Here is a 137729-nt window from a genome sequence, read left to right as displayed (position 1 = left end):
CAGAGTGTCTGAATATAACCTCCTAATGCTTCTAAGCATTCAGTTTGTTTTCCACAAGAGTTTATCTTTTCTTTTTAGCTTTATTGAGGTATAAGATTTATAAAAATTTGTACCTATTGAATGTATGCCATATATCTTGATAAGTTTAAACATATGCATACAACCATGATACCAACACCACAATCAAGGTAATAAACATAACCATCACCTTAAGAAAAGTTCAAGTATTCTCTCTCTGTGTGTGTGTGTGTGTGTGTGTGTGTGTGTGTTAAGAACACTTATGATCTAACCTCTTGACACTTTAAGTGCACAATACCACACTACAGCAGATTTCTAGAACTTATTCATCTTGCATAACAGAAGTTTTATATCCAGTGAGCAACCATTTCCTATTTCCCCTCCCCCTGACCCCTGTGTCTATGTGTTTGTGACTATTTTAGAGTCCTCATATCAGTGAAATAATGCAGTATTTATCCTTTGATGTCTGGCTTATTTCACTTAGCATAGTGTCCTCCAGGTTCATACATGGTGTTGCAAATGGCAGAAAAATACTATGAAAATACATAGTATTCTCATGCATGTTAGGCATAATTCCATTAAGAATAATGCTCCTTTACATTTTATCTCTGGTATTATTAATATGTTAGGAAAATTTCTGATTTTTTTTTTGCATTTATAAGGTGTCCTACTCATTGTCTGATTAATTTTAAGATTTAAGAAAATAAAAGATTTCAAATACAGTTTACATTCAATATTATTTTGTATTAGTTTCAGGTTTACAGCATAGTGGTTAGACAATCCCATACTTTACAAAGCGTTCTCCCTATTTTCATTACACACCTGGCACCATACAAGATACAATATTATTAACTATATTTCTCATGCTATATTTTAAAGATTTTCTTTAATATTTACCTACTTTCTCCAAATAATATTAATTTACAACACCTATTTATCTTTAGGTCTTATTGTATTGGTATGAAATTTGAGAACACTTCTAATTTATGGTAATAGTTGGAATTCTTATTCTTTCTTTCATGGGAATAATCCTAGCATTTTGTGATTTAATTTTACATTCACCATAATTTAGGATATATAATTTAAAAAACAAACTATTTTTGGTTTTATGAATTGGTAATTTTATTTCTGTGATGTAAATTCCCAAAGGTGAATTAGATCAGTCTAAGGGTTTATATATCCTTTATTTTAGTAGGTGCTGTAGATATACCTTCCAAAGAAGCTTAGCACTTCACATTTCTTTCATTAATGTAGGAAAACACCTGTATGAGTCTGAATAGACTCAGTTATGCTGCAGCGACTAGCAGTCCGAAATTTCAGAGGCTAACACAATAAACATTTATTTTTCACTCATGCAAAATCTGATGTAAACACAATTTCCCAAGCCAATTGTTCTTTATGAAGTAACCGAGGCTTCTTTGAATTTGGGCTGTCATATCATCGATCATCTGGAAGCTTCAGTCATGTGAAGTCTCATCCATAAGCATGACAGCAGGTGAAAAGGGGAGCTAGACTAACTGCAATGACAATTAAGCACTTTGACACAGAATTCCCACATATCCATATTGCCCATTGATTAGCCAGAACTTGTGACATTGCCACGCCTAACTGCAAAGGGTCAAGGGAAAGCAATCTGGTTTGTACAGCACCAACTTGCAATTTTTATCCCTGGATATCTTAAAGGAACTTTTAAAGGTACAAATAATTGTTTAGAGAGTAACTACTTAGAAAAAACCCACACAATTTTAAATCCTATCTTAATGTTCCCAAAAAAATTTCAAATATTAAGTGTGGAGCAAGAGACTATTAGAGGAAAATAGATAAATATATAGGTAATATAAATTTATACACGAATATATGTACTCTTTGAAAGTAGAAGTTCTCTCTGAGTATAAAGACTTTGGTACAAATAAAAGGAAAAAAAAATCAATAATTGGGTCATAAATTGAAAAATTCTGAATGAGAAAATGTGCCTTCCAGAAAATTAGAATGCAAAAATACCCTATTTGGTTGATAAATTTTAATATCTTTAAAAAGCCTTTATCATAAAATATAAAAGGTTAATGTGTTAACTAGGAAAAAGGCATGCATTGTTAATGATTCATAAAATGAAACATAAGGGTGACTTAGCTGGTTTGTTCAGTGGTTAGAGCGTTGGCTTGCAGACTGAAGGGTCTCAGGTCAAGGGCATGTGCCTCCTTTACAGGTTCAGTGCCGAGCCCTGGGAGACAACCAATCGATGTGTCTCTCTCGCAGTGATGTTTCTCTCTCTCTGTCTCTCCCCCTCCCTTCCATTCTCTAAAAAAAATCAATGGGAAAAAAATATCCCCGGGCGAGGATTAACAACCACAAAAAAAGAGTAATTAAATATTTGAAAAAATTTTTATTCTACTCTAAATTTACAAGTGTGAAATTAAAGTAGACACCTTTTTCACTGAGGGAATTAAGAAGCCTTTTTAAAAAAGAAAGAAAAATGCAAAATTCATCATGTGGCAAGAGAAATAACACTAAAAGGATACTTTGTCTACGTTCCTAGATTGGAGAAATCAAAACAGTATACATATCTTTCATGTTTAAACACATATTTGCACAACATCAAGAAAAACTGATCTAAACCAAGATACACCAAAATAGGACAAGAATAATCTTTGAGTGGTAACATGAATCTTGATTTTTAGACCTACTTTCTTCTACTACTTCATTCAAAAGTACAAATGAACACACATGCAGTCTATCTTCAAGAAAGAAACACTTAATAAAATGTGAAGATGTTAAGAAAACAAACCTAGGTATAGCAGAAAGTTAAGGTAAAAGCAGAGTTCATGCATTAAAAAGACGAAAAATTTTAAAACTGAAAAATAAAATGTATAGCTAATTCTTGGCAGAAGCAAACACACAGACAAAATTAGACAGAAGTCGAATAAAAAAAAAGACAAAAAGAGAGAAAGAGCAGAAATGCCTAAAATTAGGAATGAGAAAAATGAATACAAAGGTAAGGAAATGCTTAAATTCACTCAGTAAGTAATATTATGAATTTGTTTTCTAAGAAAATATGAGTGTCCAAAGTTGATTCAGGATGTAGGATAACAATGCAGGAAGGAATTAAATACACATTAAAACTCACCACCTTACCACCAAAAATGGGATCTTCTGGCAGGAACAATAGAAGAATTCTCCTTCAAGTATTAAAGAAGAAAAGAAAGCCTGCCATCATTAATGTTATTTATTAACTCTTGGGAAGTTTCAACCAATGCTATGCAAGGAGAAACAGATATAAGAGACCTAGTAATGAAAAGGCAACTCTCCATTGTTTGAAGATGTTGCATGAGCTGGAGATAATGAATTGGCAGCTGAAAACCTCTTTTAGCTGTGCATAGTCTTAGCAAGGCTGTTACACAAAACAGGGGATCAAACTGCAACCTAAGTATGTGGCTTGATGGAGAATTGAACTGACAACCTTTTGCTTTATGGGTCAAAGATCCAGCCAACTGAGCCATGTGGCCAGGGCACCAGTAGCCATTTTAAAGTGGCATTCAGTGACATAAAGTATTTTCAGAATGTTTTGCAACCATTGTTTCCATCTTGTTCCAAAACATTTCATAATTATGGGAACTCACTGTACTGTATTTGTAAATTTTTTATAAATTTAAAATTATTCAAAAATAAAAATTCACAAAAAGTGGGTGCAAGGGAAAAAAAACACACAAAACTCCAGCAGTGCTTACATGTTTAGGAAAATCTCTTAGAAAATAGATTATAATTATTTCACATATTAACAAAAATTTAAATGTCTTGAAACAGGGACTGGAAACTTGCAAATACACAAAAATGAGAGTGATAAATTTACTAAATTAGCTAAAGTTTCTTGAGGCTCTCCATCTGTTGAGTACTTGTGCTATATTTTATATGCCTTGGCTTATTTTTATTATCATCACTATTTTTTTTTAATTTTAACAATGAATATTTGCTTACAATAATACAATGGTGACAATTGAAATGTATAGATCAGAGATTCCCAAACTTGTTTGTGCCGTAGACCCCTTGCCATGTTTTTCGGTTTTGGGTAGACCCCCTACTTACCTGATATTGGTTTTTTTGTAAATTTCTAACTGTAGTGAAGTTTAGTGTTAAAATTTAATAAAAAATAATGTATCTACTTTTCTCCGGCATTCTCAAACAAAATAACACTGATTCACTATAATTTGTACGATAAACTACCAGTTTATATTTTTTTAAAATATTTTCTCAGCACTTTCCTATTCAAGATTCAGGAAACGAATGAACGTATTTTTCTCACATTCATATTTATAGAGTGACGAATTGAACAAGTCGGTGCAAGTTTGCGAAGCTTTGAGACAAAAATTGGCAAGAATGTTTACTGTGCGTATGCTTGTAACAAGATGATACTGGTATATCATTATGTGCAGGTTTTTATCCTACAACTTACACAATTTTATAAACATATATAATAAATTTTTTACTTCATAGGTACTTTTATAAATAATTTATATGTTTTTATATTATAAGATAATATGATGTAAGTAAATAGGTACTATCAGTGTATGTTGAGATCCACTATCGTGGACCCCCATTTTCATTTAATGGACCCCCAATTTTTTTTTTCGCTGACGTAGACCCCTTGCAGGTTGTCATAGACCCCTGGGGGTCGATATAGACCACTTTGGGAATCACTGGTATAGATGTTCACTAGGTGATAGACACAAAAATCTTCCCATAGTTTATCTTTTTTAGTTTTCATATTATCCTTATGAAGAGGATACTCTCAGTATTCTTATTTTACAAACGTGGAAACTAAGACACAGAAAGATTAGTTAACTTGAGATCATAAGAGGCATGAATAAACTTATAAATCCTCACTAGGCAGAATTCCAGAGAATGTTTCTTGTTTGAATGAATGAGTGAGTAAATGACTGAATACAATTTTATAGATAGAAAAATATTATGGGTAAATCTCTGATAGAGGAATTTGTAGTGGCTCCTGAATAAATGGCCAAGATGGCTGGGTATGAAACTCTTGACAGATGTTGGGGGCAGAGAGAAAGTCTATTTCCTTTAGGAAGGTCAGAGATCCTTAGAATTGAGTCCCAGAAGAGGGAGAAATGGAAGCTGAGAGAAAGAGAAATGGAGAGATAAAGGAATTGTATTGCATAAGTAAATGGATTCCCACTATTGTGCTATCCCCATTGGTACCATCAAAGTTCATCCTTTAGAGCTCTGCCTGCCTCCATACCTGTTTGCCACAGCAGATATCTGATGGTATTGCCGAACCACTAGTTTCCTTGGTCCTTCCTTCCCTAGGTCACGGGAATTTAACCCAGCTCCAAGGAAGGGCAGGGAGGAGGCATCAGGCATCTGTGCTCGGAAAAGCACAGACTCCCTCCTTCCTGGAGTAGTTGATCTGCAGGTGAGAGAAGTAAGGGAGATAGACACTGTTTCTGGGGCTTTAGGGATTGGATTCTCACAAATCTTCATTAAAATAATTGTTCCATGGTTATCCTATTCTCTGAGCAATTTCGTTCCCATGAGTGAAGGAACAAAAACAAAACAGAACTTTTTTTCTTCCAGTTTTGTTCCCTTGGGGTCATTTTAGAGGCCAGCTACATTTATCCCATCCCTTTCTTACTGGAATGGGTTTGCCTCAGGCTGGCCTGTAGTGTGCGGGCCCCTGATTTCCTGTAGGAAAGATTTCACAACATGAGTCCAGGCGGACTTGAGAGTATGTTTATTAACGCTGGGGACAGTGAAACAAAGGAAGAAACACGGGTAGAAGAAACAACAGGGGAGAGTCTAGGTGGTACAGGATTTTTTTTTTTTTTTTTGAGATCATCTTAGGATGTTTTATTTTTTTAATTAAATTTTATTGGGGTGACATTAGTCAGCATAAACATATAGATTTCATGTGTGGATTACTAAATTACAAAATCTGTATATAGGACCATGTGTCCACCACCCAAAGTCAAATCTCCTCCTGTCACCTCATATTAGGACCCCACTCTTCCCCCACCCCCTCCCTCTGGCAACCGCCACACTACTGTTTGTGTTCATAAGTTTCAGTTTTATATTCAACATATGAGCGAAATCATATAGTTCTTAGCTTTTTCTGTCTGATTTATTCACCTAGCATCGTGGTCGGCAAACTGTGTCTCTCGAGCCACATGAGGTTCTTTGGCCCCTTGAATGTGGCTCTTCCACAAAATACCACGGCCTGGGCGAGTCTATTTTGAAGAAGTGGCATTAGAAGAAGTTTGAGTTTGAAAAATGTGGCTCTCAAAAGAAATTTTAATCACTGTACAATTGATATTTGGCTCTGTTGACTAATGAATTTGCCGACCACTGACCTAGCATAATGTTTTCAAGGCCCATCCATGTTGTTGTAAAATGATGCTATTTCATCCTTTCTTATGGCCACGTAGTACTCCATTGTGTATACACCACATCATTATCCAGTCCTCCATCGCAGGGTGCTTTGGCTGTTTCCAAGTCGTAGCCACCATGAATAATGCTGCAATGAACTTAGGGGTGCATATATCTTTGCATATAAATGATTGTGAGTTTTTCGGGTGCATGCCCAGGAGTGGGGTTGTTGGGTAGCTCTATTTTTAATTTTTAAGGAATTGCCAGACTGCTTTCTATAGTGGTTGTACCAGTCTACATTCCCACTAGTAGTGAATGACGATTCCCTTTTTCCCACAACCTCTCCAAAACTTGTTGTTGCTTGTCTCGTTGATAATGGCCACTCTAACTGGTGTAAGGTGACGTCTCATTGTAGCTTTAATTTGCATTTCCCTAATTGCCAGTGAGGTTGAACATCTTTTCATATACTAGTATCTATTGGCTATTTGTATGTCTTCTTGGGAGAGGTGTATTTTCAGGTCCTCTGACCACTTTTTTTTTTTTTTTTTAATTTAAAGAAAGGTTTTATTTATTTATTTATTTATTTATTTATTTTTATTGATTTTTTACAGAGAGGAAGAGAGAGGGATAGAGAGTTAGAAATATCGATGAGAGAGAATCATGGATCAGCTTCCTCTTGCACACCCCCTACTGGGGATGTGCCCGCAACCAAGGTACATGCCCTTGACCGGAATCGAACCCGGGACCTTTCAGTCCGCAGGCCAATGCTCTATCCACTGAGCCAAACCGGTTCCGGCCCTCTGACCACTTTTTGATCGGATTGCTTATTTGTTTGGTGTTGAGTTTTATGAGTTCTTTATATATTTTGGAAATTAAACCTTTGTCAGAGCTACTGTTTGCAAATATTATCTCCCATCTGTTTGGCTGCCTGTTTGTTTTGTTGTCCATTTCTTTTGCTGTGAAGAAGCTCTTCAGTTTGATATAATCCCATTCATTTATTTTTGCCTTTACTTCCCTAGCCTTTAGGGCCAAATCCATAAAATGTTCTCTACCACCCAGGTCCATAAATTTGGTACTATATTTTTCTCTATGTGACTCATAGTTTTGGGTCTTAGTCTTTGATCCATTTTGAGTTAATTTTTGTACATGGGACAGACTGCAACCCAGTTTCACCCCTTTGCATGTGGCTTTCCAATTTCATTCCTTTGCATGTGGCTTTCCAGCACCATTTATTGAAGAGACTATCTTTACTCCAATATGCATTTCTGGATCCTTTGTGAAAAATTATCTGTCCATATATGTGTGGTTTTATAGCTGGGCTCTCTATTCTGTTCCATTGATCTGTGTAACTGTTTCTCTTCCAATACCATGTTGTTTGGAGTATTGTAGCTCTGCAGTATGTTTTGAAATCAGGTAGCATGACACCTCCAGCCTTGTTATTTTTCCCCCCTCAGGATTGTTTTGGCTTTTCTGGGTCTTTTGTGCTTCCCTACATATCTAATGATTTCTCATTCTATTTCTCTAAAAAATGACATTGGGGTTTTGATGCGGATTGCATTAAATCTGTATATTGCTTTGGATAAAATGGCCATTTTAACTATGTTGATTCTTCCAATCCATGAACACAGGATATTTTTCCATTTCTTTTTGACTTTTTCAATCTCTTTTAATAATGTTTTGTAATTTTAATTATGTAGGTCTCTCACATTCTTTTGTTGAGTTTATTCCTAGGTATTTTATTCTTTTGGTTGCTATTGCAAAAGAAATAATATTGGCTGAGGGTTTATCATATATGGCCTTTATTATGTTGAGGTGCTTTCCTTCTATTCCTATTTTATTGAGCATTTAAATAATAAATTTATTTTGTATCCTATCAAATGCCTTTTTCTGCATCTATTGACAAGATCATATGATTTTTATCCTTTCTTTTGTTAATGTGGTGTACTATGTTGATTGATTTGTGGATGTTGAACCATCCTTGTACCCCTGAAATGAATCCCACTTGATCATGATGTATTATTTTTTGGATGTACTATTATATTCGATTAGTTAGTATTTTGTTTAGGATTTTTGTGTCAGGGGTATTGGTTTGTAGTTTTCTTTTTTGTGTGTTATCTTTGCCAGGTTTTGGTATCAGGGTTATATTGGCTTTATAGAATGTGTTAGGAAGTATTGCCTCTTATTCAATTTTTTGAAAGAGTTTGAAAAGAATAGGTTTTAATTCTTCGTTGTACGTTTGGTAGAATTCACTGGTGAAACCATCTGGTCCTGGACTTTTGTTTTTTGGGATGTTTTTTATGGTTGTTTCAATTTCCTCACTGCTGATGGGCCTATTTAGATTTTCCAGTTCTTCATGATTTAGTCTAGGAAGGTTATATATTTCTAGGAATTTATCAGTTTCTTCTAGGTTATTGAATTTGGTGGTATAAAGGCTTTCATAATATTCTAGTATTATCCTTTGTATATTGTGACATCTGTGGTGATTTCTCCTTTCTCATTTCTGATTTTGTTTATGAGTCTTCCCCCTTTTTTCCTTAGTGAGTCTAATCAACCTTAGGGGTTGATTCCTATCTTCAATATCACAAATTCTTCCCTCTAACTGGTTGGTTCTATTTTCTATGCTCATCAGCTCACTCTTAATTTCTTTAACTGCCTGCTTCATTTCCAGGGTTTCTGCTTGATTCTTTTTTTAAAATTCAATTTCTTTGGAGAAATACTCATTTTGTCCATTGATTTGTTTTCTGAGTGCCCTGAATTGCCTTTCAGCATTTTCTCGCATCTCATTGAGTATTTTCAGAACTGCACCCATGAAATCCCTGTCATTCAACTTGCATCATTCCATTGTTCCAGTCTGTTTTCTGGGGATTTTTTCTTTATCTTTCTGGTCATCCTTGTTGTTGTGATTGCTCACGCATTCACTGTTCTTTGCTTTCCATTTAACTCTGAGGAGGTCTTTCTACTCTGTTCCAGTAGATGGCACTGAATTGCAAGATTTTTAATCCTCTGTGGTCTCACAGTTTTGAGCCTCCTGGGGCGTCCGTAGCACTTACCATCTTTGTTGCTTGAGGGTAGGGTTTGTTTTCCCCTGACGGCTACTCCTGACCTCTGCAGGTCCAGCCCAAGCACCCCTCCTGGGGTTCAGTCACAGAGGGAAATTGTGTTTATCCTGCAACAGCTCTTGGCCTACAGACAATCCATTCCTGGAGCCAACACCAAAGGCGATGGGAAGCGAGATTTGGGAGTCTAATCAGTGGCAGGGCGATTTCCTTCCTTTGCCTGAAAGCCCGCAGCCAGGCCCAGCCGTGCAGAGCAGCTCTGCAGGGCGGGTGTCTGCTGGCTCTCAACTCACTGAGACCCCATTCCCAACATGCCCTCACGTTTCAGACACACACTGCTTGCGTGCACGACCACATAGTGCCGCCACGCCAGTGGCAACTCCATCAGCTAGCCGCTTGCCGGGTTAGCTCTCTGTTCCTCCCAGCCAGCTGAGGGAAGTGCCCATAACTGCCAGTTTCCTGCCGCGCAGGCAGCAGACACGCTGCCCTGTTTGGCACGCCTCCCGTCTCGTCTCTCTGCTTAGGCCAGGGAGCCCGCCTTAGTTGTTCCAGGGCGCAGGTCTCTCAGGCGTGCATTGGTGTTGAGCAGGGACGTCTTTATTGAATTGCAGGGGGCTATTTGGTTGAGATAGTACGGGGAGAGGAGAGATGCGCCCTCGGAGGTCCATTCCTCTCACTAGGCTGTTTTCTTGGCTCTCTAAGAAATGTTACAGGAAAGAAGGGAGCCTAGCGGGGCTGCTTTAGCTCACTGAGAGGTCAGAGGTAGAGGGGGCCTGGGAGACAGGATCAGGGATGGAGCTACCACTGCCCGTGTTCTCCTGGTTGCAAGTCGTGGGGGGACCCTTAGAAATGAAAAGTTCATGCCTGGGAAGGGGCATGGGTGTGCTCTAGGGCAAGTTCACTTGGAGTCTTTGCCCTGAGGGCTTTTTATCCTTCCCCCCAACCCCCCTCCCCCCCCCCCCCCTGCAGGCAAGAATCTAGGGGAGAATTTAGTAGAATATTCATCAGCTTTCCAGGTGAGTTTGCAATATGCTGATGCATCAAAATGAGTGCATAGGGGAGTTTTGTGTTATTCTTTGGTCTGATTTACTCCTTTACTTTTATCTTAGGTCTGTCTGGCTTTAATGGGGTTTTGTTATTTGTTTGACTTCATTTGTCCTTGGGTTTAGCTGGCACAAATGGCTTTAATTGGGTCTTTGTTCTCTATTTTCATAGCCCACCTAAGCTATGTTATTTACAATCGCTAAGATTTGGAAACAGCCTAAGTGCCCATCGGTAGATGAATGGATGAAAAAGCTGTGGGACATTTACACAACGGAATACTATGCAGCTGTGAAAAAGAGGGATCCCTTATTCTTTGGGACCTGGAGACTAATATGCTAAGTGAAATAAGCCAATCTGAGAAAGACAAATATCACATGATCTTACTTATTTGTGGAATCTAATGAACAAAATGAATTGACCAACAAAATAAGGCCTGAAGCATGAAGTCATGGAACAAACTGACATACCTTAATGTGGGGATGGGAGGATGAGAAGAGACAAACCAAAGGGCTTATATACTTACATGCATAGCCCATGGACACAGGCAGTAGAGTGATGAAGACCTGGGGGGAGGAGGGGAGGTAGAGGCTGGGAGGAAGGGGATAAAAAGGGTGGGGAAATGGGAGACATCTGTAATCTATTAACAATAAAAATATATATTAAAAATTAAAAAATTAGAAAAAAATAATTTAAAAAAATAAATAAAAGGTTTATTTATTTATTTATTTATTTATTTAAAGTCTCTTCTTCAGCTAGTCTTCAGTTTCTAATTCAGAGTGAATGTTCCCCAATATAGTTTCACTTGTATTGCCAGTTTGGATCTGAGAGAAGGGGCAATAAAGATCCACCTACCCCACTGGTGCCACCTTCGAGGCAGGGGTCAGGATCTGAAGGCAGGGCAGATTCACAAATGAAAGTACTAGACAAGAAATATGAATTTAGAAGGCCTTGGGGGCCAGGTGGAGACCTCTGTCTTGAAGGGACACACTGACCTCTGGCCTGATCTGTTTTTTATTTACTTGAACACACATTTTCCCTTTAGCAATGCATACAGGCAGATCAAAGATAAAGTTTGGTAAACAGTATAAAGATGAACAGGTTAGGAAATTGCCTGGAGCCATTGAGCCTATAGCTGGGTAATATTATGCTGATTTTTAGTCCTGCTAAATATCAAAGTCCATTGGCATTCCAATGTTTCTTTTTGCGTTAAAATGCTAACTGCTGTTTGCTTTAGCCTCTGGCACCCCACTACTATTCTGTGCACCCTTGGACTTGGAGATTATTATGCTAAGTGAAATCAGCCAATCAGAGAAAGTTAAATACCATGTGATCTCACTTATATGTGGAATCTATAGGACAAAATCAACTTAAGAACAAAATAGAAATATTGACTTGGATACTTGGAACAGACTGATGGCTGTCAGAGGAGAGGGGAAAGTGGGACTGGAAGAAAGAAGGTGAAGGGATTAGCCAAAAACATATATGCATAGCACACAGACACAGATAATAGTGTGATGATAGCCAGAAAGAAGAGGGGTGGAGGCTAGGGGGAGATGGGCAAAGAGGGGAGAAATGGAATGGAAGAGACTTTGTTTGGGATGATGGCCTCACAATGCAGTGTGCAGATGATGTTTCCTTGAGTTGTATACTTGAAGCCTGCATGGTTTTGCAAACCAACATCACCCTAATAAATTCAATTAAAAAATATAATGGGGGTTCCATTTTTTATTTTTTTGAGGAAATTCCATATTGTTCTCCACAGTGATTGCAAATTTCTAATTACTGACCATCTTTTTTTCTTATTGTCCTACAATGTCCTTCCTCCCTTCTGTAGCTCCAGGTGCTTTACCTCATCTTTAGCTCAGAGTGTCATATAAATGGTACCTCACTGTCTCTTTCTGTTTGTGAACCTCTCATGTATGCTTCCAAGTGGATTCCACTGGGAGACAGATATTTGGTAATCAAGTTTTGCGAGTAACTTTGATCCTTCATGATTGTTCCCTATAAATCTCAGTCTATTGATAATGATGCAGTAGGTAGGAATGCCTGGCCACTGTCCTGGTCCTACTAGTTTTTCTGAGACCAGAGTCAATATTGTGACTAGATGGACCCTTGTGGTCCTTATTATGATTGCCACAATTGGACCCTCATCTAAATAAGAAAATAAAACCTGGAAATTATAAATGAAATACAGGAGCATGTTTGTGGAGCACAAGTACCTGACGAAGCTTTTTTTCAGAGACATCCATCTCAGATAATCATATTCCCAGTTGTGTGACACTGCTATTATATAAGCACTCATGTTGCCACCACCCAGAAAGTTCTCTTTTTATTTTTTATTTGATTTGGAACTTGAAATATATGCAATTTTATTTTTAATGAGCATCAATTTCAATACAAGCAAAGGAAGGAGATTCATATTAAACAATGAATATATATTTAGGAAGCAAAGTTTATTTGGAATTAAACACAGAATTTTTGTGATGTTTCACACAAGATTAACATATTATAAAATTCCACTTGTTGAAAATCCTGAGTAACCTAGATGACTGACCACTGGGGTGAGCCTGTTTTTTTTTCTCCTGCCCTAATTCCAACTCTTCTGTTTTAAAGAAAAAGTGAACCCACAAAAGCCTAGCCATCCTGTCTTGGACGTCAATACAGGGAGAGCCCTTCAGTCAAAGTCCATTTTTTTTCTTTCTTTCTTTTTTAAAAAAAATATATTTTTAATTGACTTTTAACAGAGAGAAAGGGAGAGAGATAGAGAGCTAGAAACGTCGTTGAGAGAGAAACATTGACCAGCTGCCTCTTGCACACTCCCTACCAGGGATGTGCCTGCAACCCAAGTACATGCCCTTGACCGGAATCGAACCTGGGACCTTTCAGTCTGCAGACCGATGCTCTACCACTGAGCCAAACCGATTTCAGCCAAAGTCCATTTTCTATCTCTCTGTTTGTATGCCTCTCTTTCACACACACACACACACACACACACACACACACACACACACTTTCCTGTGTGGCATGTGAGCATGCTACACCTGTGAGTAATAAAACTTACATTTTCATAGCTCCATGATGGTTGTTGCTATCATAGTAAGAATCATAAGAATCCATCTAGTCATAACAATGGCTCTGGTTGAGGAATAAGTAGTAGGACCCAGGCCGGTGCACAGGCATTCCTATCTTATTGAGTCACTATCAAAAGAATGAGACTTATGAGACTTATAGAGAACAATCATAAAGTGGACAGTATGAGGAAGATCAGTTAAGGTACTGATGTACAAAGAATGAGGGACAGATGGTGAACATAAGAACAAATAGCTTACAATGATATATGTCATTTGAGAAGAAATTATTGTTAAGACATCAATGTTGCCAGTGAATTAAATGAAAAATTCCAAATATTTCTGATCAAGATTGGGAAAAACTTTGTGAAGGTAAAAAAACAAAACAAAACAAACAAACAAAAAACACAGAGGGAAGAACTGTCCATATAACAGACAAAGCAGAAAGCTTACTAAAATGGTTACTTAAATTGTATAGAAGAGTTGAAACAAACAAAGGAAATTCAAGGACAGAATACAAGTACCAAGTCTGAAAACTACAATCTGATGAGAGAATCTCAATTTCTGGTTCTGGGTCTTGGAGCACTTTTTCTACCTCGGGATGATTGCCCCTTTTGTACCTGCCATCCCATAGAATCTTTTCAGGGCCCTCTTTATGTCCTTGTTCCTGAGACTGTAGATGAAGGGGTTCAGCATGGGTGTGACCACGGCATACATCACTGAGGCTGCTGCACTTGAGTGTGAGCTTTGGGAAGCAGCAGAGCTGAGATACACTCCTAGGCTCGAACCATAAAATAAGGAGACTACTGAGAGGTGAGATGCACACGTAGAAAATGCCTTATACTTCCCCTGAGCTGATGGGATTGCATGTATGGAGGTCACTATCTTAGAGTAAGAGTAAATGATACCAGCCAGGGGACCACCAGCCAATAGTGCAATTACAAAATATATCACCATGTTATTAAGAAAGGTGTCAGAACAGGCAAGTTGCATGACCTGTTTCATTTCACAATAAAAGTGTGTGATTTCAATATCTGTACAGAAGGACAGCTGCAATACCATTGCACTTTGTAACAAGGAATTCAGGCCACCTGTGATCCAGGATACCAGAACCAGCAGTCCACAGAGCCGGGGGTTCATGATGACCATGTAGTGCAGGGGGTGGCAGATGGCCACAAAGCGGTCATAAGCCATCACGGTCAAGAGGATGTCATCCAACACTGCAAAGAGTATGTAAAAATAAATCTGGGTGATGCAGCATTCATAGGTGATGACTTTGCTCTGTGTCTGGATGTTCACCAGCATCTTTGGGACGGTGGTGGAGGTAAAACAGATGTCCACCAAGGACAGGTTGGAGAGGAAGAAGTACATGGGCGTGTGGAGGTGGGAATCTGAGCTGACAGCCAGGATGATGAGCAGGTTTCCTAACACAGTGGTCAGGTACATGGAGAGGAAAAGCCCAAATATGAGGGGCTGCAGTTCTGGTTCCTCTGAAAATCCCAGAAGAAGAAATTCTGAAATTGGGGTACCATTGCCTTGTCTCATGTGGTGTAGGTGACTAGCAGTAAAAAAGAAAATAAAAATAAAAATAATATGATTATTTTTTAAATAAATGGTTACTACTAACATAGTTGATATGCTACAATTACATTTTGCAGTAAAGTAATAGATATCTATTTTTTTGAACATATCATTTGGTTTAAGATTCATACCTCAACCTATGATATCTCTGAATAGTGATTTCTTTCCTCCTCAAACCTTTTCCCTAAGGTGGGCATAGATCACACACGTTTTTCTGTTTGTTTGTTTGTTTGCTTGTTTTCAAATCATTATAATTGAAAGTATTACAGATGTCCCTCTTTTGCACCCCATCACCCACTTTACACAGTTCCCACTCCACCTCAGGCATTCACCATCCTATGTCTGTGTCCATAGGCAATGCATATATGCATATAAGTGTTTTTTGGCTAATCTCTTTCCTACTCTCCCCCTTCCCTCTGAGATTCATCAGTGTGTTTCATGTTTCCACACTTCTGGTTCTATTTGGTTCATCAGTTTATTTTGTTCATTAGATTCTTTGTTCATTTATTTTGGTTTTTAGTTTCAATTATTGATAGATGTATTTTTATTGCCTTTTTATTGTTCATGTTTTTGATCTTTTTCTTTACCTCTTTTTTTCCTTCTTCCCCAACTTCCTTTTCCTCCTTTCCCTCTTGTACCTCCTTTTTCTCCTTCCTTTTTCCTCCTCTTCTTTTTCTTTTTCTCATCATTTCATGTAACACTGGTTTGATAGTGATGAACTCCTTCAGCTTTTTCTTGTATGTGAAGTTCTTAATCTTATCTTTAATTCTAAATGGTAACATGGGTGAGTAGTGTAGTCTCAGTTGTAGGACCTTGATATTCATCACTGATTATTTCTTACCATTCCCTTCTGGCCTGCAATGTTTTTGTTGAGAAATTTGCTGAGAGTCATATGGGTGCTCCCTTGTAGGTAACTAACTGCTTTTCTCTTGCTGCTTTTAAGAAAAAAGCTTTACTCTCTTTGTATTTTTCTAATAAATATATTTTTATTGATTTTAGAGAGGAAAGGAGAAGGAAAGAGAGAGAAAGAGAGAGAGAAACATCAGTGATGAAAGAGGATCATTGATCGGCTGGCTTATGCACACTCCTTACTAAGTATGGAGCCAGCAACCCAGGAATGTGTCCTTGACCAGAATTGAACCCGGGACCCTTCAGTCTCAGGTTGATGCTCTATCCACTGAGCCAAACTAGTTAGGGCTACAGCTAATAATTGTTAATATCTTCACCTGATGGTGAAGATTGCAGTATCCACCGATTGATGATGGTGGACAGATAATCAATATGCTGTAGGTAGAGAGTTTGGTGTACTTCCTTCTTGTTGGTAAATGAATGGTAACCACTGTGATGGGATGAGGCTGATTACTCTACCTGCCAAATGTCTTTATTGCTTCCCCAAACCTCGGTCTCCAATTCCACAGACATATTTCAGTTCCCTGTCATCTCTCCCATCTAACAGGTGGGCACCCCTCTAGCCAAATGCACACATTGACTCTGAGAGAACTTTAATGCTGATCATTGCACTCTCTGATTAAAATTCCCCCCCTAGTCATACCTCACCGGGGATAGAAGCCAAAACTCCATAGCTTCAAACACAAGGCTCACGTGTCTGTGAACTTTCACCCAGCTCCACCCTCACAGAGCCCTGGCCTCCCTCACACTGGTCTCCTAAACATTGAGCTTGACTCCAGCTTCACATGACACCACAGCTTTCTATGCCAAAGAGCAATGTTTTCAGGAGAGAACTAATTTAGCATACTAAATGTATTAACTATGTATTCGCCTGTCTAGCAAACAGATATGGCAGTCTCTCAGCTCTGAGCTGGCCTGGTTAGGCTCTCAGGTTACCTCAGGGAGAAATTCTGGGATGCCTTCCTTGAATCTTCCCTCAGCATCCGCTGCACTCTCAGACTCACCTGGATGGGGCTCTGGAAGGAAGGGCCCCTTGTAGAAGTTTGAACTGCTCCCTGGATGGTTAATGTGGGAGACTGAAGCTCTGTTCTCAGACAAAAGTGCAGGAAAGAATCAAGCCTTAGTCTCAGAGCCAGACCTGAGACGCCGAAAGAAACGAATACGTTCTTTTTCAGCCTAAGGTTGCACATGTTGTGAGTCTGCCTCATAGGAGAGATTACTCCTCCTTTATGTGCTCAGTAGACAGAGATACCGGTTGGTATTGTTGCTCCCACCTCTGAGCCCCTGGTTTCCCTGTGGTATACCCTGGTCTGAACAGAATGGAAATATTTCCTGCCAATTATCTGTTCCCAAGGGACCTGGTTAGATGTTAAGTGAATCATGTTTTTGTTACTTCTTCTTTATGACCCTCTTGAGGTCTCATCTCCAAGCACCTTATCCAACTTTGAGTTACATTTTCTCATAGGTCCATGACTGAGGAAACTGGCTTGGCTAGGAACCTTGGATTTTGAAAGCACTGAATTGTGGTGAGGCACAAGTCATGATACCTCCAGAGAACTGCTATTTCTCTCTTCAACAAGGGAGAGGACTGTGTGACTTCGATGTAAAGTCAGAGTCCTTGGCTTCATGACACATTTGCCAAATCAGTGAGAAATTTCATACTTAAAAAAATATATATTTTATTGATTTTCTACAGAGAGGAAGGGAGAGAGATATAGAGCTAGAAAGGTCGATGAGAGAGAAACATCGACTAGCTGCCTCTTGCACACCGCCTACTGGGGATGTGCCCGCAACCAATGTACATGCCCTTGACTGGAATCGAACCCGGGCCCTTTCAGTCCGCAGGCTGACATTCTACCACTGAGCCAAACCGGTTTCGGCGAGAAATTTCATACTTATATCAGAAGATAAGAGCTGCTATTTAGTCCCATATTCTAAAACCTTTGTTAATTTGGAGCCATAGTTATATAACTTACTCCATATCATCTGTTTTTAGTATCTTACAGGCTTTGTTTGATTTAAATTTTAGAAAAGTCTATTCTATGAACTTCATTTTCTATTGCAGGAATGGGGCTGGAAGGAGTTTAGTGATCTACCCAAAGTTATAATTGGAATAAGGAATAGATGTTGATTGGAATTTTGTCTGCACACTCCAACTTTTCCTTTCCTTAAAAAGAATATGTTTTTACTAGAGGCCTTGGGCATGAAAATTCATGCACATGAGAGGGTCAGTCCCTCTCACAGTCTGGGACCCTTTAGTCATGTGCACCTGCTGGCTTAGGCCTGATCCCTGGGAACAGATGATCTAAAAGAAATAATCATAATCTTAGGTAAGGATTATTTAAGAAGGTAATGGTCACATGAAAATTCACTGTCAGCAGGGCTGAGAAGACTGGCTGTTGCCATCTTGTGGCTGTGGGAGCCACCACCTTGTGAGGGCATGATGGTGAATTAGCATATTGCGTCTTTATTATATAGGATTGATTTGGGAGAGAGAGGAAAGGAGAGAGAGAGAGAAGCACTGATATGAGAGAGAAACTGGCTAATAATATTATGCACATTTCTGTCAGAACCAGTTTTGTTCAGTGGATAGAGCGTCAGCCTGTGGAATGAAAGGTCCCAGGTTCAATTCCAGTCAAGGGCATGTACCTTGGTTGTGGGCACATCCCCAGTGGGGTTTGTGTAGGAGGCAGCTAACCAATATTTCTCTCTCATTGATGTTTCTAACTACCTCTCTTCCTTCCTCTCTGTAAAAAAATCAATAGAGTATATTAAAAAAATTATGCACCTTTCAAGTATACAAGTCTATAATACATCCTCTGTATTTTGTATTGTGTGCTCACCACAGAAAATAAGTCTCCTCTTGTCACCATATAGCTGACCTTCTTTCTCTCTTCTACTGCCCGAATGTCCTTTCCCTCTAGTAATCACTGTACTGTTGTCTTTGCCTATAAGTTTTTGTTTGTTTTCTTTTGTCATTTTTATTGCTTTAAGTTTTATATCTCACATATAAGTGAAATCCTATAGTTGTTGACTTTTTCCATCTTGCTTAGTATTTTGCTTAGCATTATACTCTCAAGATCTATGCATGTTGTCACAAATGTCAGTATTTCAACTTTCTTGTGGCTGAGTAGTATCTCATTGTATATATGTAGCACATGTTTATTCAATCACCTATTAAAAGTTTAATAGCAGGTATACCCTCTATATACCTGGGACAGACTTAGGAAATGCCTGAGCTACCACTCCTTAAGAAGCTGTTGGAACGGGAGATAGTCAGTTATTGGAGGTTGCCTGGAAAAAGCCCAATAAATGTGGTCAAATTGTTATGCATATTTAAGCCATTGTGTTTTGCATTAATCAGGTCCCCTTTCCCATTCCTGTCATGTCAAGGAGACATCCTTACAAATGGAGTTTTTTCTTTAAAAAAAATATTTTTTCATAAAGGAAGAGAGAGGGATAGAGAATTAGAAACATCAATGAGAGAGAGACATTGATCAGCTGCCTGATCACAATCTCTACTGGGGATCTGTCCACAACCAAGGTACATGCCCTTGACCAGAATCAAACCTGGGATCCTTCAGTCCACAGGCCAATGCTCTATCCACTGAGCCAATGTCTCTTAGAGAAGGCAACTTGTATTTCTACCTTGTCTGCTGTTTTTAAAATTTAATCAGTTAAAAAAATAGTTATGCCAAAAAGACATATTTTGGGGTGACAAACTCTGTTCCCCTACATCGCCTAGGCTATTAACCTGTTTAGCATGTTATTGCACTAAATATTATAGGCAACTGTAACATAATCATAAGTATTTGTTTCTTTTGTACCCCACTGCTGTAATTTGTTATAGCAGAAGCAGGAATATAATTCATTTATTAAAATAACAATTTTTTTTTGAGAAAAGGCAATTTTAGCTCTTAATTCATTCTATTAACTTTCTTTGGTAAGGGCATTTGTGTTGAAATTTCACATTAAGTAGAAGAAAAAATTGTAAAATCAATTTGGTGATTCTGTTCCATTAACAGATCCAGTGAATTCCAAATTTCATAAAATTGAAAGCAAAACAAAATCCTTTCTCAACAAAACTCCTACCCCCAAAGGCAATAGACCTGAGGACCTTTTCCTTATAGTCACCAAAGTAACTTTTTCAGACATAAATCAGGGTCCTGTGGTACTAGTCCCTCTCTGGAATCTGTGATACCATAGTGACATATACCTTCAGTTGGTGTAATAAGAACTAAAATGTCCTACCAGGTAAAAACCACTAATTATCATGGACCATAGTGACATAAACCCCGGACTATCTACCATTGGATGACTGATGATCAAAACTCCTAAAATATCTCATTGTAATACCAGCTCCAACCAATCAGATTATACCCATGAACTGATCACCAATTGATGACTCCTATCCCAATTTTACCCATTAAAATCAGCTGCTAATAAAGGAACTAGGAGTTGGGGTTTTGAGCACTAGCTTTTCCAATTTCCTTGCACAATGCTTCCAATAAATTGAATCTAATCTCTCCACTACAAATCTTATGTTCAGTGTGTGTGACTCACCCTGTGCCTGGTAGACAAACACTTCAGTTACAGATAAATGGAAAGATATTCTGTGTTAATGGCTATTCTGTGTTTAATATTATTAGTGTGCATATTATTGTTAAAGAGAAAACCACAGGCCCAAAATGGGATCACTCCAGTTAAAAACCCATGATGCTAAATTTAGATTTCATACTGGATTTAATGGAAGTTTAAACCTCTCCCTGAAGCTTAATTTTAATCAACCAGCCTTGAATTTTCTGGTCAAGAAACAGTAAGATAAATTGTCACTGGGTCCTTCCTATCCCTCACTGAAAGAAGAGGGAATCTGTCTGATAGAAATCCTTCCTCTCCTCTTCCCCAAAATAAAAGATTTCATGGCCCCCAAATAATCCTTCCCCCAACTCTGTTTTTAATAGCTCCTTTGTCCCTCCTGCTTTCATATAAAAATCTTCTATTTTGTACATCCCCTAAGTGTCCCCTTTTAGTTGCCAGATAGGAACTTTTACCACTCCCTGAAATAATTTAAATTTGAGTCTTGCCAATAATAAGAGTTATCATCAGAGATAACATTTATTGATCTATATCTATGGCAGGGCAAATTTCTAATTACTGAGCATCTTTTCTTCTTATTGCCCTACAATGTCCTTCCTCCCTTCTGTAGCTCCAGGTGCTTTACCTCATCTTTAGCTCAGAATGTCATATGAATGGTATCTCACTGTTGCTTTCTCTTTGTGAACCTCTCATGTATGCTTTCAAGTGGATTCCATTGGGAGATAGAAATTTGGTAATCAAGTTTTGCCAGTAACTATGGTACTTCAGGATTATTCCCTATAAAACTTAGTCTATTGATAATGATGCAGTAGGTAGGAATGCCGAGGCACTGTCCTGGTCCTACTACTTTTTCTGAAACCAGAGTCAATATTGTGACTAGATGGACCCTTATGGTCCTTATTTTAATTGCCACATTGGACCCTCATTTAAATAAGACAATAAAACCTGGAAATTAAGTATGAAATACAGGAGCATGTTTGTAACTCAAGTACCTGACTAAACTTTTTTTCAGAGACATCCATCTGAGATAATCATATTGCCAGTTGTGTGACACTGCTGCTACATAAGCACTCATGTTGCTGCCACCCATGAAGTTTTCCTTTTAGTTTTAATTTATTTTGGAACTTGAAATATATGCAATTTTATTTTTAATTAGAAACAATTTCAACACAAGCAAAGGAAGAAATTCACATAAAGAATAGATAAATCTAGGAAGCAAAGTTTATTTGGAATTAAAGACAGAATTTTTGTGATTTTCAAACAAGATTAACATATTATAAAATTCCATTTGTAGGAAACCCTGAGTAAACTAGAAGACTGACCACAGGGGTGAGCCTGCTTTTCCTTCCCCTGCCCAAATTCCAACGCTTATGTTTTAAAGAAAAAGTGAACCCACAAAAGCCTAGCCATCCTGCCTTGGATGTCAATACAGGGAGAGCCCTTCAGTCAAAGTCCATTTCCTATCCCTCTGTCTGTCTGTCTGTCTCTCTCTTTCACACACACACACACACACACACACACACACACACTCACTCACTTTCCTGTGTGGCATGTGGGCATGCTACACCTGTGAGTAATAAAGCTTACATTTTCATAGCTCCATGATGCTTGTTGCAATCATAGTAAGAATCATAAGGATCCATCTAGTCATAATAATGGCTCTGGTTGAGGAACAAGTAGTAGGACCCAGGCCAGTGCACAGGCATTCATATCCTATTGCATCACTATCAAAAGAATGAGACTTATAGGGAACAATCTTAAAGTGTACACTGTGAGGAAGATCAGTTAAGATACTGATGTCCAAAGAATGAGGGAAACATGATGAACACAAGAACAAATTACTTACAGTGATACATGTCATTTGAGAAGAGATTATTGTTAAGACATCAATGTTGCCAGTGAATTAAATGAAAACTTCCAAATATTAATGCCGGGACTGGTTTGCTCAGTGGATAGAGCGTAGGCCTGCGGACTGAAAGGATATATTCAATTGCATATATTTCGATTCCGGGCAAGGGCATGTACCTTGGTTGCGGGCACATCCCCGGTAGGGGATGTGCAAGAGGCAGCTAATCGATGATTCTCTCTCGTCGATGTTTCTAACTCTCTATCCCTCTCTCTTCCTCTCTGTGAAAAATCAATAAAATATATTTAATAAATAAATAAATAAATAAATAAATAAATAAAAGCAGGAGTCTTATATTCATGTACATAGACCCTTAAAAAAAAAAAAAAAAGAAAACTTCCAAGTATTTCTGATCAAGGTTGGAAAAAACTTTCTGAAGGTACAAAAACAAAACAAACAAACAAACAAACAAAAAAACACAAAGGGAAGAACTGTCCATATAACAGACAAAGCAGAAAGCTTACTAAAATGGTTAATTAAATTGTATAGAAGAGTTGAAACAAACAAAGGAAATTCAAGGACAGAATACAAGTACCAAGTCTGAAAACTACAATCTGATGAGAGAATCTCAATTTCTGGTTCTGGGTCTTGCAGCACTTTTTCTACCTCAGGATGATTGACTTTTTGTCCCTGCAATCCCATAGAATCTTTTCAGGGCCCTCTTTATGTCCTTGTTCCTTAGACTGTAGATGAAGGGGTTCAGCATGGGTGTGATCACGGCATACATCACTGAGGCTGCTGCACTTGAGTGTGAGCTTTGGGAAGCAGCAGAGCTGAGATACACTCCTAGGCTCGAACCATAAAATAAGGAGACTACTGAGAGGTGAGAGGCACACGTAGAAAATGCTTTATACTTCCCCTGAGCTGATGGGATCGCACGTATGGAGGACACTATCTTAGAGTAAGAGTAAATGATACCAATGAGGGGACCACCACCCAGTAGTGCAGTTACAAAATACATCACCATGTTATTAAGAAAGGTGTCAGAACAGGCAAGTTGGACAACCTGTTTCATTTCACAATAAAAGTGTGTGATTTCAATATCTGTACAGAAGGACAGCTTCAACACCATTACATTTTGTAACAGGGAATTCAGGGCACTCATGATCCAGGACACCAGAACCAGCAGTCCACAGAGCCGGGGGTTCATGATGACCATGTAGTGCAAAGGGCGGCAGATGGCCACAAAGCGGTCATAGGCCATCACAGTCAAGAGGATGTCATCCAACACTGCAAAGAGTAAGAAAAAATAAATCTGGGTGATGCAGCCTTCATAGGTGATGACTTTGCTCCGTGTCTGGATGTTCACCAGCATCTTTGGGACGGTGGTGGAGGTGAAACAGATGTCCACCAAGGACAAGTTGGAGAGGAAGAAGTACATGGGCGTGTGGAGGTGGGAGTCTGAGCTGACGGCCAGGATGATGAGCAGGTTTCCTAACACAGTGATCAGGTACATGGAGAGGAAAAGCCCAAATATGAGGGGCTGCAGTTCTGGTTCCTCTGAAAATCCCAGAAGAAGAAATTCTGAAATTGGGGTACCATTGCCTTGTCTCATGTGGTGTAGGTGACTAGCAGTAAAGAAAAAATAGCATGATTAATTTTTAAACAAATGGCTATTACTAACATAGTTGATATGCTACAATTGTATTTTGCAGTAAAATAATTAGTATCTATTTTTTCAACATATCATCAGCTTTAAGACACACACCCCAATCTTTGACATCTCTGATTAGAAATTTCTGTCCTCACATCTGTTCCCCAAGGTGGTCATGGATTACCAAGGTTTTTTGTTTGTTTGTTTCAAAGTCATTATAATTGAGAGTATTACAATGTACCCCCTTTTCACCCCATCACCCTCTTTACCCAGTTCCCACTCCACTGCAGGCCTTCACCATGCTATGTCTGTGTCCATAGGTAATGCATATATGCATATAAGTTCTTTGGTTAATCTCTTTCCTACTCTCCTCCTTCCCTTGAGATTCATCAGTGTGTTTCATGTTTCCATGCCTCTGGTTCTATTTTGTTCATTAGATTCTTTGTTCATTTATTTTGATTTTTAGTTTCAATTATTGATAGATATATTTTTATTGCCTTTCTATTGTTCATGTTTTGATTTTTTTCTTTACGTTTTTCCCTCCTTCCCCACCTCCTTTTCCTCTTTTCCCTCCTCCTCTTTCTTTTCTTTCCTCCCTTCTTCCTCCTCTTCTTTTTATTCTTTTTGTTAAAGAATATCCTTCATCATTTCATGTAATACTGGTTTGATATGATGAACTCTTAGCTTTTTTTTGTATGTGAAGCTCTTTATCTGAACTTTAATTTAAATGGTAACTTGGGTGAGTAGTGTAGTCTCAGTTGTAGGACCTTGATATTCATCACTGATTAGTTCTTACCACTCCCTTCTGGCCTGCAATGTTTTTGTTGAGAAATATGCTGACAGTCATTGGGTGCTTCCTTGTAGGAACTATCTGTTTTTCTCTTGCTGCTTTTAAGATTCTCTCTTTGAATTTTTCTAATAAATATATTTTTATTGATTTCAGAGAGAGAGAGAGAGAGAGAGAGAGAGAAACATTAATGATGAAAGAAGATCACTGATCGGCTGTCTTCTGCACACTCCTTACTAAGTATGGAGCCCGCAATCCAGGAGTGTCCTTGACCAGAATTGAACCTGGGACCCTTCAGTCTCAGGTTGATGCTCTATCCACTGAGCCAAACTAGTTAGGGCTATAGCCTAATAATTGTTAATATCTTCACCTGATGGTGAAGATTGCAATATCCATCGGTTGATGATGGTGAACAGATAATCAATATGCTGTAGGTAGAGAGTTTGGTGTACTTCCTTCTTGTTGGTAAATGAATGGTAACCACTGTGATAGGATGAGGCTGATTATTCTACCTCTCAAATGTATTTATTGCTTCCCAACACCTTGGTCTCCAATTCCACAGACATATTTCAGTTCCCTGTCATCTCTCCCATCTAATTGGTGGGCACCCCTCTAGCTAAATGCACACATTAACTCTGAGAGAACTTTAATGCTGATCATTGAACTCTCTGATTTAAATTCCTCTCCTAGTCATACCTCACTGGAGATTGAAGCCAAAATTCCGTAGCTTCAAACATGAGGCTCAAGTGTCTGTGAACTTTCAGCCAGATCCACCCTCACAGAGCCCTGGCGTCCCTCACACAGGTATCCTACACATTGAGCTTGACTCCAGCTTCACCTGACACCACAGCTTCAGGGCTCAGAGCCTTAATGGGGTGCTTTCCTCTACTTGGGGTCTACCCACTGGTCTTTTTGGAATTTTCACCCCCTCTCCATCCTCCAAACTCCAGCTCCTCTTTCAGAGAGACTGGATCCTCTCCTTCATGAATCTTTTCTTTTTCTAACATTAGCACAGGAAAAGGTCACTTTCTCCTACTCTTAATCTAAGTGATAGGGCATCCATGGTGGGACTTTTATTTAACTCCATGTGTTTGTGCCTTGCTAGTCTGTGAGTACCTGAGACATACAGCATGTTATACAAACTCATTCTCCCCCTTCAGATTTGGTTTAGTGTGGCTGAGTAAACATGTATTCTATGACAGGATTCTATGAAGTTAGGTGTGGAGGACAGGCTTGAGGAGTGCTCTACATATTCTGAGATCAGGAGACATTAGGATGTCAGATTACAGTTGTAATAATGAAATAGAATGGAACCAAGGAGGTACAAAAAGTGTTTGAGTGTGTCATACATAGTGAGGGTACATACATAATCATTTCATGACTCCCTTTGATCATTCACGTGTGTGTGCGTGTGTGAGTGTGTGTGTGTGTGTGTGTGTGTGTGTGTGTGTGTGTGTGTATGCAAAAATGCTGGGTCATAATGTGAAAGGCATGTCTTATTTGGGAAAAAGTGAAACAAACCTGGAATTTAACACAATAAATGCTAGGACAGCTTAAAAGACCATTTCCTGATAACGAGGGGAAAATAACAGTGAAAAGTCCAGCAGAGAGCCAGGTGCAGAGAGAAGAGGAAGCTGTGGGTGCTGAAGTTACCTCTAACTCAAGAGACCACACACTGACTGGACCTTCACTGCTCCACTGGCCTCATCACAGTGTCCTCCCCACCCTCTGATCTAATTGTGGTTCCTGCATGATTTCCATGATTATTAGATCTCTCTGGTGGTTTATTGGCTCAATAGCATTTTTCCTATTTTTGGCTTTGAGTTTTGATCTCTTTTGTGACACAGCTGATGGGTGGGCACTAGTCCTGGTTCTGTTCCTTGTCAACATACAAATCACTTTTGAACATTTTTAATAAAATCCTGCTTATGCCACAACCATTGATCTCCTTTCTTTAGATATCTACCCCTAAGAATTTGATATTATAGCACACTTATTTCATTATGCTGGGCCTTCTTTGTATAATGTGAGGTGAAATGTGCAGGGGGCTCACTGACTTTGTTCATTTATGTAGTTTTATAAATGTGTGCTTTTATGTGGAAAAACCTTAAGGTATGGGATATTCATAATATACTAAATGGCAGGGAACATAAACATGGTTAAATATTGTGTATTCAAATAATGGCATTAATAAAATTGAATAAAATTGTAAAACAAAGAAGTGCCAACCCCCCCCGCCCCCCTCCACCCCCCCCCCCCCGGCCCAGAAAACGTTAATCACATCAATATAAGCCTCCAATTTCAGATATATGGATGAGGGTGTGCAAATAAAAATACAAAAATAATACACTTTTAAATTGCAGTGGAGTAAGCAGTATCCACAGTTATAATTTGTACTTATGTAAGCATCAATAGATTATACTTAGAAAATGGATGGAAGAGATCATTAATTAAATGCAGAAGAATGTTTTTGCCAAGGTGAAAGATGTAGAACTGTTTACATTAAAAGTAATGCGAGAAGACACAATATGACAGGCTGATGGAATTGATCACACAAAATTAATACATTTTCATCCTTTCCCCTAAATCCCATCTATACACATATAAAGGAATTCTATGCCAAACATCAATGTTTTCAGGAGAGAACTAATTTAGCATGCTAAGTGTATTAACTATGTATTCGCCTGCCCAGCAAACAGATATGGCAGTCTCTCAGCTCTGAGCTGGCCTGGTTAGGCTCTCAGGTTACCTCAGGGGGAAATTCTGGGATGCATTCCTTGAATCTTCCCTCAGCATCTGCTGCACTCTCAGACTCACCTGATGGGGCTCTGAAAGGAAGGGCTTCTTGTAGAAGACTGAGTTGCTCCCTAGATGACTAATGTTGGAGACTGAAGCTCTATTCTCAGACAAAAGAGCAGGAAGGAGTCAGGCACTAGTCTCAGAGTCAGACTAAAGACTCCTAAGAAACGAATACGTTCTTTTTCAGCCTAAGGTCGCACATGTTGCGAGTCTGCCTCATAGGAGAGATTACTCCTCCTTTATGTGCTCATTAGACAGAGATACCGGTTGGTATTGTTGCTCCCACCTCTGAGCCCCCGGTTTCCCTGTGGTATACCCTGGTCTGAACAGAATGGAAATATTTCCTGCCAATTATCTGTTCCCAAGGGACCTGGTTAGACGTTAAGTGAATCCTGTTTTTGTTACTTCTTCTTTATGACCCTCTTGAGGTCTCATCTCCAAGCACCTTACCCAACTTTGAGTTACATTTTCTCAAAGGACCATGACTGAGGAAAATGGTTTGGCTAGGAACCTTGGATTTTGAAAGCACTGAATTGTGGTGAGGCACAAGTCATGATACCTCCAGAGAACTGCTATTTCTCTCTTCAACAAGGGAGAGGACTGTGTGACTTCGATGTAAAGTCAGAGTCCTTGGCTTCATGACACATTTGCCAAATCAATGAGAAATTTCATACTTAGATTAGAAGCTAAGAGCTGCTATTTAGTCCTTCATTGTCAGACCTTTGTTAATTATGGGACATAATTATATAATTTAATGCTATACAATCTGTGTTTAGTACCGTATATGCATTATTTGATTTAAATTTTTAAAAGTCCTTCCTCTGAAATGATATAGTTATCAACTTCATTCTCCATTGCAGAAGTCAGCTTGAAGAAGGTTAGTGACCAATGTAACATTATCATCAGAGTAAAGTGTTGATTAGAATGTGTCATGATGCTTTCATTTTTTAATTTAATTATTATTATTTTTTTAATATATTTCATTGATTTTTTTTTTACAGAGAGGAAGGGAGATGGACAGAGAGTTATAAAAATCAATGAGTGAGAAACATCGATCAGCTGCCTCCTGCACACCTCTTACTGGGGATGTGCCTGCAACCAAGGTACATGCCCTTGACCGGAATCAAACCTGGGACCTTTCAATTAACAGACCAGCACTCTATTCAAATCCGTCAGGGCTGTCATAACACTTTCATTTCTCAAACTGTGCAGTGGTTCCCAATGAGGGAAAATCTGAAGGTAGGCTGCTAAATACTTGCAATACCCAACACAAATAATTATGTCATATTTGGAAGGTTAAAATTCCTAGTCTAGATGAGCCCTTCTCCAACTTCACAGTGCTTATTATTGACTGAACAATATTATTGACTGGGTGTTTCATCACCAAAAGGATTTATTCAGGAAAAAAAAAGTATTGTAACTCATGACAACTCAGACATGACAAGCTACATGCACACTTTAGCCTCTGTGCCAAGATGGAGGAGTCCTTATAAAGGGAAAAGGAAGAGCGAAAGGGAATCTAGAACCAGAAGGTTTTATAAACATAGAGTTCTTCCTGTGGGGCTTTCAAGATTACATACAGTGTGAGAAATTCCATTGGCGCTCGCTTCTCCCATTGACCCTTTTGACTGGTTATGCTTGATTAAATTCCTATTAGTCTTTATCAATGTGAATCATCCACGATTATAGTGCCAATTCAGATACTGATTCAGTAGGTGCTGGTGGGCCTGGGGCATCTGCATTTCTCAAAAGTTCCAGGAAAAGCTGGTGTGAGGTCCTGGTCTGAGGATCACTCTTTGAGTAGCAAGGTTTGGTCCTGTTGTAGAAAAAGGGCAAGTAGTTGTAGGCCATCTTCACCAAAAATTGTGTTTGCCTAAGATTTTGAAAGAAAGATGATCAGCCATGCACTGCTTAACAAACAGGGATATGTTCTGAGAAATGCATCCATAGGCGATTTTGTCATTGAGTGCACATCAGAAAACCTAGATGGAAACCTGGAAAAATTAAGTAATCCTGAAAATACCACATTAACCACCATCGTTAGCTGAAGACAGAAAACGGTGTTGAGGGAAGGGAGTCAGATAAGGGATATTACTAGGCAAAGCACAGTAAATGGGTAATATTGTTATGCAGGTTAAAGTAATTGTCTTTTGCATTGATCTGAGTTTCTAGAAATAAGGTCACCACCTCCCCATTCCTAGTACAGGCTCAGATAGTACACTCCTTTGTGGGCTGTGAGCTCAGACAAGGGTGGCAAGGGGGGCCGGGTGCATGGAGCTTGTGCAGACCCCTAGGCTGATGCAGATTGGAGGGGAGTGTTTGCCCCAGAAAAGATGGCACTGGTCTCAATGTGGCTTCTTCTACAAATATTTGGTTGCAAGATTTATGTTCAGCTGTTTTCAGTTGGATCTCCAGGTTGATTATTGTATAATTTGAACTGTGATTCCAGTTCAGGGCTGGGAGGAGGAGAGAGCAACTTCCACCAGCTCTGCCGACATCTTCATCAACAGTTCTACATTAAATCTTTGTGTTCACATTTCTACTTTTTTTAAAAAAAATTTCACTTTAATTTAACCATTTGTTCTTTTAGCTCCTATTCCCTCCAATTTTTCAAGTTCTCTTTCAACATGGAAGATGAAAATTTTAACGAGTTTGTGTTGGACATATATGTGTGTGCATTTATTAGAAAGAAATTCAGATTAAATGTACACACATGTATGCAACATATACATCTTACCTGTGAAGGAGATCTTAGACTCACCAAATACTTCTAAATATTTTATTTATTAATGAAATTGACTGAATTAGGTTTATCACTCACATCATCACCAGAAATAAGGAAGCAGAGGATCAGGGTAGTTATTTGTACTCTTAATTTCTGTATGGAGTCTTTAATTCAGAAAAGTTCCCATTTTAAATACATTCAGTTTGAGAGCCAGGAGGGACAAGATGGCGGCCGAACAGATGGACTTGTTCTGAGCCTGGTCCCAGAACAGATAGAAGAAATGTCTGAGAGTCGCTCAGGGAGTATTGATTGGCAAGCTAAGGGGTAGCAGAACTCTAAAGGAAGGTAAGGGTCCGCTGGACAGGATTTTCTAACCAAGCAACCAGCACTGTGGTGGCAGAGATCTCTCCTGGAGCTACGGGCTCAGAGGGAAGGCTGCACCATCTTACCAAGAAAGGAGGATCTTCTCTGAGGCTTGAAAAACCCACAGCAGAGGAGACTATCGAACAGCTGTGACGCCCCAATCGGCACAAACACATGGATTCAAGGGAGTTCTTCAATCACCCACGGAAAGGTCAGAGTTTGCGGGGATAACATGAAGGTTCTGGGTCACTGCTGAGCAGGCAGTGACTGTAGCCGCTGTGCGCCCTAGCGGCCCCACGCTGAGCTGTGCCGAAAGAGGCAGCGGCTGCAGAGAGAATCCTGTGCTGCAAGACCTAGTGCTGGGTTTGGCATGATCTTCCCCAAAATAGGGACTTTTTTAAAACGCCAAGGGACACGAGACAAATTGTTAAGAATTGGGTCTGTCCTGCCAAAAGCGGAACATCTGGACACCTTGGCGCAGACCCATCCTGCGCCTGATCCCCTTCACCCCCTTGCTTCTGAGTACTAGGGAAGGACTGCCCAGTTTGGCATATCCTGGGAGACTGCAGGGGGAAATTGCCTTCCTGGAAACGGAATCAGAGTGGGAAGAGACAGTCTGGGAGCTGGCACCCATGCAGCCTACTGGGACAAAACATAGAGCCATAGAGAAAGAATGTTAGAGCAGCCAAAAAGACTGGGAAGTCAAACCAAAAAGACTGGGAAGTCAAACCTAGGGGCTGAATTATAAACTGACTTTTTTTTTGTCCCCCCCCCTCCCTTTTTTAAAAAAATTACTTTTAATTAATCAAAAATAAATGGACACAAATAACTAAGAAATAGCCTACTGAAAATTGAGGACTAGCTTACAAAACTGAGGTGCAGTGGAATGCTGGGAACTGCAATACTGTCTGGACTGAGAATCAGGCATGCCAAATAGAATAACAGAGGAAGTGAATGACCACTACTGCACATTTTATGCTAATTTTTCTATTCTTTTTTTTTCTTCAATTTTTACATATTTTATTTTATTTTCATTTTTTACATCTTTTACTTAAGAAACAATTTTTTTTCTTTTTTCCTTACTTGATTTTACCTTTTCAATTATTACATTTTTCAATTTCAATCATCATTATTACTATTGCTATTTTGCATTATTTGTTTCCTTTTTCTTTTTTTTTTCAGTACCATTTTATTTTCTCTTTATTTTACATTGGGATTAGTCTTCATTCTATTTTAACCTCTACTATAGCATCATTCAACCCTATCTCAACTTGACCTTTACGCCATCACTCTCTTACTAACCTTTACCCTTTTCGTCTCCTGTTTATCTTATCCCTTTCCGGCTTTAGTTTTTCCCTATTCTTTATGTATACCCCTTGCTAAAACTATCACCATACTTATAGACTTAATTTTCAACCCCCTGCTTCAAGTGCATAAATACCACTCTCTTCACTATATTAACTAGTTAAAAAACAAAACAAAAAACTGTTCTGCTCTCTATCCTTTTGTTGTTGTTTGCATGAATGTTGATTATAGTGAATTTTTATGCTTTTTAGTGAAATTGATATGCTTATTCTTTTGTTGTTATTGTTGCTTAGTATTTTTTAAATTCCTTTGTTTTTGTTTGTTTTTTACTGCTGTTTATCATAGCCTTGCTTAATAATAGTGGCTATTGTAGTTTGTATTAATCTCCAAGTATTGTTGCTGGCATTTGCTGGGATTAGTGGTTGTTCTATGGGAATTTTCTCCATATATATATATATATATATATATAGTTTGTTTCCCCTTTCTCTCTTAGTCTGCTTCCTCTCTCTCACTCTCTCTCTCTCTCTCTCTCTCTCTCTCTCTCTCTCTCTCTCTCCTGTTTCCCAACTTCATTTCGACATTACTTTTTTCCCCCTATCTTTTATTTATTCCTCTTTTTTGTTTTCCTTTCTTCTTTCTCTCCTATCCCCTAATTTGCCTTTCTCTAGTGGTCACCTTTATTATTAATATCGGAAATATATTCCTGTTCAGTGCCTTTTGTGTTGTACTGGGTAGTGTTGTATTTTGTGCCTTTAAATCAACGCAGGAGAAGGAATACCACATAACCAGACATCCTGAAAAGAGAGACCATGGGGAGACAAAGAAATAGCTCATACATGAAAGAAAAGGAGGCATCACCAGAAAAGGAAGTAAACGATTAAGAGGCAAGCAACCTACCAGAGCAAGAATTCAGAGTAATAATCCTAGGATGGCTAAAAAGAATGGAAGAGAAATTTGACGATATGAATAAGAACCAAGAGGAAATGAAGAAGAACCAAGAGGAATTGAAGAAGAACCAAGAGAAAATGAAGATGAACCAAGAAGAAATGAAAAATGACATCGATATTATGAAGAACTCAATAGAAAGCATTAAGAGTAGACTAGAAGAAGCAGAGGACTGCATCAGTGAGGTAGAAGACAAGATGGAAAAAAATATCCAATTAGAGCAGCTTTTGGAAAAAAAAATTTAAAAGCAGGGGAGCCTAAGGGAACTTTGGGACAATACAAAACAAAACAATATTAGAATAATAGGGCTTCCAGAAGGAAAGGAAACTGAGGAAGACATAGAAAATGTATTTTAAGAAATAATAAATACATTCAGTTTATTTCATTCATTAATTCAATAAGTTATTTGAAATAAAAACAATTTGTTAGAACCAAAAAATGAATTTAAGCAACATTGTGGGATATAAAATGAATTTACAGAAATCTATGGTGTCTAATAACAAACTGTCTTAGAGAGAAATTAAGAAAATAATCCACTTACAACTGCAACAAAAAGAATAAAATACTAGGAGTAACCATAACATAGGAAGTGAAAGACCTGTACACTGAAAACTATAACATATTGATGAATGTTATTGAAGAAAATGCAAAAATGGAAAGGTATACTCTGGCCACTGATTGGAAGAATTAATATTGGCATTATTCATGCTAAAAGTCCAGAATGCCAAACCCAGATTTAATACTGGATCTAATGGAAGTTTTTACATCTCCTAGAAATACAATTTTAATCAGCCAGGTTGGAATCTTTTGGTCAAGCACCAGTAAGATAGTCTGTCACATGGGCCCTTTTCATCCCTGTCGAAAGAAGAAATCTGCATGATAAAACCTTCTTGTTCTCCTCTCCCCCCAAAAAAGATGTCAACCCGCCCCCCCCAATCCTTTCTTTTCTGTTACTAAGAGCTTTCTTATGCTACCCATTTTTTCCCCTTCTACTCTTATACAAACCTTCAGAAATTTGTCTTACTTGTTAGGTGGGATGCTGTCTGATTCATGAATCACTCAATAAAGTGAATTAGTTCTTCAAATTCATTAGATTGAATTAGAAAAAACACCAAAGCAATCTATAGATTAAATGCAATCTTATCAAAATTCTAATTTCATTTTTTCACAGAAATAAAGCAAACAGTTCTTAAACTTGTAGGGCACTACAAATAAAGCATTATTGAGAAAGTAAAAATAAGCTAGAACCATCATGCTCACAGAATTCAAACTACATATAAAATATAGTAATTAAAGCAGTACAGTACTGGCATAAAAACAGACTCACAGATCAAAGCAACAGAACAGAGAGCCAAGAAATAAACCCATGTGTGCCACACCAGCACAGCCAAGGTTTGGCGAGCCTGAGAGAGGTCTGGCTAAGGATAAAGAAAAGACAGACAAAGAGAATGAACTGGGTCTAGGTGGATCTTCTGTGCCTGACTGAGGCCACAGAACAGATTCAGGCTGCAAGCTAAGCCTTTATTTTGTAGTCAGAGGTAAACAAGGTAGTGGTCACCATAGTTACAATGTTCTTGTGAGTTTCACTTGTTTTGGCAGCACTTGCTGCACTTTCCACAGTCCATTACCTACCCAGGAAAGATCTAAGGAGGGTCATAAGGTCAAGCTTAATTATGCTAAGAAGGCTATGGCCTCTAAGTTGAGACTTGTTTGAAGCTTTGCTAGCAGGTCAATCTGAGGCTTACCCCTATAACCACTCCCTACACCCATGCACATAAGGTCATTAATTTAGGGAGAAGGAGCCAGTGTACCCAATGGGGAATGGGTAGTATCTTCAATACCTCTCTTTAGCTCAGAATGTCACATATGCCTCATTTCCCCTTTGTCTCTGTACCTCTCATGTATGCATGTGTTACTGGACTGCTTGTGTGCTGGGGACTGGCCCTGCCGCAGCACAATCCAGAACTTCCGAGTATCAGGTGAACTTCAGATCCTTGACTCATCCAGAAAAGATTTCAAGGATGAATCAAAACAAGTTTTATTCAGGTAGAGACAAAGAAAGAGGCCTGGGCGTGGGTGCCATTGTAGAAGAAAAGTACCCACATGAGTGGACCAACTCTAGAGTGAGTTGCACCAGTGGTCAGTTGGTTACTGGGATTTTATGTGAGTTCAAGGTGGAAGGGGGGAGGGGGTGTCTACAAGCGCTATGGCACCAAATTCTGACTCTGCCTTTTGGGTGGCAGGGGACTTCGTTCCTAAAAGGGTTTTTCTGAAAGTGTCATAGAGTTTGTCCCCCTTGGCCACGTTTCTATTTGTGGTGTGAGTTTTCATTGTAATGATGGTATAATGAGCTTTGGTTTAGTCTTTTGTCAATTTTCTTCCATCTTGGAATGATCTGGTTCTAGCCAGTCCTTGTTGTGACCTTTAACCACTGCAGGGGGTTTCCTGCCATAAACTGTTTTCTCTTTGATCATGCCCAGATGTCGGGGTTTTGATTTCTTTCTCTCCTGCCTCATATCCGTATAGAAACCACTTTGACATATATACTTGATAATCAATCTTCCCAGGTAGCATTCTAGGTATTCTGGACACTGAGTTGAATAAGATAATAAAACTAAGAGATTAGTTATAAGTCCTAATAGCATGATACCAGTGTAAATACCTGACATTAAACTTTTGATGTATGAGGCATTAGTTTCAAAGACATCTATCCTATATAATAAAAGCCTAATATGTCATGTGTCTGGTCATCCATTCACCAATCATAGCAAAATATGCTAATGATATGCTAAGGCCACTTAACTGCTCACTATGATGTGCATTGACCACAATGGGCAGACGCTCCGACTAGTAGGTTGTCTTGCTGCTGGGGTCTGGCCAATTGGGACTGAGCAAGATGGACTAAAAAAGCAGTTAAAGGACTGATGCCCTGGAGCCCTCCCACCATCCCTCTTCAGCTGACCAACCTCCCTCATCCCTCCCTGACCCTAATCGTGCTTTGGTGGGGTCCCTTGGCCTGACCTGCACCCTCTCACACTCTAAGACCCTTTGGGGGATGTCGGAGAGCTGGTTTTGGTCTGATCCCACAGACTTGGCTGAGGGACCCGACTGGTACACGAATTCTGCACCTGGCCTCTAGTCTCAAATAACCCTATAGCCAGCTTTATGACAAAGCTACTAGAGAAGCACTCAGGTCTCTCCTCACAACTCAACCTATTCTCTCTCTCTCTTTCCCTTCTCCATCCCTTCCCCCATTCTGAGACCTTATGATGGGACCCTTAGGATGTTGTGTATCCTCCAGGACCTGTAAGTAATAAACCTTGTGATTGAATAGATCCCTCATGATTGTTGCAATTTTAATAAGGACCACAAGAGCCCGTCTGCCAGGAACCGGGAACAGGGAACCAAAACCTAACATTGTCACTGGAGATAAATGTAAAAAGAGCTATCTGACCTTGATGGCTCTGAAGGGTCAGAGCCATTAACTCATTGTCTAGTTGAGATAGTGGTGCCTGAGGCAACTTTAATTTGTTAATCATATGTAAATGTAAGTTGATTTTCTGCTGTTGGAACTTCCTCCTTAAGAGATATCTTTGTTTCAGAATCTCAATGAAAGGAATGGTAAAAGGCCAGAGAGTGGTTAGTCTTCCCTCTAGAGGTGGACTTCCCGTCTGGCCCCCATTTTCCCAAATTAACTCTTTTCCAGTCTCTCTCTTCATTTTAGTGTGCGGCCTTCTCCAGAAACCGGACCCTGAGTGGGCCCTGAACCACGCGGGTCGTGTTAAGGGATCCCATACCCGTCCAGCCACAATATTGACTGTGGTCTAAGAACAAGTAACAGGGCTCACGGCTAGTGCCCAGGCATTTTCAGCCTATAACATTACCTTCAATAGGCTGAGACTTATAAGGAACAATAATAAAGTCAACAGTATCAGGAAGAGCAGTTAGAGTACTGATGTATAAAGAATGAGACACATAAAAGTTAAAATTAAGGAGTCAGATTTTTCTGTAATTAAATTATACAAGTAGTGTGAGTAACCAAGCAAAGTTTTTCCCAGTGAATAATACAATTTATGACTATTCTATCTATAGAATAAGAACAACTTTCTTACAATGATATATGCTATTTGAGAATAAATTAATCTTATGAAATCCATGTTGTTCATGAATACACTGGAATTAACATTCTAATCAAGGTTGGGAAAAAAAATGATGTGAGTTTAGGACCTGGGAAAAACTGTCTGTATAATAGACATAGCAGAAAGTGTAATAAAATGGTTACTTAAATTGTATCAAGAAGTTGAACTCAAACAAAAGAAATTCTGGGAAATAAATAAAAGAAGCAAGTTGTACAAACACAATCTGATTAAAGAATCTTAATTTCTGGTTTCCAGTCTTGATGCGATAAAATCAAGTGCACTTTCTTCAGACTCAGCAGAGCTCTTTTTTTATAGCTGCCTTCTCAAAGAATCGTTTCAGGGCTCCTTTTATGTCCTTGTTCCTGAGACTGTAGATGAAGGGGTTCAGCATGGGTGTGACCACAGTGTACAATGCTGAGGCTGCTGCACTTGAGTGTGAGCTTTGAGAAGCAGCAGAGCCTAGGTACACTCCTATGCTTGAACAATAAAATAAGGACACAACTGAGAGGTGAGACGCACAGGTAGAAAAAGCCTTATACTTCCCCTGAGCTGATGGGATTGCATGGATGGAGGACACTATCTTAGAGTAAGAGTAAATGATACCAATGAGGGGACCACCACCCAGTAGCACAGTTACAAAATACATCACCATGTTATTAAGAAAGTTGTCAGAACAGGCAAGTTGTGCCATCTGACTGAGTTCACAGAAAAAGTGGGGGATTTCCAAGTCTGTACAGAAAGTTAGTAGCAATAACAGTAAACTTTCTAACAAGGAATGTAGAATACTTGTGATCCACGACAGCAGAACCAGCAGTCCACAGAGCCGGGGTTTCATGACTACCATGTAGTGCAGGGGATGGCAGATGGCCACAAAGCGGTCATAGGCCATCATGGCCAAGAGGAAGTCATCCAACACTGCAAAGAGTGAGAAAAAATAAATCTGGGTGATGCAGCCTGCATAGGTGATGACTTTGCTCTGTGTCAGGATGTTTACCAACATCTTTGGGATGGTGGTGGAGATGACACAGATGTCTACCAAGGACAGGTTGCAGAGGAAGAAGTACATGGGCGTGTGGAGGTGGGAATCTGAGCTGACAGCCAGGATGATGAGCAGGTTTCCCAACACAGTGGTCAGGTACATGGAGAAGAAAAGCCCAAATATGAGGGGCTGCAGTTCTGGTTCTTCTGAAAATCCCAGGAGAAGAAATTCTGACCCTCCTGTAAGATTCCCTGCTTCCATGAGGTGGGAGTGACTTCCAAGAAAGAAGAAAAGGATATGAGGACTTTTTATACAATCCTGGAGTTACTCAGGTGGCTCCAATGCTACATGTGTCTCCTGCAGTCATTGTAGCTTCAGTATTTTGGACTGGAATTGGTTGCATCTAGGACTATAGTTTTAATGGGAAATTTTTCATGCATTCCAGGAATATGAACTGAGTGCTGACCATGTTTTCAGCACTGTCTGGGCTATGAACAGAGGACGCTGAAGAACAAAAGTCCCTACACCTCAATTTGAGGAAAGAATATAGAAGCAAATAAGAGAAAATATGAAACTAACATTACAAATGGTGAGAGATCTGTTCAAAGTTAATATCAGAGTATGTGATGGGCCTTGAGTATAATTTAGTCAATCTGTCTCAATCAGAAATGATTTTACCCTGAAGTGTCTGGCAATGTATGAAGGGATGCCACTAAATACCTACAATTCACGGAAAAGCAGCCCCCTCAATTATTATTCTCCAAATGTCAATGGTAAAAGGTGAAAACACCTAGTTTAGGTCAGCACTTCTCCAATTTCATTGTTCCTATGCATTTGAGGATTCTGGCTCAAATGCGGAATTTGATGCAGCAGGCCTGGAGGGCTCAGAGACTCTGCATTTCCAACAAGTTCTCTGGTGGTGTGATGCTGCATGTCCTTGCCTGAGGACCACTCTCTGAGTGGAAAGGCTGGTTCTGTGTCAGCTGCAGGAAGTTTTAGGTCTTATGATCCAATTATTGACTTTACATGGAGTTTTAAAGGAATAGTTATTCACTCATTCTAGAGGTTATGATTGTTTACTTTTTTCTTTATAAGGGCCCTTCAGTGACACAAAATAATACTGAAAATTATTTGTAGCAGGTAAAATAAGAATCTCTCAAAGGTGTCCACATTCTAATTCCCAGTACTTTAAATATATTATTTTTTTTATAGCAAGGGAAACTCAAGGTAGCAGATGGAACAGTGTTGTTAATTGGCTGACTTTATTTTATTTTTAAAATATATATTTTCATTGGTTTCAGAGAGGAAGGAAGAGGGAGGAGAGAGAGCTAGAAACATCAATGATGAGAGATAGTCACTGATCAGCTGTCTCCTGTTACGCCCCCAATTGGGATCAAACTCAGAACTAGGACATGTGGTCTTTTTTTGTTTTCTTTAAATCTTTATTGTTTAAAGTATTACTTATGTCTCATTTCCCCCACATTGACCTCTCTGTGACACTACAACTCCCCAGCATATGCAGGGTATGTGCTCTTGACTGAAACCCAACTGGGACCCTTCAATCCACTGCCCAAGGGTCTATCCTCCGAGCCAAACCAGCCAGGACACTAATTGATTGACTTTAAAATAGAAGATGAGCTTAGACCATGCAGGTGGAACTAAGGCAAACACAATTGTCCCCTAGATGCAAAAGGATAGACAAGATGAAAATGTACACTATTGGTTTTCTTTTGTTTTAAATATATTTTTATTGATTTCAGAGAGAAAGGGATACTGAGAAAAAGAATCAATAATGAGAGTGAATCAATGATTGGCTGCCTCCAGCAAGCAACCTACTAGGAATCAAGCCCCAAACCCCAGCATGTGCCTTTGACTGGAATCGAACTCGGGACCCTTCAATCCACAGGTTGACATTCTATCCACTGAGCCAAACCAGCTAGGGCTACACTATTGGTTTTGATGAAGGAGGAATGGACCTGAGTCAGTCAAAGAATTCAGGTGCTTAACAATGCAAACTGGAATTGGGAAGAAGACAGATTCTCCCATGAGCCTGATCCCAGTCCAGCACAATCTTGATAAGAGAGTAATTTCAGGCTCCTGGCACCTAGGCCTGTATATATATATATATATATATATATATATATATATATATATATATTCACTTTCAGCAAAGACTGCAGCAATGTTGTTTTATAGCAGCAATGGAAATCTCATGAAGCAATTTATTCAGTAAAATACATTTGATGGAACTGAGTTTAAGTCTCTCTATTCTTTAGGTTCCTTGAGTAAGGGGATTTTACAATGAAATCCCGCTTGAAGTAAAGAAGAAAATTTTAAACTTTTGGAGATATTCCATCCCATTAGTTGGAACAGTGAAGTCCTCATTACATAGATGTAAACTGTTGTGAACTATGTGCCTTTGTATCATTAAGACTTAAGGTACAATTGTGGCCTTAATTTTTCTATCACTGAACTATAAGAAGTATTGTGTTTCAGCACACTATACTCTTGGGCTAGAAGATGGTCAGTCCTCAATTTATATTCCCCAAGTGCATAGCAGAATTTCTCATTCAAAGTATGGAAGAATGACCACTGCAGGAAAAGGCTGAGTGTGGGACCAGAATTTCCACTAACTGTACAAGCGGGATTTCATTGTAAAATCCCCTTACTCAAGGAACCTAAAGAATAGAGAGACTTAAACTCAGTTCCATAGAAAGTAAAAGAGTACAAAACCCCAACATATATGCAGCCTCACGAGTGATGAAGGAGAACTATTTAGTATTCCTCTTTAGATGTATTAAATATTTTTCATGTGAATGCCAGCGTGAGAGAAGAGACTGCAATGTATGCCTCACTAATTGCTGTTTTAAGCCACTCATATCTACATTTATTAGTTGGAATATTTTCAAAGAACACAAAGCAATTTCAAATACACCTCATCTTAGAAATTTAATACAAACACTCTCACTTCACTGCATTGTTCTCCACACCTAACACTCTGTCTCCTTCTCCCTGAATTGCAAAGCTCCTCAATATGTTTTCATTTCCCTACAGCCATTATGCATCTCACTCATACTACAATGTCATCCAACTGGACTCCCATTCCTACCACCCAATTGTCCACTATGGGCCATATATTGCAGATTCAAAGAGATACATACATATTAACATATTAAGTAAATTGAGTATAGGTGAGTTACTGTACTTACCCAAGAATACAAACAAAGACATAAGGTCTCTGGGCTGGGCTGATTAGGGTCACAGTGACTCAGGTAAAAGCTTACAGGTTCCATCCTCTTGACCCTTTTGTGATGTACCTGCTGCGTTACCAGACTCACCTGGATGGGTCTCTGAGAGGAAGTCTGAATTGGTCCCTGGATGTTTGATGATGAGACTGAAGCTTTACCCCTCATGAGACAGCAGGAAGGAATAAAGAAGCATCAGTTCCTGAGCCAGCTTAGGAATCAAAAGCAGCAACCATGTCCTGTCCCCCAGCGTTGTACAAGCTGAGGACTGCACGGGTAGATATTTACAGCTCTCTCTATATCTGCTCATCTGGCACCTTTTCCTTGTGTCTTTTAAACATCTAAGCAATGATTTCCCTCTGGGCCTCTGGAATAAACAGAAAGGAATTTTCCTAATGATTCTCTGATCCCAAGAGTCCAGTTAAAAATCAAGTGAGTTCAGTTTTTATGATGCCTTGTCTTGATCTTATATGCTTTCCAGACATCTAACCTTTTACTACCTTATTCCAACACTGATTGACCATTTTCTTCCATGTCTGAGATTATGGAGCCCATCAGGACTAGGGCCCTGTGATGCTCAAGGAGTGATCTGTGGTGGGGACACAGCCCTGATTTCTCTAGAGAATTGCTCTTCTCCTCTCCAACAAAAGGACTGAGTTCCTTTTTTATGGAATCCTGGGCTTCACACTCTTTGGCTTCCTGAAACACTTGTCAAAATAATAAGGAATTTTGTACTAATTTCACAAGTGAATAGCTGTCATTTAGTACCTCATTATGAAATATTTGTTAAGTATGAGATACATTTTGAAAGTTTTATGCCATATAATCTGAGCTTAGTACCTTATAGAGTTCGCCTGGTTTAATTTTTCAAATGCCCATTCTGTTATGAATTCCATCCCCATTACAAAAATTGAGTTTGAAGGACTTTATTGACTTGCTCAAAGTTATGAGCTAAACAAGGGATGGGCCTTGATTGGAATCTGTCAGGTTGCTTCCAATTTTCCAACTCTGGGCCAGTGGTTCTCTACCCGAGATGATTTTGCTCCTAGAAATATTTGGCAATGCCTGGAGGAAGGTTGCTCAACACCTATAACACCCTCCAGCAATAATTATCCTGCCCTAAAGAATGCCAGCATGAGAAGGTGAGAAAATCTAGTCTAGACCAGCACTTCTCCAACTTCAATGTGCATGCAAGTTACCAGGATTATAGTTCAAATGCAGGTCTTGGTGGGCCCAGAGATTCTTTGAATCAAACCAGTTTCCAAAGTGGTATTGATGCTGTAGGTGCTGGTCTGTGGACCACACTTTGAGTAGAAGGGAGTGGCTGTGTTAGAGTCAGGTATAGGTTGTTCTAGGTTTTTAGAATTAAAAATCATTTTGCATGTAATTTTGAATGCATAGTGTATTCACTCACTCTAGAAGCTGTTATACATTCATTGTTCAGTTATTTTTATAAGGATTTATAAATGACATCATATGATAGTCTTCTGAAAAAGTACCTTTTTTGATATTTTTTATACAAGGGCTCTTGTGTGACACCAGGGAATACATTATTGAAAAGATTTTCATAGTAGGCAGAGCTTCTAAATATATCCTACCTAATAATAGAGTAATATGTAAATTAACCATCACTCCATACACCCACCAACCATGCCCAACCAGCCAATCAGAGCCAGTATGCAAAATAACCCAACAAAGATGGCGGTTAATTTGCATATGTGGAGGGAGGGAGGAGTGAAGACTCAAGACAGCATAGAAAGAAGAGGGAGGGAAAGTGGAAAGCAAGGTGGCTGCGGCTGCTGGAGGGAAAACACTGGCAGCGTGTGCGGGGTGGGACGGGGCATGATGTGTGTGGCCACGGAGGTGGCGACTGCGTGTGCAGCAGGTTGGGCATGTGGAGTGAGGCACATAGCGGTGGTGGCAGCACACAGCCATGTAGATGGTGGCAGTGGTGGCTGAAGGTGCCCCGTCCGTCCCACGTTGCCCACTGTAGCAATAGAGGTGTGTGTGTGTGTGTGTGTGTGTGTGGGAAGGGCGGGAGAGGTGGCAGTGGCAGGAGGGAAGCCCACTGGAAGTATTGCAGGAATATTCCTGCAACAGGTCCCTACTCCACATCATAATCCCCAGAAACTTGTAATATGTTACTTTTCACTGTAAGATAGGATTAGAGTAGCAGATTGGATAGTTGGGCTAATCAGACTTTCAGATAAGATTGGCCATAATAATGTAGGTGGGACTAATGAAAGCCTGTGGTTCTAACACTTGGAAGAGGAAGAAAGAATTGTTGGAATCAGAGGGAGACTAAAAGATGCTATACCACTGGCTTTAAAGATGGCGAAAGTGCTATGTGGCATGAGTAACTAGAGTAGGAGAGCAAATGGATTGTCCCCTTAAGTCTGCAGAAGTAACACACTCCTACAGATATCTTTTTAAAAATTACTATTTTATTCTATTTTTTATTTTTTAACTTTATTATTGAAAGTATTACAGATTTCTGGATAAACAAGTTGATGAATTTCTAGCCAGGCTCACCAAGAAGCAAAGAGAGAGGACCCAAATAAACAAAATCAGAAATGAAAGAGGTGAAATAACAACAGACTCCACCAAAATGCAAAGGATTGTTAAAAAATACTACAAACAACTACATTCAAACAAACTGGACAACCTGAAGGAAAAGGACATATTCCTAGAAAAATATAGCATTCCAAAACTCACTCAGGAAGATTCTAAACAGCTCAATAGGCCAGTAACTATGGAGGAAATTGAAGCAGTCATCAAAAAGCTTCTAGCAAACAAAAGCTCAGGACCAGCCAGCTTCACAGTAGAGTTTTACCAAACATTCAAGGAAGAACTAAAACCTATCCTCCTCAGACTATTCAAAAAAACTCAAGAGGAAAGAACACTTCCAAGATCCTTTTATGAAGCCAGCATCACCCTAATACCAAAAACCAGATAAAGACAACACAGTGAAAGAGAATTACAGGCCAATATCCCTTATGAACATAGATGCCAAAATCCTCAACAAAATTCTAGCAAATTGGCTCCATCAGAAAGATCATACACCATGATCAAGTAGGATTTATTCCAGGAATGCAAGGATGGTAAAATATCCAAAAATCAATAAATGTGATACATGACATAAACAAATTGAGAGATAAAAATCACATAGTCATATCAATTGATGCAGAAAAAACATTTGACAAAATCCAACACCCTTTCTTGATAAAAACTCTCAACAAGGTGGGAATAGAAGGATTATACCTCAATATATAGAAGCTATATATGATAAACCCCAGCAAACATCATACTCAATAGGCAAAAACTAAAACCATTTCCCCTAAGAACATGCCCACTCTCACTACTACTGTTTGACATGGTACTGGAAGTATTAAACATTGAAATTAGACAAGAAGAAGAAATAAAAGGCATCCGAATTGGAAAAGAGGAAGTAAAGTTGTCTTTATTTGCAGATGACATGATATTGTATATAAAAAACCTGGAAGACTCCATAAAAAAACTAATAGACTTAATAAATGAATTTGGCAATGTAGTAGGATACAAAATTAATGCCAAGAAATCTATGGCTTTTCTATACACCAATAGTGAATTTACAGGCGGAGAGATTAAAAAAGCAATCCCATTTACCATTGCACCAAAAAAATTAAGATATCTAGGAATAAACTTAATTAAGGAGGTAAAAGACCTATATGCAGAAAACTACAGGGCACTGAAAAAAAGAGATAGAGGAAGATGTAAACAAATGGAAGAACATACCATATTCATGGATTGGTAGAATCAACATCATTAAAATGTCCATACTACCCAAAGCAATCTATAGATTTAATGCACTTCCCATTAAAATACCAATGGCCTATTTTATAGACGTAGAAAAAACTCTCCAAAAATTCATCTGGAATTAAAAAAGACCCCAAATAGCCAGAGCAATTCTGAGAAAGAAGAATAAAGTAGGAGGGAGCTCAATACCAGATTTCAAGTTGTATTACAAAGTCCCTGTTCTCAAGAAAGCCTGGTACTAGCAGAAAAACAGACATATAGATCAATGGAATAGAATAGAGAATCCAGATATAGACCCAAACCACTATGCTCAATTAATATTTGACAAAGGAGACATGAACATACAATGGAGTCAAGACAATCTCTTCAATAAATGATGTTTGGAAAATTGGACAGATATATGAAAAAAAAAAAAAAAAAAAAAGAAAGAAAGAAAAGAAAGAAAAGAAACTAGATCATCAACTTATACCATACACAAAAATAAACTCAAAATGGATACAGGACTTAAACATAAGATGGGAAACCATAAAAATAATAGAGGAATCCACAGGCAACAAAATCTCAGACATATGCCAAAAGAACTTCACTGATACTACCCCTAGGGCAATGGAAGCTAAAGAGAAAATAAACAAATGGGACTACATCAAAATAAAAAGCTTTTTCACAGCAATAGAAACCTTCAACAAAACAATAAGAAAACCCACAGTATGGGAGAACATATTTGCAAATGTTATCACTGATAAAGGTTTAATCTCCGACATCTACAGGCAGCTTATACAACATAATAAAAGGAAAATAAATGATCCAATAAAAAAATGGGCAATGGGCCTAAATAGAATTTTTTAGAAAGAAGACAGAAGGAAGGCCAAGAGACATAGGAAAACATGCTCAAAGTTACTAATTATTTGAGAGATGCAAATCAAAACAACAATGTGGTACCATCTCACATCTGTCAGAATGGCTATCATCAAAAAATCACCAAAGACAAGTGTTGGCGAGGATACGGAGAAAAAAGAACACTTGTGCACTGCTGACGGGAATGCAGACTTGTGCAGCCATTGTGGAGAACAAAAAACTGAAAATGGAACTCCCATTTGACCCAGTAATCCCACCCCTAAGAATATATCCTAAGAAACTAAAAACACCAATCAGAAAGGATATATGCACCCTTATGTTTACAATAGCTGAGATTTGGAAACAGCCTAGGTACCTGTCAGCAGATGACTGGATCAGAAAAGCATGGTACATCTACACAATGGAATACTATGCTGCCATAAAAAGAAGGAATTCTTACCATTTTCAGCAACCTGGATGGAACTGGAGAACATTATGCTAAGTGAAATAAGCCAGTCAATGAAAGAAAAATTCCACATGACCTCACTCATTTGTGGATAATAAAGAAGATAAAGAATTTAAGGAAACATAACCAGACAGGAGGGGCTATCGGAAGAGATAGCACTAATGGAATTTCTCACACTATGTAATCGGGAGAGCCCTACAGGAAGAACTCTATGTTAATAAAATTTCATTTTTGTAACTTCCCCTTCCCTTTTCGTTTCCCCTCCATAAGGACACTGCATCTTGGCCCAAAGGCTAGAGTGTGCATTTGGCTTGGCATGTCTGCATGCATGAATTGCAATACTTTCTTTTTCCCGAATAAAGCCTTTGGGTGATGAAACACCTAGTCAATGTTATTTTTTTTAAGTCAATAATAAGCACTGTGAACTTGAAGGGCTCATCTAGACTAGGAATTTTTACCTTCTAAATGTGACATAATTATTTGTGTTGGGTATTGCAAGTATTTAGCAGCCTACCTTCAGATTTTCCCTTGTTGGGAACCACTGCACAGTTTGAGAATGGAAAGCATCATGACAGATTCTAAACATCTTACTCTGACTATAATGTTGGGTTGGTCACTAGACTTACTCAAGCCTACTACTGCAATGGATAATGAAATTGATATTTTTATCACTTCAGAGAAAGGATTTTTATAAACTTTAAATCAAATAATACATATAACATACTAAACTCAGATTGTATAGCATAAAATTATGTCTAATAATTAACAAAGGTCTTATATAATGGGACTAAATAGCACCTCTTATCTTCTGATATAAGTATGAAATTTCTCATTGATTTGGCAAATGTGTCATGAAGCCAAGGAGTATGACTTTACATCAAAGTCACACAGTCCTCTCTCTTGTTGAAGAGAGAAATAACAATTTTCTGGAGGTATCATGGCTTGTGCCTCACAACAATCCAGTGCTTTGAAAATCCAAGGTTCCTAGTCAAGCCAGTCAACATGGTCTTGGACTTCAGAGAAAAATTAATTCAAAGTTGGGTAAGGTGCTGGGAGATGAGACCTCAAGAGGATCATAAAGAAGAAGTAACAAAAACAAGATTCACTTAACTTCTAACCTGGTCCCTTGGGAACAGAGAATCGGCAGGAACATTTTCCATTCTGCTCAGAGGTGGGAGCAACAATGCCAACAGTATCTAAAGAGCAGATAAAGGAGGAATAATATCTCCTCTGCGACACACTCACAACAAGTGCAGGTTAGGCTGGAAAAGAACGTATTTGTTTCTTTTGGAGTCTTTAGTCTGACTGAGACTAGTGCCGGACTCCTTCCTGCTCTTTTGTCTGAGAACAGAGCTTCAGTCTCCCACATTAACCATCCAGGGAGCAATTCAGATTTCTACAAGGAGCCCTTCCTTTCAGAGCCCCATCAGGTGAGTCTGAGAGTGCAGCAGATGCTGAGGGAAGATTCAAGGAAGGCATCCCAGAATTTCTCCCTGAGGTAACCTGAGAGCCTAACCAGGCCAGCTCAGAGCTGAGAGACTGCCATATCTGTTTGCTAGGCAGGCGAATACATAGTTAATACAGTTAGCATGCTAAATTAGTTTTCTCCTGAAAACATTGCTGTTTGGCATAGAATTCCTCTATATGTGTATAGATGGGATTTAGGGGAATGGATGAAAATGTATTAATTTTGTGTGGTCAATTCCATTGGTCTGTCATATTGTGTCATCTTCCATTACTTTTAACGTAAACAGTTCTACATCTTTCACCTTGGCAAAAACATTCTTCTGCATTCAATTAATGATCGTTTCTATCCATTTTCTAAGCATAATCTATTGATGCTTACATAGGTAGAAATTATAACTTTAGATACTTCTTACTCCACTGCCTTTTAAAAGTATATTTTTGTATTTTTATTTCCATACCCTTTCCCATATATTTGGAATTGGACGCTTATATTAATGTGATTAAAGTTCTGTGGGGGAGAGGGGTATTTGGCTTTTCTTTTGTTTTACAATTTTCTTCCAATTTTATTAATGCCAATATTTGAATACACAATATTCAACCATGTTTATTTTCCCTGCCATTTTTATATTATGAATATTACATACCTTAACTTTTTTCCATATAAAAGCACACATTCATAAAACTACATAAATGAACAAAGTCAGTGAGCTCTCTGCTTATTTGACCTCACATTTTGCAAAGAAGGCCCAGGATAATGAAATAAGTGTGCTATAGTATTGAATTCTCAGGGGTAAATATGTGAAGAAAGGCGATCAATAGTTGTGGAGTAAGCAGAAATCTATAAAGAATGATTTGTAGATTGACAAGGAACAGAACTTGGACTGGTGCCCACGCATCACTTGTGTCACAAAAGAGATCAAAACTCAATGCCCAAAACAACAAAGATGCCATTGAGCCTTTAACCACCAGGATGGTCTAATAAACATGGCATAGGTGCAGGAAACACAATTAGATCAGAGGCTGGGGAGGACGGTGTGATGAGGCCAGCGGAGCAGTGAAGGTCCAGTTGGTGTGTGGTCCCTTGAGTCCAAGGTAACTTTAGCCCCCACGCTGGCTCCCTCTTCTCTCTGCACTGGCCCTACTGGGCTCTTCACTCTTATTACTTTTCCTTCATTAGCAGGAAATGGCCTTTTAAGCAGGTCTTGCATTTCTTGTGTTGAATTCTAGATCTGTTTTTACTGTGTCTCAAAATAAGAGATGCCTTTTACATTGCTATCCAGACACATGCACTCGAGAACAAAGGGAATCACGAAATGATTATGAATGTACCCTCACTGTGTATGACACACACTAATACTTCCTTTTGTGCCTCCTTGATTCCATTCTATTTCATTCTTACAACCCCATAATGGCTCCTGATCTCAGAATATAGAGAACATTCTTAAAGCATGTCCTCATCCTAACTTCATAGAATCCTGTCATAGAATACATGTTTATTCATCCACACTAAACCAAATCTGAAGGGGGAGAATGAGTTTGTATAACATGCTGTATGCCTCAGGTACTCACAGACTAGCAAGGAACAAAGACATGGGATTAAATAAAAGTCTCATCATGGGTGCCCTAACACTTAGATGAAGAGCATGAGAAAGTGACCTTTTCCTGTGCTAATGTTAGAAAAAGAAAAGGTTCATGAAGGAGAGGATCTAGTCTCTCTGAAAGAGGAGCTGGAGTTTGGAGGGTGGAGAGAGGGTTGAAAAATCCCAAAAGACCAGTGGGGAGACCCCAAGCAGAGGAAAGCAAGCCCTTAAAGGCTCTGAGCCATGCAGCTATGGTGTCAGGTGAAGCTGGAGTCAAGTTCAATGTTTAGGAGACCAGAGTGTGGGAGACTAGGGCTCTGTGAGGGTGGAGCTGGCCAAAAGTTCACAGACACTTGAGCCTTGTGTTTGAAGGTATGGAATTTTGGCTTCTATCTCCAGTGAGGTATGACTAAGGGAGGAATTTAAATCAGAGAGTTCAATGATCAGCAGTAAAGTTCTTTCTGAGTTAGTGTGAGTATTTGACTAAAGGGGTGCCCAAATGTTAGGTGGGAGAAATGACAGGGAATTGAAACATGTCTGTGAAATTGAAGACCAAGATGTTGGGAAGCATTAAAGACATTTGAGAGGTAGGATAACCAGCCTCATCCCATCACAGTGGTAAGCATTCATTTACCAACATGAGGGAAGTATATCAAGCACTCTACATTCAGTATATTGATTACTTGTCCATCACCATAGGCTGATGGATGCTGCAATCTTCACCATCAAATGAGGACATTAATAATTATCATAATGCAGGTATACCTGAAATTTAGATAATGTCATAAACCAATATTATCTCATTTTATTTAAAAAAAATGCATATAGCTCTGGCCAGTGGTAGAGTGTTGTCCTGCACACCCAAGGTTCATGGGATGAATTCCCAGTCAAGGCCACATACCTGGGTTGCAAATTCATTTCCTGGCCCCAGGTTGTAGCATGTGCAGGAGGCAATCAATCAATGTTTTTCATATCGATATTTCTCTCCCTCTCTCTCTCTCTCTCTCTCTCTCTCTCTCTCTCTCTCTCTCTCTCTCTCCCCCCCCGTCTCTAGAATCAATGGAAAAAATATTCTCAGGTCAGGATTAACAAAAAATAAATTAGCTCGCCCAGTGTAGTTCAGTGTTTGAGAATCAACCTATGAACCAAGAGGTCACAGTTTGATTCCTGGTCAGCGCACATACCCGTGATGCGGGATCAGTCCCTGGTGTGGTGGTGCAGGAGGTAGCCAATCAATGATTCTCTCTCATCATTGATGTTTCTCTCTTCTGCTCCCTTCCACTTTAAAATCAATAATTTTTTTAAATTAACTAATTAATTGATTAAAAACAAAGAAAGCATGTAAAAACCATGTAGGCTCTACCAAAAAAATAATTAACTTAAAGAAATGAAATGGTTCAAATGGCCTCCAATTTTAAACAGCTAATATGTGGTAGTTAAACTGAAAAGTCAGTCATTGAATTACACAAGGCTGACATGTTTTATTACAATTTACACACTGTTTTCCATTTCATCTTTAATAACCCGCATTATTGTTTATTGTATTAGCTGATGTAGATTGTGTGTTTGTTTCCTTTGCTGCTTTTTCCAAAGGTATGTTCAATCTGTACAGCATCTTATAAATATGTAGAATATCACTTTTTTTTCTCTGGGATAAATTGCTTTTTGTTGCTTCATTAGTTATTCTGGGCATCAGGGGACAGAACTAGGGTTGGAATTCTGCCAGAGCTAAGGAGCTTTGCTTCATCTCCATCACTCACCTGAGTATTAGACATTTTCCCCCTTTATGTCCATTTTGCCTCTCTTGTTTTTTAACCATTTTTTAAAAGTTTCTTTAAATAGGGGATCCAACATAGCCATGAGAAAATAGAGTCCCCTATTTACATGCCCACAGGAGGCTTACCAACTGGAATTTGATACTGCTTCTATATTCTTCAGGATAAAGATAAACTGGTGTTGACATCATTCCTTGTATCATTATTTTTATAATTATTATTAAGGGGTGAGAAAAGCCTGGTGATAACATGGCCCCAAAAAGTAATTGGCAATGTGCCGGAAACAAATCAGTTTCACTAAAAGAGAGATGTTGACAGGAAGCCAGGAAGGCTGGTCAACAACCTTAATTGCTGTAACCACTCACCCTTTAGTTGAGACATTGTTAGCCAAAGCAGCCTCCACCTTGTCTGTCCCTTGTAAATTTCTATTATTTCCTGCCTAAGGGCTACATGTAAATTTCTGTTTATGTTGCCTAAGATGTTTTTTTCCCCCCAAAGCCTCAATAAAAGGGATGGCAGTGCCAGAGCAGGGAGTAGTTCTCCCACTAGAGTTGGACTACCGCCTTGCCTCCCATATCGCCAAAAAATTTTTTTTCTGGATATGTTTCCTTTTCTAATTATTATGAAGGGTTGAGAAAAGCCTGGTGATAACATGGTCCCCAAAAGTAATTCATAATGTACTGTGGTGTTTGTGGGGAGGGCATGTTTGTGTGTGTGTGTGTGTGTGTGTGTGTGTGTGTGTTCTGGGGCAGTTGGATCTGAGCCCATATACTCCAAAATGTGTTCCTTAACCATTTGTACACCATAAGAGTGCATAGATGCAAGCAGCAGACTATTTAAAAAAAAACACCATATTTTATTGATTTTTTTACAGCGAGGAAGAGAGAGGGATAGAGTTAGAAACATCGACGAGAGAGAATCATTGATCAGCTGCCTCTTGCACATCCCCTAGTGGGGATGTACCCGCAACCAAGGTACATCCCCTTGACCGGAATTGAACCTGGGACCTTTCAGTCCACAGGCTAATGCTTATCCACTAAGCCAAACCATTTTTGGCGTGGCAGACTATTTTTAATTAAATTTAAAATACCGTGGCAGTTAACTGGTTAAAAAACAGATGCCAGAATATTAACCAACACATGAATAAAAAGGTGAATCCATTAATATTTACAATATATATTTTTTAAACAAAATTAATGAAGTGCAGGAACAACATGTGAACAAGGGATTCTTTGTGAGCACAGACCACCTGTTCCTTCACATTCTCTGACACCACCTATTATTGTTCCCCTCCTGATTATTCCCCTCACCACATTGGATCCTTTTTGAGTCTTGAATATAGGGAACAAGTGTCATCTCAGGGTTTTTGCACTGACTCTTTTTCTGCACCCCTAACAACCTTGTGTCTCCCACTCTGACTTCCTTGAGGTCCCTGTTCAAATGACACCTTGTTTGCAGGGTTTCCTGAAGTCCCAGTATAAAATAACATTCCATCCACTCTATTTTATATGTACTTTCTTTTTCTTCACATGACATCATAGGGCATGGTATATAAGACCTATATTTTGTGTATATTCTTTCATCATCATTATATTTTAAGGATTTTTTTTTCTTAGCATCCTATACCCTTTCCCTAGAGATGGCCATTACTCAACATATATCCCTCAAGTGCATGAAAACATTTCTCATTCAAACTGTGTAGAACAACCAAGATGATTGCATAGGTAAACATGGTACTCACTGCCTCCCACAACCACATCAAAATTACAACTAAAATACAGAACAATCATCACTTAGAAGTGCCTGAAAGCTATCTGAATGGAAGTCCTACAACTAGAGAAGTATAAAAGAAAGCACACCGAGACTGGCAAGACGGGCAGAGGGGCTAAATGGGCTAGTTTGACACCATGTGTGCCATTTTTAGAGCAGGTGGGATATCTCATCTGTGAAGGCCATCCATGAGGAGCAAGGCATCCCAGTCCCACACCAGGCCCCTCAGATCATGGTTTCAGTTCCAGGAAGAGAAGTTTCTATAACTTCAGGCTGTAAAAACCAGTGGGAATTGAGGCTGAGTGGCATGGAAGCTGCAGGAGCCCCAGAGTTCCTCTTAAAGGGCCAAAACATGAACTGACCCAGAATCTCTCCCTCTGAGCCCCAGAACTAGGGCAGCAGATTGAGGGGATTGTAGGACATACAGAAAAGAACTGGATTGTTTGGCATTAGGACACGAACTTAGGGGTCGATTTTTCCCAGACTGGGGTGCTCACAGAGTTCACTATTCGTAAGTTGAGACCTCCTTCAACACAGAGCTGACTGGCAGCCATACCTGAGTCTCCATCAGCCTAGAGCACACTGTTTGCTCCATCCTATTGTTTGCCTGAAACCTCACCCCACCAAATTTGCAGCCTAACCCAAGCTATTTTCAGCAGCATTTCCATATGAATGGCCTGACCTGGCTCAGGCTTTAGGTTTCCCTAAAATCTCTCAAACAAGCAGTAGGTGCAATCAGCATGCCCCATATCTCTCAATAAAAGACAAGGCCTGGCACTAGCAGCAGCCTGCCTTGCTTCACAGTTCAGCCTCTCATAGGCACTGGTAAGCCCAACACAAGCAGCAGCCATCTGCAGATATCTCTGTGGCTCCTGCCAGGTGGCCCTAGGAATTGGCTAATTTTGCATCTTCTGGGAGGACTCAGAGCCAATGCACACATTGGACAGCTTCAGAGCACAGCAGATTACAAGTCCACACATCCACAAGCAATACACTCAAAGGGCAGACTCATTGAGCACCAATGCCCCACTGAAGCAAGTTCTGCTCCACAGGGGGATTTGCTGTACAGAAACTCTCCTGCTATAGAAATAGCTGGTCCTCACAGTCAATTGGCTTGGAGCTCAGTTCTTCCCAGTGATTCCAACAGCAATCAGGGCTCAGCTACAACAAGACTGTGCACACAGCCCACACAGGGGTTCACTTAGAGTGCACTTAGAGGCTAAGCCACTGGGCCCTACAGAACACCTACTATGCAAGGCCATTTTACCAATTCCAGGAGACATAGCAGCTCTACCTAATACATAGAAACAAACACAGGGAAGCAGCCAAATTTCAGAGACTAAGAAACATGTCACAAATGAAAGAACTGAGTAAATCTCCAGAAACAAACTAAATGAAATAGATGAACACATACTACAAGATAGAGTTCAAACAATGGTTATCAGAATGCTCAAGGATTTAATGAGAGCTTCAAGGGCTTTCGTGAAAATTTCAAGAATCTTAGTGAGAACAGCAAAAACATGAAATAGAACCAGTAAGAAATTAAGCACTATCTGAAGTAAAGAAGAATTTACAGAGATTCAACAATAGAATAGAGGATGCCAAGAATCAAACCAATGTTTTGAAAAATGAGGAAACAAAAACACCCAATCAGGAGACCGAAAAAAGAAGAATCCAAAAATATGAGGATTGTGTAAGGAGCCTCTGGGACAACTTGAAGTGTACCAACATTCACAATATGGGGGTGCCAGATGGAGAAAAGAGAGCAAGATATTGAAAACTTATTTGAATAAACCAAAGAACTTATGCACTTATAAGCATACCATATGGACATGGGCAATTGGGTAGTGAAGACTTGGGGGGCTGGGAAGGGGCTGGGAGGAGGGAGAAAGGAGGGATGGGAGATATCTGTAATATTATCAACAATAAGAATATACTTAAAAATAACAATAATAACTGAAAACAACCCCTACCTGGTGAAAGAAATAGTCTTACAACTTCAGGAAGTGCAGAGAATCCCAAACAAGAGGAACTCAAAGAGGCCTACATCAAGACACATCATAATTAAAATGCCAAAGGTTAAAGTCAAAGAGAGAATCTTAAAAGCAGCAAGAGAAAAGCAGTTAGTTACCTATGAGAGAGTGCCCATACAACTGTCAACTCATTTCTTAACAGAAATGTTGAAAAAGAAAAAGATAAAAAAATATATGAACAATAAAATGTCAATAAATACATATCTATTATCAATGGAATAAAAAAATCAAGATAAATGAACAAGGAATCTAATGAATGAAATCAACTGATGAATAAAATACAACCAGAGGCATGGAAACATGGAACACACTGACCAATCTCAGTGGGAAGTGGGGAAGGAGGCAGGAAGAGATTATTACTTATGGACACAAAGGGAAGGATGCTGAAGGACCGGAGTGGGATGGGAACTGGGTGGAGGTGTATAATAGGGTGAGAAAGGGGGACATCTATAATACTCTCAATAATAAATATTTGAAAACAAAATCAAAACACTGTAATCCAAGACCACCTTGGGAAAGGGTCTAAGGAAGACAGAAAATCCTAATCAGAGTTGTCAGCAGATGGGTTGTATCTTAAAGGCCATGATACATACAAGCAGTATTTATTACTCCACTGCAATATATAATTGTAGCGTTTCAACTATATTAGTAATGGCCATTTATGTAAAACCTAATCATGATATTTTTTCTTTCCTACTAGTCACCTTCACCGCATGGGACAAGGCAATGATACCACAATTTCAGAATTTCTTCTTCTGGGATTTTCAGAAGGATTAGAATTACAGCCCTTCATATTTGGACTTTTCTTCTCCATGTACCTGATCACTGTGTTGGGAAACCTACTCATCATCCTGGCTGTCAGCTCAGACTCCCACCTCCACACACCCATGTACTTCTTCCTCTCCAACCTGTCCTTGATAGACATCTGTTTCACCTCCACCACCATCCCAAAGATGCTGTGGAACATCCAGACACAGAGCAGAGTCATAACCTATGCAGGATGCATCACCCAGATTTATTTTTACATACTCTTTGCAGTGTTGGATGACATCCTCTTGACTGTGATGGCCTATGACCGCTTTGTGGCCATCTGCCTCCCTTTGCACTACCTGGTCATCATGAACCCCCGGCTCTGTGGACTGCTGGTTCTGGTGTCCTGGATCATAAGTGGCCTGAATTCCCTGTTACAAAGTGTAATGGTATTGCAGCTGTCCTTCTGTATGGACTTGGAAATCCCCCACTTTTTCTGTGATCTTAAACAGGTGGTCCAACTTGCCTGTTCTGACACCTTCCTTCATACCGTGGTGATGTTTTGTATAACTGTGTTACTGGCTGCTGGTCCCTTCGCTGGTATCATTTACTCTTACTCTAAGATAGTGTCCTTCATACATAGAATCCCATCAGCTCAGGGGAAGTATAAAGCATTTTCTACCTGTGCATCTCACCTCTCAATTGTCTCCTTATTTTATGGTACAGTCTTTGGCGAGTACCTCAGCTCACATTCAAGTGCAGTAGCCACGGTGATGTACACTGTGGTCACACCCATGCTGAACCCCTTCATCTACAGTCTCAGGAACAAAGACATTAAGAGGGCCCTGCGTAGATTTTTTGGGATGGCAGGTACAAAGGGGATAATTATGCTGAGGTTGAAAAAGTGGCCTTGATTTTGAGGCTCCAAGGCTCAAAATCAGAAATTGTGATTCTTTCTTTAATCAGATTGTGGTTTTGAAGACTTGCTCCTTTTATTTCTGTCCTTGAGTTTCCTGTCTTTGTTTTAACCTCTCTATATAATTTCAGGTACCATTTTATTAAGCTTTATGTTTTGTCTATTATGTACACAGTTTTTCCCTTTGTCCTTTTTTTTTCCAACTGTGATCAGAAATATTTGGAGGTTTTCATTTACTTCATTGGCAACATCGATGTCTTAACAATAATTTCTTCTCAAATAACATATATCATTGTAAGTAATTTGACATTGTATTCACTATTTGTCCCTCATTCTTTGTACATCAGTACCTTAACTGATCGTCCTGACACGGTATACTTTATGATTGTTCCCAGTAAGTCACAGTATATTGATAGTGATGCAATGTGATAGAAATACCTGGGCACTGACCTGGATCCTACAACTTGTTCCTCAGACCACAGTCAATGTTGGGACTAGATGGACCCCTTTGATCCTCATTATAATTGAAATAACCATTATGGAACAATGAAGATGTAAGTTTTATTACTCATAGGTTCTGGAAGCCCGAAAGCTATTCAAAAAAGTGTGTGTGTGAGTGTGTGTGTGTGTGTGTGTGTGTGTGTGAGAGAGAGAGAGAGAGAGAGAGAGAGAGAGAGAGAGAGAGAGAGGTCTGGTCCTCTTCAATTGCCCTCTCCTGCAGGTGTTGGTTCTCCCCAACTGTCCTCCCCTGTAGGCCTGGCCACCTACAACTGCCTCCCCTGCAGGCCTGGTCCCTCCCCCCCCCACTACCCTCCTCTGCCAATCTGGTACCCCCCAACTGCTCTTCCATGCCGGCCTGGTTCCCACCAAGTGCCCTCCTCTGCTGGCTTGATCACTCCTAACTGCTCTCCTCTGCAGGCCATCTTGTGGTGGCCTTATTGTGTCCACATGGGTGCAGTCATCTTTGGCCACATGAGGGAAGCCATCTTGTTTGTTGGATTGATGATCAATTTGCACATTACTCTTTTATTAGATAGGATGTGTAGATGTATTGGAGGGATGTATGAATTTTATAAATTTTGTGTGGTCAGTTCTGTCAGTCAAATTATACTGAATGGCCAGATTATTATGATTGCCGAACACTTAATAGTCTGACCACTCAGTGAGTGTGTGTGTGTGTGTGTGTGTGTGTGTGTGTGTGTATGTATGTATATGTATATGTTTATGTATATATGAGGCCCAGTGCATGAATTTGTGCATGGGTGGGATCTGGCCAGCCTGGCCAGGGGTATGGGATATGGGCGGTTGGCCGGCCTGCCTACTAGTTGAACTCTTGGTCAAGGGAACAATTTGCATATTAGCCTTTCATTATATAAGATATACACTGAGTGGCTAGATTATTATGCATTCAGAGATCATAATAATGTGGCCACTAAATGTTTGCCTCCCCATTATATTTTTTAAATTTAATCCTTTATTGTTTAAAGCATTACATATGTTCCTTTTCCCCCCCATTGATCACTCCCCAGTTGTTCCCTCCCCCACCTCTTCCAGTATATGTCCTCACCCCCCCTACTGTCTGTGTGCATAGGTTATGCTTATATACATGCATATAAGTCCTTTGCTTGATCTCTCACCACTCCCCACCGCCATCCTCACCTTCCCTAGGAGGTTGGATGGCCTGTTCAATGCTTCTATATCTCTGGATCCATCAACAAAACAACAAGAGAGCCCACTGCATGGGAGAACATATTTGCCAATGTTATAACCAATAAGGGTTTAATCTCCAAAATTTATAGGGAATTCATACAACTTAACAAAAGGAAGATAAACAATCCAATCAAAAAATGGGCAAAAGACATAGATAGACCCCTTTCAAAGGAGGACATACAGAAGCCCAGGAGACATATGAAAACCTGTTCAAAGTCACTAATCATCTGAAAGATGCAAATCAAAATGGCAATGAGTTACCATCTCACACCTGACAGAATGGCTGTCATAAAAAAATTAACAAGTGACAAGTGCTGGCCAGGATGTGGAAAAAGGAACCCTTGTGCACTGCTGGTGGCAATGCAGACTGGTGCAACCACTGTGGAAAACAATATGGAATTCCCTCAAAAAATTAAAAAATGAAACCCCCATTATATTTTTTGATTGAATTTATTGGGGTGATGTTGGTTTGCAAAACCATGCAGGCTTCAAGTGTACAACTCAAGAAAACATCATCTTCACTCTGCATTGTGAGACCTTCATCCCAAACAAAGTCTCTTCCATTTCATTTCCCCCCCTCTTTGCCCACTTCCCCTTAGCCTCAACCCCCTTTTTTTCTGGCTATTGTCATACTGTTGTCTGTGTGTCTGTGTTATACATATATATTTTTTGGCTAATCCCTTCACCTTCTTTCTTCCAGTTCCACTCTCCCCTCTCCTCTGACAGCCATCAGTCTGTTCCAATTATCCACGTCAATATTTCTATTTTGTTCTTAAGTTGATTTTGTCCTATAGATTCCACATATAACTGAGATCACATGGTATTTGTCTTCCTCTGATTGACTGATTTCACTTAGCATAATAATCTCCAGGTCCAAGGGTGTACAAAGTAGTAGTGGGGTGCCAGAGACTAAAGCAAACAGCAGTTATCATATTAATGCAAAAAGAAGCATTGGAATATTAATGGACTTTGATACATTTCATCAGGGCTGAAAATCAGCAAAATATTGCCCTGCTGTGGACTCAATGGCTCAAGGCAATTTCCTAACCTGATCATCTTTATACTGTTTATCAATCTTTATCTTTGATCTGCTTATATGCATTGCTAAATGGAAAATGTGTGTTCAAGTAAATAAAAAACAGATCAGGCCAGAGGTCAGTGTGTCCCTTCAAGATAGAGGTCTCCACCTAGCCCCCAATGCCTTCTAAATTGATATTTATTGTCTAGTACTTTCATTTGTGAATTGGCCCCGCCTTCAGATCCTGAACCCTGCCTCGAAGGTGGCGCCAGTGGGGTAGGTGGATCTTTATTGCACCTCCTCTCAGATCCAAACTGGTAATACAAGTAAAACTATATTGGGGAACATTCACTCTGAATTAGCAACTGAAGACTAGCTGAAGAAGAGACTTTAAAAAAAATCCCTTATATTTATTTATTTTTAATGGGTACAAAATTATTTTTTCTAATTTTTTATTTTTAATATATATTTTCATTAAAAAAAATATATATGGTTCCACTTTCTCCCATCCTCTACACCCCTCCCCCCCCAAGGTCTTCATCACTCTATTGCCTGTGTCCATGGGCTATGCATGTAAGTATGTAAGTTCTTTGGTTTATCTCTTCTCATCCTCCCATTCCCACATCAAGGTACGCCAACTAGTTCCATGACTTCATGCTTCAGGCATTATTTTGTTGGTCAATTCATTCTGTTCATTAGATTCCACAAATCAGTAAGATGAAGTGATATTTGTCTTTCTCAGATTGGCTTATTTCATTTAGCATATTAGTCTCCAGGTCCATCCATGCTGCCCCAAAGGATCCCCCCCCCCTTATTTTTTTTACAGCTGCATAGTATTCCATTGTGTAAATGTCCCATAGCTTTGTTTTATCCAGTCATCTACTGATAGGCACTTAGGCTGTTACAATCTTACAAATTATATTGATAAATAACATAGCTTAGGTGACCTATAAAAATAAAGAACAAAGACCCAATTAAAGCCATTTGTGCCAGCTAAACCCAAGGACAAATGAAGTCAAACAAATAACAAAACTTCATTAAAGCCAGACAGACCTAAGATAAAAGTAAAAGAGTAAATCAGACCAAAGAATAAAACAAACTCTCCTATACACTCATTTTGATGCATCAGCATATTACAAATGCACCTGGAAAGCTGATGAATATTCTACTAAATTCTCCCCTCGAGAGAAAGGAAGATGGCTGCCGATGTGAAGGCAGACTGCAAGACAGTGCATTAGTGAGAGAAAGAAGGGAGAGTGTGTGGTCGCACGGGGAGTGTTTTTGAGGTGAGGGACAGCTACAATCCAGGGGACTGTGGGGAATTGCCGGACATGGTTCCTCTGATCAGGAAACCTGCACTGCTGTGCTGGGATCCCTCCAGGAGTGACAGGCTCTGATGCAGAGAATGAGCCATCTTCAAGGGGAGAGTGGATGTTGTGGGAAGAATGAAAATCCTGGGAATCAGAACAAGGGCACCCAGCAAACAGCTGTGAACCTAGAAACACCGGTCACCAAGTGGCTTGAGCACAGGGATTCGGAGGAGCTCTGAGCCTCCTCATGGAAGGGTCAGACTTCACCTGGGATAACGTGAGGTCTGTGGTCCAGGCAGGGGAGAGAAACGTGCAAGTCAGCAGCTGGAGGAACTGGGGAAGTCTGTGCCCAGAACAGTGTGTTGCCATTAGGGCTGGTGTGATCTGCAAGTGTGGAAGGGATCCGCAGGGCTGCCAACAGAAGGGAACAATAAAAAGCAACCCATAGCTGAACTGGGCACAAAAGGGCAGTCTAAAAAATTTAACAGTGTGCCGGCTGCTTAGACCCAAGAGGAAAAAAGACTGCACAAACTTGTGCCGCAGCGCCAGAGTTCGCACACTATCTCTGTCTCTTTTCCCTCTCTTTTTTTCCTCTTCAAATCCTTGCTTTTGATTACTAAGCCCAATACATGGGATCACCCAACTGGGGACACTCTAAGAGACTGCATGGGAAAGTTGTTTTTGTGGAACCTGGGGATCAGAGTGAGGAATATTGATCACAGAACCAGTTCTTAGGCAATGCATTTCCCCAAACCAGTATCAAGTGCCACAGGGAAAACAAAATCTAAACCCTAGCTACAGAGGACCTATAGACCCTGAGGTCAATCCAGAAACACTGCTACCCAGGGGTGGAATCACAAATTGACTCATGTAAACAGGAATATAATAAACAAAGAAGTACTGCCTGCTTGAAAATCAGGATTGAAGTTTACAACACTGTGAGCAGTGGAACAGGGAACTTCAATACTTTCCTGACTAGGAAATAGATGTGCCAAATAGAACAGTAGAGGAAGTGAATGACTTTCACTACTGCAAATTTTTATTTTTATGTTTTTTATCTTTTACTTAAGAAACTATTTTTTTCTCACTTAATTTTACCTTTTTTAATGATTATATTTTTAATCATTATTATTCCTACCAGTACTTTCCTTTTTTTTTTTTTTTTTTTTTTTTTTTACAAGTGTCATTTCATTTTTCTCTTTATTTTATTTTGGGATTAGTGTTCTACATTCTATTTCCATCTTTCCTTAGCATCATTTTACTTTATCTCAACTTTACCTTGATGCCACCACTCTCTTCCTCAATTTTCCCCTTTTGTTGTCCTGCTTCTCTTACCTTATTCTTGCTTTAGATTTACCTTATTCTGTCTTTTTCCCCCCTGTTAAAGTTTTACCCTACTTATATATCTAATTTCCAATCCCCTGCTCTAAGTTAATACACACCTCTCTCTTCTCTTTCTTCACTATCCAAAATTTTCTCTCTCTGTCCTTTTATTGTTTGCTTGATTGTTGATTATATTGTTTTTTTTTATGATTGTTTCACTTTTTCTTTTTGTTTTGTTTTTGTTTGGTGCTTCTGTTTTTCCTCACCTTGATTGATATTAGTTGTTTTTTGTATTTTGCATTCATCTCTACGTATTTGTTGTTGGCATTGGTTGGGATTAGTGGCTGTTCTATTGGAGTTTTCTCCCCATACAAATAGTTTTTTCCCCTCTTCTTTTTTATTCTCTTTCTTTTCTCTCTTACTTTTTTTTTTCTTTCATTTTTCCAATTTCATTTTTGCACTCCTTTTCCCCCTCTCCCCCCTCCCCCCTTCTTCTTTCTTTCTTATCCCCTAATTCTGTTCGCTTTGGTGGTCACCTTTATTTGGGGTTATTAGTATCATGAATACATTTGTGTTCAGTGCCTGTGTGTTGTGTCTTGTTATTTTGTATTTTGTGCCTTTAAATCAACATAGGAGAGAGAGGGAGAGCTACATGACCAGATACCTGGAGAAGAGAGATCATAGGGAGACAACAAAACAGCCTGCATATGAAAGAAAAGTAGGCATTATTAGAAAAGGAAGTAAACGAAATGGAGGCAAGCAACCTGTCAGAGAAAGAATTCAGAGAAATGGTCATAAGGTGGATGAAAATAATCGAAGACAAATTCAACAATATGTGTAAGAACCAATTACAGTGGGAAGGCTGCAGAGTGTTGAAGGGTGTTTGTGATCAACTTAAGAACTTATATGCATGCAAATCAGCACAACAAATGGACACAAGACACTGGGTGGGTGGGATGAGGGTATGTGACAGGGGCTAGCAGAGGCTGGGGGAAGGTCAATGGAAAAAGAGGAGATATATGGACTACTATTTGTAATACTTTAAAGAATAAAATAAATTTTTTTCCAAAAAAAGCAAAAAAAAAAAAAAAAAAAAAAAAAGCTGTGGTACATTAACACAATGGAATACTACTTGACTGTAAAAAAGAAGGAAATCTTACCTTTTGCAATATCATGGATGAACCTGGAGAGTATTATGCTAAGTGAAATAAGCCAGCTGAAAAAGACAAATACCATATGTTATCACTTAATCTGGAATATAATGAGCAAAATAAACTGATGAACAAAATAGAACAGAGGCATGGATATATGGGACGGACTGACAGCTGTCAAAGTGGAGGGAGGTTGGGGAAATGGGTTAAAAAGAAAGGTAAAACACTTAAGCAAAATCCTATATAATAAAGAGGTAATTTGCAAATTGATTATCACTCCAACACACAAGATGGCTGCCCCATGTGGTCAAAGATGGCCGCACACATGTAGAAACAAGATGGCTGGTGGGGGAGGGCAGTTGTGGGCGATCAGGCCAGGAGGGGAGGGCAATTGGGAGGAACCTGCAGGGGAGGACAGTTTGGGGGACCCAGGCCTGCAGGACAGGGAAGTTAGGGGCCATCAGGCCAGCAGGGGAGGGCAGTTGGGGGTGTTCAGGCCTTCAGGGGAGTACAGTTAGGGGCAACCAGGCTGGCAGGCGAGTAGTTAGGCATTGATAAGGATGGCAGGGAGTGGTTAGGGGGTGATCAGGCTGGCATGCAGAAGTGGTTAGGGACAATCAGGCAGGTAGGCAGGCGAGCAGTTGGATTGTGGGGGTGGATATCCAACTGCCCATTTAGACCCAATCCCAGTTGGGTTCCAGATTGGAGAGCATGCAGGTTTGGCTGAGGGACACCCCCTACCATGCAGTAATTCTGGTGCACTTGGCCTCTAATACATATATGTATGACATATAGACTTGGACAACCATATGGTGACAGACAGAGGAAAATGGAAAGGGAAGTGGGGGAAGATGGAAGTGGGCAAAGAGGGGATGAGTAGGAACAGAAAGAGACTTGACTTTGTGGTGAGTTCATGATGCAGCATGCAATTGATTTTTATGGAGTTGTGCACTTAAAACCTGTAGGCTGTAATTAACAAATGTCACTCCAATACATTTGATGAAAAATTAGCATAGGTGGAAGTTCCCTATGTATAGAAAATTAACCAAAGACCTGAGAGTTTTATTTCCTGTCATAAGAGAAATACTCAACAGGCATGTATAACCTGAGTATGCAGAAGGTGAACCACAGAGCCCAACATTTGATAGTGTAAGGCCAGACCCAAGGTGTGTCAGAAAGTTCTTGTTGAAGAGGGCAAAAAAACTACTTACCCCTGAATATAAAACCCACCTTGATGCTTAAAGTGGTCACAGACCAGGACCTACAGCATAATATTCAGCAGGAGCTAGTTTCAAATGATGAATGTCTAGCTCACCCTAGACCAGTCAATCAAAATCAACATTTGAACAAGATCCCAGATTCATGTACATATTTATGTTGGGGAAGTTCTGGTCTGGAATGGTATTTCTCATCTCTGCACTGTTGACATTTCTGTTGGATACTTCTAGTAGTGGGGCTATCCAGTGCATTGTAAGATGTTGAGAGCCATCCCTGCCCTCAATCCACTAGGTGACAGTAGCACCTCCCTAGTTGCAACAACAACAAAAAAATTTCCAGACTTTGCTAGGTGTTCCCTAGGGGAAAAATGACCTCTGGTGCCAACCCCTGGTCTGGAGCAGAGAACTGGAAACATCTTACTGGAGTCCAATCAAAGCTCACCCCTTACTTAATTCATAATTTTGAGCAGTTCACCTCACCCTCTAAATCCCATTTCTGCAAATGTAGAATGAAGTTCATAATAGTACAACCTCAGAGAAAGGACTCATATAAAAATGAAATAAGACAATCCACATAATAAGAATCTAATTTCAGTCCATGGTGTATAAAAAGATCTGAATACTATAATAGATAAACACTATTTAAGTGAAGTACTAAATGCCAACTCTTAATTTGTGTTACAAGCACGAATCTCCTAATTGATTTGTCAAAAGCATCATGCAGCCAAGGATTAAGGTACCATGGTATTATAGCAAAGGAACTGACCTCTCTTCCTTGTTTAAGAGAGGAATAGCAATTTCTAGAGATATGAGGAGCTGTTGCCCTCCAGCTTTCAATACTTGAGAGATCCAGACAGGTTCCTCAGTATTAGATTTGGAGAAAATACTAACACAAATTTGGGAAATGGTGCAAGGAGGTTAGACTCTGGAAGGCAGGTGAGTTCATGGAAAAACAAATCAAGGCTGGGTTCACCTGACTTCTAATATGGTCTACTGGGAATGCATCAGGACAAAAGGTTCTTTCTGTCCAGATCAGTGCCCTAAGGGAAATGACATGCTCATAAGGGGAGGTAACAATGGGAACAGTATCTAATGAGCAGGTATAGTAGCTGACAATATCTCTTCTGCTGCATGAGCAGCCTTGATCTAGAAAGAACAAGGTTGTTGCTTTGGATTCCTTGGATTTTGAAGACCAGTGCTTAACTCCTTCCTGCTTACTTGACTGGGGACAGAGCTTCAGTCTCCATCATCAACCATCAACAAAAATTTGGACTTTCACAGAGAAATTTTTTTTCTAGAGCCTCATGCAGGTGAGTTTGAGAGCCCAGTAGGTAAGGTTCTGAGAGGATGGAAGATGAGAATTTCTACCTGTGATCACCTGAGAGTCTAACCAGCCTTACTTAGAGCCCAGAGATTGCCAATTTTGTTTACTAATGAATTTGAAAATAACATATTTAATATTTTAAAAAGAGAACTGTTCATTGAACTCAACAATACAAGGGTAATTGTTGATTGTTACATTGTGTGATAGAAGTCCAGTTGGATACGTCTGAGGAAGGAATAGGGGCCATAAAGTGGTTCCAATAAAATCAGAACATACAAAGGAAGTTTTGAAGTTCAGGAGAGTTGGAAAAACGGTATTAGATATGAATGTGTAAGCAGTAAAGTGAGGGTATTTAATTTTTTTTCAGATGGGGTGTATTTGAGCAAATTTTGTATTTATTAAAAGGATCCAGACCAATGTAGGTAGAGTCTATCTTGCAACACAGGATCGTTTGACATATATTTCAAAGTATCTCTCAAAAGGAGCATTACTTTCCAATTATTTGATTTCCTGGGAGGCTGAATATATTTTTTAGTTTATGGCCATTTACTTTCTACATTGCAAATTGTCTTTGGAAGCACATTGGTTTTTTGTTTGTTTTATTGAATTTATTGGGATGACGTCGTGCAAGTACTTTGTTTTTATGTATTAGGGTCTCAATGTTTTTATTAGTTTTTATTGCATTCTTTAAAAAGAGAATCACATTTTCACCAAGTTTTTGATTTTCCATTTAATTTTTGTGTGTGTGTAAAGATGCATTTATGGCATTGTGTGAGAGTTTATAAATTTTGTGTGATAAAATCTATCAGTTGGTCACATTGTGTTCCCTCATTGTTTTTGAACATTGAAAGCTCTTCTATTTCCTGAGTAGTAATGAATCATTTTGGCATCTGATTTCACATCTAATTTTTATTATTTTTACCATTTTTTGATTTGTGGTTAGATCTATTTTCTGAAATAGCAATCATCTTCCGTGATGTTTTCAAAAACATTCTTTTACATTCAACTGAGGCTCACCTATATCTTTTTCAAAAGTATGGTGAGTACATTTATGTTTATATAGGAAGAAATTATAACTTTCGATATGGTTTCCTCCACTGTGTTTTAAAGAATATATTTTCCTAGTAGTTTATTTCCTTTTACCCATTTCATCTTGAATTAGAGATGAATTATTATGATTTTCTTCCAGCTGTGAATATTATATTTTATTCCATTTCATTTGAACTCACTATATACAACATAGGTTTATTTTCCCTACCAACATTTCATTTCATTAATTCTCCTTTTCTTAAAATTTGTTTCCATGTAAATGCACACCTTTGTGAAAACATATAAGTGAACAAAGGAAGTGAAGTCCTACTCATTTGACTTTACACTAAGTGGAGAGGGAGGGTGCAGTGAAGTTAAGGTCTGTATGGCACTATGTCTTCAGTCATAAACATATGAGGAAAGGGGATAGATTATCTGGCTTATGTAGGATTTTGTAAAGTATGAGGACTTTGTGGACCAGAACCAGGACTAGCGTGTAACCATTGGGTGTGTCACAAAGAGACAATATCCTGAAGTTCAAGAGCAACAAAAGAATGATGCCACAGAGGGAGGGTATGTACGGGAGGGAGGGAAGGGACAAAAAAAAAAAAATGATGCCACAAAGAAAAAGAAGGGCCAGCCTCATCCACTATTGGGTCATATGAAAACATGAAATAGATACAGGAATAACAATCAGATCAGGAGCTGAGGGCAATGCAATGATGAGGCCAGCGGAGCAATAAAGGTCCAGTCAGTATGTGGTCTCTTGAGCCCTAGGTAACTTCAGCATCCATGCTGGCTGCCTCTTCTCTCTAAACTGGGTCTCTGCTGGGTTCTTCACTCACTGTTTTCCTCTCTTTTGCAGGAACTGTTATCCCCTTAAAACTATATCTTCCTTTACTGCATTATTCCATTTTTTAATTTCTTTACTGAATTCATTGTTACATATGTGTCTTTATTTCCCCATTGCCCCCCATACCCCTCCTCATGCCCTCACCCCCCGTTGTCCATGGACCATATGCATGCATACAAGTCTTTTGGTTGATCTCTTCCCCTACCACCACACTCCCATACCTTCCCTCTGAGGTTTGATGGTCTGATACATGCTTTTTGTCTCTGGATCTGATTTTGTTCATCAGTTTATGTTGTTCATTATATTCCATAAATGAGTGAGATCATGTGATATTTATCTTTCTTTTACTGGCTTATTTCACTTAGCATAATGCTCTCCATTTCCATCTATGTCTCACAGTATATGCCTTTTCCATTGTGATCAGATATGTGTTCACAAGCAAACTCATAAATATTATGAATGTACACACAGAGAAAAATATGAAAATTATCACCCATATGTTTACTAACAGGAAGGAACTATGGTAAACTTTTGTAGCTATTGACAAAATATGTCAACCACTTTAGGGGGATGGATATTGCTGCCCTCTCTATTTGGGTGAGAATATTAACATTTAGAAAGAATTGGTTGTCTCTCCAAATTCAAACAGCAAACATGTGGCAGATTCGAAATTAGTTACATACCCCAGCCTGTGACTCAGGCTTAATCCCCAGTAGGGGGCATGCAAAAATCACCCAATCAATGATTTTTTCTCAACATTGATATTTCTATTTCACTCTCCCTTCCTCTCTGAAATCAATATAAATATATTTTAAAAATATATATTACATAGAAATAAAAAGGTAGATATAGAGGCAGTGAAGAATAGAACCGACTATCAAATTACAGCGGGAAGGCTGGGGAGTGTTGGGGAGGGGAGGAAAGAGATCAACCAAAGGACTTGTATGCATGCATATAAGCACAACCAATGGACACAAGACACTGCGGTGGCGGGGGTGGGGTGGGGGGGGAGGGGTTTAGGGCATGTGCCAGAGGATAGGGGAGGCTGGGGGAAGGTCAATAGGGGAGGGGGACAGGAGATATATATACACTATGTTTTGTAATTCTTTAAACAATCAAATAATTATTTTTAAAAATAAACAAAATTCATAAAGTGCAATGAACAACTTTTGGACAAGAGGTTCCTTGTGACTTGAAATTTCATATTAGCAGAAAGGCCACCTCATTTGCCCACATTCTCTGACATCATCTCCCATCGCTCCACTCTTGCTCATCCCCCTACCATGCTGGCTTCATTTTGAACCTTGATTATCTGAAACAAGTGTCATGGACATTGCACTAGTTCTTTCACCTGCAGGGCACAGGCTTCATAAAAACCTGTATGTCTCCTGCTTTCTCTTCCTTGAGCTCCCTGTTCAAATGTTACCTTGTTCTTAGGTTTCCCTGAATTCACAGTAATTACACACCACATCACTTTTATACATGCATTTTGTTCCCTCAAAGCATTGGAACTGTAGCATTTCCACCATGTTAGTGAAACTTCCACCATGTTATGTGAAACTAATTCCCGCCCCCCCCCCCCCCCCCCCTAGTCATGACCACCAGCACTTGGTACAGGAAATGATACACAAATTTCAGCATTTCTTTTTCTGGGATTTTCGGAGGAATCAGAACTGCAGACCCTCATATCTGGGCTTTTCCTCTCCATGTACCTGATCACTGTGTTGGGAAACTTGCTCATCATCCTGGCCATCAGCTCAGACTGCCACCTCCACACACCCATGCGCTTCTTCCTCTCAACCTGTCCTTGGTAGATATCTGTTTCACCTCCACCACCGTCCCAAAGATGTTCTGGAACATCCAGACTCAAAGTCATCACCTATGTCTTGAATATCTGAAAACAATCTTATCCGCAGGACCTTTGCTCTGGCTCTTTCCTCAAACAATTTTCTAAATAACCTCATGTCTCCCATTCTGACTTCTTTAAGTTTTCTTTTCAAATGCTACCTTGCTTGTAGGTCTTTCTGAACTATCAGTAAAAAATAACACCCTTAAATTCTCTTTTATACTTACTTTTTTTTTTTTAGGGCACCTGACACCATCTAACGTTATATGATACTTATTTTGCATATATTTTTCACCACCATTATATTCTAGTGATTTTGCTTCTCAGCATCCTACACCTTTTTCCTGGAGATGGTCAGTACTCAACATATATTTCTCAGGGACATGAAAGCATTTCTCAGTAACATTGTGAAATACATTACCTGCTTGGAGAACAGTCTGAATGTATTTAGACACCTGAATGAGAGATGTCACAGGGGATTCCTTAAAGGGTATGATTTGTAATATATATATATATACACACACACATATTTATATAATAGGGAAATATGCTAATTAACTGGGACACCATAATGGCTCAACCAGACAGGAGGAAGTTGCATGCACAGCATCGGGGGCGGTCAGCAGGCGCCTTTGCTCACCTGCCCTGGGACAGGGCCTGATCAGTAGTGGCCATGGCTGCTTCAAGGGTGGGAGAGGGAGGCAGGGCCAGACCAGCAACTGTAGGGCGACTCAAGGGCTGGTAGCACCGTGCGATTTCAAGTTGTGCATTGGGCTTCATATATATATATATATCTATGAAGGGCTGGGAGCACCATGCGATTTCAAGTTGTGGTTGGGCTTCATATATCTATTACCACAAAATATAAATTGTAGCATTTCAATGGCTAGTAATGTCCATTTATATGAAAATTAATTATGTTATTTTTTCATTCTTAGTCATCACCTCCACCATGGGTCCAGGCAATGACACAGGTGGTTCACAATTTCTCCTTCTGGGATTATCAGTAAAACCAGAACTGCAGCCCCTCATATTTGGGCTTTTCCTCTCCATGTACCTGATCACTGTGTTGGGAAACCTGCTCATCATCCTGGCTGTGAGCTCAGACTCCCACCTCCACACGCCCATGTACTTTTTCCTCTCCAACCTGTCCTTGGTGGACATCTGTTTTACCTCCACCACCATCCCAAAGATGCTGGTGAACATCCAGACACAGAGAAAAGTCATCACCTGTGCAGGCTGCTTTACCCAAATTTATTTTCTCATACTCTTTGGAGGGTGGGACAACTTCCTTCTAACCGTGATGGCTTATGACAGGTTTGTGGCCATCTGCCACCCACTGCATTACATGGTCATCATGAACCCCAGGCTCTGTGGACTGCTGGTTCTGGTGTCTTTTATCATTAGTGTTTTGAATTCCTTGTTACATAGCTTAATGGTATCAAGACTGTCCTTCCCTGCAGAATTGGAAATTCCCCATTATTTCTGTGAAATTAAGCAGATGATCAAACTTGCCTCTTCTGACACCTTTCTTAATGACACTGTGATGTATTTTACAACTGCGCTGTTGGCTGGTGGTCCCCTGGCTGGGATCCTTTACTCTTACTCTAAAATAGTGGCCTCCATACGTAGAATGTCATCAGCTCAGGGGAAGTATAAGGCATTTTCTACATGTGCATCTCACCTCTCAGTAGTCTTCTTATTTTATTGCACAATCCTAGGTGTGTATCTCAGCTCTGCTCCTACTCACACCTCACAGTCAAGTGCAGTCACCTCAGTGATGTACACCGTGGTCACACCCATGCTGAACCCTTTCATCTACAGTCTCAGGAACAAAGACATAAAGAGAGCTCTGAATAGCTTCTTGGGGATGACAAGTACCAAAGGGACAATTGTTTTGGGGCTGAAAAAGTGCCTTTGATTTCATGGCTCAACACCCTGAAACCAGAAGCTGTGATTGATAATGTGGAAGAGAACTAGACCCTTCTGTTTATTCCCTGGCTTGTCCATTTTTTTGTGTTTGACTTCTCTATATAAAAAGCTTCTGGTCTGTTTTTACCATTTTTATACAATCTCAAAATTTTTCTCAACCTTGCATCAGAAACATTTGGAAATTTTCTTATCTTTCATGGGACAACTTGGATTTCTCTAAAATAATTTCATCTCAAGTGACATATATCATGCTAAGAAATTTTCCTCTAGTTTTCCTGAAAAAAAAAATCAGGATTGTATTGCTCATATGGACAAAAGTACATGTGACATGTAACAACTTTTATTTAATTTTATTGTACAGGGAAATATGAAACCAGTTTTCACTTTGCATCTGTCATTCATTTTTACATCACTATTTCTTCCTGATAGTGTAGATGTTGAGTGTTGTTCCATTTAAGTCTCAGCTGACTGATAAAAAATATGTTCATTATAAATGGCTGGAGCACTCCCGAGGGCCTTGAATTCTTGTGACACTGACAATGTTGTGGCTGGACCTGCCCTTGTGGTTCTTATTATGAGTGCAAGATGCACACAAGCAGCAATAATCAGAGACCCTGGTAAAAGCAAGGTCCATTGCTCACAAACCCTGCTCGCACACCCTGCCTGAAGTCCACACAAAAGTTCATGGGGAGAGAGGGAGAAGGAGTTGGAGGAAAGAGGAGAATGAGGAGAAGAAAGAGGAAAAAAAAAAAGAAAAAGAAAAAAAGAAAAGAAAAGAAAAAGAAGAGAGAGGGGCGAAAGAGAGAGAAAACACAACTGAGGTCTCTGAATCTATTATAGTTGAAGGGCAGGATGCATTGAGTTTCAAATTTTCACTCCTTCTTGGTGAATTTAAAACTTAAGAGCAGGCATTAGTGTGAGAAAAGTGAAAAGGAGGGTCACTCAGAGGTCAGTGACCTATGTTATCCAGAGCTTTCTATAAGAAGAACTTCCTGGGCCAGTTGGCCTGGGTGCTTATCTCATAGCCTGTCACAGAGGTGGCCATATGTTTATTCAACATGGCTATCTTTCAAATGAATGCCTTGGAAATTAAATGTTCAGTGTCAGGCAATTACTCTGCAAACCTGGTACTCTGCTTTATAACTGGTCTCCTGACTTTATGGTGCTATTCAGCTCACTGTCCCCAATTCCTATTACAGACATTGACAAAAATTGACTATCAGATATATATCTACTAGTGACATCTACATGGAAAGGCAAGTTTTCGTCAATTAATCTAATACATCTTTAATGTCAGAGATGACCTGAAATATGAGGAAGCAAAATTGTTAAGCACTAATTTTGTTACTATGCAAAATCTTGCTTTTTCATGCTGTACTCATCAAAGTATGGAAGATTGATGTCCATGTATAAGGTGCTTTATGCATTAGGGTCAGTGATTGGTTAGTGTATTTTTAACTTTTAGTTTAATTTTTATATATTTTTTTCTGCTCGAAAATTCTAGTGCTGCCTACAATTATGTCTCCTCTATAGCTCCAATGAAAATACTTCTCTTACAAATTTTGTCATGTGGATGAAAAGAGCACCATAAACAAAAACTGTAAAGCTCAGGGCAGCGGGAGAGGGGCGGGCACTGCATAGTAGGCTAAAAAACTCAAAACCTAATGCAACCACATAAGATGGTCTGAAATTAAAACTTTCTAACTAAAAGCAGGTTATAGCAGGCAGCCATCTCCTAGGCTAGAATCTTCCATGATAAAAGTCAATCTTTGCCTTAATAACGATATCTATTGTCTTTTTTATAGTTGACAGTATTGTAGGAATCCCCTGTTCTCCCCTTTGCCCCCTCTACTCAGCACCCACCCCACCCCAGGCCTTTACCACATTATTGTCGGTGTCCATGTGTTATGCAAATGTACATATATGGCCTTTGGTTAATTCCTTCCTGTCCCCGCCCCCAACCTCATCTACACTGTCATGTGTCATCTGTTCCATGTATTCATGTCTCTGGACCTATTTTGTTAATCAGTTTACTTTGCTCATTATGTTCCACATATAAGTGAGGTTATGTAATATTTTTCTTCCTCTGACTGGTTTATTTCACTTAGAATTATAGATTCCAGATCCATGCATGCTATCACAAAGGGTGAGATATAACTTTTTTACCGCAACTTAGTATTCCATTGCCTAAATGTTCTACCGCTTTTTCATTCACTCATTTGCTCATGGGCACCTCGGTTGTTTCCAGACCTTAACTATTGTACATAATGCTGCTATGAACATAGGGGTGCATATATTCTTTCTGATTTGGTGTTTGGGATTCTTAGGCTCTATTCCCAGAAGTGGGATCTCTGGGTTAAATGGCAGTTTGATTTTTATTTTTTTGAGAAAATTCCATACTGTTTTCCACAATTGCTGCGATAGTGTGCATTCTAACTAGCAGTGTAAGAGTATTCTCCGCCCCCTCCCCCCCCATCCTTGCCATCACTTGTTTGTTGATTTATTGATGTTGGCCATTCTGGCAGGTATGAGGTGATATCTCATTGTAGTTTTAATTTGCATCTCTCTGATGATTAGTGAACTTGAGCATTTTTTCATATGTCTATTCGCCATCTTTGAGTTCTTTTGGAGAAGTGTCTATTCAGGTCCTTTGCCCAATTTCATTTTTTTTTCTTTCATTTTTTAAAATTAAGGTATTATATGTGTACATATCTTACCATTGCCTCCCCTCCACCCCACTCCCATACATGCTCTCAACCCCCAGAGTTTTGACTCCACTGGTTATGCTTATATGCATGCACACAAGTCTTTTGTTTGATCTATTTCCCCCTCTTCTCCCTAACCTTCCCTCTGTAATTTGACATTCTGTTTGATGCTTTACTGTCTCTGTATCTATCTTTTTGTTCATCGGTTTATAATGTTCTTTATTATCCACAAATGAGTGAGGTCATGTGGAATTTTTTCTTCCATTGATTGGTTTATTTCACTTAGTATAATGTTCCCAGTTCCATCCAGGTTGCTGCAAATGGTAAGAATTCCTTCTTTTTTATGGCAGCATAGTATTCCATTGTAGATGTACCATACTTTTCTGATCCAGTCATCTGCTGATGGGCTCCTAGGCTGTTTCCAAATCTTAGCTATTATAAATTGTGCTGCTATGAACACAGGGGTGCATATATCCTTTCTTATTGGTGTTTCCAGTTTCTTAGGATATATTCCTAGGAGTGGGATTACTGGGTCACATGGGAGTTCCATTTTCAGTTTTTGAGGAAGCTCCATACTGTTCTGTACAGTGACTGCACCGGTCTACATTCCCACCAGCAGTGCACAAGAGGTCCTTTTTCTCCGCATCCTTGCCAACACTTGTTGTTTGTTGATTTGTTGATGTTGGCCTTTCTGGTGGGTGTGAGATGGTACTGCATTGTCGTTTTGATTTGCATCTCTCGGATCATTAGTGACTTTCAGCATGTTTTCATGCGTCCCTTGGCCTTCCTTCTGTCTTCTTTTGAAAAGATTCTACTTAGGTCCATTGCCCATTTCTTTATTGGATCATTTATTTTTCCTTTTATTAAGTTGTATAAGTTGTTGGTAATGTTGGAGATGAAACTTTTATCAGTGATAACATTTGCAAATATGTTCTCCCATATGTGGGGTTTCTTGTTGTTTTGTTGATCGTTTCTTGTTTTCCTAGTGCTGAGCTGTATAAGTTCTTTATGTATTTTAGAAATTAACCCCTTATCAAATGGAACATTGGCAAATATGTTCTTACATACAGTCTGTTTCCATTTCATTTTGTTGATGGTTTCTTTGACAGTGCAGCCACTTTTTTGTTTGATGTAGTACCATTTGTTGATTTTTTCCCTTTGTTTCCCTTGCCCTAGGAAATTTATCAGCAAAAATACTGCCACATGAGATGTCTGAGATATTACTGCCTATGTTTTATTTTGGAATTTTTATGGGTTCATGGCTTACAACTAAGTCTTTTATCCTTTTCAGTTCGTTCCTGTGTATGGTGTAAGTTGGTGGTCTAATTTTATTTTTTCTTTGTACCTGTCCAATATCCCCAAATCCATTTATTGAAGAAACCGTCTTGCTGCATTACATGCTCTTGACTCCTTTGACAAAAAAATTAATTGACCATAATGGCGTGGGTTGATTTGTGGGGTCTCTGTTGCATTCCACTAATCTATATGCTTTTTTTTGTGTGTGCCAGTACCATGTTTTTTCTATTATAGTGGCTTTGTAGTATAGTTTGATGTCTGGTATTGTGACCACTCCAACTTTGTTCTTCTTTCTAAGATTGCTGAGGATATTCAGTCTTTTTTGGTTCTATATACATTTTGGGATTATTTGTTTAGATCTCTGAAATATGCTTTTGGTATTTTTTTAAAATTATGCAGGCATCCTGGTATAGTTAACAACAGAGTTGGTAGGAATCAGGCCCAGGATGCCAGCCAGCTTCCGGCTGCTGTTCTCCCAGCAGTGTAACACTTACCTAGGTATAAGGCAACCTAGGCAGTTGCCTACGGCTAGGGTGCTTTTGATATTTTAATAGAGATTGCATTGACTCTATGGATTCCTTTAGATCGTATGGACATTTTATTTTTAAAAGATATATTTTATTGATTTTTTTACATAAAGGAAGCAAGAGGGATAGATATCACTCATCTAGGGGAAATGATGAACTATATACACTGATGAACAAGAAGAGAGCTGGAGACAGAGAAGCATAGATCAGTCTGTCAGACCACAGAGGAAAGGTAGGGGAGTGTGGGGATAAGTGGGAGAGATTAACCAAACGACTTGTGTGCATGCATATGAGCCTAACCAGTGGTCATGGACAACAGGGGTGTGGGGGCATATGTAGGGAGGGGTTTGGAATGGGAATGTGGGGATGAGGACAAATATGTGATATCTGAATCAATAAAAAAATTTAAAAAGAAAAGAGAAAGTTAGAAATATCTACAATGCCTCCTGCACACCCCCTATTGGGGATGTGCCTGAAACTAAGGTACAGGCCCTTGACCTGAGTCAAACCTGGGATTCTTCAGATTGCAGGACGCCACTCTATTCACTGAGCCAAACCTATTAGGGCATAGTATGGACATTTTAATGATGTAAATACTCCTAATCCATGAACACAGTATACGTTTTCATTTGCTACCATCTTCCTCTATTTTTCTCTTCACTGTCCTATGGTTTTCTGAGTACAGATCTTTTGCCTCCTTGGTTAAGTTTATTCCTGGGCACCTTATTTTTGTTGTTGTTGCAGTGTAAATTAGATTGATTTTAGTTTCTCTTTTTTAAAGTTATTATTGGAGTATAAGAATGACATTGATTTCTAAGGTTAAATTTGTACCCTGCTACTTTGCCTAATTCATTTATTGAATCTCATAGTTTTTTGGTGGAGACTTTAAAGTTGTCTATGTTCAATGTCATGTAAAATTGAAGATGTCATGGGAAAATTGGAGAGATGCATGCAAAAAAATTTTAAATTAGACTACCAATTTACACCATACACAAGAATAAACTCAAAATGCATAAAAACTTAATTGTAAGTCAGGAAACCATAGAACTCTGGAAAAAAAAAAAAAAAAACCACATAGGCAGCAAAATCTTACACATCTCACATAGCAGAATTTTCACAGATACATCTCCTGGCAGTGTTTCCCAAAGTGTGGTACGCGTACCTCCAGGGGTACAGAAAAGTTTGGTGGGGGTATGCATTGCACCGGAGTTTGGTGGGGATATGCACTACACCATGCTTAGCTGCGTCTAATTCTACGTTCTCATGAGTACAAGGGGTACTCAGCGTTACGAAAATTATAGAAGGGGTACACATATGTCAAAAGTTTGGGAAACACTGTAGGGCAAGAAAAACAAAGGAAAAAATAAACAAGTGGGTCTACAACAAACTAAAAAGCTTTTGTACAGCAAAAAGCAAGCAAGCAAACAAACAAACAAAAACACAACATCTTCAAAATGCAAAGAGAACCCACTGTATGAGAGAACAATTTTGCCAATAATACATTGATAGGTGTCACATGGTAACTCAGTAACACCAACAAACAAGTATTGGCAAAGATGTGGAAAAAAGGGAATCCTAGTACCCTACTGCTGGTAATGCAGACTGGTACAACCATCATGAAAACCAGTATGGAATTTCCTCAACAAATTAAAAATTGAACTGCTGTTTGACCTCATGATACCATATCTAGGAATATATCCTAAGAATCCTGAAACACCAATCAGAAAGAATATACGCACCCCTGTGTTCACAGCAGGACAATTTACAACAGTTAAGATCTGGAAACAGCTCATGTGCCCATTAGTAGATGAATAGATTAAAAAAAAAAAGCTGTGGAATACTGTGAAGCTTTAAAAAAGAAGGATCTCTTACCCTTTGAGAATAGCATGAAGGGACCTGGAGAGTATTATGCTAAGTGAAATAAACCAGTCAGAGAAAAACAAGTAGCACATGATCTCACTTATTTGTAGAATCTAATAAGCAAAATAAACCAACCAAAACAATATGTCCAGAAGCATGGAAGCATGGAACAGACTGATGGATCTCACAAGAAAGGGGGTAGAGTGGGTGGGCAGAGAATAACCAACAAACTTATATGCTTGTAGGCATATATGCATAATTCATGGACATAGACAATAGTGTGGTGAAGGCTGGGGGAGGGGAGGATGGTGGTCAGGGAACAATGGAGGAACTGGCAGACATCTAAAATACATTTAACAATAAAGATAAAAAAAAAAAAGAATAAAATGGTAATTAAAAAAAAAAGATGTCTGTAGGTGTAGGGGTGTGTTACTTCTGGAATCTCCAGGGGAGAATCCATTTCCTCTCCTACTCCAGTTTCTCATGCCACATGGCCTTTTCTCCATCTGTATTTTTTTAAAATTATTTTTTAATTAAAATATATTTTATTGATTTTTTACAGAGAGGAGGAGAGAGGGATAGAGAGCTAGAAACGTCGATGAGAGAGAAACATCGACCAGCTGCCTCTTGCACACCCCCTACTGGGGATGTGCCCGCAACCAGGGTACATGCTCTTGACCAGAATCGAACCTGGGACCTTTCAGTCCGCAGACCAACGCTCTACCACTGAGCCAAACCGGTTTTGGCCTTTTCTCCATCTTTAAAGCCAACTGTGTAGCATCTTTTAGTCCCCCTCTGATTCCAACAATTTTTCATTCCTCTTCCAAACGTTAGAGCCACAATGCTTTCATTAGTCCCACCTCCATTATTACGGCCAATCTTACCTGAAAGCCAGCTGATTATTCCAACTATTCAATCTGCTACACTAATCCCATTTTGTAATGACAACTTTCTTAATAACATGGTGATGTATTTTATAACTGTGCTACTGGGTGGTGGTCCCCTACCTGGTATCTTTTACTCTTACTCTAAGATAGTGTCTTCCATACATGCAATCCCATCAGCTCAGGGGAAGTATAAAGCATTTTCTACCTGTGTGTCTCACCTCTCAGTTGTCTCCTTATTTTATGGTACAAGCCAAGGAGTGTACGTTGGCTCTGCTGCTGCCCAAAGCTCACACTCAAGTGCAGCCTCCTCAGTGATGTACACTGGGGTCACACCCATGCCTAACCCCTTCATCTATAGTCCAGGAACAAAGACATAAAGGGAGCCTTGAAACGATTCTTTGGGATGGCAGCTTAAAAAAAGAGCTCTGCTGAGTCTGAAAAAGTGCACTGGATTTTATGGCTTCAAGACTGAAAGCCAGAAATTAAGATTCTTTAATCAGATTGTGTTTGTGAAATTTGCTTCTTTTATTTATTTCCCAGAATTTCCTTTGTTTGACTTAAACTTCTTAATACAATTTAAGTAACCATTTCATTACACTTTCTGCTATGTCTATTATACAGACAGTTTCCCCCTTTCTTCTTTCTTCTAAGCTCACATAGTTTTTTGCAACCTTGATCAGAATGCAAATTCCAGTTTACTTCATGAACAACATGAATTTCTTAAGATTAATTTATTCTCAAATTACATACATCATTGTAAGGAAGTTGTTCTTATTTTATAGATAGAATAGTGATAAGTTGTATTATTCACGTGGGAAAAACTTTGCTTGGTTAATCACACTATATAATTTCATTACAGGAAAATCTGACACCTCAATTTTAACTTTTATGTTTCTCATCTGTATACATCTGTACTTTAACTGCTCTTCCTGATAATGTTGACTTTATTATCATTCCTTATAAGTCTCAGCCTATTGAAGGTAATGCTCTAGGCTGAAAATGCCTTGAGCCCTGTTACTTGTTCTTCAGACCACAGCCAATGCTGTGGCTGGATGGGCTCTTATGGTCCTTATTAAAATTGCAACAATCATGAGGGATGTGAAATCATAAGGTTTATTAGTTACAGGTCCTGGAGGATTCACGACATCCTAAGGGCCACATCACAAGGTCTCAGAACGGGGGAAGGGATGGAGAAGGGAGAAAGAGAGAGAGAGAAAAGGTTGATTTGTGAGGAGAGACCTGAGTGCTTCTCTAGTAGGTTTGTCACAAAGCTGGCAATAGGGTTATTTGAGACTAGAGGCCTGATGCAGGAATTCATGTACTAGTCATGTTCCTTGGCCTTGCCTGTGGGATCAGGCCAAAACCAGCTCTCCGACATCCCCCAAGGGGTCCTAGATTGTGAGAGGGTGCAGGTCAGGCCAAGGGACCCCACCAGTGCATGATCAGGGTCAGGTTGGGATGCAGAAGGTTGGTCAGCTGGACAGGGACGATGGGAGGGCTCCAAGGCATCAATCCTTTAACTGCTCTTCCAGTCCATCTTACTCAGTCCCGATTGGCCAGACCCCAGCAGCAAGAAAACCTACCAGTTGGAGTATCTGTCCCTGATAGCCACTGTACATCATAGGGGGCAGTTGAGCGGCCTTAGCATATCATTAGCATATTTTGTTATGATTGGTGAATGGATGACCGGACACATGACATATTAGGCTTTTATTATATAGGATAGATGTCTTTGAAACAGATGTCTCATACATCAAAAGTTTAATGTCAGGTATTTACACTAGTATCATGCTACTAGGATTTATAATTAATCTCCTGGTTTTATTATCTTATTCAACTCAGTGTCCAGAATACCTAGAATACTACTGGGAAGATTGATTATCAATATATATGTCAAAGTGGCTTCTATATGGATATGAGGCAGGAGAGAAAGAAACCAAAACCCCCACATCTGGGCATGATCAAAGAGAAAATAGTTTATGGCAGGAAACCACTGCAGTGGTTAGAGGTCACAACTGCAAGGACTGGCTAGAACCAGATCATTCCAAGATTAATGGAACAGAACAGAGAACCCAGAAATCAACCCACGCCATTACGGTCAATTAATTTTTTTCTAAGGTGTCAAGAGCATGTAATGCAGCAAGACTATTTCTTCAATAAATGGATTTGGGGAAAAGAAACAGGTACAAAGAAAACATGAAATTAGACCACTAACTTACACCATACACAGGAAACTCAAAAGGATAAAACACTTAATTGTAAGCCACTAACCCATAAAAATTCTATAAGAATACATTGGCAGTAATATCTCAGATATCTCATGTAGCAGTATTTTTCTTGAAACATCTCCTAGGGCAAGGGAAACAAAGGATAAGTCAACAAATGGTACTACATCAAACAAAAAAGCATCTGTACAGCCAAAGAAACCATCAACAAAATGAAATGGGGACCATCTGTATGTGAGAACATATATGCCAATGATCCATCTGATAAGGTATTAATTTCCAAAATATATAAAGAACTTATACAGCTCAGCACTACAAAAACAAATAATCCAGTTAAAATTGGGGAAAGGGCCTGAATAGACATTTCTCCAAAGAGAACCCACAAATGGCTAATAGAGATGAAAAAAATGCTCAAGGTCACTAATCATCAGAGAGATTCAAATTAAAACTACAATGAGGTATCACCTCACACCTGCCAGAATGGCCACCATCAACAAATCAACAAACAAATGCTGGTAAGGATGTGGGGAAAAAACCAAAAACACTAGTATACTGCTAGTTAGAATGCACACTGTCACAGCAATTGTGAAAAACAGTATGGAATTTCCTCAAAAAAATAAAAATCAAACTGCCATTTAACCCAGAGATCCCACTTCTGGGAATAGAGCCTAAGAATCCCAAACACCAAATCAGAAAGAATATATGCACCCCTATGTTCATAGCAGCATTATGTACAATAGTTAAGGTCTGGAAACAACCGAGGTGCCCATGAACAAATGAGTGAATGAAAAAGCTGTAGTACATTTACACAATGGAATACTAAGTAGCTGTGAAAAAGTTACCTCTTATATAACCTCATTTATATGTGGAATATAATGAGCAAAGTAAACTGATTAACGAAATAGGTCCAGAGACATGAATACATGGAACAGATGACACATAACAGCGTAGATGAGGCTTGGGGAGGTGTTTGGGGGGGGGGGTGCAGGAAGGAATTAACCAAAGGCCATAACACATGGACACCGACAATAATGTGGTAAAGGCCTGGGGTGGAATGGGTGCTGTGTAGAGGGGGCAAGAAGGAGAACGGGGGATTCCTGCAATACTGTCAACAGTAAAAAAGACAATAGATATTGTCATTAAGGCAAAGATTGACTTTTATCATGGAAGATTCTAGCCTAGGAGATGACTGCTATAACCTGCTTTTAGTTAGAAGGTTTTAATTTCAGACCATCTTATGTGGTTGCATTAGGTTTTGAGTTTTTTAGGCTACTATGCAGTGCCCGCCCCTCTCCCGCTGACCTGAGCTTTTCAGTTTTTATTTGTGGTGCTTTTTTTCATTCACATGACAAAATTTAGTAAAGGAGAAGTAATTTCCTGGAACTATGGAGGAGTCATAATTGTAGGCAGAACTGGAATTTTCAAGTAGAAAAGAAAATATAATTTATTACAAATTAAAAATACACTAACCAGTCACTGACCCTAATGCATAAAGCCATCAATCTTTCATACTTTGATGAGTACAGCATGAAAAAGCAAGATTTTTTGCACAGTAACAAAATTAGTGCTTAACAATTTTGCTTCCTCATATTTCAGGTCATCTCTGACATTAAAGCTATATTAGATCAATTGATGAAAACTTGCCTTTCCATGTAGACGTCACTAGTGGATACACATTTGATAGTCAATTTTTGTCAGTGTCTATAGTAGGAATTGGGGACACTGAGCTGAATAGTACCTTAAAGCCAGGAGACCAGTTATAAAGCAGAAAAACATGTTTGTAGAGTAATTGCCTGACACTGAACTCTTAATTTCCAAGGCATTCATTTGAAAGATAACCATGTTGAATAAACATATGGCCACCTCTGTGACAGGCTATGAGATAAGCACCCAGGCCACTGGCCCAGGAAATTCTCCTTATGGAAAGCCCTGGATAACATAGGTAACTGTCCTCATGAGTGACTCTCCTTTTCACTTTCACACACTAACCCCTGCTCTTAAGATTTAAATTTACCAAGAAAGAGTGACTGTAATAGATGCAGAGACCACAGTTGTGTTCTCTCTCCTTCCCCCTTTCTCTTCTTCCTTCTCTTTTCTCTTTCTCTTTCTCCTCCTCATTTATCTCTTTCCTCCTACTTCCCCCCCCCCCATCCCCTTCTCATGACCTCTTGTGTGGACTTCAGGCAGGGTGTGCGAGCAGGATTTGTGAGCAATGGACCTTGCTTTTACCAGGTTCTCTGAAGGTTGCTGCTTGTGTGCATCTGGCAATCATAATAAGGACCACAAGGGCTGGTCCAGGCACAACATTGGCTCAGGTCAGTATCACAGGAATTCATGCTCAAGTGAGTACCCCAGGCATTTATAATGAATATCTTTTGATCAATAGGCTGAGACTTAAATGGAACAACATTTAAAATCTACATTGTCAGGAAGAAATAGTGATGTACAAATGAATGACAGATACAAAGTGAAAACTGGTTTCATATTTTCCTGTACAATATAATTAAATAAAAGTCATTAAATGTCACATGTAATTTTGTCCATATGAGTAATACAACCCTGATTATTTTTTCAGGAAAACTAGAGGAAAATTTCTTAGCATGATATATGTCACTTGAGATGAAATTATTTTAGAGAAATCCATGTGGTCCCATGAAAGATATGGAAATTTCAAAATATTTCTGATGCAAGGTTGAGAAAAACTTTGAGGTAAAAATAGTCAAAACAGAAAACTGTCTATATATTAGACCAGAAGCTTGATAAAGTGAATTATTTATATAGAGAAGTTGAACACAAAAAATGGACACGCCAGGCAATAAACAGAAGGGTCCAATTCTCTTCCACATGATCAATCACAGCTTCTGGTTTCAAGGTGTTGAGCCATGAAGTCAAGGGCACTTTTTCGGCCCCAAAACAATTGTCCCTTTTATACCTGTCACTCCCAAGAAGCTATTCAGAGCCCTCTTTATGTCTTTGTTTCTGAGACTGTAGATGAAAGGGTTCAGCATGGGTGTGACCACGGTGTACATCACTGAGGTGATTGCACTAGACTGTGAGGTGTGGGTAGGAATAGAACTGAGGTACACGCCTAGGACTGTACAATAAAATAAGAAGACTACTGAGAGGTGAGATGCACATGTAGAAAATGCCTTATACTTCCCCTGAGCTGATGACATTCTACATATAGAGGCCACTATTTTAGAGTAAGAGTAAAGGATCCCAGCCAGGGGACCACCAGCCAACAGTGCAGTTGTAAAATACATCACAGTGTCATTAAGAGAGGTGTCAGAAGAGGCAAGTTTGATCATCTGCTTAATTTCACAGAAAAAGTGGGGAATTTCCAAATCCGCAGGGAAGGACAGTCTCGATATCATTAAGCTATGTAACAAGGAATTCAAAACACTAATGATAAAGGACACCAGAACCATCAGACCACAAAGCCCAGGGTTCATGATGACCAGGTAGTGCAGAGGGTGACAGATGGCCACAAACCTGTCATAGGCCATCACAGTTAGAAGGAAGTTGTCCCAACCTGCAAAGAGTGTGAGAAAATATATCTGTGTGATGCAGCCATCATAGGTGATGGCTTTGCTCTGTGTCTGGATGTTCCACAGAATCTTTGGGACAGTGGTGGAGGTTAAACAGATGTCCACCAAGGACAGGTTGGAGAGGAAGAAGTACATGGGTGTGTAGAGGTGGGAATCTGAGCTGACAGCCAGGATGATGAGCAGGTTTCCCAACACAGTGATCAGGTACATGGAGAAGAAAAGCCCAAATATGAGGGGCTGCAGTTCTGGTTTTACTGATAATCCCAGAAGAAGAAATTGTGAACCACCTGTGTCATTGCCTGGACCCATGGTGGAGGTGATGACTAAGAATGAAAAAATAACATAATTAACTTTCATATTAATGGACATCACTAATCATTGAAATGCTACAATTTATATTTTGTGGTAATATATATATATATTAGGAGCCCAACCACATCTTGAAATCGCAAGGTGCCGCCCACCCTTGAGTCGCCTATGAGTTGCTAGTCAGGCCCTGCCTCCCTCTCCTGCCCTTGAAGCAGCCATGGCCACTACTGATCAGGCCCTGTCCCAGGGCAGGTGAGCAAAGGCGCCTGCTGACCACCCCCGATGCTGTGCATGCAACCTCCTCCTGTCTGGTTGAGCCATTATGGTGTCCCAGTTAATTAGCATATTTCCCTATTATATAAATGTGTGTGTGTGTGTGTGTGTGTGTGTGTGTGTGTGTATTACAAATTATACCCTTTAAAGAATCCCCTGTGACATATCTCATTTGGGAGTTTAAATACATTCAGACTGTTCTTCAAGCAGGTAATGTATTTCACAATGTTACTGAGAAATGCTTTCATGTCCCTGAGAAATATATGTTGAGTACTGACCATCTCCAGGAAAAAGGTGTAGGATGCTGAGAAGCAAAATCACTAGAATATAATGGTGGTGAAAAATATATGCAAAATAAGTATCATATAATGTTAGATGGTGTCAGGTGCCCTAAAAAAAAAAGTAAGTATAAAAGAGAATTTATGGGTGTTATTTTTTCCTGATACTTCAGAAAGACCTACAAACAAGGTAGCATTTGAAAAGAAAACTTAAAGAAGTCAGAATGGGAGACATGAGGTTATTTAGAAAATTGTTTGAGGAAAGAGCCAGAGCAAAGGTCCTGATGATAAGATTGTTTTCATCAGATATTCAAGACATAGGTGATGACTTTGAGTCTGGGTGTTCCAGAACATCTTTGGGACGGTGGTGGAGGTGAAACAGATGTCCACCAAGGACAGGTTGGAGAGGAAGAAGTAAATGGGTGTGTGGAGGTGGGAGTCTGAGCTGATGGTTAGTCTGATGAGCAGGTTTCTCAACACAGTGACCAGGTACATGTAGAGGGAAAGCCCAAATATGAGCGGCTGCAGTTCTGGTTCCTCTGAAAATCCCAGAAAAAGAAGTCATGAAATTTGTGTGTCATTTCCTGTACCAAGTGCTGGTGGTCATGAGTAGGGGGAAAAAATGATTTTTACATAAATGGGCATAACTAACATGGTGGAAATGCTACAGTTCCAATGCTTTGAGGGAACAAAATGCATGTATAAAAGTGATGTGGGGTGTAATTACTGTGAGTTCAGGGAAACCTAAGAACAAGGTAACATTTGAACAGGGAGGTCAAGGAAGAGAAAGCAGGAGACATACAGGTTTTTATGAAGCCTGTGCCCTGCAGGTGAAAGAACTAGTGCAATGTCCATGACACTTGTTTCAGATAATCAAGGTTCAAAATGGAGCCAGCATGAGCAAGAGTGGAGGGATGGGAGATGATGTCAGAGAATGTGGGCAAATGAGGTGGCCTTTCTGCTAATATGAAATTTCAAGTCACAGGGAACCTCTTGTCCAAAAGTTGTTCATTGCACTTTATAAATTTTGTTTATTTTTAAAAATAATTATTTTATTGTTTAAAGAATTACAAATCATAGTGTATATATATCTCCTGTCCCCCTCCCCCATTGACCTTCCCCCAGCCTCCACTTTCCTCTGGCACATGCCCTAAACCCCCCCCCCCCCCCCCACAGCAGTGTCTTGTGTCCATTGGTTGTGCTTATATGCATGCATACAAGTCCTTTGGTTGATGTATTTCCTCCCCTCCCCAACATTCCCAAGTTGGTTTGATTCTTCATTGCCTCTGTATCTACCTTTTTTTTCTATGTAATATATATTTAAAAAATATATATTTCTAGTGATTTCAAAGAGGAAGGGAGAGTGCGATAGAAATATCAATGTTGAGAAAAAAATCATTGATTGGCTGACTCTTGCATGCCCTCTACTTGGGATTAAGCCTGAGTCACACAAGCTGGTGTATGTAACTGAATTTTGAATCTTGAATTTGTCACATTTTAGCTGTTTGAATTTGGAGAGACAGCCAATTCTTTCTAAATGTTAACATTCTTACCCAAATAGAGAGAACAGCAATGTCCAGCTCTCTACTGTGGTTGACATATTTGGTCAATATCTATAAAAGTTTACCACAATTCCTTCCTATTGGTAAATATATGGGTGATAATTCTCATATTTTTCTCTGTGTGTACATTCATGTGTATTTGTGTGTTTGCATGTACACACATGTCTGATCACAATGGAAAAGGCATATACTATGAGACATGGATGGAACTGGAAAGCATTATGCTAAATGAAATAAGCCAGTCAGAGAAAGATAAATATCAAATGATCTCACTCATTTATGGAATATAATGAACAACATAAACTGATGAACAAAAACAGATCCAGAGACAGAGAAGCATATGTCAGTCCTTCAAACCTCAGAGGGAAGGTATGGGAGTGTGGTGGTAAGGGGAAGAGATCAACCAAAGGACTTGTATGCATGATATAAGCCTAACCAATGAACACAGACAAGAGAGGGGTGAGGGTATGAGGGGAGGTATGGGGGCAATGGGAGAATAAAGACACATATGTAACAACGTCATCAGTAAAGCAATTTAAAAAAACAGAATAATGCAGTAAAGGAAGATATAGTTTTAAGGGGATAACAGTTCCTGCAAAGGAGAGGAAAACAGTGAGGGAAAAACCCAGCAGAGAGCCAGTTTAGAGAGAAGAGGCAGCCAGCATGGATGCTGAAGTTACCTAGGGCTCAAGAGACCTCACACTGACTGGACCATTATTGCTCCGCTGGCCTCATCATTGCATTGCCCTCACCTTCTGATCTGATTGTTATTCCTGTATCTATTTCATGTTTTCATATGACCCAATAGTGGATGAGGCTGGCCCTTCTCTTCCTTTTCTTTGTGGCATCATTCCTTCCTTGCTCTTGAACTTCAGGATATTGTCTCTTTTGTGACACACCCAATGGTTACACGCTAGTCCTGGTTCTGGTCCACAAAGTCCTCCCCAAATCATACTTTACGAAATCCTACATAAGCCAGATAACCTATCCTCTTTCCTCATATGTTTATGACTGAAGACATTGTGCCATACACACACTTACCTCACTGCACCCGGCCCTCTCCACTTAGTGTAAGGTTAAATGAGCAGGACTTCACCTCCTTTGTTCACTTATATGTTTTCACCAAGGTGTGCATTTGCATAGAAACAAATTTCAAAAAAAAAAAAAAAGAGAATTAATGAAATATTGGAAGGAAAAATAAGCCTATATTATATATAGTGAGTTCAAATGAAATGGAATAAAATATAATATTCACAGCTGAAAGAAAATCATAATAATTCATCTCTAATTCAAGACGAAATGGGTAAAAAAAAAAAGATAAAAAACTAGGAAAACATAATTTTTAAAACACTGGAGAAAACAGTATCGAAAGTTATAATTTCTTCCTATGTAAACATAAATGGATTCACCATACTTTTGAAAAAGATATAGGTGATCTTCAGTTGAATGTAAAGAATGTTTTTCAAAACATCATGGAAGATGATTGCTATTTCAGAAAATAGATCTAACCACAAAAAAGGTAGAAATAACAAAAAGTATGTTAAATATGTTATTTTAAAACTCATTAGTAAACAAAACTGGCAATCTCTGGGCTCTGAGTGAGGCTGGTGAGGCTCTCAGGTGACCTCAGGTAGAAATTCTCATCTTCCATCCTCTCAGAACCTTTCTTTCAGTACCTACTGGGCTCTCAGATTCACCTGAATAAGCTCTGAGAAAAAAATTCTATGTGGAAGTCCAAATTCCTGTTGATGGTGGAGACTGAAGCTGTGTCCCCAGTCAAGTAAGCTGGAAGGAGTGAAGCACTGGTCTTCAAAATCCAAGGAATCCAAAGCAACAACCTTGTTCTTTCTAGATCAAGGCTGCTCATGCAGCAGAAGAGATATTGTCAGCTACTATACCTGCTCATTAGATACTGTTCCCATTGTTACCTCCCCTTATGAGTACGTCATTTCCCTTAGGGCACAGATCTGGACAGAAAGAACCTTTTGTCCTGATGCATTCCCAGTAGACCATATTAGAAGTCAGGTGAACCCAGCCTTGATTTGTTTTTCCATGAACTCACCTGCCTTCCAGAGTCTAACCTCCTTGCACCATTTCCCAAACTTGTGTTAGTATTTTCTCCAAATTTAATACTGAGGAACCTGTCTGGATCTCTAAAGTATTGAAAGCTGGAGGGCAACAACTCCTCATATCTCTAAAATTGCTATTCCTCTCTTGAACAAGGAAGAGAGGTGAATTCCTTTGCTATAATACCATGGTACCTTAATCTTAGGCTGCATGATGCTTTTGACAAGTCAATTAGGAGATTCATGCTTGAATTCATTAATTCAACAAATTAAGAGTTGGCATTTAGTGCTTCACTTAAATAATGTTTATTTATTATAATACTCAGATATTTTTATACACTATGGACTGAAATTAGATTCTTATGTGGATTGTCTTATTTCATTTTTATGAGTCTGTTCTCTGAGGTTGTACTACTATGAACTTCATTCTACATTTGCAGAAATGGGATTTACAGGGTGAAGTGATCTGCTCAAAATTATGAACTAAGTAAGGGTGAGCTTTGACTGGAATTCCATGAAGATGTTTCCAGTTCTCTGCTCCAGACCAGGGGTTGGCAACCAGAGGTCATTTTTCCCCTAGGGAACACCTAGCAAAGTCTGGAATTTTTTTTGCTGTTGTAACTAGGGAGGTGCTACTGTCACCTAGTGGATTGAGGGCAGGGATGGCTCTCAACATCTTATAATACAACAGTGCAGAGATGAGAAATACCATTCCAGACCATAACTTCCCCAACATCAATATGTACATGAATCTGGGATCTTGTTCAAATATAGATTTTGATTGACTGGTCTAGGGTGAGCTAGACATTCATTTGAAACTAGCTCCTATTGAATATTATGCTGTAGGTCTGTGCAGTTTCTTTTTCCTCTTGGGTCTAAGCAGCCAGCACACTGTTAAATTTTTTAGGTTGCCCTTTTGTGCCACAAAAGCAACTTCCCCCTGCAGTCTCTTAGAGTGTCCCCAATTGGGTGATCCTCTGTATTGAGCTTAGTAATAAAAAGCAAGGATTTAAAAGAGGAGAGAGAGAGAGAGCCAGAGAGCCAGAGTTATTGTCCGAACTCTGGCGCTGCGGCACAAGTTTGTGCAGTCTTTTTTCCTCTTGGGTCTAAGCAGCCGGCACACTGTTAAATTTTTTAGGCTGCTCTTTTGTGCCCAGTTCAGCTATGGGTTGCTTTTTATTGTTCCCTTCTGTTGGCAGCCCTGCGGATCCCTTCCACACTTGCAAATCCCACCAGCCCTCATGGCAACACACTGTTCTGGGCACAGACTTCCCCAGTTCCTCCAGCTGCTGACTTGCACGTTTCTCTCCCCTGCCTGGACCACAGACCTCACGTTATCCCAGGTGAAGTCTGACCCTTCCATGAGGAGGCTCAGAGCTCCTCCGAATCCCTGTGCTCAAGCCACTTGGTGACCGGTGTTTCTAGGTTCACAGCTGTTTGCTGGGTGCCCTTGTTCTGATTCCCAGGATTTTCATTCTTCCCACAACATCCACTCTCCCCTTGAAGATGGCTCATTCTCTGCATCAGAGCCTGTCACTCCTGGAGGGATCCCAGCACAGCAGTGCAGGTTTCCTGATCAGAGGAACCATGTCCGGCAATTCCCCACAGTCCCCTGGATTGTAGCTGTCCCTCACCTCAAAAACACTCCCCGTGCGACCACACACTCTCCCTTCTTTCTCTCACTAATGCACTGTCTTGCAGTCTGCCTTCACATCGGCAGCCATCTTCCTTTCTCTCGAGGGGAAAATTTAGTAGAATATTCATCAGTTTTCCACGTGCATTTGTAATTTGTTGATGCATCATAATGAGTGTATGGGAGAGTTTTGGTTTATTCTTTGGTCTAATTAACTCTTTTGCTTTTATCTTAGGTCTGTCTGGCTTTAATGGGGTTTTGTTATTTGTTTGACGTCCTTTGTCCTTGGGTTTAGTTGGCACAATGGCTTTAATTGGGTCTTTGTTCTCTATTTTCATAGGCCACCTAAGCTATGTTATTTATAATTGCTAAGATTTGGAAACAGCCTAAGTGCTCATCAGTAGATGAATGGATACAAAAGCTGTGAGACATTTACACAATGGAATACTATGCAGCTGTGAAAAAGAGGGATCCCTTACCCTTTGGGGCAGCATGGATGGGCCACGAGACTAATATGCTAAATGAAATAAGTCAATCTGAGAAAGACAAATATCACATGATCTTACTTATTTGTGCAATCTAATGAACAGAATGAATTGACAAACAAAATAAGGCCTAAAGCATGAAGGCATAGAACAAACAGGCATACCTGGTTGTGGGGATGGGAGGATGAGAAGAGATAAACCAAAGAACTTACATACTTACATGCATAGCCCATGGACACAGGCAATAGAGTGATGAAGCCCTCGGGGTAGAGATTGAGAGGAAGGGGGTAAAGGAAGTGGGAAAATATATATATAGTGAAAATATACATTAAAAATAAAAAAATTAGAAAAAATATTTTTGTACCCATTAAAAATAAATAAATATAAGGGATTTAAAAAAAAGTCTCTTCTTCAGCTAGTCTTCAGTTGCTAATTCAGAGTAAATGTTCCCCCAATATAGTTTTATTTCCAGTTTGGATCTGAGAGGAGGTGCAATAAAGATCCACCTACACCAATGCCACCACCTTCGAGGCAGGGTTCAGGATCTGAAGGCAGGGCCGATTCACAAACGAAAGTACTAGACAATAAATATGAATTTAGAAGGCATTGGGGGCCAGGTGGAGACCTCTTTCTTGAAGAGGCACACTGACCTCTGGCCTGATCTGTTTTTTATTTACTTGAACACACATTTTCCATTTAATAATGCATACAGGTAAAGGTAAAGTTTGGTAAACAGTATAAAGATGATCAGGTTAGGAAATTGCCTTGAGCCACTGAGTCCACAGCAGGGCAATATTTTGCTGATTTTCAGCCCTGATGAAATGTATCAAAGTCCATTGGCATTCCAATGTTACTTTTTGCTTTAATATGCTAACTGCTGTTTGCTTTAGCCTCTGGCTCCCCACTACTATCTTGAATACCCTTGGACCTGGAGATTATTATGCTAAATGAAATCATCCAATCAGAGAAAGATAAGTACCATGTGATCTCACTTATATGTGGAATCTATAGGAAAAAATCAACTTAAGAACAAAACAGAAATATTGACGTGGATACTTGGAACAGACTGATAGCTGTTAGAGAGGGGAGAGCGGGACTGGAAGAAAGAAGGTGAAAGGATTAGCCAAAAAATATATATACATAACACATAGACATAGACAACAGTGTGATGATAGCAAGAAAGAAAGGGGGTGGAGGCTGGGGGGGAGGGGGGAAAGGGAAAAATGGAAATGGAAGAGACTTTGAGATGATGGGCTCACAATGCAGTGTGCAGATTATGTTTTCTTGAGTTGTACACTTGAAGCCTGTATGGTTTTGCAAACCAACATCACCCCAATAAATTCAATTAAAAAATATAATGGGGATTTTATTTTTTAACTTTTAGAGGAAATTCCATACTGTTTTCCTCAGTGGTTGCACCAGTCTGCATTGCCACCAGCAGTGCACAAGGGTTCCATTTTTCCACATCCTGGACAGCATTTGTCGCTTGTTGATTTTTTGATGATAGCCATTCTGATAGGTGTGAGATGGTACCTCATTGACATTTTGACTTGCATCTTTCAGATGATTAGTGACTTTGAACATGTTTTCATATGTTTCTTGGGCTTCTGTATGTCCTCCTTTGAAAGGGGTCTATCTATGTCTTTTGCCCATTTTTTGATTGGATTGTTTATCTTCCTTTTGTTAAGTTGTATGAGTTCCCTATAAATTTTGGAGATTAAACCCTTATTGGTTATGACACTGGCAAATACTGTGTGTTCTCCCATGGAGTGGGCTCTCCTGTTGTTTTGTTTATGGATCCATAGATATAGAAGCATCGAACAGACCATCCAACGTCCTAGGGGAGGGGTAGAGGGGGGTGGGTAGTGGTGAGAGATCAACTAAAGAGCTTGTATACATGCATATAAGCATAACCTATGCACACAAACTGTAGTGGTGAGGACATATGCTGGAGAAAGTGGGGGAGGGAACAATTGGGGAGTGGTCAATGGGGGAAAAAGGAACACTTGTAATACTTAAAACAATAAAGAATTAAATTTAAAAAATATAATGGGGAGACATACACTTAGTGGCCACATTATTATGATCTCTGAACGCATAATGTTCTGGCCACTCAGTGCATATCTTATATAATAAAAGGCTAATATGCAAATTGTCCTTTTGACCCAGGAGTTCATCTAGTAGGCGGGCCAGCCAACTGCCCACATCCCCTACCCCTGGGCAGGCTGGCTGGATCCCATCCATGCACGAATTCATGCACTAGGCCTCATATATACATATACATATACATATACATATACATACACACACACACACACACACACACACACACACACACACACACAGACTTAGTGAGTGGTCATACTATTATGTGTTCAGAAATCATAATAATCTGGCCATTCAGTGTAATTTGACTGACTGACTGAACTGACCACACAAAATTTATAAAATTCATACATCCCCCAATACATCTACACATCCTATCTAATAAAAGAGCAAATTGACCATCACTCCAACAAACAAGATGGCTGCTCCCATGTGGCCAAAGGTGACTGAGCCCATGTGGATACAAGAAGGCCTGCAGGGGAGGGCAGTTAGGAGTGATCAGGCCAACAGAGGAGGGCAATTGGTGGGAACCAGGCCGGCAGGGAAGGGCAGTTGGGGGGGACCAGATTGGCAGAGGAGGGAAGTAAGGGGGAGGGACTAGACCTGCAGGGGAGGCCAATTGGGGGAGACCAGGCCAGCAGGGAAGGGCAGTTACAGGTGGCCAGGCCTGAAAGGGAGGACAGTTGGGGAGAACCAACACCTGCAGAAGAGGGCAGTTGGAGGGGACCAGACCTTTCACACATACACACACACACACACACACACTCACACACACAAGTTTTGGGCTTGCAGAATTTATTACTATGAGTAATAAAACTTACATTTTCATAGTTCCATGATGGTTATTTCAATTATAATAAGGATCAAAAGAGTCCATCTAGTCCCAACATTGACTGTGGTCTGAGGAACAAGTTGTAGGATCCAGGTCAGTGCCCATATATTTCTATCACATGGCATCACTACCAATATACTGTGACTTATAGGGAACAATCATAAAGTATACAGTGTCAGGACGATCAGTTAAGGTGCTGATGTACAAAGAATGAGGAGCACATAGTGAATACAATGTCAAATTACTTACAATGATATGTGTTATTTGAGAAGAAATTATTGTTAAGACATTGATGTTGACAATGAAGTAAAAGAAAATTTCCAAATATTTCTGATCACAGTTGGAATAAAAGGACAAAGGGAAAAACTGTGTACATAATAGACAATGCAGAAAGCTTAATAAAATGGTACTTGAAGTTGTATAGAGAAGTTAAAACAAAGATAGGAAACTCAAGGACAGAAATAAAAGGAGCAAGTCTTCAAAACCACAATCTGATGAAATCACAATTTCTGATTTTGAGCCTTGGAGCCTCAAAATCAAGGCCACGTTTTCAACCTCAGCATAATTATCCCCTTTGCACCTGCTATCTCAAAAAATCTATGCAGGGCCCTCTTAATGTCTTTGTTCCTGAGACTGTAAATGAAGGGGTTCAGCATGGGTGTGACCACAGTGTACATCACCGTGGCTACTGCACTTGAATGTGAGCTGAGGTACTCACCAAAGACTGTACCATAAAATAAGGAGACAATTGAGAGGTGAGATGCACAGGTAGAAAATGCTTTATACTTCCCCTGAGCTGATGGGATTCTATGTATGAAGGACACTATCTTAGAGTAAGAGTAAATGATACCAGCGAAGGGACCAGCAGCCAGTAACACAGTTATAAAATACATCACCACGGTATGAAGGAAGGTGTCAGAACAGGCAAGTTGGACCACCTGTTTAAGATCACAGAAAAAGTGGGGGATTTCCAAGTCCGCACAGAAGGACAGCTGCAATACCATTACACTTTGTAACAGGGAATTCAGGCCACTTATGATCCAGGACACCAGAACCAGCAGTCCACAGAGCCGGGGGTTCATGATGACCATGTAGTGCAGGGGGTGGCAGATGGCCACAAAGCGGTCATAGGCCATCACGGTCAAGAGGATGTCATCCAACACTGCAAAGAGTATGTAAAAATAAATCTGGGTGATGCATCCTGCATAGGTTATGACTCTTATCTGTGTCTTGATGTCCCACAGCATCTTTGGGACAGTGGTGGAAGTGAAACTGATGTCTACCAAGGACAGGTTGGAGAGGAAGAAGTACATGGGTGTGTGGAGGTGGGAGTCTGAGCTGACAGCCAGGATGATGAGTAAGTTTCCCAACACAGTGATCAGGTACATGGAGAGGAAAAGTCCAAATATGAGGGGCTGTAATTCTAGTTCTTCTGAAAATCCCAGAAGAAGAAATTCTGAAATTGTGGTATCATTGCCTTGTCCCATGCGGTGAAGGTGACTAGTAGGAAAGAAAAAATATCATGATTAGGTTTTACATAAATGGCCATTACTAACTTAGTTGAAATGCTACAGTTATATTTTGCAGTGAAGTAATAAATAGTATTTGTGTGTATTGTTGCCTTTAAGACACAACCCAGCCCCTGACAACTCTGATTAGGATTTTCTGTCTTCCTTAGACCCTTTCCCAAGGTGGTCTTGGATTACAGTGTTTTGATTTTGTTTTCAAATCTTTATTATTGAGAGTATTATAGATGTCCTCCTTTATCACCCTGTTATACACCTCCACCCAGTTCCCACCCCACCCCAGTCCTTCAGCATCCTTCACTTTGTGTCCATAGGTAATAATCTCTTCCTGCCTCCTTCCCCACTTCCCACTGAGATTGGTCAGTCTATTCCATGTTTACATGCCTCTAGTTGTATTTTATTCATCAGTTGATTTTATTCATTAGATTCCTTGTTCATTTATCTTGATTTTTTATTCCATTGATAATAGACACATATTTATTGACATTTTATTGGTCATATACTTTTTTAAATCTTTTTCTTTTCAACATTTCTGTTGAGAAATGAGTTGACAGTTGTATGGGCACTCCCTCATAGGTAACTAACTGCTTTTCTCTTGCCGCTTTTAAGATTCTCTCTTTTCTCGTGCACTGCTGGTGGCAATGCAGACTGGTGCAACAACCACTGTGGAGAACAGTATGGAAGTTACTCAAAAAACTGAAAATGGAACTCCCATTTGACCCAGTAATCTTACTCCTAGGATTATATCCCAAGAAACTAGAAATACCAATCAGAAAGGATATATGCACCCCTATGTTCATAGCAGCACAATATACAATAGCTAGAATTTGGAAACAGCCTAGGTGCCTGTCAGCAGATGATTGGATCAAAAAACCATGGTACATCTACACAATGGAATACTATGCTGCCATAAAAAAGGAATTCTCATCATTTGCATTTGCAGCAACCTGGATGGAATTGGAGAACATCATGCTGAGTGAAATCAGCCAGTCAATGAAAGAGAAATACCACATGACCTCACTCATTTATGGATAATAAAGAACATTATAAACTGACGAACCAAAAGATAGATCTAGAGATAGTACAGCAACAAGCAGAGTGTCCATTACCACGGGGAGGGTAGTGAGATCTGGGGGAGATAATAGATCAACTGAAGGACTTCTATACATGCATATAAGTACAACCAATGGACACAAAACTCTGGGGAGGGAGGATATGTATGGGTGGTGGTGGGGAATGGTAAGATATGTACACAGATAATAATTTAATTAAAAATAAAAGATTCTCTCTTTGACTTTAACCTTTGGCATTTTAATTATGATGTGTCTTGATGTAGGCCTCTTTGGGTTCCTCTTGTTTGGGATTCTCTGCACTTCCTGAAGTTGTAAGTTTGTTTCTTTCACCAGGTAGGAGTTGTTTTTGGTCGATATTATTATTTTTAAGTATATATATTTTTTTATCATTGATAATATTACAGATATCTCCCATCCCTCCTTCCCCCCTCCTCCCAGCCCCTTCTCAGCCCCCCAATTTTTCAGTACCCTATTGCCCAGGTCCATGTGATATGCTTATAAGTGCATAAGTTCTTTGGTTTATTCAAATAAGTTTTCAATATCTTGTTCTCTCTTTTCTCCTTCTGGCGCCCCTGTATTGTGAATGTTGGTACACTTCAAGTTGTCCCAGAGGCTCTTTACACAATCCTCATATTTTTGGATTCTTCTTCCTTTTTGGTCTCCTGATTGGGTGTTTTTGTTTCTTCATTTTTCAAATCACTGGTTTGGTTCTTGGCATCCTCTATTCTATTGTTTAATCTCTGTAAATTCCATGAGAAAATAGAGTTCCCTGTTTACATGTCCACAGGAGGCTTACCAACTGGAATTTGATACTACTTCTATTTTCTTCACGATAAAGATAAACTGGTGTTGACATCATTCCTTGTATCATTATTTTTCTAATTATTATTAAGGGGTGAGAAAAGCCTGGTGATAACATGGCCCCAAAAAGTAATTGGTAATGTGCTGGAAACAAATCAGTTTTACTAAAAGAGAGATGTCAGGAAGCCAGGAAGGCTGGTCAACAACCTTAATTGCTGTAACCACTCACCCTTTAGTTGAGACATTGTTAGCTGAAGCAACCTCCACCCTGTTTGTCCCATGTAAATTTCTATTATTTTCTGCCTAAGGACTACATATAAATTTCCGTTTATCTTGCCTAAGATGTTTTCCCCCAAAGCCTTAATAAAAGGGATGGCAGGGCCAGAGCAGGGAATAGTTCTCCCACTAGAGTTGGATTAGTGCCTGGCTCCCCATATCACCAAAAAAAAAATAAATAAAAATGTTTTTCTGGATATGTTTCCTTTAAAAAAATGAAACTTTAAAAAATGGTTAAAAAAACAAGAGAGACAAAATGGACATAAAGGGGGAAAATATCTAGTAGCGCAGGTGAGTGATGGAGATGAGGCAAAGCTCTTTAGTTCTGGCAGAATTCCAACCCCAGTTCTGTCCCCTGATGCCCAGAATAACTAACGAAGCAACAAAAAGCAATTTATCCCAGAGAAAAGAGTGATATTTTACATATTTACAAGATGCTGTACAGATTGAACACTCCTTTGGAAAAAGGAGCAAAGGAAACAAACACACAATCTACATCAGCTAACACAACAAACAATATTAAAGATATTAAAGATGAAATGGAAAACAGTGTGTAAATGGTAATAAAACATGCCAGCCTTGTGTAATTCAATGACTGACTTCTCAGTTTAACTACCGCATATTAGCTGTTTAAACTTGCAGGCCATTTGAACCTTTTCATTTCTTTAAATTAATTATAGTTTTTGGTAGAGCCTACATGGTTTTTACATCCTTTCTTTATTTTAACCAATTAATTAATTAAAAATTGTTTTTAAAGAGGAAGGGAGCAGGAGAAAGAAACATCAATGATGAGAGAGAATCATTGATTGACTACCTCCTGCACCACCACACCAGGGACGGATCCCACATCACGGGTATGTGTTCTGACCAGGAATCAAACTGTGACCTCCTGGTTCATAGGCAGATTCTCAACAACTGAGATAATTTATTTTTTGTTAATCGTGACCTGAGAATATTTTTTCCATTGATTCTAGAGATAGTAGAAGGGAGGGGAGAGAGAGAGAGAGAGAGAGAGAGAGAGAGAGAGAGAGAGAGAGAGAGAGAGAGAGAGAGAAATATCCATGTGAAAAACATTCATTCATTGCCTCTTGCACATGTTGCAACTTGGGGCCAGGAAATGAAATTGCAACCCAGGTATGTGGCCTTGACTGGGAATTCATCCCATGACCCTTGGGTGTGCAGGACACCTTTCTACCACTGGCCAGAGCTATATGCATTTTTTTTTTTTAAAAAAAAGAATGAGATAATATTAGTTTATGACATTATCTAAGTTTCAGGTAAACCACATGATAATTATTAATGTCCTCATCTGATGGTGAAGATTGCAGCATCCATCAGCCTATGGTGATGGACAAGAAATCAATATACTGAATGTAGAGTGCTTGGTATACTTCCCTCAAGTTGGTAAATGAATGGTTACCACTGTGATGGGATGAGGCTGGTTATCCTACCTCTCAAATGTCTTTAATGCTTCCCAACATCTTGGTCTTCAATTTCACAGAAATGTTTCAATTCCCTGTCATTTCTCCCACCTAACATCTGAGCACCCCTTTTGTCAAATACTCTCACTGACTCAGAGAGAACTTTAATGTTGATCATTGAACTTTCTGATTTAAATTCCTCCCTTAGTCATACCTCACTGGAGATAGAAGCCAAAATTCCATACCTTCAAACCCAAGGCTCAAGTGTCTGTGAACTTGCAGCCAGATCCACCCTCACAGAGGCTTGCCTCCCTCACACTGGTCTCCTAAACATTGAACTTGACTCCAGCTTCACCTGACACCATAGCTGCAGGGCTCAGAGCCTTTAAGGGCTTGATTTCCTCTGCTTGGGGTCTCCCCACTGGTCTTTTGGGATTTTTCACCCCCCTCTCCACCCTCCAAACTCCAGCTCCTCTTTCAGAGAGACTGGATCCTCTCCTTCATGAACCTTTTCTTTTTCTAACATTAGCACAGGAAAAGGTCACTTTCTTATGCTCTTCATCTAAGTGTTAGGGCACCCATGGTGAGACTTTTATTAAATTCCATGTTTTTGTTCCTTGCTAGTCTGTGAGTACCTGAGGCATACAGCAGGCTTTACAAACTCATTCTCCCCCTTCAGATTTGGTTTAGTGTGGCTGAATAAACATATATTCTATGACAGGATTCTATGAAGTTAGGTGGAGGACATGCTTTAGGAATGTTCTCTATATTCTGAGGTCAGGAGCCATTATGGTGTGAGATTACAGTTGTAAGAATGAAATAGAATGGAATCAAGGAGGCACAAAAGGAAGTATTAGTGTGTGTCATACACAGTGAAGGTACATTCATAATCATTTCGTGATTCCCTTTGTTCTCGAGTGCATGTGTCTGGATAACAATGTAAAAGGCATGTCTTATTTTGAGACACAGTAAAAACAGATCTAGAATTCAACACAAGAAATGCAAGACCTGCTTAAAAGGCCATTTCCTGCTAATGAAGGAAAAGTAATAAGAGTGAAGAGCCCAGTAGGGCCAGTGCAGAGAGAAGAGGGAGCCAGCGTGGGGGCTAAAGTTACCTTGGACTCAAGGGACCACACACCAACTGGACCTTCACTGCACCGCTGGCCTCATCACACCGTCCTCCCCAGCCTCTGATCTAATTGTGTTTCCTGCACCTATGCCATGTTTATTAGACCATCCTGGTGGTTAAAGGCTCAATGGCATCTTTGTTGTTTTGGGCATTGAGTTTTGATCTCTTTTGTGACACAAGTGATGCGTGGGCACCAGTCCAAGTTCTGTTCCTTGTCAATCTAGAAATCATTCTTTATAGATTTCTGCTTACTCCACAACTATTGATCGCCTTTCTTCACATATTTACCCCTGAGAATTCGATACTATAGCACACTTATTTCATTATCCTGGGCCTTCTTTGCAAAATGTGAGGTCAAATAAGCAGAGAGCTCACTGACTTTGTTCATTTATGTAGTTTTATGAATGTGTGCTTTTATATGGAAAAAAGTTAAGGTATGTAATATTTATAATATGAAAATGGCAGGGAAAATAAACATGGTTGAATATTGTGTATTCAAATATTGGCATTAATAAAATTGGAAGAAAATTGTAAAACAAAAGAAAAGCCAAATACCCCTCTCCCCCACAGAACTTTAATCACATTAATATAAGCGTTCAATTCCAGATATATGGGAAAGGGTAGGGAAATAAAAATACAAAAATATACTTTTAAAAGGCAGTGGAGTAAGCAGTATCTAAAGTTCTAATTTCTACCTATATAAGCATCAATACATTATGCTTAGAAAATGGATGGAAAAGATCATTAATTGAATGCAAAAGAATGTTTTTGCCAAGGTGAAAGATGTAGAACTGTTTAAGTTAAGTCATGGAAGAAGACACAATATGACAGACCAATGGAATTGACCACACAAAATTAATACATTTTCATCCATTCCCCTAAATCCCATCTATACACATATAAAGGAATTCTATGCCAAAACAGCAATGTTTTCAGAAGGAAACTAATTTAGCATACTAAATGTATTAACTGTGTTTTCGCCTGCCTAGCAAACAGATATGGCAGTCTCTCAGCTCTGAGCTGGCCTGGTTAGGCTCTCAGGTTATCTCAGGGAGAAATTCTGGGATGCATTCCTTGAATCTTCGCACAGCATCTGCTGCACTCTCAGACTCACCTGATGGGGCTCTGAAAGGAAGGGCTCCTTGTAGAAATCTGAATTGCTCCCTGGATGGTTAATGTGGGAGACTGAAGCTCTGTTATCAGACAAAAGAACAGGAAGGATTCCGGCACTAGTCTCAGTCAGAGTAAAGACTCTAAAAGAAACAAATATGTTCTTTTCCAGCCTAACCTGCACTTGTTGTGAGTGTGTCGCAGAGGAGATATTATTCCTCCTTTATCTGCTCCTTAGATACTGTTGGCATTGTTGCTCCCACCTCTGAGCAGAATGGAAAATGTTCCTGCCGATTCTCTGTTCCCAAGGGACCAGGTTAGAAGTTAAGTGAATCTTGTTTTTGTTACTTCTTCTTTATGATCCTCTTGAGGTCTCATCTCCCAGCACCTTACCCAACTTTGAATTAATTTTTCTCTGAAGTCCAAGACCATGTTGACTGGCTTGACTAGGAACCTTGGATTTTCAAAGCACTGGATTGTTGTGAGGCACAAGCCATGATACCTCCAGAAAATTGTTATTTCTCTCTTCAACAAGAGAGAGGACTGTGTGACTTTGATGAAAAGTCATACTCCTTGGCTTCATGACACATTTGCCAATCAATGAGAAATTTTATACTTATATCAGAAGATAAGAGCTGCTATTTAGTCCCATTATATAAGACCTTTGTTAATTATTAGACATAATTTTATGCTATACAATCTGAGTTTGGTATGTTATATGTATTATTATAAAAATCCTTTCTCTGAAGTGATAAAAATATCAATTTCATTCTCCATTGCAGGAGTAGGCTTGGGTAAGTCTAGTGACCAACCCAACATTATAGTCAGAGTAAGATGTTGTTTAGAATCTGTCATGATGCTTTCCATTCTCAAACTGTGCAGTGGTTCCCAACGAGGAAAAATCTGAAGGTAGGCTGCTAAATACTTGCAATACCCAACACAAATAATTATGTCACATTTAGAAGGTAAAAATTCCTACTCTAGATGAGCCCTTCTCCAAGTTCACAGTGCTTATTATTGACTAGGTGTTTCATCACCCAAAGGCTTTATTCAGGAAAAAGAAAGTATTGCAACCCATGCATACAGACATGATAAGCTACATGCACACTGTAGCCTGTGTGCCAAGATGGAAGGCTCCTTATGGAGGGGATAAGAAGAGGGAAGGGGAATCTAGAACTATGAAGTTTTATCAACATAGTGTTCTTCCTGTAGGGCTTTCCTGATTATATACAGTGTGAGAAATTCCATTAGTGCTACCCTGTTTCCCCAAAAATAAGACAGTGTCTTATATTAATTTTTGCTCCCAAAGATGTGCTAGGTCTTATTTTCAGGGAATGTCTTATTTTTCCATGAAGAAGAATACAGTACACATTTATTGTTAAATGAAAATAAAGAAAATTTATTATCTGTATACGGTACGGTAGTACGGTAGTTTTCAACACAAACCGGACAAACTGTGAATCCTACAGTATCAAGAATTTACTCACTTATTCAATGACAATCATGTCATCATCCTCTGGAACATCATCATAACAATCCAATTCCTGAATTTCCTGGTGAATTTCTTGTTTTTCCATTTCTTTCAGAATCAGTGGACCAAATCTCTCATGTTTAGCAACAGCACTGTCTTTAAATGAGTACTTCTTGTCAAGGTAGCCTGCTTGCAGTGCATTTGCAATGCAACTGTCAGTGATTTTCTCCCATGAATTTTTCACCCAAGTCACAACTTCTTGCAGTTTAGATTTCACAAAGTTTCCACGCTGATTTCTCTCCATTCTATTTTCAATGTAGTCATTAATTTCCATGCGCAAATTGTCTTTGAATGGCTTGTTTATTGCAATATCAAGAGTCTGGAGATAGGCCGTCATTCCTGTGGGAATCATTATCTGATCTATTTTTCTTTCGTGAAGAAATGTCTTCATGTCTTTAGCGCGGTAAGTGCTGGCTGCATCCCAGACTAGCAGACCTCTTTGGCTCCCTTTTATAACAAGCGACAGCATTAAATCTACCCACTTCCTTATAACTGCTTGTGTGGCCCAGGTTTTTTCAGTTTCAAGAATAAAAACGCCCAAAACACGTTCAATCTTTTCCTTCTTGCCCTTAGAAATGATTAAAGGTGGGATTTTAGTGCCATCCAGACGAATTGCCAAAATATAGGAAACACATGCACTTTTGTAAGCAGTGGAGGGAATGTACACTAAGGAGGCATTGATAATGTATTTATTGCCATTTTATTGTTCATATATTTTTTTATCTTTTTCTTTTTCAACATTTCTGTTGAGAAATGAGTTGACATTTGTATGGGCACTCCCTCATAGGTAACTAACTGCTTTTCTCTTGTGGCTTTTAAGATTCTCTCTTTGTCTTTAACCTTTGGCATTTTAATTATGATGTGTCTTGATGTAGGCCTCTTTGGGTTCCTCTTGTTTGGGATTCTCTGCACTTCCTGAAGTTGTAAGTCTGTTTCTTTCACCAGGTAGGGGTTGTTTTTAGGTCATTATTATTATTTTTAAGTATATTCATATCATTGATAATATCACAGATATCTCCCATCCCTCCTTTCCCCCTCCTCCCAGCCCCTTTCCAGCTCCCCAAGTCTTCACAACCCTATTGCCTGTGTCCATATGATATGCTTATAAGTGCATAAGTTCTTTGGTTTATTCAAATAAGTTTTCAATATCTTGTTCTCTCTTTTTCTTCTTCTGACATCCCCATATTGTGAATGTTGGTACACTTCAAGTTGTCCCAGAAGAAATAAAAATACAAAAATATACTTTTAAAAGACAGTGGAGTAAGCAGTATCCACAGTTATAATTTCTACCTATATAAGCATCAATAGATTATGCTTAGAAAATGGATGGAAAAGATCATTAATTGAAGGCAAAAAAAATATTTTTGCCAAGGTGAGATGTAGAACTGTTTTTGTGAAAAGTCATGGGAGAAGACACAATATGACAGACTGATTATTATACCACACAAAATTATTATACTACACAAAATTAATATATTTTCATCCATTCCCCTAAATCCCATCTATACACATATAAAGGAATTCTATGCCAAACAGCAATGTTTTCAGGAGAAAACGAATTTAGCATACTAAATGTATTAACTATGTATTCGCCTGGCTAGCAAACAGATATGGCAGTCTCTCAGCTCTGAGCTGGCCTTGTTAGGCTCTCAGGTTACCTCAGGGGGAAATTCTGGGATGCATTCCTTGAATCTTCGTACAGCATCTGCTGTACTCCCAGACTCACCTGGATGGGTCTCTGAAAGGAAGGGCTCCTTGTAGAATCCTGAATTGCTCCATGGATGGTTAATGTTGGAGACTGAAGCTCTGTTCTCGGATAAAAGAGCTGGAAAGAGTCAAGCACTAGTCTCTGAGTCAGACGAAAGACTCCAAAAGACAAATACGTTCTTTTCAAGCCTAACGTTGCACATGTTGCAAGTCTGCCTCATAGGAGATATTATTCCTCCTTTATATGTTCGTTGGATACCCGTTTGCAAAGTTGCTCCCACTTCTGAGTACCCGGTTTCCCTGTGGGACACACTGGTCTGAACAGAATGGAAAATGTTCCTGCCGATTCTCTGTTCCCAAGGGACCAGGTTAGATGTTAAGTGCATCCTGTCTTTGTTACTTCTTCTTTGTGACCCTCTTGAGGTCTCATCTCGCAGCTCCTTCCCAACTTTGAATTACATTTTCTCTAAAGTTCAAGATGGAGACTGGCTTGACTAGGAACCTTGGCTTTTCAAAGCACTGAATTATTGTGAGGGACAAGCCATGATACCTCCAGAGAATTGAAAATTTTCTCTTAAAGAAGGGAGAGGACTGTGTGATTTTGATGTAAAGCTTTGTGTACTACCCTCCTTGGCTTCATGAAACATTTTTCAAATTTAGGAGAAACTTCATAATTATATCAGAATATAAGAGCTTCTATGTAGTCCCACATTATACGATCTTTGTTAATTGTGAGACATAATTTTATGCTGTATAATTTGAGTTTAGTACATTATATGTATTATTTGATTTAAAGTTTATAAAAGTACTTTCTCTGAACTGATAAAATTATCATTTTCTTTCTCCATTGCAGTAGTGGGCTTGAGGAAGTTTAGTGACCAATCCAACATTATAATCAGAGTAAGGTGTTTAGAATCTGTCATGATGCTTTCTGTTCTCAAACTGTTCAGTGGTTCCCAATGAGGGAAAATCTGAAAGTAGGCTGCTAAATACTTGCAATACCCAACACAAATAATTATGTCACATTTAGAAGGTAAAAATTCCTAGTCTAGAGGGGCCCTTCTTCAAGTTCACAGTGCTTATTATTGACTTTAAAAAATAACATTGATAGGTGTTTCATCACCAAAAGGGTTTGTTCAGGAAAAATAAAGTATTGCAGCCCATGCACTCAGACATGATAAGCTACATGTACATTCTAGCCTGTGTGCCAAGATGGAGGGTCCTTATGGAGGGGAAAGGAAGAGGGAAGGGAAATTTAGAACTATGGAGTTTTATCAACATAGAGTTCTTCCTGTAGGGCTTTCCTGATTACATACAGTGTGAGAAATTCCATTAGTGCTATCTCTTCCCATAGACCCTCTTGACTGGTTATGTTTCCTAAAATTACTGGTAGTCTTTATCCATATGAATCACCCACGATTGTAGTTCAAGTACAGATACTGATTCAGCAGGTGCTGGTGGGCCTGAGGCATCTGCATTTCTTAAAAGTTCCAGGAAAAGCTGGTTTTGAGGTTCTGGTCTGAGGACCACTCTTTCAGTAGCAAGGTTTGGTCCTGTGGTAGAGTAAGGGGCAAGTAGTTGTAGGCCATCTTCACCAAAAACTGTGTTGGCTTAAGATTTTGAATGAAAGATATACCGTTATGCACTGCTTAATAAACAGGGATACATTCTGAGAAATGCATCCATAGGCGATTTTGTCATTGAGTGCACATCAGAAAATGCAGTTAAGCAAACTGAGATGGAAACTTTGGAAAATTAAGTAATTCTGAAAATACCACCTTAGCCACCATCATTAGCTGAAGCCAGAAAACGGTGTTGAGGGAGGGGGGTTAGACATAGGTGGTTCCCAGGAAAAGCTCAATAAACCAGTGCTGCAGGTTTAAGTAATTTTCTGTTGCGTTGATATGAGTTTCTAGAAATACGGTTACCAACTCCCCATTCCTAGTACAGGCTCAGACAGCACACTCTTTTGTGGGCTGTGAGCTCAGACCAGAAGGCTAGGAGCATGAGGCTTGTGCAGTCCCCTAGGCTGATGCAGATTGGAAGGGAGTGTTTGCACCAGGAAAGATGGCCCTGGTCTCGATGTGGCTTCTTCTGTAAATATTTATTTAAAAGATTTCTATTCAGCTATTTTCAGTGGGATCTTCAAGTTGATTGTTGTATAATTTAGTTGTGATTCCAAATCTGTTCTGGGAGGAGGAGAGAGCAACTTCCACCAGCTCTGCTGCCATTTTCCTCAAAGATTCTACTTTAAATCTTTGGTTTTCATTTGCACTTTCTTTTAATTTTATTTTAGTTTATCCATTTGTTCTTTTAACTTCATTTTCCTCCAATTCTTTTCTCCATTTTTTATTAAGGTATTATATGTGTACATATCTTATCATTGCCCCATCTCCACCCAACTCCTATACATGCCCTCATCCATCAGTGTTTTGCATCCATTGGTTATGCTTATATGCATGCATACAAATCCTTGGGTTGATCTCTTATCTCCCCCACTTCTCCCTAACTTTCCTAATGTAATTTGACAGTCTGTTTGATGCTTTACTGTCTCTGCATCTATCTTTCTGTTTATTGGTTTATAATGTTCTTTATTATCCACAAATGAGTGAGATCATGTGGAATTTTTTCTTTCATTGACTGACTTATTTCACTTAGCATAATGTTCCCCAGTTCCATCCAGGTTGCTGCAAATGGTAAGAATTCCTTCTTTTTTTATGGCAGCATAATATTCCATTGGGTAGATGTACCATACTTTTCTTATCCAGTCATCTGCTGACGGGCACCTAGGCTGTTTTCAACTCTCAGCTATTGTAAATTGTGCTGCTATGAACATAAGGGTGCATATATCCTTTCTTATTGGTGTTCCCAGTTTCTTAGGATATATCCCTAGGAGTAAGATTACTGGGTCAAATGGGAGTTCCATTTTCAGTTTTTTGAGGAAACTCCATACTGTTCTCCACAGTGGCTGCACATTCCCTCCAGCAGTGCAAAAAGAGTTCCTTTTTCTCTGCATCCTCGCCAACACTGTTGTTTGTTGATTTGTTGATGATAGTCATTCTGACAGGTGTGAGATGGTACCGCATTGTTGTCTTGATTTGCATCTCTCTGATGATTAGTGACTTTGAGCATGTTTTTATATGTCTCTTGGCTTTCCTTTGTCTTCTTTCAAAAAGTGTCTATTTAGATTAGTTGTCCATTTTTTGATTGGGTTGTTTATCTTCTTTTGGTTAAGTTGTATGAGTTCTCTGTAAATTTTGGAGATTAAACCCTTATTGTTGATATCATTGGTAAATCTGTTCTCCCATGCAGTGGCTTTCTTGTTTTTTTTAATTTTTTTATTGGTGGTTTCCTTTGTTGTGAAAAGCTTTATTTTGATGTAATCCCATTTGTTTATTTTCTCTTTCGCTTCCATTGCCCTAGGTGCATTATTAGTGAAGATGTTCATTTGGCATATGTCTGAGATTTTACTGCCTATGGATTCCTCTAGAATTTTTATGGTTTTCTGTATTATGTTTAAGTCCTTTATGCACTTTAAGTTTATTTTTGTGTATGGTGTAATTTGGTGATCTAGTTTTATTTATTTATTTATTTATTTATTTATTTATTTTTCATTTATCTGTCCAATTTTCCCAACACCATTTGTTGAAGAGACTGTCTTGACTCCATTGTATGTTCATGCCTCCTTTGTCAACTATAAATGGGCAGAGTGGTTTGGGTCGACTTCTGGGTTCTTTATTCTATTCCATTGATCTATGTGTCTTTTCTTGAGACTGTACCTGGCTGTTTTGTGAACAATGTTTTTGTGATACAGATTGATACATGGTATTGAGATTCCACCTTCTTTGTTCTTCTTTCTCAGGATTGCTTTACCACCAGTAATGAACAAGGATTCCCTTTTCCCCACATCCCTGTCAATACGTGTTTGTTGGTGTATTGAATTATCATGTGACACCTACCAAATGTATTATTGTCAAATATGTTCTCTCATACAGTGGGTTCCCATTGCATTTTGAAGATGTTGTGTTTTTGTTTGTTTGCTTGCTTTTTGCTGTGCAGAAGATTTTTAGTTTGATGTAGTCCTATTTGTTTGTTTTTTCCTTTGTTTCTCTTGTCCTCGGAGACGTATCTGTGAAAATTCTGCTATGTGAGATGTGAAAGATTTTGCTGCCTATGTTTTCTTTTCAGATTTCTATGGTTTCATGAATTACAATTAAATCTTTTATGCATTTTAAGTTTCTTCTTGTGTATGTTATAACTTGGTAGTCTAGTTTAATTTTTTTTGCATGTATTTCTCCAATATTCCCATGACATCTTCAATTTTACAACATTGCACATAGACAACCTTAAGCCTGCACTGAAAAACTATGAGATTCAATAAATGAATTAAGGCTGTGCAGGAGGCATCATCGATATTTCTAACTCTCTATCCTTCTCGTTTCCTTTATGTAAAAAATCAACTCTCTCTCTCTCTCTCTCTCTCTCTCTCTCTCTATATATATATATATATATATATATATATATATATATATATATATATATATATTAAAAATAAAATGTCCATACTATCCAAAGCAATCCATGGATTCAATGCAACCCCTATTAAAATACTAAAAGCATATTTCAGAGATCTAAAACAAATATTCCAAAAATTCATATGGAACCAAAAAAGACTCTGAATATCCTCAGCAATCTTGAGAAAGAAGAACAAAGTTGTAGTGGTCACAATCCCAGATATCAAACTATACTACAAAGTCACTGCAATTGAAACAGCATGGTACTGGCACACAAAAAAAAGCATATAGGTTAATGGATCAGAATAGAGATTCCAAGATATCAACCCACACCATTATGGTCAGTTAATTTTTGTCAAAGGAGTCCAGAGCATGTAATGCAGCAAGACTGTTTCTTCAATTAATCGATTTGGAAAAAATGGACATGTACAAAGAAAACAGGAAATTAGACCACCAACTTACACCATACAAAGGAATAAACTCAAAAGGATAAAGTACTTAATTGTAAGCCACGAACCCATAAAAATTCTAGAAGAAAACATAGGCAGTAATATCTCAGATATCTCCTAGGGAGGGAGAAACAAAGGATAAAATCAACAAATGGTATTACATCAAATTCAAAAGTGTCTGCACAGCCGAAGAAACCATCAACAAAATGAAATGGGAACCAACTGTATGGAAGAACGTATTTACCAATGATCGATCTGATTAGGGGTTAATTTCCAAAAAATATAACGAACTTACACAGCTCAGCATGAGGAAAAAAAAAAAAACAATCCAATTAAAATTGGGCAAAGGACCTGAGTAGACACTTCTCCAAAGAGAACCCACATATAGCTAATAGAAAAAATGCTCAAGGTCATTAAACATCAGAGAGATGCAAATTAAAACTACAATGAGGTATCACCTCACACCTGCCAGAATGGCCATCATCAACAAACAACAAGTGCTGGTAAGGATGTGGAGGGGAAAAAAAGAACACTAGTACACTGCTAGTTAGAATGCACACTGTTGCAGCAATTGTGGAAAACAGTATGGAATTTCCTAAAAAAAAAAAAATCGAACTTCTGTTTGACCCAGAGATTCCACTTCTGGGAATATAGCCTAAGAATCCCCAAGCACCAAATCAGGAAGAATATATGCACCCCTATGTTCATAGCAGCATTATTTATAATAGTTAAGGTCTGAAAACAACCCAGGTGCCCATAAGCAAATGAGTGAATGAAAAAGCTGTAGTACATTTACACAATGGAATACTATGTAGCTGTGAAAATAGCTCTTACCCTTTGTGATAGCATGGATGGACCTGGAATTTATGACATAAATCAGCCAGAGAAAGAAAAATATTATATAACCTCACTTATATGTGGAATATAATGAGCAAAATAAACTATTCCATGCATTCATGTTCCAGAAACATGAATGCATGGAATAGAAGACACATGGCAGCCTAGATGGGTCTGGGAGCAGGGACAGGAAGGAATTAACCAAAGGCCATATATGTACATTTGCATAACACATGGACACCGATAATAATGTGGTAAAGGCCTGGGGTGGGGTGGGTGCTGAGTAGAGGGGGCCAAGAAGAGAATGGGGGATTCCTGCAATACTGTCAATAATAAAGAAGACAACAGATAACATCATTAAGGCAAAGATTGATTTTGTCATGGAAAATTCTAGTCTAGGAGATGACTGCCTGCTATAACCTGCTCTTAGTTAGAAAGTTTTAATTTCCGACCATCTTATGTAGTTGCATTAGGTTTTTGAGTTTTTAAGGCTACTATGCAATCCTTCCCCCCAACCCCACCCCCTTAAGCTTTTCAGTTTTCATTAGCGGTGCTCTTTTCGTCTACATGACATCATTTATAAGTAAGTATTTTCACTGGAGCTATGGCGGGGTAATAATTGTAGGCAGCACTAGAATTTTCAAGCAGAAAAAAATATAATTTATTAAAAATTAAAAGTACACTAACCAGTCACTGACCCTAATGCATAAATTCCCTTATACATGGACATCAATCTTCCATACTTTGATGATTACAGCATGAAAAAGCAATATTTTGCATAGTAATAAAATTAGTGCTTAACAATTTTGCTTCCTCATATTTCAGGTCATCTCTGACATTAAAGCTGTATTAGATCAATTGATGAAAACTTGCCTTTCCATGTAGATGTCAGTAGTAGATCTACATTTGATAGTCAATTTTTGTCAGTGTCTATAGTAGTAATTTGGGACTGTGTGCTGAATAGCACCATAAAGCCAGGAGACCACTTATAAAGCAGAAAAACATGTTTGTAGTGTAATTGCCTGACACTGAACATTTAATTTCCAAGGCATTCATTTGAAAGATAACCATGTTGAATAAACATATGGCCACCTCTGTGACAGGCTATGAGATAAGCACCCAGGCCACTGGCCCAGGAAGTTCTCCTTATGGAAAGCCCTGGATAACATAGGTAACTGTCCTCATGAGCGACTCTCCTTTTCACTTTCACACACTAACCCCTGCTCTTAAGATTTAAATTCACCAAGAAAGAGTGACTGTAATAGATGTAGGGACCACAGTTGTGTTCTCTCTCCTTCCCCCTTTCTCTTATTCCTCCTCTTCCCTCTTTCTCTTCCCCCTCCTCATTTTTCTCTTTCCTCCTACTTCCCCACCCCTTCCCTCCTCTTTACCTCTTGTGTGGACTTCAGGCAGGGTGTGCAAGCAGGATTTGTGAGCAATGGACCTTGCTTTTACCAGGTTCTCTGAAGGTTGCTGCTTGTGTGCATCTGGCAATCATAATAAGGACCACAAGGGCTGGTCCAGGCACAACATTGTCTCAGGTCAGTGTCACAGGAATTCATGCTCAAATGAGTGCCCCAGGCATTTATAATGAATGTCTTTTGATCAATAGGCTGAGACTTAAATGGCACAACATTTAAAATCTATAATACATTATCAGGAAGAAATAGTGATGTAAAAATGAATGACAGATGCAAAGTGAAAACTGGTTTCATATTTCCCTGTACAATATAATTAAATAAAAGTCCTTAAATGCCACATGTAATTTTGGCCGTATGAGTAATACGACCCTGATTATTTTTTCAGGAAAACTAGAGGAAAATTTCTTAGCATGATATATGGCAATTGAGAAGAAATTATCTTAAAGAAATCCATATGGTCCCACGAAAGATATGGAAATTTCCAAATATTTCTGATGCAAGGTTGAGAAAAATTTTGAGATTGTATAAAAATAGTAAAAACAGAAAACTATTTATATATTAGACCAGAAGCTTGATAGACTTATATTATATAGAGAAGTTGAACACAAAAAATGGACATGCCAGGGAATAAATTGTCATCCAGTTCTCTTCCACGTGATCAATCACAGCTTCTGGTTTCAAGGGGTTGAGCCATGCAATCAAGGGCGCTTTTTCAGCCCCAAACATTTGTCCCCATTTATACCAGCCATCCCCAACAAGCTATTCAGAGCCCTCTTTATGTCTTTGTTCCTGAGACTGTAGATGAAAGGGTTCAGCATGGGTGTGACCACGGTGTACATCACTGAGGTAATTGCACTTGACTGTGAGGTGTGGGTAGGAGCAGAGCTGAGGTACACGCCTAGGACTGTACAATAAAATAAGGAGACTACTGAGAGGTGAGACACACAGGTAGAAAATGCCTTATACTTCCCCTGAGCTGATGACATTCTACGTATGGAGGCCACTATTTTAGAGTAAGAGTAAAGGATCCCAGCCAGGGGACCAGCAGCCAACAGCCCAGTTGTCAAATACATCAATGTGTCATTAAGAAAGGTGTCAGAACAGGCAAGTTTGATCATCTGCTTAATTTCACAGAAAAAGTGGGGAATTTCTAATTCTGCAGGGAAGGACAGTCTCAATATCATTAAGCTATGTAACAAGGAATTCAAAACACTAATGATAAAGGACACCAGAACCAGCAGACCACAGAGCCCGGGGTTCATGATGGCTGTGTAGTGCAGTGGGTGACAGATGGCCACATACCTGTCATAGGCCATCACAGTTAGAAGGAAGTTGTCCCAACCTCCAAAGAGTGTGAGAAAATACATCTGTGTGATGCAGCCATCATAGGTGATGGTTTTGCTCTGTGTCTGGAGGTTCCACAGCATCTTTGGGACGGTGGTGGAGGTGAAACAGATGTCTACCAAGGACAGGTTGGAAAGAAAGAAGTACATGGGTGTGTGGAGGTGGGAGTCTGAGCTGACAGCCAGGATGATGAGCAGGTTTCCCAACACAGTGATCAGGTACATGGAGAGGAAAAGCCCAAATATGAGGGGCTGCAGTTCTGGTTTTTCTGATAATCCCAGAAGAAGAAATTGTGAACCACCTGTGTCGTTGCCTGGTCCCATGTGATGGAGGTGATGACTAAGAATGAAAAAATAACATTATTAATTTTATTATAAATGGGCATTACTAACCATTAAAATTCTACAATTTGCATTTTGTGGTAATGTACTATCTATCTATCTATCTATCTATCTATCTATCTATCATCTATCTATCATCTATTAGGAGCCCAGAGCACGATTTGAAATTGCACAGGCTCTGTGGACTGCTGGTTATGGTGTCCTTTATCATTTGTGTTTTGAATTCCATGTTACATAGCTTAATGATCTTGCACTTTATTAATTTTGTTTCTATGTAATATATATATTTAAAAATTATTTCTATTGATTTCAGAGAGGAAAGGAGAAAGAGATAGAAATATCAATGATGAAAATCATTGATTTACTGCCTCTTGCATGCCCCCTACTGGGGATTGGGCCTGAGTCACACAGGCTGGGTTATGTAACTAATTTTGAATCTGCCACATGTTAGCTGTTTGAATTTGGAGAGACAGCCAATCCATTCTAAATGTTAATATTCTTACCCAAATAGAGAGAGCAGCAATGTCCATCCCACTAATGTGGTCGACATATTTGGTCAATAGCTACAAAAGTTTACCACAGTTCCTGTTAGTAAATATATGATTATCACTGGTGATAATTCTCATTGTTTTTCTCTGTGTGTACATTCATGTGTATTTGTGTGTTTTCACGTGCACACATGCCTGATCACAATGAAAAAGGCTTATACTCTGGAATAATGCAGTAAAGGAAGATATAGTTTTAAAAGGATAACAGTTGCTGCAAAGGAGAAGAAAACAGTGAGTGAAGAACCCAGCGAAGAGCCAGTTTAGAGAGAAGAGGCAGCCAGTGTGATGCTGAAGTTACCTAGGGCTCAAGAGACCACATACTGACTGGACCTTTATTGCTCTGCTGGCCTCATCTGATCTGATTGTTATTCTTGTATCTATTTCATGTTTTCATATGACCCAATAGTGGATGAGGCTGGCCCTTCTCTTCCTTTTCTTTGTGGCATCATTCCTTCCTTGCTCTTGAACTTCAGGATATGGTCTCTTTGTGACACACCCAATGGTTACCCTCCAGTTCTAGTCCACAAAGTCCTCCCCAAATCATACTTTACAAAATCCTACACAAGCCAGTCTTGATATCATTAAAAGAATTAATGAAATAAATATTGGTAGGGAAAATAAACCTATATTATATATAGTGAGTTCAAATGAAATGGAATAAAATATAATATTCACAGCTGAAAGAAAACCATAATAATTCATCTCTAATTCAAAATGAAATGGGTAAAAGGAGATAAAAGACTAGGAAAATATATTTTTTAAAACACAGTGGAGGAAACAGTATCGAAAGTTATAATTTCATCCTCTATACATAAATGGACTCATCATACTTTTGAAAAAGATATAGGTGATCTTCAGTTGAATATAAAGATGTTTTTGAAAACATCACAGAAGATGATTGCTATTTCAGAAAATAGATCTAATCATAAAAGAAAAAATGGTAGAAATAACAAAAAGTAGATATGAAATCAGATGACAAAATGATTCATTACTACTGAGGATGCAGAAGAGCTTTCAATGTTCAAAAGCAATGAGGGAACACAATGTGACCAACTGTTAGATTTGATCATACAAAATTTATAAACCCTCACCCAATGCCATAAATGAATCTTCATATACATACAAAAATTAAATGGAAAAGAGAAAACTTGATGAAAAATGTATTCTTTTTTTTTGAAAGAATGCAATGAAAACCAATAAAAACATTGAGAGCCCAATACATAAAAACAAAAGTACTTGCACAATGTCATCCCAATAAATTCAATAAAACAAACAAAAAACCAATGTGCTTCCAAAGACAATTTGCAATGTAGAAAGTAAATAGCCATAAACTAAAAAATATATTCAGCCTCCCAGGAAATCAAATAATTGGAAAGTAATGCTCCTTATGAGAGATACTTTGAAATATTTGTCTAAAGATCCTGTGTTGCAAGATAGACTCTACCTACATTGGTCTGGATCCTTTTAATGAATACAGAATTTGCTCAAATACACCCCATCTGAAAAAGATTGAAATGCCCTCACTTCACTGCTTACACATTCACATCTAATACTGTTTTCCGACTCTCCTGAACTTCAAAACTTCCTTGGAACCACTTTATGCCCCCCATTCCTTCCTCAGCCTTATCCAACTGGACTTCCATCACACCATGTAATAGTCAACAATTACCCTTGTATTGTTCACTGTTATATGTATTGTTGACTGTTGTATTGTTGAATCTTCCATCCACTCAAGAATCTTTCCTTCAGTACCTATAGACTCACCTGGATGAGGCTTTAGAAAAAAATTTCTGTATGAAAGTCCAAATTCCTGTTGATGGTTGATGATGGAGACTGAAGCTCTGTCCCCAGTCAAGTGAGCAGGAAGGAGTGAAGCACTGGACTCCAGCAACTAAGGAATCCAAAGCAACAACCATGTCCTTTCCAGATCAAGATTGCGCACGTAGCAGAAGAGATATTGTCAGCTACCTATACCTGCTCATTAGATACTGTTTCCATTGTTACCTCCCCCTCTGAGTACGTCATTTCCCTTAGGGCACTGATCTGGACAGAAAGAACCTTTTGTCCTGATGCATTCCCAGTAGACCATATTAGAAGTCAGGTGAACCCTGCCTTAATTTTGTTTTTCCATGAACTCACCTGCCTTCCAGAGTCTAACCTCCTTGCACCATTTCCCAAACTTGTGTTAGTATTTTCTCCAAATTTAATACTGAGGAACCTGTCTGGATCCCTAAAGTATTGAAAGCTGGAGGGCAACTGCTCCTAATATCTCTAGAAATTGCTATTCCTCTCTTGAACAAGGAAGAGAGGTGAATTCCTTTGCTATAATACCATGGTACCTTAATCCTTGGCTGCATGATGCTTTTGATAAGTCAATTAGGAGACTCATGCTTTTAACTCAAATTAAGAGTTGGCATTTAATTTTTCACTTAAATAACGTTTATTCATTATAATATTCAGATCTTTTTATACACCATGGATTGAAATTAGATTCTTATTATGTGGATTGTCTTATTTCATTTTTATATGAGTCCTTTCTCTGAGGTTGTACTATTATAAACTTCATTCTACATTTGCAGAAATGGGATTTAGAGGGTGAAGTGATCTGCTCAAAATTATGAACTAAGTAAGGGTGAGCTTTGATTGGACTCCATGAAGCTGTTTCCAGTTTTCTGTTCCAGACCAGGGGTTGGCAACCAGAGGTCATTTTTCCCTTAGGGAACACCTAGCAAAGTCTGGAAATTTTGTTGTTGCTGTTGCAACTAGGGAGGTGCTACTGGCACCTAGTGAACTGAGGGCAAGGATGGCTCTCAACATCTTACAATACAACAGTGCAGAGATGAGAAATACCATTCCAGACCAGAACTTCCCCAACATCAATATGTACATGAATCTGGGATCTTGTTCAAATATAGATTTTGATTGGCAGGTCTAGGGTGAGCTAGACATTTATCATTTGAAACTAGCTCCTACTGAATATTATGTTGTAGGTCCTGGTCTGTGACCACTTTAAGCATCAAGGTGGGTTTTAAATTCAGGGGTAAGTAGTTTTTTGCCCTTTTCAACAAGAACTTTCTGACATACCTCAGGTCTGGCCTTACGCTAACAAATGTTGGGCTCTGTAGCTTAGCTTCTGCATACTCAGATTATACATGCCTCGTTAGTATTTCTCTCATGACAGGAAGTAAAACTTTCAGGCCTTTGGTTAGTATTCTATACACAGGGACCTTCCACTTATGCTATTTTTGTAAATCAAATCTATTGGCATGACATTTGTTAATTAAACCATACAGGTTTCAAGTGTACAACTCAATCAACATCAGTTGCATATTGCCATCATGCACTTATCACAAAGTCAAGTCTCTTTCTGTTCCTAATCACCCCTTTGCCCACTTCCATCTCCCCCACCCCCCTTTCCATTTTCTTCTCCCTGTCACCATATTGTTGTCCATGTCTATATGTCATATACACTGAGTGACCAGATTCATATGACCACCCCATTAGTACTTCGTTAGGCCACCTTTTGCCTTCATACTGCGGTGATTCTTCTTGGCATTGATTCCAGGAGATGTTGAAAGGTGATGCAAGGAATAATGACACAATGCCTGATGAGTAGCACTGCCCAGTTCTGTGAGATTTGATGGTTGTGGAACCAGCTGCCTGATGGCTCTTTTAACTTTGTCCCACAAATGCTTAATTGGGTTGAGTCTGGTGACTGTGGGGCCACCTAAGCAAGGTAAAGTTACCCTCATGTTCTTGAAATCACTTTTGCACAATATGAGCACCATGGCATGGTGCATTGTCTTGTCAGAAGAAGCCATCTCCATTGGGATACACCATCAACATGAGAGGGTAAACTTGATCAGCAATGATACTTAGGTAGGTTGTGCTATTCTGATGTTGTTCCACATGGCCCAGATCATGCTAGGAAAACATGCCCCAAACCATAACACTGCCCCCCACCAGCTTGAAAGGTTGTACTCATGCATATGGGGTGCATGCTTTCATGCTGTTTCTGAAAAATTCTCACTCTGCCATCTGCATGATACAACTGAAAACATGATTCATTGGACCACATGACTTTTTTCCAATGCTCTACTTTCCAATCCTTGTGTTCCAGTGCGAATTGGAGATGTTTTATCTTGGTAACTGCAGGCAGCAAAGGTGTTCGAACAGGCCTTCGGCTTCTATATCCCATATGATGCAGTGTATGGCTAATTTGCCTACAAACAAACAACAAACATCAGGTGGTCATAATAATATGGCCACTCAGTATATGTATGTATGTGTGTGTGTATATATATATATATATATATATATATATATATATATATATATATATATATGATTTTTACATATCGGAAAGGAGAGGTATCGAGATTTAGAAACATCGATGAAAGAAACATTGATCAGCTGCCTCCTGCACACCCCCACTGGGGATATGCCTGCAACTAGGTACATGCCCTTGACCAGAATTGAACCTGGGACCCTTCAGTCTGCAGACCAATGCTCTATCCACTGAGCCAAACTGGTTAGATCTGTTTTATTTATTTATTATTATTTTTTAAAATAATTGTTTTGAAACTGGACAACAAATGATTCCAGGCTGTCTGTCACTACTTGAGCCAATTAAGCAGAGACAGGCTGGAATCATATGAGTGTTTATTTCAATAATGCTGGCATATGGGAGAGTATCAGGTCATCTACAATTTCCTTCTCCTCACCGCCCCCCTGCCCCAAACCTATATTGGGTAGAAGGAAAAAGATTGCATGGGGAAGCGGGCAAAAGGAATTACAGGCATGGGGAGGTAGGCAAAAGAAATAAGAATGGGTACAATAACTGTGGTACATTTACACAATGGAATACTATGAAGCTGTAAAAAAAGAAGGATCTCTTACCCTTTGAGACAACATGGATGGACTTGGAGAGCATTATGGTAAGTGAAATAAGTCAGTCAGAGAAAGCCAAGTATCACATGATATCACTTATATGTGGAATCTAATGAACAAAATAAACTGACAAAATTGATCCAGAGACATGGAAGCATTCAACAGATTGAGAATCCTCAGAAGAAATGGCAGTGGGGAGGGAAGAGATCAACTAAAGTATTTAAATGCCTGTATGTATAACCCATGAACACAGATAATAGTGGGTTGAAGACCTAGGGATGGGACAGGAGTGGAGAGGAGAAGGGTCAAGGGGAAAAAAGGGTGACATCTGTAATATTGATACTTTCAACAACAAAGATTAAAAAGAAGAATGGGTATAATGGTTACAGGTTATAGGCAATGAGGGCTCAGGGCGGGTGCCTCTGGGACTCCATTGTTTCAGCAACAAAGTTGTTAATATTTCCATGATAATAGGCAATTCTCAGATAAGGAGAATGGGCCAGATTCCCCACATTCCAGGTTAACTGCCATGTCCCAGCTATCCAACTCCAACTCTCAGTTAAGTTATAATAGAATGTGCTTTTTTTTTTTTTTTTTTTTTTTTTTTTTTTTTTTTAGAACGGAAAAATCACGGTTAATCTCTATCATCTCATATATATAAGATTAGTTTTAGTTGAAAAGTCTCATCCTGCTGGAATGCATTTGCTTCTGCCTTGAAAGTAGTTTGTTGGGCTAGAATAAAGTGAAATGCAGAATCTAAAAAGGAGACATTGAATACAGCAGCAAATGATCAGATTACAAATAATAAACAGGATAAAAATTAAAAGAATTCCCTCATCCCAGACAGGCGTGGTAGCTAGGAAGTTAAAAAAAAAAAAAAATCTTTACCATTGTTTTACCTTGGAGATGGTTTCCCTAATTTGTTGAATGTTGTTTTCTACCAACTGAGAGTTGTCAAAAATACTAAAACAGCACATTCCTTTGAATTCCTCACAACTGTGGTTATGCCGCAACAGCAAATAATCTAGAGCTGTCCAGTTCTCCTGAACTGCCTTCCTAACCTGACTCATATCTTGATTTATCCCATGGAGAGCCCTGGAAGTGGCATTCATGGCTGCTACCAGGCTTCATGCCAGCTGGGTCACTTCCAATTAAGGGAGCCTACCAATATTGGCATAACAAAAACAGTCAAAACAATATAGTCAGTGGGGCTCCACAGGTGGACTTTATTGTTGCAGTCTGGTGCCACTGCTGTGAGAAGGCCTTTTTAGGTTTCTGGAGCATAAAGACAGTCAGTCATCCTAAGGAACATCCAGTCCCCTGCTCTGACTCTCCCCAGTGCTGTTGGCAGTGTTAACGCAAAAAAAAAAAAAAACCCATTGAAATCTGTAAAGAATTTTTTTGTGAGTTTATTTGAGCCTTACTATCGACACGTGCCGGGAAGCAGAACCTCAACGGATTGAGATAATGCTCCGGAGAATGGCGGGTTACATTTCTATATTTATACATTGCAATCAAAGGAAAGGGACGTAGGTGAGTTAGATGAAATTCATTGGTGATAGATTAGGGAGGTGGGACAAAGCAAAGCGGGGGGTGGAGGATGGGGGGGTGGGGGGGTAACCTCTGGGATAGGGTAAAAGGTTAAATGATGGACATGAGCTTCTTTCACAGAGATGGATACAGGATACTCTAATAAACAGTTGACAATTAACTTGATAACAATAACAATGAGGAAAGTCTCGAGGCCATTTGTTGTGCCCTGAGAGGTGGGGGTAAAAAGGAAGTTACAAAGTTACCCAGACATCTCACAGATAAGTTATCTTAGATGCAGGAAGGCAGAGGGGCTCAGTAAAAGTTCAAAGTTGATCTTTGTCAGGTGAAATATATGGGACATGACTACCTACTATAACCTGTTAGATATTTAATTTTCAAACCATCTTTTGTGGTTATCTTAGGTCTCTGGGTTTGCAAGACTGTCACACAGGCCTTTCCTGAGCTTGTCAGGTTAGCTTGTGGCTCTTTTCTTTCACAGCAGGTATATATGAAAAACATATATATGAATGATCCCACATATCAGAAAATAATCAGCTGGCAATTTAGTATCTCCATTATTATAAGGGAAAGTGAAATTATCAGAACAGTTTATATTGTAGTTATTAGATCCTGAAAGACAAGAACTAGAACACCAGACAAAAGCCAGACATTTGCCACAGGAAGCTACTGCAGCAACCTTTAGAGAAAATATCCCTGCATCCTTTTCCTCAGCAGTGGTTAAGAGCATAATTATAACAAATGTTGCCTTTGAAAGATGTTGACCTTGAGGTGTTCACTGGGGTCAGTCACCCATAATCCCCCTTCTGGTGCTCTCTTCACTCTGGTGTGTTGGATCCAGTGCTTTACCACTGCCAGCTTCAGAGCAGTTGGTGTGGTGAGAAGCATGCCCCAGGGTCCCCTCATTTTTCCTCCAGTTGCTCATTTGGTAATCCAGTTTTTCATGTTTTGAGTAGAACTTTTTCTCCTGCTTCAAAGGGATATAGAGGACCTTGCCCATCATCCTTGCTCTGCTTATGTATGTCTAACTTCCTACCACATCCCTCCTCAAGGATCTTGGCTCTGGATTCTTTCAGAGAAGGGACACAGGTCTCTTATGTAGCTGCTTCATGCTGAAAAGAAATGAAGTTTTCCTTCAGAGCTAAGAGATCCTTGCACTCTGTCAGAGGGCACAGAGGAAGGTGGCAATGGTATCTAGAGGTGGTATTCTCTGAACACAAGTAGGGCTTGTAACCTGATAGAAACAAACTTGTCTAAAATTTTGTATTATTGGGTCAAAGGTTAGAACAGCAAGAACACTTTGAAGACAATTCATTGAATTAGTCTAATATTCACAATTGTGCAGTATAGTTTATTGAAACACAATTTCCCCTTAAAGTTATCCCATTCATGGAGGCCACAGGGACATAGGCTACCAAGGAGGCGGAACTGAACCTCACATCACTCTGGTTGGCCTCGGAGGATGGTTGGTTAGCCAGAGATGGGTAAGATTTCTCAGGGAAGGAACAACCTAAGATAGGCACAGTCGCAGGGGTCCATCAGGAGAGAACTTGGTGGCCAACAGAGGTGGGGCACAGACCCTCAACCCCCAACTTTGTAGGGGCCTGAACCCTCAACCCTTCTGAGGGAGATCTACTGCCCCCAGGGCTGCTTCTTTCTCCAAGCCCAGCCCAAATTGGGACCCAGGTAACAGACAGAGACTTGGCTGACAGCAGCTGCCCTCTCACTGTAACAAGACTTGTTTGAGTTGTCTTGTATCCATGGTGTGGGGAAGTGGGATTTTAATACCTAAATCAAATCTAGTACCGGGAATGCTCAGGGCCTACTCAAGAAGGCAAATAATTATTTCCACTGATATTTATATGGTAAAATAAGGTTGTTGTTAGAGTATTAAATTTGACAGTAAAATAGTGGTCAAGTTTTCAGACTAATTTAAATTGGCTAATCGAAATAAGCAAATATCCTAGAAAAATTTAATTGTACTGGATAAAAAGCTGTTCCCAAAGTGTTAACTAAAAATTTTATTGGTAGCTCATTTCATGATAAAATTACATAACAGTCATATTTTAGTGCAAAAAATTAAAATTTAAAAGCTATCAAGACTACATTACAAAACTTCCAAAAGACTCTTAATATTTAAATAAAAAAGGGGGAATAGTAGAAGAATATCGTGTAAGGAAAAATATTCTGTAAGTAAATTATATCTAGAAAATTTTTACTTTAGAAAATTAACTCACTTGTAATGCTAACAGCAAGACACACATGTAAAACGTACATGGTATCAAAACAAGGCAAAGGAAAATCATTTGGGCAAAAAATGAAAAAAGGATCCCAAGTCAAATTTATAGAAAATATCCCTTTATTAACTTTTGGTCGAAAATATATTTGTATATTTTCAGAAAACAACTCCAAAACCATGTGGATTCCTATAACAGAGAGGAATTGACAGGACTGCTCCAGCCATGAAGACAGAAGAGAAGCGCTCCAGAGATGGAAGACGCTGACAATGCCTTGCCATACCAGCAGCTGTGTGTCACTGCAGGTTGCCCAGGACCAAACCAGAGAGGGTTGGACCTGCATCGCCACCATTAAGAACTGAAATATCACGGCTGACATGTACACATAAGGAACTATTTGACATTGAAATTGGGACTCAAAAGAACTGTTGGCTCAGAATGCAACTCACTACAGACTGATTCACTTGCCTTCAAGCATAACCATTATTGCTTGTCTCATTTTCAGTTCTTATAACTGTATTTCTTGTATCGGATGATCTCACTCATCTAGCGGAAATAATGCACAACATAAACTGATGAACAAAAACAGACCTGGAGACAGGGAAGCATTGATAAAGACTGTGAAACCTCAGAGGGAAAGTAAGGGAGGTTGCGGGGGGCGGGCAGGAAGGGAGAGATCAACCAAAACTTGTATAAAAGCTTAACCAGTGGTCATGGACAACAAAGGGGTGGGGGCAAATGTGGGGAGGGGTTTGGGATGGGAATGGGGGGATGAGGACAAATATGTGATATATCAGTCAATAAAGAAATAAAAAAAAACTAAATCATTAAAACAAACCTTTCTAAAAAAAAATAAAGTTATCCTATTTTTATTTAAGTGTCAAATTAAGACTAATTTAAGTTATCCTATTTTTATTTAAGTGTCAAATTAAGACTAATTTATTTATTGTATTAAGTTGTTTCACTTTTGCCTGATTGCATGAACACAATAAGAATAGCAATTGATCATATAGGCTTTTAAAAATCTGCTTTGCTGGAATCTCATAATTGAGCTTTAATTAGCCCCTCAGGGCAAAGAAGCTGAGCTATCTAACTGCCATCAGGTTTTCCTGCAATCCCTGTAGACTTGGGTAAAGTTTTGAAGTTCCTTCCTTGCCATCTCTCAGGAGAGCAACCTTTGTTCCTTACCTGGAAAGACTGCTATGAACCACTTGATTAAGCAAGGTACAAGGCTTTCTCCAAGGGGCTCTTATTGGCTTCTTAAGGCTTTTTGGTGGCATCTGAAGCCAGGCATATCTTCCTCTTAGACATGACATTCCAAAGTCCTGGTTAATAAAATCACAATTGAAAACTGGTCTTATCGAATTAATTTAAAGAAACATATTGGCATGACTCACTCATTAAGAATTGCCATATTCTGGAGGGAAAAAGTAGGAAGAAAAATATAAATACCTCAATATTGCTTATCAAAGTATAATTTACCAAACTGTTTTAAGAAAAGAAACAAATTTATTTATTTCAAAAAAACAAAAATATGAAAAATAGGCAATACTTTCAACAATAAAATTACAAAAAGTGTAAATATTTTCAGTTTATTCAATCCCATAAACAATATTAGTTTCTCCTGATTTTTCTTGCCAGTGCTTTTATAAATCCAGATACTCTATAGAGTTCTAATGATTTTCATCCAGTTCAAAGGGGATGATCTGAAAATTTATTCTCAGAGATATGTAATTTAAAATAAATCAGAGTCTTTTCCATGGATCTCTCAAAAGATGTAACATTTTTGCAAATGCATTATAACAAAGCAGTGACTGTCTCTAGATGACAAGAAGAAATTAAAAATTTGAATTTGATTATAATGCATTGACATAACCAGTATGGAACCCTGCCCTTTGCAAAACATAGTATTTCAGAATAACAATTAGTTATAAATGAAAGTATATCAAAATTTATAGACTTGTGGAGATTTTTTTTTATGCAATTTCCAGAACACCTATATATATAAAACAAGCAATTTAATGCCAGAACGACCGAATGACTGGTTGCACACTGACCACCAGGGGGTAGACGCTCAATGCAGGAGCTGCCCCCTGGTGGTCAGTATTCCCACAGAGGAGAACCACTCAGCCAGAAGCCAGGCACCCAAACCTCTCCGGCCTCTGGCAGGTACAATCTCCAGCAAACAGATTGAGGTCCCAATGCCTGGGTGGTTGAGGGTGTAGCCGGAATGACCATGGGTCAGCCATCGCCGGCTCCTGGAACTCTCCCTTCAGACCCTGCAGCTGCACCTCACTCCTTACCTATTGCCCTCTGGGTCTCCAGATGCAGTCTGGGGAAAAACCCACAGAGGCGCTTCACAAATGTACTGCCTGGGCTGGCCCCCATCTCAAGAGCAAATGCTGGTAAAGTCCAGCCCAATGACCAACACCCACGCGTGTCCCCAGGCAAGCCCTTTGCAGCTTCCACCTACCACCCGGCCCTGGCCCCATCTCTTGGAAAGGTCTGAGACCTGGCACCGGATACCTGCTCCTAGATCTTTGCAGAGCGCTGGTCAGCTCCGGTGAGTGGAGGGCACTTCAGGCAGTCCCACACTTGGGCCAGGAGTTGCATGGAAAAATCCCCTATACTCTGCTGGTACAATCTACTATGAACAAATGCAGCATGGAACATTTGCGCGTGACTGGGACAACCTTGATACTGACGCCGGCCTCCTGGAACTCCCCCTTGGGCATCAGGGCCACGTTCCACCTCTTACCTATTGCTGTGCTCCTTCAGATGTGGAACTGAAATATTAAGAATGTGCCTTACCTAGGACCATGATCCACCTCTACCTCCTTACTTCCTACCACCCTCAGCTGCCACTTCCAAGCTGGACTGGTCCCTACTGGAGGGAGTCCTGAAAAAGTGAGAAAATCCCAGTCTGATGAGCGGGTCTCCCACGGGTGTCCACAGTGGAGTACATAGCACCCTTCCCAGGCTTGGCCTGCATTCGGGCTCCCTTCGGGCTTCCATTTCTTCTCATATTCCAGTGGCTCCTGCAGGTGGGCGGGCCCACAGAATGCAGATCCTGTGGGTGGATCCCTGCCCTTCTACATTCCCCCCTTGCAGTGCTGGCCCCAGGGATTCCCATAGCTCAGCCAGAACTTGCCAGGAGGCAAGCCTATAGGTACAATCTCCAGAGAACAGATGAAGCGCTGACACACAGAGAAATCAAGATGAGCCTGATAATCACTGCCAGGCTTCTGGAACTCTGCTTTGGGCATAAAGATAAAATCTCATCCCTTACCAATTGTCCCAGAGCTACAGAGGAAGGCAGCAATATAAAAATGGCCACAAGGTGGCAACAGACAATCAGGGTAAAAGTCAGAGAGATGGATCTGAAGGGTAGAGTGTGGGAGAGAGAGCTGTTCTGTGGTCTCAGTCATGCACAGAAGATCCACCTAGACTCAGCTTATTCTCTTTGTCTGATTTTCTTCACCCTTCTCCAGCTCTCCTTCACGCTCGCCAAACCCTTGCCTGTGCTGGCGTGGCATAAGTGGTGCCCAACGCGGGGCTGAGTTCGGCCCCAGTGGCACTCAATGTGGCCTTAGCGGAGGGAACTGCAATTGTCAGGTGAAAGCTGCAATTGTCAGGTGAAAGGAGACCACAAGGTGTGCGAACGCAGTAAGTAAGGTAAGGGTGTAGTACTAGGTAGGTGTAAAACATGGAAAATTCAGGATCACGGGGAAAGAATGTATGCATATCCATGCTTAAGGCTATGCTCCAAGCATAGAGCTGTTCTGTGAGGTATGAACAGCTTTTCGATTTTTTTGAATTTGTGAGTAAAACCTGCCGATGAGTTTCTGAGGAAGAAAATGTAAATATAGAGGCATGGGAGAAGATAGGAAAACAACTTCATGATCATTTTATAGCTGAAGGTCCAGAGGAAATGACTGCCTCTACTTTCAGTCTGTGGTCCCTGATTGGGGACTCCAGAAAGGGGGTGGGTGAATATGGCAGGGGAATCAAGACAGATGGGGGAAGGTTGCTAAAGGCATCAGACTCCACCATCAGTGCCTCCCGCTCCCTCCTCCAGTCCCTGGGGCTACAGTTCCTAAGGGAGAGAGCCCTCTGGAATATGTGCTTTCTTCCAAATATAGAGCAAGGATTGGAGGAAGCAAGGGAACAGTTGATGGGGGTGAAGATATGATAAAGTATCGCCTCAGGGCATGGCCAATAGTCCCACCTTCTGTCAGGATTTTGTGGCTGCAGCCATACATCCTATAAGGAAAACATATCACGAGGCTTATATTATTCATTAGATGGATGACATTCTCTTAGCTCATAAAAATGAAACACATCTAAATAATCTCTATATAGATTTGCAGGGTTCCCTGCATTGTGCTGGATTATGCAGAGCACATGAAGAAGTTCAAAGGACATTTCCTTTTTCTTACCTTGGCAGCATTATTGAGGGAAAAACAATAAAACCTCAGAAAATTCAAATTCGGACTGACACTTTACTTACATTAAATGACTTCCAAAAATTATTAGGGTTTGACCTGCTTGAAAATTAACCACTGCTGACGTAAGCCCTTTATTTCATAAGCTAAAGGGAGATTCATCTCTGTCATCCCAACGCTGCTTGACAGAGGAAGCCAAGACAGCCTTACATGAAGTTGAGGATGCCTTAAGTTCAGCACAACTTACTAGAATTGATTTCTCCCTTTCTTTACAGGTTTAATTTTCCCTGATACATACACCCACTGGGGTCATTTGACAAGCTCCTGGAGTTGTTAAATGACTATATTTGGCTCATTCTCCGACTAAGGTATTAACTCCTTTTTATGATTTGGTTTCCCAGCTAATAGCTCCAGCCCGCCTTCGAACAGGCCAATTAGTGGGCCAAGACCCTGACCTTATTGTGGTGCCATTTACAGCTATACAGCAAGACTGACACTGGCAACGATCAACAAACTGTCAAGTTGCACTTGTTAATTTCTCTGGACAGGTTGGTAATCATTATTCAGCAAATAAGGTTTTACAATTTCTCTCAATTACTACCTTTACCTTCCCAAAGATAATGAAGTCACAACCTATACCTCAGGCATTAACCATTTTTACAGATGGATCCAGTTCTGGAAAAGCTGGATACTACTGCAGCAGAGGTGAAAAGGTCCTTCAGACCCCTTATGTTTCAGCACAATGGGTAGAAATACAAGCTCTTACCTATGCCTTGACAGATTTTGCTACAGAGCCCATTAACCTATATATAGTGATAGTGCTTATGTGGTAAGTATGGCCAAACAAATTGAAACAGCTGCTATAGGGCACACTAATTCAGAGAAACTCTTTCATTTATCTTTCAACCTTCAAAAAGCCATTAGAGAATGACAGTTTCCTTGCTTTATTGGTCATATCCAATCTCATTCAGGTCTCCCTGGTCCATTAGCTATAGGCAATGATGCTATTGATTGCTTCCTTGCTGTAATGCAAGAGGCTACCCCATTTTCTCTTGCCCAATCCTCCCATGCTTGGCATCATCAAAATGCTGCTGCCTTATGCAAACAATTATGTATTTCTTCGGAGCAAGCTCTTCAAATTGTTAAGCAGTTCTCTCAGTGTGTAATTCATTGCCCTGTACAATCATTGGGGGTTAATCCTAGGGGTCTTAAACCTAATCAAATTTGGCAAATGGATGTCACCCACACAGGGGAATTTGGTAAGCATAGATGGGTACATGTTAATGTAGATACCTACTCCTGTTTTATCTTTGCAACTCCCCAAACAGGAGAGAGTGCCAAACATGTAATTAATCATTGCCTACCTGCCTTTGAGGTACTAGATTCTCCTTTAGAGCTAAAGACAGACAATGGACTCACATACACTAGTTCTGCTTTTCAACATTTTTGTCAGCAATATCAAATTTGTCATAAAACTGGTATCCCTTACAACACTCAAGGTCAAGCAATAATGTAAAGAGCAAATTGTACTCTTAAAATGCAATTACTAAAACAGAAGGGGTGACGGATGTTACGTGTCACCTCAAAACAAACTCAGTCATGTTCTTTATACTTAAATCTTTTGAATTGCGATGCAGAGGGCCATACAGCAGCCAAAAGGCATCAGGTCTCCTGTACAATAGCCTCAGCAGGGTTAGCCTGATGGGAGGATGCACAAACTGGACAATGGTTTGGACCAGATCCAGTAATGATGTGGGGAAATGGTTGTGTTTGTATATTTCTAGAAGGAGCAGTGAAGCAAATTTGGGTGCCAGAGCATTACATATGTCACACAATGGACCCAGAGAAGCTTCTTGTCCCATCATTCAAAAGACTGAAAGTTGCCCCAATGACAGCAAAGTGGAAAAGGAAGATGATGAAGGCTATACAAAAGACTGAGGTTCCAACATTGGGTCACTGAAGAAATAAACAACCCTAGGCCCAGCAGATGGCAGAAAAGCAAGAAGTGGAAGCTACTCCCTCAATCATGTTTCTGGCCATGCTAGCATTGGTTAGCTGCCAGTCTTCTGCAAACTCTTTCACAACCAAGTCTGAGGACTCTTGAGTAAATCAGCAAAAGAAACTTTCATTTAGTAGAAAATGTTACTGTAGTTTTATTTCTCTATTATTGTTGTGTTGCATTGGCATTGTTTTATTAATAACCATGTCTGGGTTTTACATTAGCATTGTTTTGTTATTGGGTTTTGCATTGGCATTGTCTGTTAATATTTTAATAGTTAGAACTTTGTTCTTGATGTTTAAGTTTTACTTCCATTATTAGTAGCTTAAAATTAAAAGAAGGGCGAGATGTAGGGAGTGGTTATAGGGTTAAGCCTTGGACTGACCTGCTGGCAAAGCCTCAAACAAGTCCTAGCTTAGAGGGCATAGTCCTCTTAGCATAATTAAGCTTGATCTTATGACTGCTCCCTAGATCTTTCCTGGGTAGCTAATGGGCTGTGGGAGGTGTAGTAGGTGCTGCCAAAAAAAAAAAGTGAAACCTACAAGAACATTGTAAATTTCCTTGTTTACCTCTGACTATAAAATAAAGCATCAGCTTGCAGTCTGGATCTATTCTGTGGTCTCAGTCACACACAGAAGTCCACCTAGTCCCAGCTTATTATCTTTGTCTGTCTTTTCTTCATCTTTCACCAGCCCTCCCTCAGGCTCGCTGAACCCTTGGGTATGCTGTCGCGGCACACATATTATCCAAATCAATCTATAAATTCAATGCAATCCACATTAAAATACCAATGGCATACTTCAGAGACCTAGAACAAATTCTCCACAAATTCATCTGGAATAATAAAAGACCCCAAATAGCTGCAGCAATCTTGAGAAAGAAGAACAATGTTGGAGGGATCACATTATCAGATATCAAGCCATATTACAAAGCCACTGTTCTTAAAACTGCCTGGTACTGGCACAGAACAGACATGTAGACCAGTGGAATAGAACAGAGAACCCAGAAATTGACACAAGCCAATATGAGCAATTAATATTTGACAAAGGAAGCAAGAACATACAATGGAGTCAAAACAGTCTCTTCAATAAATGGTGTTGGGAAAACTGGATAGATACATGCAAGAAAATGAAACTAGACCATACACAAAAAATAAACTCAAAATGGATAAAAGACTTAAATATAAGATGGGAAACCATAAAAATGTTAGAAGAAGCTATAGGCAGCAAAATAGCAGACCTTTGTTGTAGCAATGTATTTAATGATACAGCTCCTAGGGCAATGGAAACTAAGGAGAAAATAAACAAATGGGACTACATCAAAATAAAAAGCAAAAGAAATGATTAACAAAACAACAAGAAAGTCCATTGCATGGAGAACATGTTTGCCAATCTTATCTTCAATAAGGGTTTAATATCCATCATTTACAGGAAACTCATACAACTTAACAAAAGGAAGATAAACAATCCAATAAAAAAATGGGAAAATAACCTAAAATAGACACTTTTTGAAAGAGGACATCAGAAAGCCAAGAGTCATATGAAAACATGCTCAAAGTCATTAATCTGAGAGATGCAAATAAAAACATCTATGGGGTGCCACCTCACACCTGTCAGAACGCTATCATTAACAAATCCACAAATGACAAGTGCTGGCGAGGATGCGGAGAAAAAGGAACCCTCGTGCACTACTGGTAAGAATGCGGACTGGTGCAGCCACTGTGGAAAACAGTATGGTGCCTCCTCAAAAAATTAAAAATGAAATTGCCATTTGACCCAATAATCCCACTCCTAGGAATATATCCTAAGAAAACAGAAACACTAGTCAGAAAGAATATATGCACCCCTATGTTCATAGCAACACAGCTAAGATTGGAAACAACCTAAATGCCCATCAGCAGATGAGTAGATTAAAAAAAGCTGTGGTACATCTACACAATGGAATACTATGCTGCTATAAAAAAGAAGGAATTCTTAACATTTGAAACAGCATGGCTAGAACTGGATAGCATTATGCTAAGTGAAATAAGCCACTCAGTGAAATAAAAAATACCACATGATCTCATTCATTTATGGATAACAAAGAACATATAAACTGTTGAGCAAAAATAGATACAGAGGCAGAGAAGCATCGAACAGACTGTCAAAGGACAGCTGGAAGGTGGGGAAGGCTGGGGGGTGAGGAGGGAGGTAAGAGATCAACCAAAGGACTTGTATGCATGCATATAAGCATAACCAATGGCCGCAAGACACTGAGAGGGGAGTGAAGGGGTGCTGGGGGAAGATCAATGGGGGCGAGGGAGGAGACACATGTACTACCTTTTGTAATACTTTAAACAATAAAAAAAGAAAATAAAAAATGCCAACATCCTAATTCAGAGAACTTTGGAATAGTTAGCTTACAGAGCAGGGTAACTGAGATAGATAAAATGATTACCTAAGGAGATTAGCTCAGATTACACAGATTGGACTAATGTCATCTCAATAGTCCTCTAAATGTGGAAAAGAGTAGAAGAAGAATTGGAGTCAGAGAGACATTTGAAGATGCCATGCTACAGGTATTGATGATGGAGGAAGAGCCTTGGGTCAAGGAATGCAGGTGGCCTCTAGAATCTGGAATAGGAACTGAGAATAGGAAAGGATTTGGACTGAGATTGGAAAGGGATTGCATTCTTCCCTGAATCACCCAGAAAAATCTAAGCCTGGCATTCATTTAGAGCTAAGCTCTTTAACACCCATTTCCGGTATTTGAAAATCTATAAGAGAGAAAGCTGTATGTTTTAAGTCACTAGTGTGGTAATTTTTTTTATAGCAGCAATGAGAAACTGATACAGTCATTTATCCAGTAAGACATTATTAGAGAGAACTACATTTAAGCATTGCAAATCATTATGATAGCTTCCCTTGGCAAAGGCATTTTGTGTTGAAACTCCACATTAAATAGAAAATATGAGAGTTCTTTCAGAACTATTTGGTCTGATAGATGGTACAAAGAATTTCCCATTGAATAAGTGTTAATGTGGCTTTGTCCTGGAGGCCTTTGAAGCATTAAAATACAAAAAATAATTTATTAAAGTTAAGTTCACACATTTTACTTTAAATATTTGTGTCAAATTTCTCCATTTTTTTCTATTTCATGTTAATTTGCACATTTCTTTTATTAAATTTCTGTATTTTCCAAATTTCTCTCAAGATGAGTCTATGAATGAGTCTGTGTGCATGCACATAAATATGTGTGTGTTTATTTGAAGGATGTATACAACTGCACACACAAACACACACTGCTCACTCTTGAACATTTTCTTTGGACTAAAAAAATATATTTAACTTTTTATTTATACTTTACAGTATCCATTTAAAGTACTGTTTATTATGCCACATTTTCTTCAGAAAGAAGAAAACTGAAGCCACATGGATAGCATTTTAAAAAATTACATAATGCAGTTAAAACTTATTGTGCATTATCTCAAATTATATACAAATGGACCCACCCACCAAGTACTCTTAATTTCTGTATGGCTTATTCAATTTAGCAAATTGTACTTTTAAAACATGTGCAGTTTGTTGTATGTAATTATACTCCAATATGTCAGTTAGAACTAAAAATTTTAGTGATGTATAACTCATGTCAGATCAAGAACCTAGGCAGCTGAGACACCAGACGTTGGTGGGAAATATTTATATATATAAAAGCTCACCCACCAGAATGGCAGGATGACCAGAATGACCGGTGGCTCTGACGCACACTGTGGCAGCCAACCAGACTGCTCCAGGCCCTGATCAGCCCCTTTCCAGCTGACCCAGCCCCTGATGAGCCCCAACACCCAAATCAGAGGTGGGGCGGGCCACCATCCGCCCATGGCCCCTCTCCCTAGTGGTCCAGCCCAATGGGCCCCCATTGGGGCAGGCCAGCCGGATCCCACACATGCACAAATTCATGCACCAGGCCTCTAGTATCCTATAACTTGGAAGAAAGCAAGGTTTTATATATAAGTATAGGAACTGTGATATTAAATTAAGGCAATTCACATTTGATAAGCAATTTTTTCCCATAAATGATAAGATCAACACAGACTTATGTGTATTAAACACCACGTATTGGTTAATGAAAGAAGTGCAATACAGATGCACTAATCATCATGAAAGAGTTTCAGAAACCTAATGTAGTGACTCATGATGAGCCCAGAAGAGATCAGAACTACTTCCCACCATACAGTCCATTTTGATTATAAAGCCATTATATTAAAACAAGTGCTTTTAGGATGACTTGTGATGCAGAAATAGCTGATACAATAATAAAAGAAAAGAAAATGGATATCAGTGATAATAATATGCTTTTTACCACTCTAGGCATTTGTACTGATATTTGAAGATAGCATCCATGATTAGTTTGTTATTGAAGTTTATTTCAGATACCTTCATTAAAAAGCGTCTTCATTGAGATTCCCTTATGGATAACCAGAAGAGGTTAAAAAGAATATGGATGTATTCTGAATCACAAAATTGGACAGGAATTCAAGGTCACTAGTGAGTTATCCTTTGGTCACTTATGTACATATATGACATATCTATAGATCATATATTAGTATATAAAAGGATGAAAATAATATGGTTCATTCTCTACCTATTTAGTGTTTACAAAATATTTAGAGTTGGGGGAGATGCTTTATTTAAAACAATAGAGGGAATCATATTTGAAGGCATATTTGAAGGCAATGTAAGTTTTCATGTGGAAGCAGGAGATATTTCAATAGGAAACATAATTAAGGCAAGCAAAACTCCACCCCAATGTTAAATCCCTTCACATAGGGACACCAAACTTATATCAATAGGTAACATACACCCTAAAAAATAGTTTGTATAGTAATAAATGTATGACTTAAAATTTTGCTTCCTTATACTTAAGGTCATCTTTGACTCTAAGGGCATAGTATATCTATAGAAATTTGTGTTTCCACATCAACTAGAATTGGAGACATGTATTTGATGCCAGTGACTATGGTTAGAATGTGGACACTAAGCTAAAATTGATACATAATTATAATGAGGGAAGCCAACTCAATGACCTCTTATAACACACACTGTATATCAAAGTCTACATTTTTAGAAAGAGCAGTAATGGGGAAGTGATATATGAAATAATGAAGTACAATGATGATTAAATGGTGCTCTTATTTTTTCCTATGAAATGATATAAATGGCTTTAGTTACCAAGTGAAAAATTTTATTTAATTCTATTAAAAGAAAAAGCATGAGTTGTATTACTTCTATAAAATAAACTGTATTTAGTTACCAAACCATTTGTATCATTTCATAGGAGAGAAAAATATAAGAGCACAGTTTAACCCTATTTATACATCATTTCTTCATATATCACTATCATACCTGTTCTCTCTGAAAATGCAGACTTTAACATAGTGTTTGTTGTACAAGGTCATCATGCTGTGTTCCCTCATTAGGATCCTGAATTTTATTTCACTTGGTGTCTACATTCTAATCATAGTCATTATTATACTGATAATCAAGTTGATATCTCTAATTCTGGTCCTAATTGTTTGACACAATATGCCCTTAGAGTCAGAAATGACTTTAAATATAAGGAAGAAAAATTTTTGGCATACATTTATTACAATGCAAAGAATTTTTTTGTGGTGTAAGTAAAATTATTGATATATAAAATTGATGTCCATGTGCAAAGGGATATATCACTGTGGTGCTTTGTTTGGTGTAATGATGTTTCCTACTGAACTATCTTCTTGTTTCCACTGGAAAACTTTTATTGCTGCCTCATAATGGGAGTACCTCTGTTATTCTAAATAAAGCATGTTATCTTACTGTAAATATTGTCTTAACTACTAAAGGGATAGGGACTGAAGTATATTGTTATCATCTATTGATGATATACACTAATATGTGCTCTATAAATATTATATATATATAGGCATGCCTAAGTGATTGGCCAATTGGCTGATAGGTATGATGCACACTGACCACCAGTGGGAAAATGCTCAATGCAGGAGCAGAAACCTCAGGCATGGAAATATGGAACAGACTGATGAATCTCAGAGGGAAGAGGGGAGGAAGAGGACTGAAAGAGATTAACCAAAGTTCTTATATGCATTCTAGAGGCCAGGTGCACAAAAGTCATGCAGGGGGTTGTGTGTCCTTCAGCCTGGCCTGAACGCTTTGCTATCTGGAAAAGGGCCTAACCTGGCAGTAGGGATTCCCTCTCCTCTCTCAATATGGGACCACTGGCTCCTAACCGCTCACCTGCCTGCCTGCCGCTCACCTGACCATCCCTAACTGCTGTCCTGTCTGCCTGATCACCCTTAAACACCTCTGCCTTGGCCTCCACACCTGGGTCCAGGATTTTCTCTTCCAGCTGACTGCAGGCAACTGGGACCTGAGCTTCCCTCCTCTGGCCCGCCACAGGCACCCAGGACATGGGGGAGGGGGAGGACATTGTCCCTGAGCCTGGTCTGGTCCCCTGGCACTTCTCAAGTCCAGGAACCCTTAGCGTATGTCCTAAGCTGAAGTCTGTCCTCCCTCTGAAGGAGGTGAAGGGCCAATCAGGGGTAGGTGCCTCCTTCATCATCCCACCACTGCTTCTGCCTCTGTCCTCCCTCTGCAGGAAGCAACAAGGCCAATCAGGAGAAGGCACTCTCTGCCCCCATCACCCTGCTGCTGCTTCAACTGCTGGCCTCCACAGCAAAGTGACCTCAGTCTTCTAAGTCACCACTATGGATGCATACCTTTGGCCCTCACTGCCACTGTGGCTTTGTAGAAAATGTCTTATCTAATTAGCATATTACCCTTTTATTTGTGTAGACTAGAATTCATGCACTGGTGGGTTACCTTGACCTGGCCTGTGGGAATTAGGCTGAAATTGGTCCCATGCACCAATTCTTGGACCACTGGGGTCCTTTGGACTGTCCTGCAGGGATTGGGCTGAACATGGCTCTCTGACATCCTCTGAGGTGTCCTGGATTGCAAAAGGGCACAGGCCAGGCCAAAGGACCCCACAGGTGCACGAATCCATGCACCAGGCCTGTAGTATAAACATAAGTTAGTAAATAGTAACTCACCAGAGAGCTTGAATTTCTGTCCAGGTCTGTGATTCAGAGTTATAAAGTTTACACAGCATTAACATCACCTGGGTCTGGATCCATGGTAGACTTGATCAGTCAGGATTTGGATTTGAGCAACAAACTTTGGTTATTTGTATGCCTAATGAATTGGAGAGGTGCTTGTCTAGAATCGGTGTTCTCACCTTTTCACTGTGACATTAGGAACTGGGTCACTAATCACACTGGGTGCTGTCCTGTGCACTGTAAGAGTTTACCGGGCTCCCTCAGACTTTACCATACCCCAGGAGTAAAGCCATCTCTGTTTGAGAACCACTGCCCAGAACCTCAGAACTGGAAGTGTACTGACTGATTCTAGTCAAAACTCCATCCTTTTCATGATCTATACCTTGGAGCACAACATTAAATGCCTCTGGATCCTATTTCTATATCGGAGAAGGTAGTTTATAGATGGACTACCTCAAAAATCCATGTTTGTAAAACATACATTTTCTAATTATAAAAATGTGCTGACTAAATGTATCTCATATTTCATAAACATTTTATAGTGAGGGACTAACTGGCAGTTCTTAACTTTCGCTATAACTATCAAATTCCTAATTGTTTTGGCTAAACCATCATGAATCCAAGTGGTATAGGGCCCAAGGTTTTATACGAAAGGTACAAATATCTCATATTTATTAAAGAAGGAAAAAGTTATTTTCTAGAAATATCAGGGTTGTGTTCTGCCATAAATCTATGCTTTGAAGACCAAAAGACCAGTCAGACAAATTGATCAACATTATACTTGTTTCAAATACTTAGCTTCCAATATTTTTTATTAGTTGCAGGAGCACAGCATAGTGCTTAGACTATCACATACTTTACAAAGTGTTACCCTGATAGTTTCAGTATCCAACTGGCCACATAGTCATTATCTTATTATTGACTATTCTCTCTATCCTGTACTATACCGCCTATGTCTATTTTCTAACTACTATTTTACTTCTTAATCCCTTCTTCTCCTAGTCCCCTAATCCCTTTCTAATTTGACATTCTGCCAGTTCTCTCCCTATGTTTATGAGTTTGTTTCAATTTTTTTATTTTTGCTTTTTGGATTCAACATATATGTGAAATTACATGGTATTTGTCTTTCACTGAGCATAATACCCTTGAGATCCATTGATTCAGAAACTTTAACTCAGAGTTGAGATGAGTCGTTGGAAGATGTAGATGTCAGGAAGCAGAGCATTTAATGAAGGAGTAATCACAACTGCACTCACCTGGCTTATTACATAGTCTCCAGGGAACAGAGAATAATCAGGAAGATTTTCCATACTGTCCAGACTATTGTCCCCAGGAGAATCCTATGCTTACAGGTAAGAGTAACA

At 39.4% G+C, this 137729-nt stretch overlaps 6 protein-coding genes and 1 pseudogene across 7 annotated transcripts; 2 read left to right on the top strand and 5 right to left on the bottom strand.

Annotated features, from left to right (window-relative positions):
- Positions 1-14152: 14152 nt before the first annotated feature.
- Positions 14153-15106, bottom strand: LOC311623645 (olfactory receptor 7A5-like; the record flags this gene model as incomplete). Its single annotated transcript, XM_084886017.1, has 1 exon — positions 14153-15106. The coding sequence occupies one exon, from the start codon at positions 15104-15106 to the stop codon at positions 14153-14155; it is 954 nt and encodes a 317-aa protein (XP_084742143.1).
- Positions 15107-23155: 8049 nt separating this feature from the next.
- LOC311623376 (olfactory receptor 7A10-like) lies at positions 23156-24246 on the bottom strand (annotated as a pseudogene). The gene has a single exon. The product of its transcript is annotated as an olfactory receptor 7A10-like (transcript).
- Positions 24247-37502: 13256 nt separating this feature from the next.
- On the bottom strand, positions 37503-84890 carry LOC311622616 (olfactory receptor 7A17-like; the record flags this gene model as incomplete). The annotated part of the gene is made up of 2 exons (XM_084883871.1): positions 37503-38242; positions 84677-84890. The coding sequence occupies 2 exons, from the start codon at positions 84888-84890 to the stop codon at positions 37503-37505; spliced, it is 954 nt and encodes a 317-aa protein (XP_084739997.1).
- On the top strand, positions 55868-56818 carry LOC311622618 (putative olfactory receptor 7A2; the record flags this gene model as incomplete). Its single annotated transcript, XM_084883873.1, has 1 exon — positions 55868-56818. The coding sequence occupies one exon, from the start codon at positions 55868-55870 to the stop codon at positions 56816-56818; it is 951 nt and encodes a 316-aa protein (XP_084739999.1).
- Positions 70554-71522, top strand: LOC311622617 (olfactory receptor 7A17-like; the record flags this gene model as incomplete). Its single annotated transcript, XM_084883872.1, has 1 exon — positions 70554-71522. One exon carries the CDS (start codon positions 70554-70556, stop codon positions 71520-71522), a length of 969 nt encoding a protein of 322 aa, XP_084739998.1.
- Positions 84891-94661: 9771 nt separating the features above from the next.
- LOC311622615 (putative olfactory receptor 7A2) lies at positions 94662-95695 on the bottom strand (the record flags this gene model as incomplete). The annotated part of the gene is made up of 1 exon (XM_084883870.1): positions 94662-95695. The coding sequence occupies exon 1, from the start codon at positions 95610-95612 to the stop codon at positions 94662-94664; it is 951 nt and encodes a 316-aa protein (XP_084739996.1). The 5' UTR covers positions 95613-95695.
- A 16923-nt stretch (positions 95696-112618) lies between these two features.
- On the bottom strand, positions 112619-113587 carry LOC311622614 (olfactory receptor 7A17-like; the record flags this gene model as incomplete). Its single annotated transcript, XM_084883869.1, has 1 exon — positions 112619-113587. The coding sequence occupies one exon, from the start codon at positions 113585-113587 to the stop codon at positions 112619-112621; it is 969 nt and encodes a 322-aa protein (XP_084739995.1).
- Between the last annotated feature and the right edge of the window lie 24142 nt (positions 113588-137729).

Source organism: Pipistrellus hanaki (assembly GCF_964339955.1).
Source record: "Pipistrellus hanaki genome assembly, chromosome: 5".
Taxonomy (NCBI): Eukaryota; Metazoa; Chordata; class Mammalia; order Chiroptera; family Vespertilionidae; genus Pipistrellus; species Pipistrellus hanaki.
This window is presented reverse-complemented; position numbering and strand designations above follow the sequence as displayed.